This window comes from Macaca mulatta, chromosome 15, assembly GCF_049350105.2.
Source record: "Macaca mulatta isolate MMU2019108-1 chromosome 15, T2T-MMU8v2.0, whole genome shotgun sequence".
Lineage (NCBI taxonomy): Eukaryota > Metazoa > Chordata > Mammalia > Primates > Cercopithecidae > Macaca > Macaca mulatta.
The window spans coordinates 18,065,041-18,182,831 of record NC_133420.1 but is presented as its reverse complement, the minus strand read 5'-3'; the positions used below and the strand labels follow the sequence as shown (position 1 = coordinate 18,182,831).

Genomic DNA, 117,791 nt, shown 5'->3' with positions numbered 1-117,791 from the left:
CCTGGCCTTGGGTGTATCTTTGGCATAAAGAGCTGAGTGACAGCAATTGAGCAAAAGTTACAGAGTTGTGAAGAGGGTGGCCTTGTCCGCAGAGCTGTCAGCTGGGTTAAAAGAGGCTGTGGGCCGGGCGCAGTGGCTCAAGCCTGTAATCCCAGCACTTTGGGAGGCCGAGATGGGCGGATCACGAGGGCAGGAGATCGAGACCATCCTGGCTAACCCGGGGAAACCCTGTCTCTACTAAAAAATACAAAAAATTAGCCGGGCGAGGTGGCGGGCGCCTGTAGTCCCAGCTACTCAGGAGGCTGAGGCAGGAGAATGGCGTGAACCCGGGAGGCGGAGCTTGCAGTGAGCCGAGATCCGGCCACTGCACTCCAGCCCGGGCGACAGAGCGAGACTCTGTCTCAAAAAAAAAAAAAAAAGAGGCTGTGACCATCAATGACACAAAACCACCTCTGGGCACCAACGAGGAAGCTGCTCAGCCCGCAGGGAGACCCTCTTCTCCAGGGTCCTCATCCCGTGTGGCCAACGAGGTTATAGAAAAGGAGGCCTCCCAGAGGACGGCCCAAGGGCAGGAGAACAGGGGGGTCGGGAGTAATTTTCAAAGAGCACCATGGGGCCTGATTAAGGGGTTTCTTTCCCTCGGGGCAGGTGGCACTTGCCGAATCCACCCAGCAGGACTCAGAACTGATGAGGATCAACACTTGCTACTCCTCCACTCCTCTCTTTTTTTAAAATTTGTTGTTGTTTGTTTGTTTGTTTGTTTTGACACGGAGTCTCGCTCTATCGCCCAGGCTGGAGGGCAGTGGCACAATCTCGGCTCACTGCAGCCTGCGCCTCTTGGGTTCAATCGATTCTCCTGCCTCAGCCTCCTGAGTAGCTGGGATTACAGGCGCCCGCCATCACGCCCGGCTAATTTTTGTATTTTTAGTAGAGATGGGGTTTCACCATGTTAGCCAGGCTGGTCTGGAACTCCTGACCTCAGGTGATCAGCCCACCTCAGCCTCCCAAAGTGCTGGGATTACAGGCGTGAGCCACCATGCTCGGCCCTTTTTTAATTTTTAAGACAGAGTTTTGCTCTGTCGCCCAGGCTGGAATGCAGTGGTGTGAGATAGTTCATTGCAGCCTCAGCCTCCCAGCTCAAGTGATCCTCCTGCTTCAGCCTCCTGAGTAGCTGGGACTACAGGCATGCACCACTATACCTGGCTAATTTTTGTACTTTTTTTTTTTTTTTTTTTTGAGACGGAGTCTCGCTCTGTTGCCCAGACTGGAGTGCAGTGGCCAGATCTCAGCTCACTGCAAGCTCTGCCTCCCAGGTTCAAGCCATTCTCCTGCCTCAGCCTCCCGAGTAGCTGGGACTACAGGCACCCGCCACCTCACCCAGCTAGTTTTTTGTATTTTTTAGTAGAGAGGGGGTTTCACCGTGTTAGCCAGGATGGTCTCGATCTCCTGACCTCGTGATCCGCCCGTCTCGGCCTCCCAAAGTGCTGGGATTACAGGCTTGAGCCACCGCACCTGGCCCTTTTTTGTACTGTTTTGTAGAGATGGGGTCTCACTGTGTTGCCTAGGCTAGTCTTAAACTCCTGGGCTCAAGCGACCCTCCCACCTTGGCCTCCCCAAATGCTGGGATTACAGGTGTGAGTCACCACACCACCTCCATTCTTCTCTTTTATTTTCTTTCTTATTTTCTCTCTCCCTCCCTCCCTCCCTCCCTCCCTCCCTTTCTTCCTTCTTTCTTTCTTTCTTTTTTTCTCTCTCTCTTTCTTTCTTTTTTTCTTTACTCTCACTGCATCACCCAGGCTGGAGTGCAGTGGTGCAATCTTGGCTCACTGCAGCCTCCACTTCCTGGGTTCAAGCAGTTCTCATGCCTCAGCCTCCCAAGTAGCTGGGATTACAGGTGCATGCAACCATGCCTGGCTAATTTTTTTATTTTTAGTAGAAATGGGTTTCGCCATGTTGTCCAGGCTAGTCTTGAACTCCTGGCCTCAAGTGATCCGCCTGCCTCAGCCTCCTAAAGTGCTGGGATCACAGATGTGAGCCACCACACCTGGCCTTGTTCTTCTCCTTTCTAACGGACAGCATTTGTGGGTCATTCTGTTCCTATTCCACCATTGTATGCTGAGTGTGTGTATTAGTTTTCTGGGGCGACCTTAACGAGATACTGGGTGGCTTCAACAATAAAAATTTATTTCCTCACAGCTCTGGAGGCTGGAAGTCCAAGATCAAGGTGCTAGTGGGGTTGGTTTCTTCCTTCCCTCCCTGGCTCGCCTGTGTCCTCACGTGGCCTCCTCCGTGTGCACACCTGCCTGCCGTCTCAGTCTGTGAGTCCACATTTCCTTCATATATGGACACTAGACACATTGGATTAAGGCCCATCCTGACGACTTCATTTTACCTGAATTACCACTTTACAGATCTTATCTCCAGCCAGGCGCAGAGGCTCACGCCTGTAATCCCAGCACTTTGCAAGGCTGAGGAAGGCAGATCTTTTGAGGTTAGAAGTCCGAGACCAGCCTGGCCAACATGGGGAAACACCCTCTCTACTAAAAATACAAAAAAACACAGCTCACGTTAAAAAATTACAAAAAAAATTTGAGGATCATTTGAGGTCAGAAGTTCAGGCCGGGCGCGGTGGCTCAAGCCTGTAATCCCAGCACTTTGGGAGGCCGAGACGGGCGGATCATGAGGTCAGGAGATCGAGACCATCCTGGCTAACACAGTGAAACCCCGTCTCTACTAAAATACAAAAAAAAACTAGCCGGGCGAGGTGGCGGGCGCCTGTAGTCCCAGCTAGTCGGGAGGCTGAGGCAGGAGAATGGCGTGAACCCGGGAGGCGGAGCTTGCAGTGAGCTGAGATCCGGCCACTGCACTCCAGCCTGGGCGACAGAGCGAGACTCCGTCTCAAAAAAAAAAAAAAATTAAAAAAAAAAATAAAAAAAAAATAAAAAAAAATAAAAAAAAAAAAGAAGTTCAAGACCAACCTGGTCAACATAGTGAAACCAGGTCTCTACTAAAATACAAAAAAAAAAAAAAAATAGTCCAAGCTAAAAAAAATCAGCATGCATCGCAGCTACGCGGGAGGCAGAGTCACAATCGCTCGAACCTGGGAAACAGGTTGCAGCGAGCCGCCGAGGTTATACCACCGTGCTCTAGCCTGAGCGACAGAGTGAGACTGCATCTCAAAAAAAAAAAAAAAAAAAAAATCTTATCTCCAAATATGTTACTTTGTAAAGTACTGGAGGTAGGGGCTTCAACATCTGAATTTGGGTGGGGAGACAATTGAACCCATAACAGTGTGTGAGACCAGAAAATTCCTCCCGCCTCCCCATTTACAGGTCTCCTATGGGGAGACACATTGACGGGGGACACTCGCTGGGTTGCGTTTCACTGGTGGCTGGGCTGGAGGGTCCACAAAGGCTCACGTCATGTGAGTGGCACCTCAGGGCTCTTCCACAGGCCCTTCTTTCCATGCAGCTCTCTTGGGCTTCCTCACAGCATGGTGGGTTTTTTCACCGTGGCTGGCTTCCAAGAGGAAGCACTTCAAGCTGGGTGAGAGCAGATGCCTCAAATCTTTGCAGCCTCAGCCTCGGAAATCACACAGCGTCGCTTCTGCTGCATCCTGTTGATGAAAGCCAGTTCTGGAGTCAGCCCAGATCCAAGGGGAAGAGGAAAAGACTCCATATCTTGCTGGGAGGAATGACTAAGAATCTGCAACCATCTCCAATCCACCACGCCCATGCAAGAGACAGGAGTGATACTTGCAACCAAGATGGTGAACAGCAGCAGATTGGTCACTGTTTCCAGTTATTCACCATCGTCCCAGTGAAAGGATTATCCATCCTGCCCCATTGCTACATGACATGCACAGTGTCCGGTGCTGGGTACACTTCCCCTCCCCACCAAATCATGTTTGGTCACGTGACTTGCTTTAGCCAGTGAATCCAGAGCCCAAGTCCTAGCAGGCCATTCAAAGGAGAAACTTCAAGAGCCGTCACGTGGGTTGGCCAACCTGCCTGCACTTTTCCCTTTAAACAGAGCTGTGTTTTCTAGAGAGGGGCCTCAGACAAGCCTCCCTGTTCCACAGAATACAAATCCAATTGGTAAGACTTCTATCCATCTTAAGAAACCTTTATATTTTTAAATCTCTCCATTCTCAAATATTCAAAGCCCTTAAATTCATTTATTTTTCTAGAAGTAACACCTGGCAAGTTTGGTATCTCAAGGCACCACCCATTCCTTCTTAATCCACAAGAACTCCCTGAGGGTGAGGAACCTGGGAGGTCACCACAGCCTGCAAATTCGAGCCTGGATATAGTGAGTGTCTGGAGTGGATGGACTTTCTGGAGGTGTGTGCACATTGTCGGCCAAATCTCAGCCTTGAACTGAGTCCTGAGCTTAGGACTCCTCCTGGCTCTCTTCTAGGAACATTGTGGCTCAGAGAGGTTAAGTGAGTTGCCCAAGGTCACTCAGGTAGAAAGTGGCAGGGCCAAGACTAGACCCCAGGGCCATCTTGCTCCAAAGTTCTTTTTTTTGTTGTTGTTGTTTTTTTGAGACGGAGTCTCGCTCTGTCGCCCAGGCTGGAGTGCAGTGGCCCCGATCTCAGCTCACTGCAAGCTCCGCCTCCCGGGTTTATGCCATTCTCCTGCCTCAGCCTCCCGAGTAGCTGGGACTACAGGCGCCCGCCACCTCGCCCGGCTAGTTTTTTGTATTTTTTTTAGTAGAGATGGGGTTTCACCATGTTAGCCAGGATGGTCTCGATCTCCTGACCTCGTGATCCACCGGTCTCGGCCTCCCAAAGTGCTGGGATTACAGGCTTGAGCCACCGCGCCCAGCCGCTCCAAAGTTCTTAACCACTAGACTTCCTGGCTCTCACCCTGTACGTGGGTTGCAGATATTTGGTTTTGTTATCTTATTTTTATTTTATTTTATTTTATTTTGAGACAGGGTCTCTGTCTGTCATCTAGGCTGGAGTACAACAGCACAATCATGGCTCACTGCAGCCTCGACCTCCTTGGGCTCAGGTGATCCTCCCACACCTCAGCCTCCCGAGTAGCTGAGACCATAGGTGCATGCTACCACATCTGGCTAATTTTTGTATTTTTTTTTTTTTTTAGATGGAGTTTTGCTCTTGTTGCCCAGGATGGAGTGCAATGGCATGATCTCTGCTCACCGCAGCCTTCGCCTCTGGGGTTCAAGCTATTCTCCTTCAGCCTCCCTAGTAGCTGGGATTACAGGCATGCACCACCACGCCCAGCTGATTTTGTATTTTTAGTAGATACGGGGTTTCTCTATATTGGTCAGGCTGGTCTTGAACTTCTGACCTCGGATGATCCTCCCTCCTCGGCATCCCAAAATGCTGGGATTACAGGCGTGAGCCACCGTGCAGAGCCATTCTTGCAATTTTTTTGTAGTAATGAACTTTTGCCATCTTGCCTAGGCTGGTCTCAAACTGCTAGGCTTAATCGACCTGCCCACCTCGACCTCCCAAAGTGCTGGGATTACAGACGTGAGCCATGGTGCTGGCCCTAGATATTTGTTAAGTGAACGAATAAACTATCCAATGGTTCCTTTGGAAACCTGAAAGGTTTTGGATGCAGTGATAGAGGTGCTCCAATCTCAAGGATTGGCTAAAAGTCATAGGAACTTGGGGCGGGGTAGGGTACACTGAACGGGGTCCACTGTCTCCCCAACTCTACCTCCTCTGCCCTCAGAGGAGAATCTGGTGTTTGTAATGCAGAATATGGAGAATGTGTACAAATGATAGCGACACTGACATTTACTGAGAGATTGCAATGCCCAGCCCCCAGCCTCAGAGACCCCCGCTAATTTTACTCCTTTACATCTTCTCAGGGATGTGGTGAGGTTAGAGACCATCATTATTCCCATTTCACTAGTGAGAAAACTGAGGCACACAGTAGGCTGAGTCCATGCCTCCCAAACTATCTGTGATGAAGGAACTTCGAGAAAAAATGTTGCAATCTGTCAGGAATTATATTTTTATAATACACACAGTCACAATGGGATGTAGGCAGTGTCAAATTGCTATGAAAGTTGCTAAATGCTTATTCTCAGTTCTATACTTAGCATGTCGTGTCCACAAACAGTGTGTGGTCCAGCACCGGTCCTCGGACCGCGCCTTGGGTAGCGCGGGGTCAAGTCACAGCGTGTGACTGGGGGGGCCAGGATTTGGACCCAGAGTGTCTCACTCCAGAGCATGGGCTCTGAACCACTCACCAGAGGGGCATGGATCATGAGGACGAGCGGGGAAGGGTCTGCCCGCTGAGCAGATTACATAACAAATATCCGAGGGAGAAGGGGGAGAACGCAGGCTGGTGTCAGGACTGCCGGAGCCTCCGGCAGGCACAAAACAACAGCCTGTCTATGGAGAGAACCGGAGCAAGGAAACAGGCGCTGGTAAGAACTATTGCTGTGGGGTTTGAACTCGGCCCCTTTGAGGTTCTTTGGGAGTCACAAGGACATTCAGAAAGTTCGTTTAAATGACTTACAACTGCTGGATTATCAGGTCCCAGGAGGCAGAGACTGAGTTACGTGGAAGCCCAGCTTTTATTTGGGTTACACTGGCACTAGTATGGGTTTCCGCGCATCTCTCTCCACTCCCACATAAGTTATTTATGCTTATTTTATTACTTCTTTTTTTTTTTCTTGAGACGGAGTCTTGCTCTGTCACCCAGGCTGGAGTGCAGCGGTGTGATCTTGGCTCACTCCCACCTCCGCCTCCCGAGTTCAAATGATTCTCCTGCCTCAGCCTCCTGATTAACTGGGATTACAGGCATGCACCAACATGCCTGGCTAATTTTTGTATTTTTAGTAGAGACAGGGTTTCACCATATTGGCCAGGATGGTCTCGAACTCCTGACCTCATGATCGCCCGCCTTGGCCTCCCAAAGGACTGAGATTATAGGCATGAGCCACCGAGCCTGGCCTTTTTTTTTTTTTTTTTTTTTTGAGATAAGGTCTCACTCTGTCGCCCAGGCTGGAGGACAATGGCACCATCTCGGCTCACTGCAGCCTCGACTTCCCAAGCTCAGGCAATCCTCCCACCTCAGCCTCTTGAATAGCTGTGACTATAGGCACACACCACCACTCCCAGCTAATTTTTTTTTTTGTATTTTTAGTAGAGAGAAGTTCACCTTGTTGCCCAGGTTGGTCTCAAACTCCTGGGCTCAAGTGATCCACCCGCCTTAGTCTCCCAAAGTGTTGGAATTACAGATGTGAGCCAACGTGCCCAGTCCACTCCCAAAGAATTTAAAACACCACTAAATTATTACCTCCTGAGGGTTCAGTGAATACTCCTGGGGTTAGTGAAGAATGAATACACAGATAAGGGATCAGCCATAAAGTCATCCTTCCATGTCCACTGTGTGCAAGGCTCAAAGCCAATGCCAGATACAGAGGGCCAGGAAGAGACCCAACCCCTTCTACTATCAAAGAGGGTCAGCCAAAGGGGGTCATCGATGAGGGATGGGATTAAGAGTGGCTGTATTAGTCCGGATGCGGTGGCCTACGTCTGTAATCCCAGCACTTTGGGAGGCTGAGGCAGGTGGATTGCCTGAGGCCAGGAGTTCGAGACCAGCCTGGCCAACATGGCAAAACCCTGTCTCTAATACAAAAAAAAAAAAAAGAGTGAGTGGTTATATTTTCTTCATCGGATTCATCTGTATTTTCTACAATATCTACAATAGGCATGCATTACTTATGTAATAAGGATGAGATTATTTTGGCAAAAATGCCACAGTTCCCACTTTAAGCTTGCCCCTAGTTCAGCTGGAGAAAAGACAGTTGGCCCATTGAGGGTAAGGATACCACAGACGAAGGTGCTCAATACATGTCTGGGTTACATTTCAGTCACGCACCAGGAGCGGAAAAGGTCGAAGAGGCCTTTCTGAGAAGGGTTTCTTTTCTTTGTCTCTTTATCTCCTGCCGCTGCCGGTGCCGCCGCCCCTAGTGTGGAAGCTCACTGTGGACAAGGTCAGTCTGCGTGGGGCTGTTCCCTCCACTGGGGCAGGGTCTGTGACAGCCACAGTCACCCCAGCGTGGCTGGCAGGGTCGGCTCCTTCCTGGATGGCTGACGTCTCCTTCCAGCTCTCTGTTCAGTTTCCAAGGGGACCAGGGACAGAGAAAGGCAGGCAGCACAGCCCCCGGACCTGCAGAGCCACAGCAGCGAGGTGCTGCTTCACGTCCCCCTGGGTCTCTGTGGCCCTGGCCCTGCCACAGCCACGGCTGCCTCCTCCCTCCCACTTACTTCCGGTCACCTGGCAGGCGGGTCCCTGGGGGCAGAACACAGGGTCCCCAGCTTTGCTCCTTGCTCTCCTCCCAGCTCCTGCCTCTGTTTCTGGCTGTCTCAGCGGCTGCTCAAGGTCAAGGAACAAACAGATAAACCCTTTCTCTGGAACCGGCTCGGAGAGGACGCCTCCAGCTAGAATCCAATTCTGAGTCAGGGCCAGGGCTCTCTCTTTCCTGCGAATGTGAAGACAGGAAGGAAATTTTTGCAGCCATAAAATCGGTAAAAATGTTTTGTAGGCAGAGAAGAGGCCAAGCCGTTGGCTTTGGTTTAAGGCACAAACAGCAAAAGGGAACGGTCAGACCCGGGGAGGGAGGGCCTGGGGAGTAAACTCTAATATTCGGGCAGCCAGAGCAAGACTTTTGTTGCCCCAGGGCCAATCAGGTGTTGGACATGGCGTGGAGGACATGGACTTGGTCCCCGGCTCACCGGGACGGGAAGATATGGGGGTCTGACCAGGCAGTTGAAGACTCGGGACTCTTCTAGGCTGTTGGCCAAGACGGCCGGGAGCTGGAGCCAGGACCATGGATTCAGAGACGCAGTGTGGACAGCAATGAATTTGATGGCTCTCATGTCTTAGAGGGACGAACCTGGAGCCCAGAGGAGTGGACATGGGCCAGCCTGGGAAGGTTGTGGCGGGGATTTAGGACTTTATCCAGAAGGCAGCGGGAGGAATGAAAATGGAGAGAGGGGGACGTGGCCCAGCTTATGTGTTAGAAACACTCCTCTGACTGGCCGGGTGCGGTGGCTCACGCCTGTAATCCTAGCACTTGGGGAGGCCAAGGCGGGTGGATCGCCTGAGGTCAGGAGTTCGAGACCAGCCTGACCAACATGGAGAAACCCCGTCTTTACTAAAAATACAAAAATTAGCTGGGTGTGGTGGTGCATGCTTGTAATGCCAGCTACTCAGGAGGCTGAGGCAGGAGAGTCACTTGAACCCGGGAGGCGGAGGTTGCAGTGAGCCGAGATCGTGCCACTGTACTCCAGCCTGGGCAACAAGAGTGAAACTCCATCTCAAAAAAAATAAAAATAAAAAATAAAGAAAGACTCCTCTGACTGCACTGTGTGTGTGGCCTGGAGACAGGAAGGGCAGCGAGAAGGCGGCTGCCATGCCCACCCATGTTGGTGACCAGGCAGGGCGAGGATGATGGAGAGTCTAGGTGTGCTGTGGGCAGAATCGTTAGATCCTGGTGACTGGATATGGCGGGGCGTTGGGTAGAGAGGAAGGGGATAAGGCCGACACCCAGGAGCCCCAAGAGGAAGAAGAGAAGGAGGTGGTTTTGGGGGAGGTTTCATATTTTTTGTGTGTTTTTGTTTGTTGGTTTGTTTTTGTAGAGAGACAGGTTCTCACTTTGTTCCCCAGGCTGGTCTCAGACTCCTGGCCTCAAGCAATCCTCCCACCTTAGCCTCCCAAAGTGCTGAGATTACAGGCGAGAGTTACCGTGCCTGGCCACTTGCATTTTTTATCTCTTGAATATTTGGGGGGCTCTGGCCAAGTCCGTGGGGCAGGACACCAAGAAGGATAAGGCACAGCCCTGCCCAAAGAAGCTGGAATCCACACATGGCAACAAAAAGCCTGCAGGGGTGGAACTGCAGGCTTTAACTATGAGCATATGGGGAGTTTAAAAGATTGGGGAGCCTGGAGGGACGTGGGGGACAGGCCTATTTGGAAGGGCCAGTGGTAAACAGCCAGACGACAAGGACCTGGCCTTCTGTACCTTCCACGTTCCCTTCTCACCTGGCCCTGCTCCGTGCCACGCAGGTGGTCCCAGCTCCACGGCCTGGCCCTGTGACCCAGCTCCAGCCTCAGTAGCCTCTCCTGTGCTCTGGTGGGCCACCCGCTCTGAAGTGACTGCCAGAATGCGACTGGATGGTCCTGAAGAAGCCTCTTGCCTCCTGTCCTCTGTTGGGAAGACCTTCCCTTCTTCTCCAGTCCAGGAGCCTCCGACTCATTCTCCTGCCTCAGCGTAGGTTTCTTCCTCCTAAAAGCCTTTCCTAGCCCCGAAACTGGGCTGGGCGCACCTCTCCTGTGCTGAAGAAATGTTCTTCGGATGGAAGGATGAAGGGACGAAAGGATGGAAAAAGATGGAAAGATGGAGTGTGGAGGGATGGGGGGTGGAAGGATGGAGGGATGGGGGATGGAGGGATGGAGAGATGGGGGATAGAGGGATGGAGGGATGGGGGATGGAAGGATGGAGGGATGGGGATGGGAGATGGAGGGATGGGAGGATAGGGGATGGAGGGATGGAGGGATGGGGATGGGAGATGGAGGGATGGGAGAATGGGGGATGGAGGGATGGAGGATAGAGGGATAGAGGGATAGGGGATGGAGAGATGGAGAGGTGGAGGAATGGAGGAGGGGGGATGGGGGATAGAGGGATGGAGTGAAGGGATGGGGATGGAGGGATGGGAGATGAAGGGATGAAGGGATGGGGTATGGAAGGATGGGGGACGGAGGATGAGGGATGGAGGGATGGGTATGGGAGATGGAGAGATGGTGGATGGAGGGATGGGGATGGGAAGATGAAGGGATGGGGAATGGAGGGATGGGGAATGGAAGGATGGGGGATGGGAGGATGGAGGGATGGGGGATGGAAGGATGGGGATGGAGGGATGGGGGATGGATAGATGGGGATGGGAGGATAGGAGACAGAGGGATGGAAGGATCGGGGTATGAAAGGATGGGGGATGGGGATGGAGGGATGGGGGATAGGAATAGGGGGTGAGGGATGGGAGATGGAGGGATGGGGATATATGGTGAATGGATGGATGGACAGGGGGATGACTGGAGACCTAGATAGGCAGATGATGGACGGAAAGGCAGACAGGCAGTTTGGGCAGGTAGAAGGGCAGGGGAGGAGTGAACTGGACAGAGGAAAGGGCAGGTGGTGGGTGGTGGAGGTGGAGGGTGGTGGAGGCGGTGGTTGGTGGAGGTGGAGATGGTGGGTGGAGGTAGTGGGTGGCAGTGGTGGGTGGTGGAGACGGTGGGTGGTGGAGACGGTGGGTGGTGGAGGTGGAGGTGGTGGGTGGAGGTGGTGGGTGGCAGTGGTGGGTGGTGGAGACGGTGGGTGGTGGAGGTGGAGGTGGTGGGTGGAGGTGGTGGGTGGCAGGGTGGATGAATGGAAAGGAGACAAGATTGGCTCAGCAGGCTGAGGTTTGCCCTCTCTCTCCGTCCCCCCAACATGGATGGGCGGAATGAGTAGGAATCTTTCTCTCCTGACTCCTCCTCAGACCCCTCAGCTTCCTCAGAGCACACCCTACACTGGATGGGACCTGCTGGGCACTGCAGCCGGAGATGTAACTGGCACCAGGAACCTCCCTCCATCTTGTCCCTGTCCCACAGCTCTTCACCCGTGGGTGTCTTTTTGCCGACTGGTCTGATTACTGGCGAGAATCTGGTGATTGGGGATGAAAGAAGTTCGGGTCTCCTCTACACGTCTGTTTTCTTCCTGCTTCCTTTCTTGCCTTCTGCCTCCTCCTCCTCCTCCCATGTCTTTCCAGCAAAGCACAGGATACCCAGATGGCTTGGGCCAGGCTGAAGGCACAGCCGTAGCCAGCAACCAGTCACCCGAGCCCTGCTGCCTTCGGCCCCTGCCGGCCCAGCCAGTGCGGGTCCCTGCTGCCTGGTGCCCACCCCGCCCGCCCGGCAGCTCCGATTTTCAGCTTGGGTTTGATCGGCTGCCAGGATCTCCCAAATGTCAGCTGCAACGTTAGCATCTTTAAGAGAGCGCCTGAGGCGATCTTTAAGCTGGGAGGCTGGGCCCCATGCTGATGAGAGGAGTCTGCTCCGAGCTGACAGCTCTGCCTCCTGCCTCCCCGGCCTTGGTTCTGGGAGCCTGTGGCCCCCATTCTTCGGGCTGGACAGCAGCAAGACTCTTTTTTGAACCTGGGTGAAGCAGGGCTTTGCCAGCTGAGATCAGTCCCTACAGCAGCCCCCACCAGGGAGCCCCAAGAAGGAGGGGAGGGGCCTAACCCAGAGAGGGAGTGGATATATATTTGTTAACTGAATGGCTGCATGAACCTCCAAAGCTGCCTTAGAGGCGAGTGCTGACGGCGCTTTCTGCCCTGCCATCACCTTCAGGGGGAGATACTCAGGGTGGGGACATGGGCAAAGGTGCCCAACTCTGGCTAGGGGCCTGGGCCAGTGTCCCAGATCTAGCATGTGGGAGCTGTGTGACCTTGGAGAAGTTGCCAGCCCTCTCTGAGCCTCAGCTTTCCCATCAGTGAAAATGTGGGCTAGGGGATAGAATGCCAGAATGCCAGCTGCGTAGAGTTGTTGGGGAATCCAGGGAGATGAAGAGATAGGAACACCTGCTACCTTGCAGACACATAGTAGGTACTCAAGGAAGTCAGTCCTTTCCTCTTCCCCCCTCCCTTCCCTCTTCCCTCTCCTCCCCCAGGGCTTTTTTTTTTTTTTTTTTTTTTGAGACGGAGTCTCGCTCTGTCGCCCAGGCTGGAGTGCAGTGGCCGGATCTCAGCTCACTGCAAGCTCCGCCTCCTGGGTTTACGCCATTCTCCTGCCTCAGCCTCCCGAGTAGCTGGGACTACAGGCACCCGCCACCTCGCCTGGCTAGTTTTTTGTATTTTTTTTAGTAGAGACGGGGTTTCACCGTGTTAGCCAGGATGGTCTCGATCTCCTGACCTCATGATCCGCCTGTCTCGGCCTCCCAAAGTGCTGGGATTACAGGCTTGAGCCACCGCGCCCGGCCTCCCCCAGGGCTTTCTATTCCCTGTCACTGAAGGGCTGAAGGGCTGTCACTGTCTGAAGCCTCCATGTTTTCCCTTCCAACCCTCAGAAGGACAAGGGCGATGATTCTTACTCTGTGTTGTCCGGGACCACACAGCAGGTCGGAAGCAGATGTGGAGGCTGCCCAGTTCCAGACCAGCTTGTTCTGCTAGTGCCTGGTCCCAGGACTGGCTCAAGTGCCCATGGCATGCTCCCCTGTGCCCTGCTAATCGATGTCCCTTTGCAGAGTGGTGAGGCTCTGGGAGTGAGCTAGTGGCTTGTTCTTTTTCCACATTTTTGAGGCCTCTCTCGGGACTGAAATACCCAGGTGGAGAAGTGAGTGACTCGGGAAAGGAAGGAAGGCAAAGAACCCAGAGTCTAATTCTCACCCAAGTGGAGGTGAGGCGGGAAGTGGGGGCGCTTGAACCTCTTACGTGGGAGTTGCAGCCTTGGTGGGACCTGTCAGAACTGGTGTGCTAAGCCAGGGGTGGGAGTCGGTGACTTCCACAGGGACAGCATCAGCAGCCAGCTCACAGAAGCATATGTTTCAGAACCAAAAGGTGTAGGAGCAAGGCTCAGAATAAAAATAAAATGAATGGATGGTGGGCGGGTGGTAGGTGGATGGATGGAAATGTGTGGATTGAGAATGGGTGAATGGGTGATGGTTGGCTGGATGGATGGATGATGGATGTGTGAGTGAATGGAGGGTGGATGGCTATATGAGTGGGTGGTGAGTGGATGAGTGTGTGGAAGGGTGAGTGCACAAATAGGTGGATGGATGGGTGGATGGATGGATGGATGGATGGATGGATGGATGGACGAGTGGAGGGTAGATGACTATATGGGTGGGTGGTGAGTAGAAGAATGTGTGAATGGGTGGGTACATAGATGGTTGAATGGATGGATGGTGGATGAATGATGGATGGGTGGGTGGTGTGAGTGGATGCATGTCTGGATAGATGGGTGCATAGATAGGTGAATGGATGGGTGGATGTGTGGATGGATGAGTGGATGGATGGATGGATGGATGGATAGATGGGTAAGTGGAGGGTGGATGACTATATGGGTGGGTGGTGAGTGGATGAATGTGTGGATGGGTGGATATATGGATAGATGGATGTATGGATGGATGAGTAGATGGGTGGGTGGATGGATGAATGGCTGAGTGGATGGATGGGTGGATGAATGGATGAGTAGATGGATGGATGGATGGGTAGGTGGGTGGGTATATGGATGGATGGATGAGTGGAGGGTGGATGACTATGGGTGGGTGGTGAGTGGATGAATGTGTGGATGCGTGAGTATATGGATGGGTGGATGGATGGATGAGTAGATGGGTGGATGGGTGGATGGATGGATGGGTGAGTGGATGGATGGGTGTATGAATGGATGAGTAGATGGGTGGGTAGATGGATGGATAGATGGGTGGATGGATGGATAAGTGGAGGGTCAACGACTATATGGGTGGGTGGTGAGTGGATGAATGTATGGATGGGTGGAAGGACGGATGAGTAGATGGATGGATGGATGGATGGACGGATGGACAGACGAATGGATGGATGGATGGATGATGGATGAGTGGAAGGATGTGTAGCTGGGAAGATGGATTGGTGAGTGGGGTCTTGGATAGTTGGGTGGGTGAGTGGATAGGTGAATGGATGGATGGATAGAAGGGTGGGTGGGTGAATGGATCAGCAGACAGATCAGCGGATGAGTGGGTGGAGGGGCAGATACATGGATGGGAGGACTGGTGGATGAGTAAGTAGGCAGGTGGAGGTAGCACTGGCATACAGCAAAGAGCACACTGTTTGAGGCTCAAAATTCTATTCACAGCAAAATCCAACATGGAAAACGTCCACATTCCTGAATCTGGTCAAACCTGGCTGATACAAGTTGGGTTAAGAGACCATCTCTAAGGTCAAGGAAAAGTGGATTCTAATCCTAGTTCTCACACTTGGTTCTGTGGGATCTAAAGCAAGTCACCACATCTCCCTAAGTCTTATTTTTTTCTATCTGAAAACAGATATAACAGCAGCATTCACCTTCTAAGATAGCCAGGAGGCCCCATGATAAAATGCATGTGGGTCTGGCATGGTGGCTTATGCCTATAATCCCAATACTTTGGGAAGCCATAGCAGGAGGATCACTTGAACCCAGGAGTTTGAGACCAGCCTGGGCAACATAGGAAGACCCCAACTCTACAAAAAATTTAAAAAAAAAAAATCCCGGCTACTGGGGAGGCTGAGGTGGGAGGGTCGTGTAAACCTGGGAGGTTGAAGCTGCAGTGAGCCGTGATCGCACCACTGCACTCCAGCCTGGGTGACAGAGCCAGACCCTGTTTCCAAACAAAACAAAGCAAAAACCACACATGTGAGGCCCAGAGCAGGGCTTTGTGGGTGCTCAGGGAGGCAGCGTGGCTCTTGCTATCACCTCGATCCCTTGATCCAAACCACTCCTGCTTGTAAAAACGAGTGTCACTTGTCCGAAAGCCTGGGTGCACAAAGGTTTCCCACATAGGGAAGCTTCCAGAGAGTCAAGAACCCTGAGGAACAGGCAGGCTCACAGCCATGGCTGCCACCTCCAGTGCAGTCATTCCGCGGCCTGAGGGCATCATGGGCTCCTCATCCTGGATGCACCGATCACCAGCTGGGTGACCCTGGATCAGTGGCTTCACCTTTCTGAGTCTTGGTGTCCTCACCTGTGAAACACGGGCCTGAGAGTTACCGAGGAGCTATGCAGTTTGTCTCCGTATCACCATCTGGCTTGCTCCCACCCCCCACCCCTAACCCCCCACTCCCCTGACAGGGGCTGGGAGAAGTCACGGGGCCCTCCTCACAGTGGAGCCTTAAGAGATTGCCCCTATACGAATCACGAGGTCAGGAGATCGAGACCATCCTGGCTAACGTGGTGAAACTCTGTCTCTACTAAAAAAATACAAAAAAATTAGCCGGGCGAGGTGGCGGGCGCCTGTAGTCCCAGCTACTCGGGAGGCTGAGGCAGGAGAATGGCGTGAACGTGCGAGGCGGAGCTTGCAGTGAGCCGAGATCGCGCCACTGCACTCCAGCCTGGGCGACGGAGGGAGACTCCGTCTCAGAAAAAAAAAAAAAAAAAAGAGATCGCCCCTATAGCCCCTGCCCCCCGGGGACCTCCGACGCTTCGCTGATCCAAGGGGCACCGACAGAGTCCATGGGAGGTTAGGCAGCCCCAGTGAGGAGGTTGTTGGATCTGTGCCCCTCAGGCCTGAGCTCAGGAGAGTTGCCCCTGCGGAGGGGTAAGATGGAGGCGCCCCAGAGGCAGCAACAACAGAAGGTCCCAGCTCCCTCCAGCCCTGGGCTACTTCCTTTCCTTCCCCAACGGCTGCAGACTCTGGTTAAAATGGCACCTCCGCCATCTGTCGTCCCTCCCCCACCCCGTGGGCATGGCTGTGACTGGGGGCTGGCTGGCCTCGTAAACAGGCGGCTGGCGGGTCCCCAGGGCCGGCGGGTGATAGGGCTTGTGCTGGCACCGAGGCCCCGCCAAGGGCTGGAGCCGGAGGGGCCCCAGGGCGGCCGAGCTGGGGGCAGCGGCAGGGCGGGGGTGGGGGTAGGCAGACAGGATACCAGGTAGCAGGAAGGTTTCCGCGCCTAAGGGGGCCTGGGTGGTGCCCCAGCTACCTGGCCGCTCCGAGACCTGTGGACCCCTTCTCCTAACTGTGCCCACCCCATCCCCAGCATCTGCAGTCCCGGCCCTCTCGCATTCGCCCCACCGCGCTTCGAGAATCTTAAATCAACGTTGGGGTGTGAGAAGCTCCGTGGAGCCCCCACCACCACTTCCCCGCTACTGCAGCGTACACCATGCCGTGGGGATCCTTGCTTTACAACCAAGGAAACTGAGGCCAGAGATCAGGGAGGTGGGAAGGCTGGGCGTGGACCAGAACTTTCCTCCACCTGGTTGCCAGCTAGTGGCGGTTGTGGGGTGAGGGGCTGTCCCAGGGGCCAAGCTCGGGGCCCTGACACTGTAAACAAGCTTCCCAGCCTCAGTTTCCCATCTGGGGAATGGCGGAATCAAGGCTGCTGCGGAGGCAGGAGGGGCTGTCCTGTGAGCCAGAGAGCACCGGGGACCTGCCATTCTCTCACAGTCCCCTCACCTCTCCACGAGGGAGGACTCGTGGCAGCATCCCGGGAGGGGCTAGGGGTGGGCGCCAGGGAATCTGTCCAGGTCAGTTCCCTGACTACCCCTCCCCGGGGTCAGCGGCTTTTCCCTCCCCCAACCACTGTGCTGCCGGCCGCTCCCTCCTCTCTCCCGCCTTCTGACTGCCAGCTCCTCCCCGCAAAGCCCCCAGACCCCAGCTGCAGGGATTTTACAGCTTTGACCAGCAGCTCAGCCTCCCCCTGCTCCTCCTCCCTCCTCCCCCGCTTGCATCTCCCCCCTCCAGCCTCCTTCCCTCCTCCTCTCCATCTTTCCCCTCCATTCTCCTCCTCCCTCCTCCTCCCCCCTCTCTCCTCCCCTCCCTTCCTGCCTCCGCCCTCCCGCTCCCTCCCTCCCGCTCTCCGGGGGAAGAAAGGTCACCGTGCAGCTGATTACTCAGAGCTCAGTTGCTGTAGCAACCGGCGGGGGAAGTGGGACAGGCTGGCTTTGAGGACGCGCGAGGTCGGCCGCGGGCGGCTGGAGCCGGCGCGGGCCTCTGTGCGCCGCGAGAGGGAGGCCGCCTGCAGCCCGGCTGCTCGGCCGCCGCGGGCCCGGCTCCGGGGGTTCAGTTTTAATGAAGAATCCCTGCTCCCTTCTCGCGCCCCTCCCGACTTCAGCCCACCTCCCTGGGGTCTGGAAGGAGAGGGTCGCCCCTCCCCGCTTTGGCTGCTAAACTCTCTGGCTCTCCCCACCGCCGCTGCCTGGGTTCTGGTGGCTTTCTTCCTCCTTGCCTGTCGGAGCTCAAGGGACAAGCCCTTTCCCTGGCGCGTGCCCGGTGAAACCCTCGCACCCTTCCCCACCCCCACAAGCTTTTGGCATTGGCCTGGGAGACCCCAGGCATCTTCAGCCCAGCCAGGGACAAGGGTCCGCGGAGGGTCTGGAGCCCCTCGTGGGCCTGGTGCCCATGGTGTGCCCACCCCTGCCCTCTAGGAGCCCCTGGGCCCTGGGAAGGCAGCGCTCTGTTAAAGGAGGAAGCCAGACCCAGCTACAGGGAGGGGCCCCCGGCTGATGCAGAGAGGCCGGAACCCGCATCCCAGGCCCCGGCAGTCTGCTGGTTCCTTCTCCAAGGCCGGTGGAGAGAGGATCCCTGAAGCTTGGCAGTGACAGTCACAGGTTCTGGAGTGGGCTGGGCCTGGGTTCAAATCCCACACCCCAGTGCGACCCTCCTCTACCGCTGATAGGAATGAGAAGTGGTTCGACCACTTTTGGAAAACATTTGACACCTTTTTAAAAAGTTGAACATACACTTACCACAGATCTGACCATGGCACTCCTAGGCATTTATCTCCAAGAAATGAAATCTGTGCCGGTGCGGTGGCTCACGCCTGTAATCCCAGCACTGTGGGAGGCTGAGGGGGGTGGATCACGAGGTCAGGAGATTGAGACCATCCTGGCTAACACCGTGAAACCCCGTCTCTACTAAAAATACAAAAAATTAACCGGGCATGGTGGCGGGCACCTGTAGTCCCAGCTACTCGGGAGGCTGAGGCAGGAGAATGGTGTGAATCCGGGAGACGGAGCTTGCAGTGAACCGAGATAGTCCATTGCACTCCAGCCTGGGCAACAGGCTGGGCGTGGTGGCTCACAGCTGTAACCTCAGCACTTTGGGAGGCCAAGGCAGGCAAATCACCTGAGGTATGGAGTTCGAGACCGAGAGATGGTGAGACCCCATCTCTACAAAAAATACAAAAATTAGCCAGGCATGGTGGCATGTGTCTGTAATCCCAGCTACTTGGGAGGCTGAGACAGGAGAATCGCTTGAACCCAGGAGGTGGAGGTTGCAGTGAGCTGAGATCACGCCACTGCACTCCAGCCTGCACAGCAAGGGCGAAACTCCGTCTCAATTAAAAAAAAAAAAAAAAAAGGAATTAGCCAGGCATGGTGCACACCTGCAGTTCCAGCTACTCAGGAGGCCGAGGTAAGCGGATCGCTTGAGCCAGGGAGGTCGAGGCTGCAGTGAGCCATAATTGCGCCTCTGCACTCCAGCCTGGGTAACAGAGCGAGACCATGTCAAAAAAAAAAAAAAAAAGAAAGAAAGAAAAAGAAAACAATGAAACTCACGTCCACACAAAGACTTGCACATGTTCACAACAGCTTTATTTGTAAAAGGCGGAAACTGGAGACAACACAGCGTTGCTCCGTCCTGCAGGCAAAGGGAGCAACAGGTTGTGACACATCCGTCCCATGGAAGGCGACTCAGCCACAGGAACAACTGTGCACACAGCATCACAGCACCAAGACCGGGAGAGGAGCTGGCAGCCACTAGCACACACGTGGGGGATTCTGTTGGTGTGAGGTCCCAGAAGATGCATGCGACTCGGTAATGACAGAAAGCAGCTCTGTGGTAGCCTGCGGATGCTGGGGGCCAGGAAAGACTGAAAATTGTCACCAGGAAACTTTTTCTCCCTTCCTTCCTTCCTTCCTTCCTTCCTTCCTTCCTTCCTTCCTTCCTTCCTTCCTTCCTTCCTTCCTTCATTCCCTCCCTCCCTCCCTCCCTCCCTCCCTCCCTCCTTCCTTCCTTTCGAGACAGGGTCTCACTGTCACCCATGCTGGAGTGCAATGGTGCAGTCATAGCTCAGTGTGCACCCTCCATCTCTTGGCTTCAGGTCTCATCCTCCCAAGTAGCTGGGATCACAGACACATGCCAGCATGCTAATTTTTGTTTGTATGTATGTATGTATGTATGTATGTATGTATGTATGTATGTATTGTAGAGACAGGGTCTCCCTATGTTGCCCAGGCTGGTCTCAAACTCCTGGCCTCGGATGATCCTCCTGCCTTGGCCTCCCAAAGCACTGAGATGACAGGTGTGAGCCACTGTGCCCAGCCAGCATGAAGAAACTTTTGCAGGGACAGGGGGCATTGGGGTGGCGTGGGGGTGGATGTGTTCACCGTCTTGATGGTAGTGATGGTTTTAGGGGTGTGCTGCACCTATGCCAAAGCTCATCAAGCTGTGCGACTGAAATAAGTGCAGTTATCTGGTGTCCATTATGCCTCAATACATTGAAAAAGCAAATTGCTGCTCTACCACATTGATGTTCACTTCATTTCTCACTCAAGACAATGGAGGAAGGATGGTACCAGCCTCCTGGGTTGGCTCTGAGAATTCAGCTACACAGTATTGGTACATTGTTCGGCTCCACCCTGGGCAAATCATGGGTGCCTGATCCAGGGCAGAGAACAGGACTGTAGGGCTGCAAGACAAAGGCGCTTCAGCTCGGCCTCCACCACTCCTTCATGGCCTCCCATCAGAAGGGGAGCCCCTGCTCTGTGCCAGGCCTGGCCACTCCCTGGGCAAATAAGGGGGGAACAAGCCCTAGCTCCATCCTCCTGGGCTGGCTGGAGTGACAGAGACAAACAGTGACAATTACGATATAGGGAAGAGTGTTCCAGGCATGTGCAAAGGGCCTGTGGCTGGTGGGACTATGGCACATCCCCGAATCCACGGAAAGGGCCTTCATGGCTGAAGCGGGGGCAGCACACGGGGCACAGACTGGCCCTACCATGCAGCTTCTTGTGGGCCTTGCTCAGGGGTGAGCACGGAGCTTTGTGAGGGTGCCAAGCCCCTGAACGCAGCCTGGAGGAGGCCGTGGCGTTGGCTCTGTGTTAGTAGAAATTCCAGTGTCCCTCTGCACTGCCACTTACTTCCTGTAAGCCTCAGATTCCCTGTCTGGTGAATGGGGGTGAGGACTCCCGATGAGATCCGACACAGAGCTCAGTGAATGGAGGTCTGGGTTGTGTCCAACTCCCTTGTGTCGGTCATGTTGTGTTATAGTTTTCAGCCTGTGGGTGTAGCTTTCCCAACCCAACTGTGGGTTCCTGGGGGCAGTGCCTGCAGCCCCTCCTCTCTGAGCCCCTGCACTTGGCACAGAGGCACAGCCCAGAGACCCAAGAACTGTCTCAGGAGGTGAACCAAGTCCCCTGTGCAGCAGGAACGAAGCCCTTCCCTCCACAGGGTTCACTGTCTGCTTGAAAGACAAAGATATGACTTTTTCCACGGTGGGCAGGTGCGGATCCCAGGAGCTCTCCAGAAGCGTTGAGACCTTCATAACCTCCACCCTCAGCTCCTGGCTGGGGCCCCTCTCAAGTTTAGAGCCAGCATGGGCTATTTTCTTGGTTTTCTGAGCTGTAATTATGAACAGCTTTGACCAGCCAGTTTTCACCGTTTGCTCATTTGAGAATGAAGCCTCAGTCTGGCGTCGTAGCTCTCACCTGTAACCTCAGCACTTTGGGAGGCCAAGGCGGGAAGATCACCTGAGGCCAAGAGTTCAAAACCAGCCTGACCAACATAGTGAAACACTGTTTCTACTAAAAAAAAAAAAAAACATTAGCTACTTGGGAGGCTGAGGCAGGAGAATTGCTTGAACCCTAGAGGCAGAGGTTGCAGTGAGCAGAGATCATGCCACCACACTCCAGCCTAGGCAACAGAGCAAGACTCTGTCTCAAAAAAAAAAAAGAGGGAGAGAGAGAATGAAGCCTTGAAGAGGAGGGGATTTTCTGAAGCCCCAGAACCAGCTACCCTGATTGCCTTACAGACAATCCCATCCCCCACCAGAGCCAGCAAGGTGGGATGGGGTTGAACTAAGATTCCCACGGGGACCAAGCCAGGAGGGGCTTGGCCAGCTCCTACCCCATGCCGGAGAGGGGCATGACTGGGCCAGGTGACATGGCAGGACCAGCCCAGAGCCCACCTTGGGGTCACATCCCAGCGCTCATCTCACAAGGCTGGGCCAGGCTGCGGACGCTCTGAATTCCTTTCCTGCAGCTGAGGCTCACACCAGCGCCTCCCAGATTTGTGCCAGGGGAGACCTGGCAGCATTTGCCAAGAAAGAGAGCTCTGGCCTTGGAGTGGCTGGGGTCTCCACGGCCCCCTTCACCAGCAGAGTGGCCATGCACCCTCCCCTCCCGCCAAAGCCACAGCCCTGACACCACTGAGCCTCTCAGACTCTCTCCAGTGACATGGCTGAACCGGCCCACCCACATGGCCAGCCCCACGCCTGTGATTTCAGAGAGAAGCTTAACGGAGATCTCACCAAATTCCACCCCTCAGAGGCTGAGCCAAATGTCCATGCCCTGTGACCATGGCCATCTCGCTGCCCCTCTCTGAATCTCCTCTTCTGAAAACTGCCTGCCATCACACCAACCTGCCAGGCACTTTTGAGCGGCTGATTTCCCAAATCTTAATTATTATTAAGATGTCCGTTTTAGGCCGGGCGCGGTGGCTCAAGCCTGTAATCCCAGCACTTTGGGAGGCCGAGGCGGGCGGATCACAAGGTCAGGAGATCGAGACCACAGTGAAACCCTGTCTCTACTAAAAATACAAAAAATTAGCCGGGCGCGGTGGCGGGCGCCTGTAGTCCTAGCTACTCAGGAGGCTGAGGCAGGAGAATGGCGTGAACCCAGGAGGCGGAGCTTGCAGTGAGCCGAGATCGCCCCACTGCACTCCAGCCTGGGCAACAGCGTGAGACTCCGTCTCAAAAAAAAAAAAAAAAAAAAAAAAAAAAAGATGTCCGTTTTACAGAATAACAACTGAAGCCGGAGAGTCTAGGTGGTGCACCCAGAGCCAGCCAGGTGGTGACCAGTGACTTGTGCAGCCAGAGGCCTGGGCTAGTGCCTGGATTCCCATCCCAGCTGCACTGTGACGCAGCGGCCTGGGGCAAGTCACCCACCGGCACAGCCTCGGTTTTCTCCTCTGTAAAGTGGGGGTGATAAGGGCACAGAATGAGCTTGAGCAGGTGCAGCTCTCAGCACAGGGCGTGGGGTTCTGTGGGCAGTGCCCTCCAGGCGTCTCCTCCCTTGGTGGTGATGGATGGAGATCTTTCATAGAACTGTGTTGGGAACATATAGATGAGGAATTCCATTTGCTATGACAATGATAATTCAATGGCTTCCTGAGTCTGAGGAATGTAAGTCCTGCCCACGTGGGAGCTGGGTCTCCAGTGTGAGCTCCAGGGCCCCTCCATCTCTGCCCTCCACATGCAGCGGGGAGGTCTGAGCAGGGCTTGTTTTTCAGCAATCCCCCAACCCTTCCCTGGAGGCTTCTCCGATATCCACAACTCCTTGCTGAGCACCTACTGTGTGCCAGGCATGGAGAGGCACCAGAGGAGAAGACGGACCCAGTGTGGTCAGGGCTATGATGGGGGCACGAGGGTCTATGGGAGGCTGGAAGCAGCTCCTGACCTATTGTTAGGGGGAGGGAGCACAAAAGGCTTCTAGAAGAGCAGGTCTAACCTGAGACCCAAAACTTCAATAGGAGTCAGCCAGGCTGAGGGTGTGGGATGCTCTGGCAAGGGGCACACGGTGTGCACAAAAGCCTGGGGCGAGAAGAACAGGACTCATTAGAACAGGGCTTGCAGGCATGTTAGTTTCAATATCCCACGGGGTGGGAGGGGTCATGGGGAGCCATGGAAAGTTTTAGGCAGGAAGTGACATATTCAGAAGCACCTTCCAGAAAGACTGCTCTGGCTCTCCTTAGGAAGAAGGATTGCAGGGCAAAGCACAAGCAGGGAGACCACCAAGGTGGCTGCTGCAGACGTCCGGGTGATAATGGGGGTCTGGACCAGGGTGGCAAAAGGCGGGGAAAGGAAGTGGTTAAAAAGATGTAGGCCAGGAGGCCGGGCGCGGTGGCTCAAGCCTGTAATCCCAGCACTTTGGGAGGCCGAGACGGGCGGATCACGAGGTCAGGAGATCGAGACCATCCTCGCTAACCCGGTGAAACCCCGTCTCTACTAAAAAATACAAAAAACTAGCCGGGCGAGGTAGCGGCGCCTGTAGTCCCAGCTACTCGGGAGGCTGAGGCAGGAGAATGGTGTGAACCCGGGAGGCGGAGCTTGCAGTGAGCCGAGATCGCGCCACTGCAATCCAGCCTGGGCGACAGAGCGAGACTCCGTCTCAAAAAAAAAAACAAAAAACAAACAAACAAACAAACAAAAAGATGTAGGCCAGGCACGGTGGCTTACAACTGTAATCCCAGCACTTTGGGAGGCCGCGGCGAGAGGATTGCTTGAGCCCAGGAGTTCAAGACCAGCCTGGGCAACGTAGCAAAACCCCGTCTCTACAAAAAATACAAAAATTAGCCAGGTTTGGTGGGGTGGTCCGTAGTCCCAGCTACCTGGGAGGCTGAGATGGGAGCAATGCTCGAGCCCAGGGGGTTGAGGCTGTAGGGACCTATGATGGTGCCACTGCACTCACTCCAGCCTGGGTGACAGAGTGAAACCCTGTCTGGAAAAAAAAAGAAAAAAAAGAAGGTATAGAGGGTAGATCTGACAGGACAAGGGGGTGAGGGCCAAAGAGAGCGGGCCATGGGCTGGATGGTGGGGCCATCTCTGAGTCAGCCCACAGAAGAGAAGTGGGTGGGGGGATTCTCCATGGCCCTGAGTCCCTACAGCTCTCCTGGGTACCTCAGTACAGTCCTGCCCCTAGAACCGCCCTTCTCAGGCTGCACGGGGGAGCTGCGCTGGATGGAAACCCTCAGGTCTGTAGCAAGCAGAGGCCTTGTGGGTAGATAGCTGGCAGTCCTGGGGCCAAGTCCCAGGACCTGGGGTCCTGCCTGCAGCCAGCAGAGGATGGAAGCCTCGGCCTGGACTTCCCACTTCCTGGATGAGGCATCTCAAGCTCCGCAGTGGAGGAGGGCCTGGCCCCGGGCAGTGGGGGGGTGGGGGTTTCTCTCTCTGCCCCGCCTCCCCATTCTTGTTCCTTAGGTTTCCTCGTCTCTGAGACGGGCAGATGCAGATGGACAGACTCGGCCAGAGGGCCTGGCAGCTGAGCAAACACTGCATGGGGCCTTGATCAGTCACAGGAGAATGAGGGTGTCGGGGGGTGGCAGAGGTCAGAGCCCACAGGCCCCAGGGGAGTCTGTAGACCAGAAACGGAACAGCAGTCCTGGGGGCGCCCAGTCTATGGCTGGTTCCTCACCCCAACCCCCTGCCCTGCTCACCTCCCCTGCTCCTTGGTTCCAAGTGCTGAAAAGTGAAGCTCCCAAAATGTGGGGTCTGCCATGACTCCCTCCCCCCACACCCAGTCATAATCAAGTCCTGCTGCCTCTGCCACCAAATCTGTCCCCCTCTCTCCCCCCAGCCACCCTCAAGTACAGCTGGACCATCTCTCCCAGGACGCCAGCCTCCCTGGGCCTCCTGCCTCCTTCTTCCCTCCCACCTCCTCAGGGCAGCCCCAGGGAAGCCTAGGGACCCTTTAAAGATGCACCGGGCTTGCGTCAGGCACCGGCCCCACCCGACGCTTGCTTCGCCAAGGTCATCTCCCAGCACTGACCCGCTCCTCCCCATAGCCCCAGGCCTCCTTCTATTTCCACAGATCCGCCCCTTCCTCTCCTCCAGTCTTGGACTTGCCACTCCTGCCACTTGGGTGTTCCCAGCTCTTCCTAGGGCTGCCCCGACCTTCAGATTTCAACTTGGATGTCACCTCCCCCAGGGATGCCTTGGCCCAGGCCACGTGCTCTGCCTTCCCTCCTTCATTGCAGGATTCAAAACACTTCTGAAACTTGAACTACTTGGGGCTGCCCTTCAGGAAGCTCCCTGAGGGCAGGCGCTGGCCTCTCTAGCTCGACTGTGCACGATGTTGCTGGGTGCCTGAGTGAGGCAGCACATAAATTGGTGGCTGCTGCCTTAGGGATGGAGAAGGCTCTGATTTTGCAGCCAGTGGGTGGTCACAGAATGCAACACCAGTGGCACATGTGCGGGTGTGGGTGTGTGTACGTGTGAACATATGTGTGCATGTGTGTGTGCAGTGTGCACCACGTGTGCAGGCGAGGAGTGCATATGTGTGCGAGTGGGCCTGTGTGTCCCATGTAGGTGTGTGCACGGACAGTGTGCATCTGTGTGCGAGTGTGCGCAGTGTCTCTGCATGTGCACAGTGTACCTATGTGTGTGCGTGTGGACCGTGTGCACTGGCGTGACACTGTGTCGAGTGTGTGTGCACACGTGCACACATGTCTAGACTACCTGAGTGCAGCCATGCGTCCTTTCCTGTGGGTAAAGGGGAGGAACCGGGGGACAGATCCTGGCATGGAGACAGAGTCACTGGCTGGTGAGATGTGCCAAGTCCTCCAGCCTGGAGGCCAAGGTCCTAGCCCTGGCCCTTCCCTGCTGGGACCCTGGTCCTGGCCCTTTCTTCTCTGCGCCTCCACAGACCACAGGTTACATGAAACTCCCATGAGTAGTGCACCTGATGAAAACTGCAGCTTCCCAGACAGCCCAGAGGCTCATTCTGCTGATGGGGAGGGGCCCAGGAATGCCAGGCATGGGCATTTAGCAACCCCTCCCCCTTCCCCATGCGATTGTGATACGCTCCTGGGAGCTGTGACACTTGGTGACCTGGACCCTCTGAGCCTGTTTTCCCACCCCCCAAGTGGAGATAAAAACAGGACTGCCCCAGGAGGTCTCTGTGAGGGTCAGTGAGCTGGGGCTCCAGGAAGGCCTGATACACAGTAGGTGCTTCATCCCTGGGCACTGGCGTTGCTCCTGCTGTGCCCAGGGTTGGCGAGGCTGTCAAAGATGCCGGAAGGGTCTGCAACCAGAGTAGGGTGGGCGGGGCTCTGGGGCCTCTGGATGGCAGGGACTCTTTTCCAGCACAAGCTGCACCCCGGCAGGGATGCACAGCTTGGTACCCACAGGGAGGGTGTGAGGTCGCGAGACCCAGAGCCACTCTCCTCCCCCGAGAACGTGGTCTCAGCCTCGCCACAGTGTGTGTGAAGCACCCCTGCTCCTCCAGGACCTGGAGGTCCTCCCATCCCACAGCTTGCTCCTGGGTCTGGGCATCGCAAGAGAGACGTGGTGTGGTCTGGGCAGGCGCTCCTGCACAGAAGAAAAGAGACCCAGAGACGGTGCTCCCTCTGACCAAGGTCACACAGCGAGTCCAGGCTGAGGCGAGGCAGGGCGTCTGGTCTCTGCCATTCGGTGGAATCCGTGGGGAGATGTGCGGGGAAAGGGGAGCAATGGGGCTGCATGGTCTGGGGGGGGACAAGTCAGCCACGAGCACCTTGGAGAAAATGGACTTTTCATTCATTCATTCATTCATTCATTCATTCATTCATTCATTCAACAATTATTCATCGGGAGGCTGAGGCGGGAGGATCACCTGAGATCAGGAGCTTGAGACCAGCCTGGCCAACGTGGTGAAACCCCATCTCTACTAAAAATACAAAAATAAGCCGGGTGTGGTGGTGCACCTACCTGTAGTCCCAGCTGCTTGGGAGGCTGAGGCAGGAGAATCGCTCGCACCCGGGAGGCAGGGATTGCAGTGAGGTGAGATCGCGCCACTGCACTCCAGCCTGGACGACAGAGTGACACTCCATCTCAAACCAAACCAAACCAAACCAAACAAAAGCAAAAACAAAAACAATTGTTCCTAAAGGGCTTGTTGTGAGGCAGTAAAGCCCAGGGGGCCAGAAGGTAGACACTAAGGATAGGGCTAGAAATCCAGGCGGGCAGGACAAGCACTCCCCGCAGGTGGTCCCTCGGTCACGGTTTTGTATTTTGTTTTGTTTTGTTTTGTATTTTTGAGATGGGATCTCATTCTGTCTCCCAGGCGGGAGTGCAGTGACGCAATCACAGTTCATGGCAGCCTTGACCTCCCCAGGCTTAGGTGATCCTCCTACCTCAGCCTCCTTAGGAGCTGGGACTACAGGCATGTGCCACCGCGCCCAGTTAATTTTTGTATTTTTCTTAGAGATGGGATTTCGCCATGTTGCCCAGGCTGGTTTTAAACTCCTAGGCGGCCCTTGTCAGCCTCCCAAAGTGCTGGGATTACAGGTGTGAGCCACGGTGCTTGGCCTCCCTGGATCACTGGATAAGACACCTAAGTGTTTTTGTGCCTTGACTTGCTTATCTGTAAAGTGGGGGTAAGAACAGTCCCAGGTGCTGATGAGGGGTGTCACGCACACGGCGTGAGGCCTGGCATAGACAAAATGCTGGCTGGAAGAGGCTGGTATTGCTGTACTATCAACAACGAGCACACGCTGGCAGGTTTCCGCAGTATGAGTCGCAGTGTGTGTAGGAACGGGCATCAGATGCAGAGGAGGGCACTGACAGAGGAGGGATCAAGTCCTCCTAGGGAGGCTGAGGGGCACCTGAGCAGGGTGTTGAGGGCTCTATAGGAGTCCATCACACCAAGAACTGGGAGACATTCAGTCACTTGCAGTTCCCAAAAGGGTTTGAGGGAGCTGGCGCCAGCCTTGCTGAGACTCCAGGAGCCCTGGAGGGTGGATGGAGAAGCCATTCTAGAAGTCCCTACTGCTGTCCTCTGAAGGACTTCCTGTGGCAGGTGGGCCTCCTGCTGTTTTCTCTGACTGTCTTCCACCCTCTGGAGGAAAGGAGGTGAACCACCCAGCCACCCGGCTGGGACTACCGAGGTAGACCTCAGAAAGGGCAAGTCTGTTACCTTGTGTAGCCCAGCGTCCTGAGGCCTGGAGGTCCCCCCATTCAGTCACCAGGGGACAGAACAGTGTGGGGGCTGAAGCCAGGCAAACAGGGTTCAAAACCCAGCTGTGGCATCTGCAAGCTGTGGGACTCTGAGCAATCTTCATCTCTCCGTGCCTCCCTGTTCTCATCTGTGAAATGGGAAGAACGATTGCACCTGCTTCACAGGACCAAAGTGGGGATTCCATGAATTCATGCCTCACATGAAGAGCTCAGCCCAGCATCCCTAGCACATAGTAAGTGCTCAATAAATGCTAGCCCCTTCCCAGCATCGGCTGAACTCCTGTCCTGAGCTGGCTGTGGAGGTCCCATACAAGATAAAGAGAAGAGGCTTGTTGTATTTGGGGCTAAGGCTCTATTCACTTTCTGATCAACAATGTGTATTCTTTTTTTTTTTTTTTTTTTTTTTTTGAGACGGAGTCTTGCTCTGTCGCCCAGGCTGGAGCGCAGTGGCCGGATCTCGGCTCACTGCAAGCTCCGCCTCCCGGGTTCACGCCATTCTCCTACCTCAGCCCCCCGAGTAGCTGGGACTACAGGCGCCCACCAACTCGCCTGGCTAGTTTTTTTTCATTTTTTAGTAGAGACGGGGTTTCACTGTGTTAGCCAGGATGGTCTCGATCTCCTGACTTTGTGATCCGCCCGTCTCGGCCTCCCAAAGTGCTGGGATTACAGGCTTGAGCCACCGTGCCCGGCCTGTAATTCACTCTTAACGATGTGCCCGCCTGTAATTCACTCTTAACGATGTGCCCGCCAATGATGTGTATTCTTACTGTTGCATCAACAGTATTAAATAAAAAAGAAAAAAATTAAAATGACAATGTGTATTCCATCTCCCATTAAACTGGGCCCCCTACACTTCTGGCCTCACCCTGCCTCTCTGCTGGGCCCAGAACCCCTTTCCTGCATCCAGGAAGCTCACTCTAGCAGTGTCCTGGCCACACCGCATCTTCTCACAGTCTTTGAGCTTGGAAGGCATTAGGGAATGTGGGATCCAGCCCCTCCGCAAGTACCCAGTATGGAACTGGGGCTTGGGAGTAAAGACACTCGCCTGAGGCTGGGACGTGAAGTCCAGTGCCCCTGCCCAGGTCCTTAGATCGCTACTGCTGTGGGAATTTTGAGACGAGCCCCTTGGCGTGGGATAAGCTGCTGTCCCTTGGGCTGGAGCTCCATGAGGGCAGGGACCATGGCTGTCTTGCTTACTTTGTGGCCCCTGGGCCCAGCACAGAGCCTGGAACCTGTGAATGAATAAATGAATGAGCGAATGAACAAATGTGGTCAGAATCTATCTGCCTCCCAGAGCAGGATCCCAAGTGAAGCCCACTTTGGGTACAGCTCCTGTGGGGTCACCGGCCCCAGCCCAGCAGACGGGGTTGCCAATGGCTCAGAGGCTTCCAAGAGTCTTCTGACAAAAGGATCAAAGGAAGCAGATGACAGAAGGGCAGGAAATGGTTGCAGGGTGGGGTGGGGGTGCTGAGCCCCCTGCCCAAGCCAAGATGAAAGAGGTTCAGGAAAAGGACACAGATGGACCAGCCAGTGGGGGGATGGGGGTGACAGGATGCGGGCAGAGGGCTCAGCCACTTCCCTTTGCACAGAGGATAAACTGATGGCTTCCCCTCAGCCCAGGACCCTCCTTTCTGCCTCCAACACCAGCACCTAGTCCTGGGCCGGGCCCCTGGGGGGCAATGTGGATTCACTGTGTGCATGAATGAATGAATGATTCAGTGGCTCATGCTGAATCCCAGCACTTTGGGAGGATTGCCTGAGGCCAGGATTTCAAGGCCAGCCTGGGCAACATAGCAAGATCCCTGCCTCTACAAAACATTAAAAAATATATATTAGCTTGTCTGGGCACAGTGGCTCACATCTGTAATCCCAGCATTTTCAAAGGCCAAGGCACGTGGATCACCTGAGGTCAGGAGTTCGAGACCAGCCTGACCGACATGGTGAAACCCCATCTCTACTAAATACAAAAAATTAGCTGGGTGTGGTGGTGAATGCCTCTAATCCCAGCTACTCGGGAGGCTGAGGCAGGAGAATTGCTTGAACCTGAGAGGTGGAGGTTGCAATGAGCCGGATCACACCGTTGCACTGCAGCCTGGGTGACAGAGTGAAACTCCATCTCAAAAAAAAAAGAAAAAAAGGGAGGAAGGGAGGAAGGAAATAGAAATAACTTTTATCAGCCATTCCTGGTCTTTCCAATAGTCAGGCAGTGTGGGTCAGTCCAGTGGATTTTGACATGAAAGCGCGGGCCAAACTCCTATTGTTGTTTCAGGGAGAACAATAACAGTAACAATTGCCCAAATAAGACTCTTACTACAGCCAGAGACTATTGAACAACTGCTAGATGCCAGGTGCTCAAAATATCTCTGTGTCATAGCCCCAATATCTCAATGACTCCTTGCCATTCTCTATGAGGGCAGCGCTAGCCCCATTTTACAGATGAGGCAACTGAGGCTAAGAGAAGGAGGATACTGCTCTAGGTCACCCAGAAAGTAAATGACAGAGGTGGAGAGTCAAATTAATCTAGCCCTGAGTAAATGAATGAATGGCTAGCTGAACGAAGGACCCATTCCATAGCATTCACCGTGAATCCTTGCCACACCACGCCCTTCACTGGGCACGAGTTCTATGGCAACAAATGAAATAATCACAGTCCCTGCTGTCACAAGATTCCTTGCCTGGAGGGCAGCACTCCACCCAAATAATGAATTCATCATGATTTTGGAAAGTGTTGGGAAGAAGCAAGCCAGAGTGCATAGGGCATGCAGAGGACCCGCCCAGTCTTAGGGGCTCAGAAAAGGCCTAGAGTAAACTGCAGGACGGGAGGGCATTGCCTGCTGGGAGGTGTGCACAGGAGGCAGAACGTCAAGGTCTGTGGCATGGATTAGAAAAGCAAGTCACAGTCGTGATTGGAGCAGGCACCATCCTTCGAGCCATTTCTCCCCACAAGCACCGTGCATGGGTTATTTTATAAATCTTTACAATAAGATGGAGACATGGTTCCCCATATCATTCCCACTATAACTGGAGAGACGGAGACTCACACAGCTGCTAAGAGGAAGAGCCAGGGTCTAAGTCTATCTGATCTGGGGTCTCAGCTCCTGATCCTGAACCCAGTATCTACAGGGCAGAGAGATCCTTCCTCTCAGCTCCCGGGTGAGCTGGCCCTGCTGGGACACTGTGTGTGTTGGAGGTCATGCTTCCCCTTCCTGTCACCCACCAGTTCTCCTTGGGCTGGAGTTCAAGACCAGCCTGGGCAGCATAGTTGAGACGACCCTGTCTTTTTTTTCTTTTCTTTTTTTTTTTTCGAGACAAAGTTTCTCTCTTGTTGCCTAGGCTGGAGTGCAGAGGCCCGATCTCGGCTGCAACCTCCGCCTCCAGGGTTCAAGTGATTCTCCTGCCTCAGCCTCTGTAGTAGCTGAGATTACAGGGATGCGCCACCACGCCCAGCTAATTTTTGTATTTTCAGTAGAGATGGGGTTTTGCCATGTTGGCCAGGCTGGTCTTGAACTCCTGACCTCAAGTGATCCACCTGCCTCAGCCTCCCAAAGTGCTGGGATTACAGGCATGAGTCACCATGCCCCGCCAATACTCTGTCTTTACAACAAATTTTTTTCAGTTAGTCAGGTAATTTATTTATTTATTATTTATTTAATTTTTTGTTTTGGAGACAGGGTCTTGCTCTGTCCACCCAGGCTGGAGTATAGTGGGGCAGTCTTGGCCCACTGCAACCTCCGCCTCCCGAGTTCAAGCGATTCTTGTGCCTCAGCCTCTCTAGTAGCTGAGATTACAGGGATGCACCACCACGCCCAGCTAATTTTTGTATTTTCAGTAGAGATGGGGTTTTGCCATGTTGGCCAGGCTGGTCTTGAACTCCTGACCTCAAGTGATCCACCCTCCTCAGCCTCCCAAAGTGCTGGGATTACAGGTGTGAGCCACCATGCCCAACCACAGCCAGGTAATTTAAAAGCAAGGTGGCACACACCTATAGTCCCACCTACTCAGGAGGCTGAGACAGGAAGATTGCTTGAGTCCAGGATTTGAGCCTGCAGAGAGCCATGATTGTACCACTGCACTGCAGCCTGGGTAACAGAGTGAGACCCTGTTCTCAAAGAATAAAAATTAAAAATAAAGAAAAAATAATAAAACCCAAAGATAGCCATGCTGACAATGTCTTGTGGTTTACAAAATGCTAATTCATGTCCACTGTCACCTTTGATCTTAACCCCTTCCCATGAGTCAGCAGGGGAGGCCCTGTTCTCATCTCCGTTTTACAGGAGAGAAAATTGCGGGTCACACTGACTGGTGCACAGTGACCGTTCCACACATGGCGGGTCTTCTTGTTCCTTTGAATAATGCTTTCTTAGTATTATGCTACTACTAACAATTTAAAAAAAAAAAAATTGGAGGAATGAGATGTGGGAACGCTGAAGGAGAAGGTCCACATGGAGGACTCAGGACAGCAGCAGCTGCTGGACTTGGCATTGACGTCGAGGTATCTCTTCCCTTCTCCGATGCCCGTTTTCCTGGTATAGAATGAGGAAGTTGAACAAGATGGTCCTCTCTCCCCATCCACATTCTGGGCTCTTCTGCTTTGTGTCCCTGGGATTGGGAGGGGCCGGGGCCATCGGCCATCGAGGTCAGCAGCAGCTCCTAGCTGGAGGGCAGCGTGCCTCTCCTGGGCCCTCTGCCAGCATCTCCCAGCTCCCTTCCTGAGGCTGCCTCTGAGATGATACCTGGCATAAGGATGGGGACAGCGTTAAGGACCCTCAGTCTTTGCTGAGGGATGAGCTGCAGAGATAGGTGATGAGCGACCTCAGGACCTCCACAGGCTGCAGTTTCCAGAGGCACTGGGGGATGTGAGGTGGAAGCGGAGGCATGCCTTCCTGTGCCCTGGGGCTTGGCATGTCGGCCCTCTGAGCCTCAGCGTCCTCATCTCTAAAACAGGAGTGAAAGCACAAATAAGGCCGGGCGCGGTGGCTCAAGCCTGTAATCCTAGCACTTTGGGAGGCCGAGACGGGCGAATCACGAGGTCAGGAGATCGAGACCATCCTGGCTAACACGGTGAAACCCCGTCTCTACTAAAAAATACAAAAAACTAGCCGGGCGAAGTGGTGGGCGCCTGTAGTCCCAGCTACTCGGGAGGCTGAGGCAGGAGAATGGCTAAACCCGGGAGGCGGAGCTTGCAGTGAGCTGAGATCCGGCCACTGCACCCCAGCCTGGGCGACAGAGCGAGACTCCATATCAAAAAAAAAAAAAAAAAAAAAAAAAAAAAAAAAAAAAAGAAAGCACAAATAAACACCTTTCTCATCGGACTGCCATGTCCACTACACACATTTATACACATAAGCATTTAGAATACAGCCTTTCTTTCCCTTTTCCTCTCCCTGTACCTCTCCCTCTCTCTATCTTTTGTTTTCGTTTTTTGTTTGTTTGTTTGTTGTTGTTGTTGTTTTTGAGATAGGGTCTGGCTCTGTCGCACAGGCCGTAGTGCAGTGGCATGATCTCAGCTCACTGAAACCTCCGCCTCTCAGGTTCAAGCGATTCTCATGCCTCATCCTCCCAAGTAGCTGGGATTATAGACACGCGCCACCGCACTTGGCTAATTTTTATATTTTTAGGAGTGATGCGGCCGGGCGCGGTGGCTCAAGCCTGTAATCCCAGCACTTTGGGAGGCCGAGACGGGCGGATCACGAGGTCAGGAGATCGAGACCATCCTGGCTAACACGGTGAAACCCCGTCTCTACTAAAAAGACAAAAAACTAGCCGGGCGAGGTGGCGGGCGCCTGTAGTCCCAGCTACTCAGGAGGCTGAGGCAGGAGAATGGCGCAAACCCGGGAGGCGGAGCTTGCAGTGAGCTGAGATCCGGCCACTGCACTCCAGCCCGGGCTACAGAGCAAGACTCCGTCTCAAAAAAAAAAAAAAAAAAAAAAAAAAAAAGGAGTGATGGGGTTTCACCACGTTGGCCAGGCTGGTCTCAAACTCCCAACCTCAAGTGATCCACCCGTCTCGGCCTCCCAAAGTGCTGGAATGACAGGAGTGAGCTACCATGCCTGGCCTAGAATACATCCTTTCTCAGTAAGCATGCAGTTAATGCTATGGAGAGTACAGTTATTGATTGCTGGTTATTAGAAATTTTATTATTAATAACATTATGAAAGGTTACCAGACGGCCGGGCGCCGTGGCTCAAGCCTGTAATCCCAGCACTTTGGGAGGCCGAGGCGGGTGGATCACGAGGTCAGGAGATCGAGACCATCCTGGCTAACATGGTGAAACCCCGTCTCTACTAAAAATACAAAAAACTAGCCGGGCGTGGTGGCGGGCGCCTGTAGTCCCAGCTACTCGGGAGGCTGAGGCAGGAGAATGGCGTGAACCCGGGAGGCGGAGCTTGCAGTGAGCCGAGATCACGCCACTGCACTCCAGCCTGGGAGACACAGCGAGACTCCGCCTCAAAAAAAAAAAAAAAAAAAAAAAGAAAGGTTACCAGACATTTACAAATGACTGTAAAAGAAAGGAGCGTATTTGAATTTCAAGAAACAATAGTGTGCCGGGCACGGTGGCTCAGGTCTGCAATTCCAACACTTAAGGAGGCCGAGTCGGGAGGATCGCTTGTGTTCAGGAGTTCAAGACCTGCCTGGGTAACATGAGGGGTCATGAGAGTGAGGCCAGCTGTGCTGGATCATACCTGTAATCCTGGCACTTTGGGAGGTCAAGGTGGAAAGATCATTTGAGCCCAGGAGTTTGAGACCAGCCTGGGCAACATGGCAAAACCCCGTCTCCACAAAAAATATAAAAATTAGCCAGTCATGGTGGAGTGCACCCGTAGTCTCACTACAGCTACTCAGGAGGCTGAGGTGGGAGGATTGCTTGAGCCTGGGTGGTTGAGGCTGCAGTGAGCTGTGACTACACAGCTGCATTCCAGCCTGGGTGACAGAGCAAGACCCTATAGAAGGAAAGGAAAGAGAGAGAGAGGGAGGGAGTGGGGGAGGGAGGGAGAGAGGGTAGGAGGGAAGGAGAGGGAGATGAGAGAGATGAGAGAAGGAAGAAAGGAGGGAGGGAGGGAGGGAGGGAAGGAAAGAAGGGAGGGAGGGAGGGAGGGAGGGAGGGAAGGAAAGAAGGGAGGGAGGGAGGGAGAAAGAGAAGCAGCAGTTTTGTTGGAAGACCAAGGGCTACGAGCCTGCTTCAGTCTCCCTGGGGGTATGTGGTTCCCAGTCTGGCCATCATAACCTGCCCCTTCCCTTTCTTAATTTATCCCCTCCGTCCCACGTGGGCTGGTCAATAATGTTAGAAATGGAAATTCCCAGAGTTTCAAAAGACCTCAAAGTGTCTTCAGCCACTTCTTCTGAGGCATGGCTCTGTACTCCTAGACACACCACTCTCTATCCCTGCCTGTCCTTGATTACCTCCCCAGGCAGGGCACTCACTACCTACACGGCTGCCCTGACTATTGGATAGTTCATCTTGTGAGGCAAAACCGACCTCTCTTGGTAGCCTTCCGTGGTTCTGCCTTCTGGGTCCTCCCAGAAAAAGTCCACACCCTCTGCCTCAGGCAGGTCCCCCAGCCTCAGAAGCAGTGGCCACTAAATCAATTTCTCTCCACCTGAAACCTCCCCTGTGCCTTGCTCATCCTGGAGCAGGAAAGAGGCTACGTTTGCACAGAGCACTGGACCTGGGGAAGCGCCTTAACACAGCCCTACGGAGAAGCCCAGGGAGCCACACTGGCCTGCAGCACCAGCCACCAGCTGTGGAGCTTTCTTGCTGTCTAGTACAGAACTGCAGGCAGAGAAAAAGGCAAAGATTTGCCTGAAGCAAATACGTCAAATCCTTCCGCAAACACACATTCCCCCGAACACCGACTCCAAAGATACGGAGGAGAAGAGGCCTACTTGATTAGATTTCTTTGGGGCCTGTCGCCTAATTTTGTTGCGCGTCTTAGCGTGAGGTCCCTGTAGTGACTCTGTAGCGTGTTTAATTTCTCAAAGCCATTCACAGGCTGGTGTGTAAACTCTCATCTCTGGATGTTACCGAAGGACCCTTGCGAATTACAGCCCTCAAATCGGTGGCCTTGTGGGCAGTTAACGAAGGAAGGAGTTAAGGCTGAGTTCAGCTCCCATCCCAGCCTCCTCATTCCCCAGGACCATGTTCCTTCCACAAGTCACTTTGCTTCTCCAGGCCTCAGATTCCCATTTGTGAAATGGGGACAATAATTCTCCCTACTTCTCAGAGCTTTTCTGAGTATCCTACGAGGTCAGCTCTCTAAGGCCTCAGACCCAGTCATGGGCAGGCAGTAGGTCTTTGATAAATGAAGTAATTTTTGTCGTTGTTTTTGAGTCTCGCTCTGTCGCCCAGGCTGGAGTACAGTGGCACCATCTTGGTTCAGTGCAACCTCCACCTCCCGGGTTCAAGAGATTCTCATGCCTCAGCCTCCAGAGTAGCTGGGATTACAGGCGCCCGCCACCACACCCAGCTAATTTTTGTGTTTTTAGTAGAGACGGGGTTTTGCCATGTTGGCCAGGCTGGTCTTGAACTCCTGACCTCAAGTGACCCACCCACCTCAGCCTCCCAAAGTGCTGGGATTGCAGGGGAGAGCCACCATGCCCAGCCTGAGAAGTGAAATAATTTGATCTCAGCCGGAAGAGCTTGGGGAACTGGTGAAATCAGTCCCATTTAGGGGAGATACCTCCCTCTGGTGAGAGGGCCTTAGTCTAGACACAACCATTTGATCATTTCTGGCCGTAGATCCGTGGTCTCGAACTTGACTATGCTTGAAATGCACCCAAGAGAGCTTGTAAAATGCCGAGTCCCCAGCCCTGTGCAGCACAGTCTGATTCAGCAGAATCTGAGGGGGCCCGGGAATCTGCATTTTAACAACATCCTGTTCCACAAGGTTGAGAATAGATGTTACTGCTACAGTCACTGTCGGCTCTATGCCTGTACTGCGTCAAGAGCTGGGAATACTGAGCCAAATAAAACAGATCCCGCCCCGAACACCAGGGAGCCCACCATGGAACAGGGGCACGCTCCCTCCAGGTTGGCGGGGGAGCTGGAGTTTTGAAGTGAGCAGGTTACCATCGCTGGAATCAAAAGTTTAGAAGAGACCTGCTTCCTAGAGCTGTGAGTGTTGTCACAAGACAGAGACTCTGAGGCTTGAGCCTTGGGACATGGAGGCCTCAGGAGGGAGGGACACAGACTGTTCTGGAAGCAAAGGCTGTTCTGACTGACCCTGCCTGGGCTGGCACTGGTGGGGACGGGTGAGATGTGGCATGGGGCAGATGACATGGAAGGTGGCATTCGTACTGAGGCAGCTAGTTCAGGGTGCTTGCTGCCTGTGGGGTAGGACCTGGGTTTGATCCCAGCTTGTCCTTTCTACCTGTGTGACCTTGGGCCAGCCTAAGCTTTGTTTCCACCTCTGCAAAGGGATGACAGTTGTGTTGTCCATCTACAGAGGTGAGTTACCAAGAGGCTAATGAAGCTTTAGCTCCTAGGACTGTCATTTACCAAGGCCCTGGGCTTAACCGCCTATTCATAACCCTGCACTAGCCTTCTTAAAGTGGGTCCCCAAGATTGTAAAACCTTCAGGCCCCAAAAAACCTGGATCTGCCCCATTCACCAAACAGAGTGATTGCAAGTTTTGGTGAAAGAAGACAGGCACACCGACACCGCTAGGCAATCCTGGGTCGCAGATGGAAGCCGCCTTCACTTCTGAATCTTGTAAGTAGAAGGCCTTGACACCCCAGACAAGGGGGACATTTGTCCAGGGAGGGCCAGCTGAGCCCCCACCCCTGTTCTGACTGTCCTGTAGCCCCCATGGCCTCAGGGCTCCAATCTCAGCCCAGACTAGAAGCAGGTTGGAAGAAGAATGGAGATGGGGATGTGAAGGGCAGAGAATGGGGAGAGGCAGCAGAGGTGGGGAGTAAAAGGACTAGATTGAGCCCCTCTGGCTGCCATATGCACGACCTTCTGCAGGGCCAGCTGGTGAGAAGCCAGCTAGGAGTGAGCACCCTGAGCAGTGGCTTTGGGGTTGGCACTGGTTTTAATAACGACCTTCAAAAGTGTGGGTCCCGGGGAGAGGCAGATTATACGGGACCCAAAGTCGGGGCTACAAGTTGGGGAATACTGGGGAACTGGGCATGTTCCCCTCTATGTAAAGCTTCCCAAGGACAGGATTTCCCTTCAACCGCACCCTCACAACATTCTCTGCCCAAGCGCCCCATCTCCCACGTCCTGAAGACCGCTGGCAGATGAGGAAATGGAGGCTCCAAGAGCCCAAGCCGTTGCCTAAGGCCACACAGCAGGGATACAAATCCGGATTTGGACCCAGTTGTACCTCGAAATTCCTTCCTGCGCCTAACCCCTCCCTAATACCGCCCTCTGCTGTGGGCGCAGTGGCACGTAGTGGGCTTGCAGTCAGGATGGGGATGAAGGAAGGAAGGAAGGAAGGGAAGAAATGCCTAGGCCAGACTCTTCCCACGCCCCCGTCTCCGCGGCCCGCTCTTCCCAGCCCCGCTGCCCGCCCCCATCCCCCCTCCCAATCTAATTGGGAGGTCTCCGAGTCGTCTCTCCCGCTTCCTCAGGTTCCCCCGCGCTCCTCCCGGAGCCCACCCCGAGGCAGCTTTCTCACAACCGGACCCTCCCCGGTCGGCGTGGGGACGCCTCCCGACCCGACCCCGAGGCCCGGCGGGAGAGACGCCACTGCAGCCGGGTGGTCTCCGCGTCGCACCGCCCCTCCCGGCCTCCCCCGCCCCCGCCCCCGCCCCGGAGCGCTACATAATTGATTCGCCCATAAATAATTGATCGAGGTCGCGCGCGCGCCCGGTGTCCCTAGGACGGGGATCCGCGTTAGGGTTAGGGGCGCGGGGGGTCGGGCGCCGCGGGGCTGTGCGTGCCGGGGCGCACGGTTTTGCTCCGCGGGCCTCTCTCGCTCCCTCGCGCCGGCTTTTTCCCTTTTTCTCTTTCCTTTTTTTCTTTCCTGGAGCGGAGCCCGGCGCCAGGAGTCTGGAACCAGCTTGACAGGCTTTTGAGTTATGGAGGGGGGAGGGGGAGAGGCGGGCGGCGGGGAGGGGGAGGGGAGGGCGCCGCCGCGGCGTGAGGGCGGGGCTGGCTCCCCGGTTAGGAGACTCGCCCCGACTTTGGGGTCCGCCGGCGGCGATCGGGGGCGGGGAGCGGGGGACCGCAATCGTTGGGGGAGTCACCCTGCGGGACCCGGCGGGTGAAACGAGCCGAGCTTCAGAGCCGCAGTAAATGAGGCCCGGGGCGGGCAGGGGTGGACACGGCCTCGGGGCCACGGCCTCCCCCGCCGAGCGAGGCATTCCTTTCCGCTGAACTGGGCGCCCTGGCCCGCGCCGCGCCCTGCACGCCTTGCGCCCGGCGATTGGGGCCAGGGCGGGGGAGCAGGGGAGCAGGGAGGCGGCCCCCGCCGGTCGCCGGCGCCCCCAGGCGCTGCTTCCCAGCAGCTCGGCTCCCCGGGATGGAAGGGACTGACACCGAGTTAATGGGCGTGGAGCCTGAGCCCCTGAGGGTCGTCGCTGCCCGGGGTCGCTCAGCAGGGCCGGCCTCCGCTGCCTGCCCGGGGTGTCTAATCCCCTCTCCGATCCTTTGCCCGAATCTGAGACTCGTCATTCACGCCCCTCCTCCCTGGCGACTTTGGGCCTGGTGACAGCCCCCCAACCCTCGCAGAGCCAGGAGCACAGTAGGCGCCTTAGCCATTGGCAGAATTTCTCCGGCGCTCTGCCCGACGCCCCCAGCCCCGGGGCCGGGCGTGGGTGGAAGTGTCTGGAAGAGTGGGTTCACCAGGGCTGAGCATGTCAGCGGCCCCGTAGAGAGAATCCGGAGCCTGGGGTCTCTGGAGGGGGGACTCAGAGTATCCGAGGAGGAGACTCCTGGATGCTAACAGAGACCCCAGTCAGGAGCAGTCCGCGAGACGGTTAGTAACAGTGCTGGCCTTGCCCGGGCGCCGGAAGGTTCCGTGAGGCCCAGCAAGTCCTGACTTGGCACAGGGCCCAGCACATGGTAAGCGCTCGGTACTTCCTCACTGTTGTTTGATTTTATCATTTCGGAGGGGCTCACCTAGGCCTAGCAAACCCCCCCTCCCGGTGACCCAAGGGAAGTTCCAGAATGTTGAGCGGCTGAGTGGCCTGGCTCCTCCTCTCGACCCCACAGAGCCAAGTGTCGAAATCATCCCAGACGAAGCTGCTGAGCAGAAATTTCCAGTCTCCCTGGCAAAGCTGGGAAGATTTTGGGTGCGGCTCAGAGACGCAGCTGGGTCGGCTCTGTGGGGCCAGGGCCGGGGGGGGGACCCCCAGATGTTCTATGAGACCCAAGCAGCACCCCCAACTTGGGTTGGGGGCGTTGGGGGTGGAGCCTGGTCTCCTGCTGAGTTCCAGCGCTGATACAGCACAGGCTAAAGCCCATTGTCCTCGGTGGTCCACAGAGGCTCAGGGTAGGAGCGAGATCAGGGTTCAGGTGCTGGCGCCATGCCTCCTTTAGCCCCTACCCGGGATCTCAGTGAGCACCCACCCTTGGAATGCAGGATAGCAGGGTTGCTGTGAGGATGGAAGGAAGCTATGCCCATGAACACTTAACACAGCTCCCTGCCTGGGGAAAGCACCCAGGAAATGCTGTTTGTCTTAGTGATGTCCCACTTAGAGCACTTGTGGCGACTCCCTGGCCCCTGAGGAACCCACCTTGCCAGTTCTTGGCCACAGGAATATGAGCCCCTCCGCAAGGATGGTGGGTCTCACTGAGGTTTTCCCTATCCTGAGCAACCTGAAGAACTCACCGGGAACTTAGCAAACAAACAGACCCTTGCTTTGTTCTCAGGGCCGTGTGACCCTAGGTGAGCAACTCAACCTCTCTGAACCTGGTTCTCCTTCTCTGCAAAACAGAGACAATGGCCTGGAACCCTCTCCCGCTACAGGGAAGTAGCATTGAAGGGGGAAGAGACAGTGGGAGCGTCCCAGCATTGCCCCAAACTGGACAGGTGACTTTGGACAAGTCTGAATGAGACTGAGTAAGACAAAACTGAGTAACATCAGAGCTTGCTGGCTACTCTCTGCCCCGGGCTAGTGCTAGATGTTTTACATGCACCGTTACCACTGTTACTCACGAAGGGAGATTTTATTATTAACTTTCTTTTCCAGATGAGGTAACTGAGGCTCAGAGAGGTTGATTCACTTTCTCAAGGACACACAGCTAGGAAATGATAGAGTCACGATTCAACCCTCATTTGCTGGCTTAGAGTCTGAATCTCTAAAGAAAAGTAGGCAGGGTGTAGTGGCTCATGCCTGTAATCCCAGCACTTTGGTAGGCTGAGGCTGGAGGCTTACTTGAGCCCAGGAGTTTGAGATCAGCCTGGACAACGTGGCGAAACCTCATCTCTACAAAAATATGAAAATGCTCCACCAGGCCTGGTGGAGCGCACGTGTAGTCCCAGCTACTCAGGAGGCTGAGGTGGGAGGATCACCTGAGTCTAGGGTGGTCAAGGCTGCAGTGAACCATGATTGCGCCCCTGCACTCCATACAGCCTGGGCAACAGAATAAGACTCTGAAAAAAAAAAAATGAAGGAAGGAAGGAGGGAAGGAAGGGCAACTTTAATTTTTTTAAATATAACATTTTAAAGTGCCTACTATGTGCAGGGCATCAAGTTAGGTGGCAACAAAAATAAAGATGCCAGGACCCCAGCCTTTGAGATGCTCATAGCTGAGTGGGGACACAAGATTGGATGAGGCGCTCCTGAGAGTTAGATGTGAAAAGCAGCACCCTAGAGACGCCCATCAGTCCTGAGGGCACCGGAAGAGAGAGAGGTGGGTTTTGGTGTTAAGGAATGGGGAGGGGAGAGATCTGGGGGAGGAGGCACGGAGGCTGGGGGACAGCAAAGGCTGGTCTTGAGAAATCTCAGTGGAAGGCACCAGGCCATTCCCAGAGGTCTGCACAGCAAAGCCAAAGGCATGGTGGCAGGAGAGGAGGCCACGCTCTGAGGAAGGCCCCGCAGCCCAGCGTCAGGGAGGGTAATGGGGAGAGGAAGGAGAATGGTGTTGCCAAACCTGGGCCAGGCTGCGAAGTCTGGAGGAAGCTACCTTGCTTTATGAAAACGGGGAGCCATTGAAGGCCTTTGAGCAGAGGTGGATGTCATCCTATGGAAGTTTTACAAAGACAGCTCTGTAGGCAGAAAAATATCCTGGAAATGTACACGAAACCTGGAATGACAGCGTCAGGATGTATTGCATGAACTTTTACAGTGCTTCCTTTAAAAAAAAAAAAAAGGTTTCGTGTTTGTGTGTGTGTGTGTGTGTGTGTGTGTGTTTGCCATGTACAGGTATGACTATTCTAACAAAAGAAGGGAGGACATTTTCAAAAGACAGAGGGGAGCCAGGAGGCAAAGAGACACAGGCAGCAGAAGGGAGCCAGGAGCTGGCGGGCCAGGCTGCCCCTCTCACTGCGGCTCTGGCTGTTTGGGTGATGGGCCATCTGGCAGGTCTACACGGAGCCCAGCAGGCAGGGCCGTGGGGCCTCTGAGATCCCTCTCTTACCTAGAGCCTGAGCCTTGCCTGACCCATGACAGTTTCAGGCTGTTCCCCCTCCTCCCAGCAGTCTGTCCCTACCAAACTCCTCCCCATGGGTTAGACTGTGGGACACAGACTGATCCTTAAATCCCATTCTGGGCCAAATGGGGACAGTGATTCCAGAGGCCTCCCTATGTCCTTGAGGACAGATCACCCTATGAAAGAGCCCCAGCCACCGTGCTAGGTGCTGTATGGGCAGTGTCTCTTGATCTGAATATAAACCTGAAAAAAAAAAAAGTTATTTTCCCAGTTTTGCAGATCAGGAAATAGAGGCCCTCACAGTGAGGAGGGAGGGGGATTCTCACCCAGGATGGACCCACCCAGGGGTGCGGACCGGACCACTAGGCTGTACTGCCTCAGGCCCTTTAGGAGAAAATCCGTCCTCCCAGTCTCCCCAGGTCTCTTGCCTTTGGCCTGCTCTGGTTCCTGTTATAGAATGGGGGCTGCAGGTGGGCGCGCCTCTGAGCTAGTCCCCCGTCCTTGGGCCGCCTCTCCTAGGCAAACTCCTATTTAACCGGTGAAGGTAAATAAATTATTGCTTCCTCTCCCAAGTCCTCTGGCTGCACCCCTGTCCTCTTCTCTGTGTTCCTGTGGAGCTCCCAAAGGGAGGGGAGAAAAGGCTCAGGGGACATGGCTGGGACACGACTTCCAGCCCAGCCCTGTGTGGGCAGAGACGAGGGAACAGTCCGCCTATTCTCGGCTGGACGTGAGAGGGAGGATGGCCTTGGCTCAACCCAGGGCAAGGCAGGCTGACCAGCCTCTGGGGTTATTTAGATTGGCGGCCAGAGGAGGACAAGTTGCAGGAGAGAGAAGCAAAGATTCAGGCTGCCTAGTGTGGCCACCGCCCCGTCAACCCTAAGATGATCGCAGCCCCTTTCTGGCCACCGAATGTGGGCACCCCAGACCTCTGCGGCAAGGCTGGGTGAGAGCTGTCTTTTGTGCACAGGTGCCCCTAGTCCCCCACCCCTAGTGAGCATTCACACACAGAGGTGAACAGCCCCCTTGTGGGCCTGGAGGCGCCTAGGCCAGGTAGAGATGACCAGAGTGGGAAGCAGAGAATCCCCAGTGCCTAGCACAGTGACTGGCACTGAAGGATTTGTTGGATGAATGAATGAATGATTGCCTGACCTCAGGCCCAGGGAGCAAGGTGTGGTGTGCAGGGTGGCCCCTGGGAGGCTTCAGGGATGGGGAGGGGACGGAGGGGGACTGGGAAAGCCACAAGAAGGCAGCCCTATCCGATGACTCACTTGGGAGGGAAACAGAAGGTGGGCTGTTCTGGGGAAACATCCCCGCTGATGCCCGGGCACCCAGGAGCTTCCAGGTACCCCCAGATCACCCCAGTGAGGACACTCCACAATTCCCCTGGAGGCACCACAGTGGGGCTGTTAAACCCAGGGACTTAGGATTCAGACACTTCTGGGCTCCAGTTCACCCCTCATTGGCTGGACCAGTTGCCTCAGTTTCCCCATCTGCACGGGGCACGGATAGGACCACGTGCTGCACAGGTTTGCTGGGAAGGACACATAAGAGGTGCCCGCTCAGCACATCCTGTCTGCCATTGTTACAAACAACAGCACGGGAGAGCCGGGAGCAGAGCCTGCCAAACGCAGGACCCTGGTCTCCCGCTCCCCTGTGCTGCTGACCTATGGGGTGGCTTTGGACAAGGCACAGCCTCTCTCCAGGCCTTAGTTTCCCCATTTGTACAGTCAGGCCCTGCTAACTTGGACAGGCTTTGGCCCCTCTCCAAGCCCCACAGACACATCAGAGACGTGCACACACGGCCCTGGGACTGCCGACAGTCACACAGGCACGCATAGGCACGTAGGCACAGGCACACAGACGTAGGCACAGACTCACACTCGGCCCCCACCCTGCGCCCTCCCCACTCACACTCGCTCACACTCATGCTCACACACCACCCCGCTCCCCGAAATCTGCTGAGCACCAACGGTTGGTGCGAGCGGGGTTGGGAACGGGAAGAAAAAAGCCCAAGACTCAGCCCAGGAAGAGGGGTGCGGTGGGGGGAGGGCGGGCGAGGGAAATGACAGCCCGCGGTCCCCCTCGAGTCCTGGCTCATGAATATTAATGCGGCGGTAATTAAAATGCAGGCACGCAGCAGGATGGATGCGGCTGCCTCCGGAGCGCGGGGGAGCGCGGCGTCTTTGCAGGCGGGTGGAGCCGGCTCCTCGCCGGCGAAAAGCGGGGCCGGGCTCCGGGGCCTGGGTCCGGGGCGGGCGGGAGGGGGGGACATTTTTCGTGGTTCCGAGCGCCCCGTCCCGGTGTTCCCGCCCCCGCCCCGCGGCCGCCCCTCCGCGCCCTATCCCTGGCCGGGCCGCCCGCCAGGCCGCCGTTTCCCGGAGCCGGCCCCCTCCCGCCCTCGCGGCCGGCTGATGTCATCTGCACACAACTTTCCGCTTCCCGGCCCGTCTCGGGGCCCTGAGTCATCGCCGCCCCCGGCCCCGACGCTGGCCTGCGGCGTCTGTTTGTGCAGAGCGAGGCCCCGCCGGCCGGGCCTGACGTCAGGCTGGCAGGGCCTGGAACGGCCCCGCGCCGCTGCCCCCTGGGGGCAGGACAACACCGCTGGGGGCCGAGGGCAGGGCTCGCCCTCGGAATCCGGCTTCGAAGCCGGCGCCACCTTGTGCCGGCCGCCTGACCTGAGGCAACTCTGTGCTTTCAACTCTCTGAACTTCGGTTTCCTCATCTGCCAGTTGGCAGACGCTCAGCGAATCTTCCTAGACTCACGGGGCGAATTGTACAGTTGGGTAAATCGAGGCCCAGAGATGGGAAAAGGACTGTCCAAGGTCGTACAGCCACCCGGAATTACAGTTCCTTTCTGCCGGGTCACACGCTGCCTTCCACGTGTTACCTAAGAAAGCTTTCCAGCCTGTGCTGAGAAAACCGCCCCACATCATCTGTGGCAGGACTGGGGGGCTGGAGCCCTGGTCAGGCCACTCTGCTTCTGGCCACAGTTTTCTCATCTCTAAAAAGGCGCAGTAACAATATAATGACCGTGTGGAGTCCCCCAGGATACAGGGTCAAAGGAGAGCACAACCATCGCAGTTTCAAGCCCATGGGGCAGGTGAGTCACTATTGTCACTACTGGGGTCACTGTTGAAGCCACTAAGGTCACTGTTGAAGTCAGGTGAGAGGGCCCTCTTGGAGTCAGACCACCTGGGTTCAAATTCTGGCTCCTGCTTCCAGCTCCTTTCCTCTGACCCCCCGTGGGACCCGAACCCGGACCCCTTCCACGGTCACCACCGTCACGGTCCCACCCTTCAAGGTCTCAAACACCCCTCCCCTGTTTCTGGCAGGAGCTGTCCTCACTCCCTCTATGGCCTCTCCAGGCCCAGACTTCACCCTCAGGTCACCCTCACCCCTCGGTGCCCTCCAGCCAGTGGGCCTGGGAAGACGTGTTCATGCTGGAAATGCCTGCCCAGCCCTTGCCCAGTTATACAGAGCAAGTGCTCCAGAAATCTCCTGAGCCCCAGTTTACTGAGGGGAAACTAAGAACCTTCCGGCAACAGCTCTTGAGCTGAGCAGGGATCAGGCTCGGGTCTGGGATCCCAGGCCCTGCAGCCTCCCAGAGGCTTGGTTGAAAGCTCTGGCTCTCACTCCCCCACCTCCACCCAGCACCTGCCCGGTCCAGGCTCACCCCCCACCCCTCCACCTGGTCAGTGGTGGCTTGGCCTCCTCTCAGCCCCTCCATCCCTCTTGGCTGTACACACCCTCAAGCTAATGGAACTCAAACTGGTGGAGGAAGGCCTGCCCTATCCCTCCCAGGCCCTGCCTCTCGCTCCCTGTCCCCAGCCTCACTGGACCACTTTCAAGTCCTCCAGTGCTGCAGGCTCCCTCTTCATGCCTCCAGGCCTTTGCACGTGCTGGTTCCTCTCCCGTTTTCCTGGTTAACTCCTCCACCTCCATCCGAGCTAGGCTCTTCCCCTGGAGAGTGTCCCAGTTAGCACCACCCCACAACACACACACACACCAGCATACACTCTCCACATCACAGGGACCACATCCCACACAGGCACGGACACACTGCATGACACAGATCACAGGCACAAAAGTGCATGCTCTAGCGTGCATGCATGCACGCACAGACACACACTCACACTCCATATGCTGATACACTTATCCCCCCACCACAACATCACACAGACCATTCGACACACTCCTCACGTCCTCTGGCCACACAGTAAACACACGCACACCACAGAGCTCATGTCTGGGCTGGCCTGGTGCCCTCCTCTGGGCTCCTGCCCCCAGCCTTGGCATTTACCCCCCATTGAGGGCAGGGACCAATCCATCTCCATTTTCCTCCCTTTCAGCTCAGGGCCCTGCACCAAGTCTCTCCCAGTTATTGCTTGGACCCGGACCCCTCCCACAGTCACCACTGTCACAGTCCCACCTCCTTCAAGGTCTCAAACACCCCTCCCCTGTTTCTGGCAGGAGCCATCCTCACTCCCTCTATTGCCTCTCCAGGCCCAGACTTCCACCCTCAGGTCACCCTCACCTGGGCTTTAGGGTGCCACATACCCAGCCCCAGGCCCTGGCCTCTGGAATGGTTGGTAACTTGAACTGGGCCAGAGGCTTAAGCTCATGTCTGTCTGGAGCCTCAACTTTCTTCTCTGTAAAATGGGCTAACACTGAAAGCACCTTGCAGAATCTCAGCAGTGTCACAGTGGACATTGTTAGTGCGGCCAGCAGACTCCTGCTGGGCTGAGTTTGTGGGTAACCCAAGTCTGAGCAGGTACAGTTCCTCCCTCAGGTGAGTGTTCCGCCCCCAAGTGAGCATCCTGCTGCCCTTCCTGCAAATCAGGCCCCTGGGACACTTAGTGCCGAGCCTTGGGGGTGGGGTATTTGGTCCGGGTTCCTGACAAGTGGCTGGGTTGTCTGTTCCCTCTCTTCAGGGGGAGCCTCCATGGGTGGCCTGGGCTCACATCGGCTCCTCCAGTCCAGCAGAGCACCCCCCGCTGGCTGCCCAGCCTGTTAAGGGAACTTGCTGAGCAGGACATTGAGCCCCTCCTGGTGGGTGACCAGAATCAGGAGAAGACAGAGGGGAGGTGGCAGGCCCTGGGATGGAGGGAGGGCAGCTGAGCCGCCTGCCCTCATCCTCCCTGCCCTTTGGGTGTTGGAACCCTTCCCATGGCCCAGCAGGAACCCAGCGGCTCACCTGAGCCCAGACTAAAGATGAGGCACTTTACCACATATGCAGAGATGAGAAACAGAGGCCCGAGTAGGGAAGGGACTGGACACGGTGGAACAGCCACGGGCTGTGCCTGTGTTTCCATCCGCCTTCCTCCTGCCTGTGCTTGAGTCACGTGCTGGTGTGCAGGGAACAGGAAGACAGCCACTGCCCTCACAGGCTTAGGGTCTAGCAGAGTCCACAGTGACCACAGGCGAATAAACAAAGGCAGTGAAACAGAGGTGGGCAAGGAGAGGTGCTGGGATGGGGAGCAAGGGAGTACCCATGCTCATGGGTATAAACACATGGAAGCCATATGCATGTCTCAGAGTTTCTTCCAGAACTTTTTTTTTTTTTTTCCCCAAGACGGAGTCTTGTTCTATAGCCCAGGCTGGAGCGCAGTGGCACGACCTCGGCTCACGGCAACCTCCACCTCCTGGGTTCAAGTAATTCTCCTGCCTCAGTCTCCCGAGTAGCTGGGATTACAGGCACACACCACCACGCCTGGCTAATTTTTGTATTTTTAGTAGAGACGGGGTTTCACCATGTTGGCCAGGCTGGTGTCGAACTCCCGACCTCAGGTGATCCACCCGCCTCGGCCTCCCACAGTGCTGGGATTACAGGTGTGAGCCACTGAGCCTGACCCCTTCTAGAACTTCTCTGTTTACTCTCCCATCTACACTGAACACCTTTGCCCAAGGCTGGGGGCAGAGTGGTTAAGAGCCAAATCTAGACTCCTTGCTGTGTGACCTCGGCCAGGTCACTGTCCCCCCATGCCTCCCTGTCATGTCCTCTTCTAAAAAATGGACAGCCCTCAGGACTGTCGCTGAAGGGTCCGTGAGATGACTGTGAAGCTCTTGGTGTGGGGACCCAAGCTCAACCCTGCCCCAAGTACTGTCCCCCAACCCAACTGCAGTACTCGGCCTCCTCAACTTCTAGCTTCCAGTCTCTGCCTGAACCCCAGCACCTGGCAGTTTAGCTCAGTTCATTTACCTAGCCCGGCCTGGGTTCCTACGAGAAGAAGGCGGGTCACGATGACAAGACTGCTGGGGACAACTGGGTCCCTGGCCAGGTACTCAGGTCTGCAGCCTAAATCATGGCAAGCTATTTCCCAGCCACCCAACTCTTGGGCATCCCTGCAGGACCTCTACAGGGAGTCCTTGGCTCCCTGAAGGATGGATCATCAGAGGAGCTGCCAGGCTGTCAGAGCTGGAAGGGACCTCAGGGATCACCACTGTGGCCAACCCCCCACTGCACACACAGAAAAGCTGCAGCTCAGAGCCAGACACAGTGGCTCACGCCTGTAATCCCAGCACTTTGGGAGGCCAAGGCAGGCGGATCACCTGAGGTCGGGAGTTCGAGACCAGCCTGGCCAACATGGAGAAACCCCGTCTCTACTAAAAAATACAAAATTAGCCAGGTGTGGTGGCACATGCCTGTAATCCCAGCTACTCAGGAGGCTGAGGCAGGAGAATTACTTGAACCCAGGAGGCAAAGGTTGCAGTGAGCCAAGATCACGCCATTGCACTCCAGCCTGGACAAAAAGAGTGAAACTCTGTCTAAAAAAAAAAAGAAAAAAGAAAAGAAAAGCTGCAGCTCAGAGAAGTGGAGACACTGGTGTCCAGGGACCCACAGCAAGGCCTTGGCCCAGCTGGGGCTAGACGGGAAGACGTGGTTCAGCATTGGAACTCCATGGCCTGGGTTCAAATCGGGGTCTGTCACTGGGCAGCTGTGAGTCTAAGTCTCTGAACTTCTCTGTGCCTTAGTGTCCTCATTCTGTAGAGTGGAGATAGTAATCATTCCTATTTCTAAGTCTGTTGTGAGAAATAAGTGAACTAATACATATGATATGCTTAAAAGCAGAGCCCGGGACACAGTGAGCATACAATAGACATTAGCTGCCATGGTCTCTTGATTTCAAGCCCAGTGCAGGTGCATGTGACTCATGAAACTTCAGTGACATCTGTTCTGTGCCAGGCACTGAAGATGGAGCAGCGAACAGCACTGACCCAACCTGCCCTCCTGTTGCCTACAGGCCAGGTAGGAAACACACTGGAAACTGACAACTCCATGTGCTCATCACCATGTGGTTTCTGCTGGTCTGGGGAGCCAGGGACAAGAGCAGAAAACATGGTTCCAGGTAGAGGGGGTAGTACGCATGAAGACCATGAGGCAGAAATGACACAAAACTGAATTGGAGAGAAGGCCCAAATGGCTAGAGCTCAGAACCCAAGGAGAGAAGGGAAGAGAGGAGGGACATCCAGAGCCTGGAGAATGATATGTAGACAGCCCGGGAACCAGCGCTGGTTAGACAGGGAAGGAAACTCAAAGCCTGCATTTTTGCATTTTAGAAAGATCTGACTGGCTGACCTGAGGAGGGCAGATAGGAGGTTAGGGTGGCAGAGCGGGGTGGGGGGGTAGGCAGATAGTTGGGGCTAGGAGCCCAGGGAGCAGGCAGGGCGTGGAGCAGCCGGATAAGGGGGATAAGGGTGGGGGGCAGTGGGGACAGGGTAAAGGGAGCTGACTCATTGAAGTGGGAAGCTCCCCAGGGTTGGCATTTGACTGGGGCGTGGGGGATCTGACTGGGGCGGGGGTACGTGGCTGCAGGTGACGGTCAAGAGCAAGCTCAAGGAGGGAGGGAGACCCCATGTCCAGCTCTGACCACCCCAGCTGCTGCAGCACCCGGGGGCCCTCGGCCCACAGACTTGAGCCCTGTGCTTTCGAGAGCAGCACTCCTGGACCAGGGAGACATTTCCAGCTGGAGCCATGGGCCCCTTGACCATGATCTGGCATCTGGGGCCCTGGAGTTCCCTGTTCAATGACCTCAGCCTGCGTCCTGGGTGCATTCTCCTGAGGGTTGTCTGAGCCACCCGTTTGGGCACCCTTAAGCCCCAGGAGTGACCAGGAGGTGGCTGTTGGCAGGGGGTGTGGACAGAACATGTGCTTACAGCCTGGAGTGCCTACACCTGAGCATGCACAGCCCCTCAGGGAAAAGAAAAGAACCTGGGGCAAAAAGGAAAGAAGAGTGTGAAGCTGGAGAGGCCAGAGACTGAGGCTGGCTCCCCACCCCCACCCTCCCACCTGCTACAGCTCCTCCTGCAGTCTCCGGTCTCCGAGGAGCCTGATAATTCTAAACACAAACCCAGCCTTCCAGGTGTGTTTGTCCTTATGAAGGTGTATTTGTCAAGGAAGGAGGACAGAACATTTTTTTTTCGAGACGGAGTTTCGCTTTTGTTGCCCAGGCCGGAGTGAAGTGGTGCGATCTTGGCTCACTGCAACCTCCACCTCCCTGGTTCAAGCGATTCTCCTGCCTCAGCCTCCCGAGTAGCTGGGATTACAGGCATGCACCACCACACTCGGCTAATTTTGTATTTTTAGTAGAGACGGGGTTTCTCCATTTTGGTCAGGCTGGTCTCGAACTCCCGACCTCAGGTGATTTGCCCACCTCGGCCTCCCAAAGTGATGGGATTACAGGCATGAGCCGCCGTACCAGGCAACAGAACATATTTTATTTAGCAGTTTGTTAGCTTGATTTATAACTTGTAAATACCTAGACATGAGGTATGTGGGCCTCAGCTTGCACTCCTGCCCCAGGCTGACCCCTGGTGCGGCCCAGAGAGAAGCCGCCTCCCTGGGCTGACCCCTAACCAGCAGGCTGACTCTCAGGGGATCCTGCAGGCTTCTTCAGAGCTTCCTACCCCGTGCACCCTCACAGGACTCAGTCCAGCCCCCTGCCTTTGTCTGAGGGTCCTCCTGCCTCCCCGTTAGAGGGTTCAACTCCAGCCCTCCCTGCCCTCACCCTTCTTCCTGTCCCTTGTCCCTGGAGGTCCTGGGCTTTCCAGCTTGTCACTGGTTTTATTTGGCCACAGTGGCATGTGTCACCAGCTGACCAGCTGGGTATGAGTCCTGTCCCTCCTTCGAGAGATGGAGAGCTCCTAGAAGCAGTGCCTCCCAGCAGAAGCAGAATCTTGCCCTGGGGAGGAGTACAGCTCAGAACTTGAAACTCGGGATCAAATCTCAGCTCTGTGACTTTCTTGATGGGTGACCTTGGGAGGCAGCTTTGCTGCTTTGAGCCCTGTTTCCTCCTCGGAAAACCCATAACAACAACTGTACCTCTTGCAGTGAGGAGACAAGGTGGAATGGAACGCAGAGGCCACGTGTGCCTGGCACTTGGCAAGTACACCGGGAAGGATTGGGAAGGGCAGGAGTTACATCATTCACCTCTGTTTACAGCTAAGCAAACTAGCGGAGGCTCAGCGAGGTGAAGCCAGTCCCCAAGGTCACACAGCCGGCCGCAGGCCAGGGGCCCAAGACGTAGTTGTCTGACCTGTGCTCTAACCACTGTACTCTCTGGCCTCGAGACGGCTCCCACATTACCTTTCCCTGTTCTCCGTGGCCCTCCAGCGCCTGAAAGCCGCTTGGGGGCCGCGGAGGCAGGTGGCATGGCCAGGGCAGAGTCCGCAGGGCGGAAAGGGTTAAGGGGCTCCGCCGCATTGGGCCGTCCTTCAAGGGGGGAACTAGCCAATGAGAGCTCGCCGCGATGAGGTAATGCCGAGACCACGCGGAGTGGGCGGGACTGGCGGGGACCCCGCAGAGCTCCGCGCTTCTTCTCTCCCCACCTACTTCTCACCTTTGACCTTGATGTACCCCGCCCCTCCCCCAACCTTACCCCTGCAGAAACGCCCGAACTGAAAGTCTCGGCTCCAGGGCCGCGGGCATCCCTTAGTCTGGGACAGGAACCGAGAGACGTCCCGGCCTCAGTCACACCTTCTGGGCCTCAGTTTCCCTTTCTGCAAGGAGAGTGGGTGATCGCTAAAGACCCTACCAGCTGTGGACGTCCTTGGATCCCAGGACAGTTTTCAGCCCTTCCTTGCCCTTGGCCCGAACTTGAACGGTCCCAGCCCCGGCTCCCCTCAGGCAGTGCCCAGTGCCAGGGACCTAGAAGTCCCCCGGGCCACAGGGAAGGAGCCTCACCGGCCCAGCCACGCCCTCCATGTGGCCCGGACCCATCCCCTGGGTATCGCACCTGGCGCGCCCACCGATGCCACCAAGCTCTGCTAGCTGCACCAGCAGCAGGACCTGCCGGCGCGGCGGTCAGAGGTCAACATTCATCCCACCGCCAGTAAGAATCGAGGGCCTGCCGCGTGCGGCTCAGGGCTTCGTCCTGAGCCGTGTCCCGGGGCCGCCTGCTCCCGCCACCCCTCCCCGCGGGCCTGCAGAGAGCCCGTCCGCCCCGTTCGCGCGGTCCGGGCACGAAGCGGTTAACGCCTTTCCAGCCGAGCTGGCACCGCGCGGCCGGGCTTATTAGTCAGCTCGCGGGGAGGCGGCGAGGGGAGGGGAGGGGCTCGAGTGGAGAACCGCAGAAAGCTATTCTCAGGGGCTCCCGAGTGTGGGGAGGGCGGCTCAGCAGGAGCTGCTGCTTCCCAGAAAGTTGATTATTTTTAACCCAGGAAGAAGAAAGGAAGGAGGCGAGGGAGAAGGACTCAGAGAAAAGAGGAGAGGAAAAGAGAGGAGAGGAGAGGAGAGAAGTGGGGGCGGGGGAGGTCCGGGAAGGGGAATGGGGAGAGGGGAGGGAACGGGAAAGAGAGCAGGAGAGGAGGGGAGAAGGAGGGGAGCCAGCGGGGTGATGGAGGGAGAGAGAAAGGCAGAGCCCAGTTGGAGCTGGAGAAGCCAGCTGGCAGGGCTTGGGGAGGAGGAATGGATGCCGAGCGGGCACTGCCACCTTTCCCGTACCCCTGGGGCTCTGTGGGGCTCCATCCTGGCCTCCTGGTGCCCCAGCTGAGAGCAGCCCTCCAGCCTCATCAACCAGGCCCCAGGGGCACTGGGCTTGGGGGAGTGGAAGGCACAAGGCAGCTGCAGCCCTGTCCTGGGGGCTCTCCAGCCAATATGTCCTTGCCCTTGGGGTGACCACTGGGACACAGGGCTTGGGAGCCCTAGGGGAGGGGCAAGGAGGCCTCCCCTGATACCCCAGGGTCTCTTCAGGGAGGGTTTCCTGGAGGAGAGGGTGGGAGGGACTGGGGCTCCCTTTTTCCTGCCTCTGGGTGGAGCCAGGCTGAAAACCAAACCCACAGAGGGCCCCACAAGGGTGCTGGGGGCACAGTCACAAACAAGACAGCCACAGTCAGGCCCCCACAGAGCAGTCCTGCAGGAGAGATGGTAGCTGCACAAATCGTGATGAATAAGGCATTAAAGAATGACAAGGGGGTAGCGGGCAGGGAGCGCCGGTCCCCTGGGCCTGGCCTCCGCAGAGGTCGCGGAAGACCTCCTCGAAGAGGGTGCCTGAGGACCAGGGTGGCTGATGAGGGGAGGAGAGACTGGTGGAGGCGAAAGGGACAGGGGTGGTCTGGATGGGGACCCCCAGGCCACAGACCTAAGAGCTTGAGAGGGGATCAGTATGACCAGAGGCAGGGAGGGGGACATTTGGCCTGAGACCAGCCCTTGTCTTATGGTGGCCGGAAGCTTGGGAAGGGTTTTATAGAGAAAAGAGACTAGATCGCCAAAGCTTACTCAGAATAGTAGAGACAAGAGTGGACACAGAAGCCAGTTGGGAGTGTCGCACTGAGATCCAGGGGAGATGGTGGCAGCCGGCTGAGACAGTGTGGGAGGTACAGGGGACAGGGCATGGTGTGGCATGGCTAGAGGGTAAAGGAGGCCAAGGAGGGGTTGGGGAGGCTCCTTGTGCCCTGGCATGTGCAGTGGGTGGATGCTGGTGCTGTCCCCGAGGCAGAGGACAGCATGGGGGAGCAGGTTCATGGGAGACCAGGCATTTGTTTTGGGACATGGTGGGGGCAGCCAGGAACAGTGTGCCAGAGGGAGGAACAGCTTGAGCAAAGGCACAGAGAGGAGACAGGCAAAGAGAACCACATGTAGCATGGTGGGACATGCCAGAATCTTCCAGAGAGGTGGGCCTCTGATGCAAACAGATGAGTCTGCCCTGGATCTGCAGGCAGTGGTCAGCTGCGGGCGTGTGGGAGCGGGGGAGGGGAAGGGAGCTTTCAGCTCTAGACACAGTCATGGTGCCCAGCAGCCGGGGACCCAGGCTGGTGGGGGGGAGTGTCACTGGGACAGGTGGCAGGGCCCTAGCTCTGGGACAGCATGTGTGTGTGAGAGTGAGTGTAAGAGTATGAGAGTGAGTATGAGAGTGTGTGTGTATGAGTGTGTATATGAATGTGTGTGTGAGTGTATGTGTGTGAGAGTGTGTATGTGTGTGAGTGTGAATGTGTGAGTGTATATGTGAGTGTGCATGAGTGTATAAGTGACTGTGAGTGAGTGTGTGTGAGACTAAGTGTCCTTTGCACTAAGTGCCCTGCCCTCCACTTGAGGCACAACCCTAGGACACCTCCAACCTCTCCAGGATCAGGGAATGGCCCAGCCAGGCCAGACCAGGAAATGATGGATGGAGGAGGGCCTAGGCTGCTGCTCTGAAAATCCACCCTCAACCCTGGTCACTCTGGAACCCTGGAGCAGCATCTGAGCCCCTTCCCAAGGAGTCCAGTGACTGGAAGGCAGCATCCAGGGCCACCCGTGCAGCGTCCAGGACCTGTCTGTCCTCTCACAGGATGGAGCTTGGGGTTCCTGAGCTTGGAGCTGCCTATAATACCAGGATTAGTGGCTCAGCCGAGGTCAGTTTCAGACAGTGGCTAGGGTAGTGGCCTGGGCTGTGGGAGGAGGATGAAGGTCTAGACAGTCACAGAGACCCTGGGAGGCCCAGAGAAAGTGGATGCCAGAGAGGAACCCAAAGTCCCAGAAATTGCAAAAAATGCCAGGGAGAGGAGGAGAGAGAAAAAGGCCACGCAGCAGCCCTGAGCCTGAGAGCATGTGCCACAGTTTGTCTGTGGGTCTGTTGAGTTTGGCCCAATGGCTCTGAGCTGACTCTGCAGCCACAAAAACTTAGGACCTGGAAGGTCCCATCCAGCACAGGAAGGACTCTCCCTGGGATGGAAGCAAAGAGAAAAAAAGGAAGTACTGAATCCACACATAGAGGACAAGGGGCTCCGATCCTCCGTGGCTCCGAACCTACCTGCGACTCCCGGACCACACAAGACGATGGCATTCCCACCCCCAGCAGTGCAACAGAAAGTCACAGTTAAGGGACAAACCTGAATCCAAACCCGTTGCTGACTGGCAAGTGTCTTTGGCCTCTGTCTGCCTCAGTTTCTTCACCTGCAAAATGGGGATGATAATAATGGTTCCTCTGTCCTCAGGGGCAGAGAAACAATGGAAGTAAGCCCCTTAGTTAAGGAAGTAGCCTGTCCTGGGTCCCTTGGGGCCCCGAAATGTCCCCAGCAGTATAAGGGCATGAGTCCTCCAAGATGGAAGATAATTAGACTTACCACGATCTAACCGTGGGCCAGTGCTTTTATTTATTTATTTATTTGAGACAGAGTCTTGCTCCGTCACCCAGGCTGGAGTGCAATGACGCAATCTCAGCTCACTGCAACCTCCGCCTCCCAGGTTCAAGCCATTCTAATGCCTCAACCTCCCAAGTGACTGGGTTTACAGGTGCACGCCACCATGCCCAGCTAATTTTTTTTTCTTTTTTTGAGATGGAGTTTCGCTCTTGTTGCCCAGGGTAGAGTGCAATGGCGCCATCTCAACTCACCGTAACCTCTGCCTTCCAGGTTCGAGCGATTCTCCTGCCTCAGCCTCCCAAGTAGCTGGAATTACAGGCATGTGCCACCACGCCCGGCTAATTCTGTATTTTTAGTAGAGACGTGGTTTCTCCGTGTTGGTCAGGCTGGTCTCGAACTCCCGACTTCAGGTGATTTGCCTGACTCGGTCACCCAAAGTGCTGGGATTACAGGCGTGAGCCACCGTGCCCAGCCGATTTTTTGTATTTTTATTAGAGATAGGGTTTCACTGTGTTGTCCAGGCTGGTCTCAAACTCCTGACGTCAAGTGATCCACCTGTCTCAGCCTCCCAAAGTACTGGGATTACAGGCGTGAGCCACCGCGCCTGGCCCAGGCAGTGTTCTTTTTCCTGTTTTGCAGACGAGAAGACCAAGGCTCAGAGAAATCTGTAGTCGGCCCAGAGCTATATATACAGCAGGAAGGTGGGGGAATCGCAATTCAAACTCTCGGGCCTGCTGTCTCCCTGGGAATTCGGTTCTCACTGCCTCCATATAAAGAAATACACGTGCAGGAAGCAGCCCAGAGCACCCTCCTCTCCCTCCCAAAAACCCACACAGTGATCCTGGCCAAGCCCCCTGGGTCCAGGAGGAGCCATGTCCCCATTAGGCATCTCTGAGCTGTGCTTTCACATTGGGGTCCCCCCCGCAGGGCTGGTGGAACACAAAGAGGGGTGGCCAAGGCAGAGAAAGAACCCGACAGGCCAGGAGCCGGCTTTTCTCCCTGCTTTCTTCCTCCCTTGCTTCTTTGTTAAGCTCCCTTTCAGCTGAACCGGCAGAGCCTGGGTGTTCCGAGCTGACAATAATTGCTGCGTCTAGACAGTGTCTGGTATGAGGCCTCCCTCTCCGCGCCTCGCCGGCCTCCCCGAGGCTCCTATTCCCAGCCCTGCTGGCCCCTGCTCTGCGCCCTCCGTTTCCCACACCCCTGCCCCTCTCTGGCTGCCCAGGGTGCCCTGTCCTGCCTCCCTCCTGCTCTAGGCCTCCCTCGAATTTTCAATCCTTGCATCTCTTCCTCCCTCCCCAGCCGCACCCCAGGCACTGGCCCCATTCCCTCCCACAGCCTGAAATTCAGGGAACAAAGGTGGTTTTGCATCTGGCTGTGGCTGGGAGACCTTCGAAGGAGGCTGAGCCAGGCAAACCCTCCCCTCCCAGCTCTTGGCCCCGCCAGGAGCCAGAGACTCACATTGCTGGCTTCCGGCCTGATCTGGGAAGTTCTGGGATTGATAGTTGAAACAGCCTTAAGGCTCCTTCCCTCATCTTCCTATCTGACCTGGAAGGAAACCCAGAGAAATCAACGCAGAAAAGACTTAGGACAGATAGAAGGAAGCACTTCCTGGTGACACTGACCAGCAGACATGAATGGAATGGTTTTAAGAGCTTCAGGGGACAGGAATTCAGGCTTCACAAGGTCTAAGAGTTCCTCCTGCCCGGCTCAGATCTGCAGCTCTGGAAGTTTCCCCAGAAGCCAGAGCCTCTTCACTGGCATCAGATGCTCGGGGTGACCCTGATATAACAACAACCACAGCCAGCATTTGCCCGGCCCTTTCCTTGCATCAAGCGCTGTGCAAACTCTACATGCGTATCAATTGATGTCATCCTCTCCAGGACCCTGAGAGACAGAATAAGCTTATGATTAGTTCCGTTTTACAGATGAGGAAACTGAGACACAGAGGGGTTAAGTAACTTGCCCAAAGTCACCCAGCCAGGAGAGGAGAAGCCAAGATTTGAAGCCACAGAGGTTGACTCCAGAGCTCCAATAACGACTGATGATAGGAACTCGAAATACTTAAAATCATCTACCCGGGACTGGGATGAGCCCTTGGCGTCTAGTGTTTCCTTGCATCTCACAAGGCTGTTAAGATCCAGGGTTATGCCCACTAGATAGATGAAAAGAGAAGAGCCTGGGGCTGCAGGCTGTGACCAGATGGTGACCTAACTCCATGTCCGAAAGGCTGAGCAATCCAGGCTACTGGACTGGACTCACCATGGAGTGGGAGCTTAATACACGTGTGGGACCATTTCCCACTCCTTCCTTCTGGGCTTTCTTGGGCACCTCCTGCCCTGATCAAGCTGGGGGAGATAGAGGCCAATGTGGGTACGGCTCTGTCCTCAGGAGACCATGGCCTAGAGGAGACTGGCAAAGCAGCCAGCTTCAATCTGGAGGAGGAATTGTGATGATGCAAGGGATATGGGACCTCTGGGAGCCAACAGGAGGGACCCTAAATCCAAGAGGGCTTCCTAGAGGAGGTGGAATCAACATGACTTCCTGACAGATGAGTAAAAGTTAGGCGGGCCAAGAGGGGAGAGAAGTGTTCCAGGAAGAGGAAATCCACACATAAGAAGGTCTTGAAGTGAGAGAACAGGGTAATCTAGAAGAACTAGAGAAACTTAAGCAGCTGTGTCAGGTCAAACAGTGGGTGGGAATCACAGGGCTGGAGCCCAGCTGATCAGGAAGGCCGTTGAGTGCCAGGTTGAGAGCTGGGACTTATCCCCAGGCAGGGAGGCCTACTGGGAGACTGCTCTGAGAGTCCAGGCAAGTGGGGCTGTGTAGACTGTGAGGATGTGGAATGGAGTGGGGCCGGAGGACTGGAGAGGCCCTCAAGAGTTGTAAAAACAGAGTCTCCTCTGATGTGGATCTGGCCTGCAAGTGTGATGCTGTTCCAGACACAGAGAACAGCATGGACAAAGGCTTTCTTTTCTTTTTTTTTCCAGACGGAGTCTTGCTCTGTCGCCAGGCTGGAGTTCAGTGGCGTGATCTCGGCTCACTGCAACCTCCTCCTCCCAGGTTCAAGCGATTCTCCTGCCTCAGCCTCCCAAATAGCTGGGATTATAGACGTGTGTGCCACCAGGCCCTGTTAGTTTTTTTTTTTCTTTTTTTGAGACGGAGTCTTGCTCTGTCGCCCAGGCTGGAGTGCAGTGGCCTGATCTTGGCTCACTGCAAGCTCCGCCTCCCATGTTCACGCCATTCTCCTGCCTCAGCCTCCCAAGTAGCTGGAACTATAGGCGCCCGCCACCACACTCGGCTAATTTTTTGTATTTTTTTAGTAGAGACGGGGTTTCACTGTGTTAGCCAGGATGGTCTCGATCTCCTGACCTCGTGATCTGCCTGCCTCGGCCTCCCAAAGTGCTGGGATTACAGGCGTGAGCCACCACGCCTGGCCAATTTTTGTATTTTAAGTAGAGACGGAGTTTCACTATGTTGGCCAAGTTGGTGTCAAACTCCTGACCTCGGGTGATTGTCAGCCTTGGCCTCCCAAAGTGCTGGGATTACAGGCGTGAGCCACTGCACCCGGCCAGACAAAAGCTTTCAACCGGTGGGCAGCCTGGTGTGCTCCGGGAGGAGGACACCCTGGAGAGACAGTGCGGCCAGGCACTGAACTACCTTTGGAAGCAAGTAGGAGCAACATCGAAGGTTTGCTAGCTCAGGAAGGAGGATTAATTGGAACGATTAAGCTGGAAGCTCTGTAAGATGGATTAGATGGGCAAACTTGGAGGCAGGAAGGCTGGGAGGAGGCTGCTGCTCCGTAATTTTTCTACCCAGTCCCTGATTTCTGGCCACCCCACCCTTACAGTGAGTCATTTTGTTTTTGTTTTTTAGAAGCGAGGTCTCGCTGTGTTACCCGGGCTGGAGTGCAGTGGCTACTTACAGGCATGATCATAGCACACTGCAGCCTCGAACTCCTGGACTAAAGCAGTTCTCCTGCCTCAGCCTCCAGAGCAGCTGGGACTGCAGACACGCACCACAGACAGAGCCCAGCCTGAGTCATTCTGATTCTGTAACTGGCTTCCTCTCGGTGAGCTGGCTCACACCCTCCACCCCCAGCTTGAGAAGGAAAGAGGATGCTCACCGTTCTTTCCTCATGCAGGCCATCGATGGAAATGTCAGATAGTGCGAGTCCACGCCTGAACACCTCTGGGGTCCACTCTGGGACTGACACTGGCAGATTCATCGATGAGCTCCCGCCTGCCACCTCTGGGCCTGCATTGCGGTGATATGGCCAAGGGCCTGGGTCTTCAATTCTCCAGACTTGCCGAATGCACAGCGCAGGCCTCGTCGGCAACTGCAGACAAGCAGAGGCAGCACCTGGGCTCTGCCTGTGCCTGGTACAGTGAGGCGAGGGTGGGGGTAGGAATGAGGGTCCTCTCCGTGCAAGGGGGGAAGATAGAAGAACAAAATTTCACCCTAATGTAGTGTCTTTAGACCATGAAATGCTGTGCTCTTGTTAGTCTGATATCAGGTGCTTGCAGCCTGGCAAAGGAAAAGAAAAACAGGCTGAGGCACGTGATAGAAGACAGGCAGGGATGCCACAATCATAACCATGGCAAAGACTAGGATCAGACAGGCCCACCATCTCTGACCCCAAATCCCTGGGCAGATGGTTCCAGAACTCAGAATTTTCCCAGTTTTAGAAAGATGGGGCCAGGTGCAGTGGCTCACACCTGTAATCCCAGCACTTTGGGAGGACGAGGTGGGTGGATCACCTGAGGTCAGGAGTTCGAGACCAGCCTGGCCAACATGGTGAAACCCTGTTTCTACTAAAAATGCAAAAAAAGACCAAAAAAAAAAAAAAACAAAACAAAAAACAAAAAAAAAAACTTAGCCGGGTGTGGTGGTGCATGCCTGTAATCCCAGCTACTTGGGAGGCTGAGGCAGGAGAATTCCGTGAACCCGGGAGGCGGAGGTTGCAGTGAGCCAAGATCGAGCCACTGCACTCCAGTCCAGGCAACAGAGCAAGAGTCCATTCCCCCTCCCCAAAAAAAGAAAGATGATGTGATACACATCATATATTTCCTGACACCCCCAACCAAACACATTTATGCGACTGTTGCAAAGCAGACGAGGAAAGATTCTAAATAGGCTCTGCATCTCAGTTTTCTCATCCCTGCAATGGGGCAATGGTGGTATGCACCTCCCAGGGCTGTTCGGAGAATCTGATGCCTCCCATTGCACTGGTGAGCCTGGCACAGGCACAGGTCCCACCCCAGGCCCTTTGGACTGGCTGTTCCTTTGGTCTGGAACATTTGTCCCGATACCTCCTGAGAGGGCTCCGTCACCTCCTTCAGGGCACTGCCCAAATGCTACCTCCTCACAGAGGCTTTCCCTGACCACCCCGTCTCATTCCTCTTCCTGCATAGCCTCTGTCACCTGACATTTTATGGCATCAATTACTCATTTATTAATTTCCTGCTCTCCCACAGTAGCACCTGAGCTCTGTGAGGGGAAGACTTTGTTCTGTTGTGGGCTGTGCACCCAACACCTCGGACAGTGCCTGCACAGGTGGGCGTTTATGTTGGATGAAGGATTTTCTGTTAAAGGTGTCTGGTGCACACACACACACACACACACACACACACACACACACACACACAGCCCAGCAGGTACGATGGTGATTATTATTGTTATTGGTGGTGCTCTATTGTTGTTATTAGTATCTGTTGAAAAAGACCCTAAGCGATGCCAACCCTTGGTTCTCCAGCCTGTGAAATGGGCATCCTGGGCGCCGAGGCACCAGCCTTGGGAAGCTGGTAGGGGGTCCCTGCAGGAGAGACAAAGAACACTGCCCGCTCCCCGGGGGAGCCTGCGCCCCTCACAGGAGAGAGAAGCAGGGGGTGGGGAGCAGAGGGAGCTTGCAGCCCCACACGCAGGGCTGCCAGAAGGCCATACATAATTCATTGCCAAATGGGGCTGCGGGCGGCTCTCCGCGGCGTGCGCTGGGGGCTCACTCTGCGCCTGGCACTTTGCTGACTGCGCCTCGCACATCGCCTCATTGCATCTTCATGGGTTTGCAGGGTGTGACCCTTCCCCCTGTTTTACCCAAGGGGATCCTGAGGCTCAGAGGATGGGGCCACCGTGCTAGTCACACAGCCTCTCTGTGACAAAGCTGGGCCTCGGATCAGCAGGTTCGGCCCCCGGCGGCCCCCATTCACGGCCTCCCTGTTGAGGGAAGAGACGGGCCTGGGGAGTGGGTGGGAGGCACAAAGGAGACCCCACTCCGAGACAGGCTGCAGAAGAGGGAGCTGGGTCTCAGCAGGGCTGGGGAAGGCTCCAGCCCCAGCCCTCCACCCAACCCCCTGCCCTCCTCTCCCGGAGGAGATGCTCCCCAAATCAGCCATCATGATCCCTGGCTCTGGGGGGTGGAGGTGGGAGCAGTTTGCTCAGCTGTGAAATGGGAATAACAGAAGCCGTCCCTGGGACTATGAGATCAAGGTGCTCAAGAAAAGTGGTGTCTGCTGAGGGGAAGAGCCAATCCCAAAAGGTTGCATACTCTTATTCTGTTTATTTGTTTGTTTTTGTTTTTGAGACAGGGTCTCACCCTGTCACCCAGGCTGCAGTGCAGTGGTGTAATCTCGGCTCACTGCAACCTCCACCTCCTGGGCTCAAGTGATCCTCCCATCTCAGACCCCAAGAAGCTGGGGCTACAGGCATGTGCCACCATGCCCGGCTAATTTTTGTGTTTTTTGTAGAGACAGGGTTCCACCATGTTGCCCAGGCTGGTCTCAAACTCCTGAGCTCAGGTGATCCGCCTGCCTCGGCCTGCAATAAAATTGCACAGAAGTAAATACACACACATGAATATAAGGAAAACCGGAAAAACCTGAGCAAGAGCAGTCACACCCCAGCTGTGATGGCGTCCAGTAGTTCTGGGAGATGTTACCATTGGGGAAACTGAGTGAAGGCGGGTACATGGGATCTCCCTCCCTCCCTCCCTCCCTCTTTCTTTCTTTTTCTTTCTTCCTTCCTTCGTTCCTTCCTTCCTTTTTTCTTTCCTTCCTTCCTTCCTTCCTTCCTTCCTTCCTTCCTTCCTTCCTTCCTTCCTTCCTTCCTTCCTTCCTTCCTTCCTTCCTTTCTTTCCTTTCCTTTCCTTTCCTTTCTTTCCTTTCTTTCTTTTGAAGTTTCCCTCTTATTGCCCAGGCTGGAGTGCAATAGCACAATCTCAGCTTCCCTCAACCTCCATCTCCCGCATTCAAGCGATTCTCTTGCCTCAGGCATGCGCCACCATGCCTAGCTAATTTTGAATTTTTAGTAGAGACAGGGTTTCTCCATGTTGGGCAGGCTGGTCTCGAACTCCTGACCTTGGGTGATCCACCTGCCTCGGCCTCCCAAAGTGCTGGGATTACAGGCGTGAGCCACCACGCCCAGCCTCTCTGTTTTATTTCTTATAACTGTACAGGAATCTACAATGATCATAACAAAAATTTCAATTAAGGCCACTCTAGGCAAACGGCCTGTGGGGTAGCCCTGCTTCACAAGGAGCTGTCAATAAAATGTTTTTTAATTAAAATTTTTTTTTTTTTTTTTTTTTTTGTTTGAGACGAAGTCTCACTCTGTCGCCCAGGCTGGAGCGCAGTGGCCCGATCTCAGCTCACTGCAAGCTCCACCTCCCGGGTTTACGCCATTCTCCTGCCTCAGCCTCCCTAGTAGCTGGGACTACAGGCGCCTGCCACCTCGCCCGGCTAGTTTTTTTTGTATTTTTTTTTTTTAGTAGAGATGGGGTTTCACCGTGTTAGCCAGGATGGTCTTGATCTCCTGACCTCGTGATCCACCCATCTCAGCCTCCCAAAGTGCTGGGATTACAGGCTTGAGCCACCACGCCCAGCCAATTAAAATTTTTTTTCAATTAAAAAATGTTATCTTCCTCTGCCCAGAAAGGGTTAAGTGAGTCACTGCAGTTAGCTCCCCTTCCCCCACAACCACCTAGACCAGGCCAGGGACCAGCGGGCAATTGCCTGGCAGCTGGAATTTTCTCCGCTGTGGACTGTACTTCTTGCATCACTCTGAATGTCTCCAGTCTTTATTCCAGAATGTTCTGGTCCTCTCCCACTTTTCCAAGGACAGGAATTCCCTAGTGGGGCTCCAGAAGAGGGTCTGGAGGAGAATAAGGAAGGCCCTTGTCATCCATTGGCCACAGGCTGGGAAATCTCGGTTCCAGTCCCAGCCCAGCCTGAATATTAGGCTGTCGGTCTGGAGTCTGAGAGCCACGCCCCCACCCCCTTGGTCCTTCACCTCCAGGAGAGTTGGGGATACTGGAAAGAATGTTGAGTGAGGCCGGGCGCGGTGGCTCACGCCTGTAATCCCAACACTTTGGGAGGCTGAGACAGGCGGATGACGGGGTCAGGAGATCGAGACCAACCTGGCTAACTCAGTGAAACCCCCTCTCTACTAAAAATACAAAAAATTAGGCGGGCGTGGTGGCAGGCACCTGTGGTCCCAGCTACTCGGGAAGGCAGGAGAATGGCGTGAACCCGGGAGGCAGAGCTTGCAGTGAGCTGAGATTGTGCCACTGCACTCCAGCCTGGGCAACAGAGCGAGACTCTATCTCAAAAAAAAAAAAAAAAAGAATGCTGAGTGCCAGAGCCCTTCCCAGTGGCTCATGCCTGAAATCCCAGCCCTTTGGGAGACTGAGGCAAGTGAATTGCTTGAGGCCAAGAGTTCAAGACCAGCCTGGCCAATGCGGTGAAACCCCAACTCTACTAAAAATACAAAAATTAGCTGGGTGTGGTGGCACACACCTGTAGTCCCAGCTACTCGGGAGGCTGAGGCAGGAGAATTGCTTGAACCTGAGAGGTGAAGGTTTCAGTGTGCTGAGATTGCACCATTGCACTCAAAAAATAATTAATTAATTTAGTTAATTAAAAAAGAATGTTGAGTGTCCGGCAATCTGGGTAGAACCCGTTGTGTTTCTACAGGATAGAATCTGTTGTGTTCTCTAGCGGAACTTCCAGGTCACCTTCACAGTGTGACTCTAGACAATCCGTGTCCCCTCTTCAGTTCTTAGATGCCCCATTTGAAGAATGAAAGAATTGGCCTAGATGATCCTTTAGGGTCTTCCAGGATGATGACAAGGAGGACCTGGCTCCTCTGCTGCTGGCCAAAGAGGACTTTACTTCCCATTCCGTGTGGTTAAACAAGAATTGCTGGGCTCCAGTCCTGCCTTTGGCCCTTCCCTACATGTGACCTTGGGCCCTCTCTGCCTTTCAGCATCAAGACAGTGAGAGAGTTACACAAGCTCAGGTTAGTAAGTCATTCAACAAACATTTACTGAGCACTTAGCAAATACTGCATGCTGGAGTGGACACTGGAGAAAAAGGTGAGGAGAAGGCCGGGCGCAGTGGCTCATGCCTGTAATTCCAGCACTTTGAGTGGCTGAGGCGGGTGGAATACCTGTGGTCAGGAGTTCGAGACCAGCCTGGCCAACCTGGCAAAACTCCGTCTCTACTAAAAATACAAAAATTAGCCTGGCATGATGGTGCATATCTGTAGTCCCAGCTACTCAGGAGGCTGGGCAGGCGAATCACTTGAACCTGGGAGGTGGAGGCTGCAGTGGACCGAGACTGCACCTCTGCACTCAGGCCTGGGCAACAGAGTGAGACTCTGTCTCAAATAAATAAATAAATAAATAAATAAGGTGAGGAGAAAAAAATACTATCTCTGTCTTCACAGAACTTATTGTTTGGGAGGGGAGGATCCCACAAATAAATTAAAAATCTCAGCTGAGATGATGCAAAGAAGCAAAGTGCCCAGCTGGGCTGGTGGTTTCAGAGGCCATAGTGGGAGTGTCCCAGAGAAGGGATGATTGAGCTGAGTTAAGTCTAAGCAAAAGGGGTGGTCGGAGCAGCAGCTGCTCCAAAACAGGAGCTGAGGGCTTACGTGGAGAGAGAAGATATGGAGAGACCATGCCCAGAAAGAGGCGGCAGCTTCAGTGAACAGCGCAGGGGAGCAGGTCTGACGAGGTCAGCTGCCAGGGAAGGAGGCTCGTCTCCATCCTAGACAAAAAGAAAAAGGGATCTTTTGAGATGCGTGAAGCAGGGGAGTCACAGATTGAATTTGTGTTTTGAGAATCTCCTCCTGCTTACCAAGAGAAGAAGAGCATCTCATGGGCCCTTATTGTTGCCTTAAATGATTTTTATTGTGTGTTACTTAAACATGCGCAAGCATAAAATGAGTTATAAACTCCTTGTAGTTCACATACAAGCATAAAACCAAGACAAATTGACCCATCACATACAAAATCAATTCAAATCAGATTAATTTTATGTGACATGTTATTATGCCTTTTGTTTGAAACCCTGCCACCACCCACAGTGCAATTATGGCCCAACCACTGTGGTGTTCTGAATTTGTGGGACAGAGAAGATTGGCCTTTTAAACACATGCATGCATGCATTTGCGTGTGCGCGCACACACACACACATCCCAAATGATTTTTTCCCACTATATATAAAGAACTCCTACAAATCAAAAAGAAAAAGGCAGACAATTCAAGAGAAAAATGGGGGAGGGTTTGCATTGAAATACTTCATAACAAGAATACTTAGGAGGCCAACAAATACACAAAAAGCTGCTAGCTTCATGACTCATGGGGGTGTCTTGGTCAGTTCGGGATACTGTCACAAAATACCCTAGACTGGGAGATTTATAAACAGCAGAATTTATTGCTCACAGTTCTGGAGGCTGGGAAGTAAGTTCAAGATCAAGGCAGCAGTAGATCCAGTGCCTGGGCCCATTCCCTGCTTCAAACATGGCACCTTCTTGCTGTATCCTCACATGGTGGAAGGGGGAAGACAGTTCCCTGGAACCTCTTTTATGAGGGCTGTAATCCAATTCATGAGGATAGAGCCCTCATGACCTAATAACCTTTCAAAGATCCCCACCTTCTAACACCATCACGTTGGTGATTAGGTCTTTTTTTTTTGAGATGGACTCTTGCTCTGTCACCCAGGCTGGAGTGCAGTGGTGTGATCTTGGTTCACCTCTACCTCTGCCTCCTAGGTTCAAGTGATTATCCTGTCTCAGCCTCCAAAGTAGCTGGGCACCACCACACCCAGCTAATTTTCGTATTTTTAGTAGAGACAGGGTTTCACCATGTTGGTCAGGCTGGTCTCGAACTCCTGACCTCGTGATCCGCCCGCCTCGGCCTCCCAAAGTGCTGGGATTAGAGACGTGAGCCGCCGCACCCAGACAATTAGGTCTTAACATATGAACTTTGGGAGAAACTCAAATATTCGGACAGTAGCAAGGAGAATACAAAACCACAGTGAGCTACCGCTTCAGACACCAGAAAAGTTTAAGTGGAAAAGACTGACAGTAGCAAGTGTTGATGAGGATGTGGAGCAACCAGAACTCTCAGACATTGCTGATGGGAATCTAGATTAGTACAATCACTATGAAAGCATCTGTAAGATCTAATCGTATTGAACACACCCTGCCCTCTGACCCAGCATTTCCACTCCTGGGCATACAGGCAAAAGAAATGCATCCATGTGTTCATCAAAAGATGTAACCTGTGCCAAGTGAGGTGGTTCATGCCTGTGATCCCAGCACATTGGGAGCCCAAGGAGGGAGGATTGCTTGAGCCCAGAAGGTCAAGAGTAGCATAGGCAACAAGGCAAAACCCCGTCTCTATAAAAAAGTAGCCAGACATGGTGGCATATCCCTGTAGTCCCAGCTACTCAGGAGGCCAAGGCATGTGGATTGATTGAACCCGGAAGGTGGAGACTGCAGTGAACTGTGATATCACCCCTGCACTCCAGCCTGGGTGACAGAGCAAGATCCTGTCTCAATAAACAAAACAAAAAAAAGAAAGACATAACCTGGAATATTCACACCAACACTATTCATGATAGCCCTAAACTGGAAAGAATCTGAATATCCTCCAGCTTTAGAACAGATAGAGAAATTATAGACTATTCATTTGTACAGTGGATGACTGATGAGCTTTAAGAATAAACAAACCGTACACAACGATACAGATGAATCTACAACCATAATGTGCAAAATAGTTCACTTATATAAAGGGTAAAAACAGGTGAAACTACTTCATGGTGTTAGAAATAGGGGTAGAGGTTACCCTCATTGCAGCAGGAGGGTTAGTGATAGGGGATTTGGAAGAGGAGGAGCCCAATGGACTGAACACCTGAGCTGGAAACAGCAATTTGTTCCTCAAAGTTCTGAACCCAACTGTTGTCCAGCGTGGAGTCTGTCTGGAGTGGCCAGATGTCGGGCCTCTCACAGGTGAATGAGAGGTGCCCCTCAGGGTACCATGATCCCCTTTCCTTGCCCACACAACCACCAACTGGCAAGTGGTAACCCAGGACCTGTAGCCCCCACTGGGCTGACATAGAGCATAATGCAAGCTTCTCTTATTCCAGGTCCTGGACACTGCTTTGCCCCATGCATAAAGCCCCCTGACCAAAAGCCTGGTGCTCTGGCTTGACTAGAAGGAGCTAGGCTCCAGGAATAAATAAGGAGCTGGGCTTCCATGCTAGAGAACAAGAGTTTCTCCGGGAAAAGGGGCTTCCTCTGAAGCTCTGGGGCACTGGGAGATTAATGGGCAGACCTCTGGCCTCAGCTTCCAGGGAAGGGGAGGATGTGGGCCAACATGAGGTGGCCACACTGGCCACAAGCTGATGACCTCAGCCAGCCTCAGGATGTCTCAGCTCTAGGCATGGTTTTTCGTTTTATTTTGTCTTGTTTTGTTTTTGAGATGGCACCTCGCTCTGTCGCCCAGGCTGGAGTGAAGTGGTACCGTCATGGCTCCCTGCAACCTCCACCTCCTGGATTCAAGCAATTCTCCTGCCTCAGCCTCCTGAGTAGCTGAGATTACAGGTGTGTGCTACCACGCCCAGCTAATTTTTGTAGTTTTAGTAGAGACAGGGTTTCACCACGTTAGCCAGGCTGGTCTTGAACTCCTGACCTCAAGTGATCTCGCTGCCTCAGCCTCCCAAAGTGCAGGGATTACAGGCTTGAGCCACCACGCCCAGCCTAGGCATGGTTTTGACAGTCTGTCTGTTTGTGCCCTGGCTCCTTCTCCAACTCCTCTTTGGAGGACGCAAAGGAGGAGGAGTCATTTCACTGTTTCTGAAAAGCAGACATATAACCTACATGCAACTGCCAGGGGATAAGGCCCCATCTGTCTGGCATGATGTCGGTGGTCCACAAAGGCTGATTAGATGAATGCCCAGCTCTGGGCTGTACACTGTGGGTGGCTAACTGGGGCCTCCCCACAGAGCTCACAGACAGGTGTGAAGGAAAGCAGGACTCTTAGAATATGCCAGAGTTGCCGGGCGCGGTGGCTCAAGCCTGTAATCCCAGCACTTTGGGAGGCCGAGGCGGGCGGATCACAAGGTCAGGAGATCGAGACCACAGTGAAACCCCGTCTCTACTAAAAATACAAAAAATTAGCCGGGCGCGGTGGCGGGCGCCTGTAGTCCCAGCTACTCGGGAGGCTGAGGCAGGAGAATGGCGGGAACCCGGGAGGCGGAGCTTGCAGTGAGCCGAGATGGCGCCACTGCACTCCAGCCTGGGCAACAGCGGGAGACTCCGTCTCAAAAAAAAAAAAAAAAAAAAAAAAAAGAATATGCCAGAGTTTTCATTGAAGAAGCCTCCAGTGTGGGCCAGGCACTGTGCTCAGTGCTTTGATGCACAGTCTCATTTAATTCTCACCATTTACAGACAAGAATTCAGCCAAGATCCTTTTCAATCAAGTCTGGCAATATCTGCCTTTCAATGGCAGTGCCTAGTCCTTTCATATGTAATAGACTTTTCATTAGGGGTGGGTTTAAGTCTTATCCTCTTGCTATTTGTTATCTATTTGTCCCCTCTCTTTTGTTCCTCCTTTATTGCCTTCTGTTTGGTTGAGACTTTATAAAACATTTTATTCCACCTTCTCTACTTACTTTTTAGCTACGCCTCTTTATATTTTTGTTTGCTGTAGTGGGGGTTACAATGGGTATTCTTCAATATTCAGTCTACTCTCCAATAACATTATACCACTTCATGTATAATGTAAGAACTTTACAAAAATATAATGCCAGGGCTGGATGTGGTGGCTCACACCTATAACCCCAGAACTTTGGGAGGCCAAGGCTGGTGGATCACCTGAGGTTGGGAGTTTGAGACCAGCCTGACCAACATGGAGAAACCCCATCTCTACTAAAAATACAAAATTAGCTGGGCGTGGTGGCACATGCCTGTAAACCCAGCTACTCGGGAGGCTGAGGCAGGAGAGTTGCTTGAACCCGGGAGGCAGAGGTTGTGGTGAGCCGAGATCATGCCATTGCACCCCAACCTGGGCAACAAGAGTGAAACTCTGACTCAATCAATAAAATTTCATATGTATATATATGTGTGTGTGTATATATATGTGTGTGTGTGTGTGTATATATATATGGAATGCAATCACATTTTTTCCAGCCTTTTGTGTTATTGTGGTCATGTACTTTATTTTTGTATGTCTTATAGATCCCAGAATGCATTGTTACTTTTGCTTTAAATGGTGGATTAATTTTTAGAGAATTTAAGAAAGGAAAAACAGTCTTTTGGACTGCTGACCACAAATCCTCTGTTTTATTTATCCCCAAATGGTTTTATTTTTCCATTTTGAGAGATATTTTCACTGATACCATTCAAAGTTAACAGATTTATTCTTTCATCACTTTTCAGATGCTGTTCCATTGTTTGCTGACTTGCATTGTTTCTGTGAGAAGTCTGCAGTCTTTTGCAGCATTGTTTTCCTATGTATAATTGTCTCCTCCCACCCCACTCACCCCAGCTGCTTTCCACATTCTCTGTTTGATTTTCGGTAGTCTGCCCATGATGTGTCTAAATAGGACTTTCTTTGCATTCATTCTGGCTGGGACTCACTGAACTTTCTGAATCTGTAGATTAATTTTTCTCTTTTCAATCAACCTTGGAATATTTTCAGCATAATTTTTTTTCTGTTTTAGATTCTCTCTCTTTTCTCCTTGGAAATGCCAATTAAATGTATGTTAGACTGCTTTATCCTGCCCCACAGCTTACTTACTGAGGCTGCATTTTTCAATCACTTTTCTCTTTGTGCTTCTGATGGCACTGGGGGCCCATCCGGAGTGGCCACTGCCGTCACATTGGCTGCAGCGGGGAGGTGCAGCCAGGGCTGCCATTCCGTGGAGCCAGTGGGAACTGGAGACAGGTGGGAGACACACCTCTTCGGATCTGGTGGGGCAGGAGCTCCCTGGATGCAGCCACAGCCACCCAAGTTATGCCTGTGGACCGGGGCCTCCCACGGCATGATGCAAACAGAAGCCCCACCCCACTAGGCACAGCTGCCACCCAAGTTGTGGCTGCAGACCCAGGTCTCCCTGGGCTCCTGGTATGGGCAGGAGCAGGCAGAAGCCACTTCAGCCCCCTCCAGACTTTGGGCACCAACGAGCATAGGAGGGAAGCTGAAGGGGGCTGAGAGCAGCAGGGCACTGGCCTGCAGATGCCCCTCGGCACCTACAGCCTGGGTGCCATGAATGGCAGCAGGAGGCAGACAGGTTCCTGGGCAGAAGGGGGTGGGTCTCTGGTGAGGTCCGACCTTCAGGACAGGGAAGGCCTGAGGGCTGGGGGCTGGGCTGCCAGTCCTATAGGCTGAAGTGGGAAACTTGTGGTGCCTTTTTCTGGGCCTGCCCGTGGCCGCCCATGGACCAATCCGCGTGTACTTCCTACCCTCTGAGGCCCATAAAAGCCCTGGGCTCAGTCAGAGCTGAGCAGAGGTCAGGAAAGCCAGCTGCAGAGAGCAGCTACCCACTCCAGGGCCTCCTCTGAGCTATTCTGTTGGTAAAGCTGCTTTTCACCTTGCTCTCCCTCCACTTCGTTCTTCCTAGACACAGGACAAGAACTTGGGACCAGCCGAATGGGAAGGCTGAAAGATCTGTAACACAAAAAAGGCTGAAACACACCCATTGTGAGTGAAGAGAAATAGAGAAGAGCCGCAGCCCTTCAGGGAGCCCAGATCTGAGAGCTCCCCAAGCCAGGGCTGTGACCCCCTCTTTGGGGCCCTGCAGTTCCTGGAGTCTCCAAGCTTCTGGGCACTACCATGTTTCCCAGTGGCAGCCTTGAAAGATGCTTGCAGAGTGTCTGATCCAGTCACTGCCTCGCAGAGAGCCAGCACTGATGCTGGCACCTGGAGCTGCCCACCCCACGGCAGCAGCCAGCATGCCTGACTGTGTGCAGTGGCTGGACCCCATGCTTGTTTGCTCACATACCCCTGGCCACTCCACGCCTGGCTCACCCTTGGCAGACATGAGATCCAGGGTGGTAGTGTGAGCTGAGTGCAACCTGCCAGGTCAAGTGGATGGAATGAGCCTAGTGGGCCTGAGCAAATCTCAGGCAAAGGTGCCACAGTCCACAGAGGTTTCCAGCTAAAAAAGTGACACCCCAAGGATCTTGCAACACTTTCATGTAGATAATTTCTACTGACCTGTCTTTACATGTATTGGCCTTCTTAAAATTAGGTCTAATATGTTATTGTTTTTTTTAGACAAGGTCTCACTTGGTCACCCAGACTAGAGTATAGCAACATGATCACAACTCACTGCAGCCTCAAACTCCTGAGCTTAAGCGATCCTCCTGCCTCAACCTCCCAGGTAGCTGGGACTGTGGACACATGCCATCATGCCCGGCTAATGTTTGCATTTTTTGTAGAGATGCGGTGTTGCTATATTGCCCAGGCTGGTCTTGAACTCCTGGTCTCAAGTAATCCGCCTGCCTTAGCTTAGTGCTGAGATTACAGATATAAACCACTGTGCTCAGACAAGTCCAACATGCTTTAGTCTCATCGAATGACTATTCAATTTTAGACATTGTATTTTTTAGTTTAAATTTTAATCTGATTCTCTCTTTTTAAAAAATAGTTGCTATGTCTCCCCACCACACACACCTTTTTTTTTTGAGATAGAGTCTCATTCTGTTGCCCAGGGTGTGCAGTGGCATGATCCTGGCTCACTGCAACATCTGTCTCCTAGGTTCAAGCGATTCTGTTGCCTTAGCCTCCCTCCTGCAACTACAGGTGCACACCACCACTCCTGACTACTTTTTTGTATTTTTAATAGAGACAGGGCATGTTGGCCAGGCTGGTCTCGAACTCCTGGCCTCAAGTGATCCATCTGCCTCAGCTTCCCAATGTGTCGAGATTACAGGCATGAACCACCATGCTCAGCCTTGTTATGGGTTTAATTATATCCACCCCCTTCCAACGATATGTTGTATTCCTAACCCCCAATATCTCAGAATGTGACTGCATTTAGAAATGGAGTCATTGCTGATGTAATTACTTAAGATGAGGTCATAGTGGAGGAAGTTAGGCCCTTGGCCCTTAATGAAATATGACAGGTGTCTTTTTTTTGTTTTGTTTTTTTTGAGACAAGGTCTCACTGTTGCCTAGGCTGGACTTCAATGGTGCAATCTTGGCTCGCTGCAGCCTCTGCCTCCCAGGCTCAAGCAATCCTCCCACCTCAGCCTCCTGAGTAGCTGGGACTACAGGCGTGCACCACTGTACCCAGCTATTTTTTGTATTTTTAGTAGAGACAGGTTTTCGCCATGGTGCCTGGGCTGGTCTTGAACTCCTGGGCTCAAGTAATCCACCTGCCTCATCATCCCTAAGTGCTGGGATTACAGGCATGAGCCACCATGTCTGGCCGGACTGGTGTCCTTATAAGAAAAGAGAGGAGGCCAGGCACAGTGGCTCATGTCTATAATCCCAACACTTTGGAAGGCCAAGACAGACAAAGCACTTGAGGCCAGGAGTTCAAAACCAGCCTGGGCAACATGGCAAAACCCTGTCTCTACTAAAAATACAAAAATTATCTGGGTGTGGTGATGCACGCCTATAATCCCAGCTAGTCCAGCTACTCCAGAGGCTGAGGCAGGAGCACAACTTGAACCCAGGAGAGGAAGGTTGCAGTGAACTGAGATCATGCCACTGTACTACAGCCTGGGCAACAAAGTGAGACTCTGTCTCAAAAAAAAAAAAAAAAAAAAAAAAACCAGAAAGAAAAGAAGACAGAAGCTGAGAGTGGTGGCTTACCTGTAATCTTAGCACTTTGGGAGGCTGAGGCAGGTGGATCACTTGAGCCCAGGAGTTCAAGACCAGCCTTGGCAACACAGTGAAATCCTGTCTCTACCAAAATACAAAAATCAAGCCGGTCTCATAACCCAGCCTCAAAATAAATAAACAAATAAATAGATCAAAATTTTAAAAGAAATAAGAAGAGAGAGACCAGGAACAATGCCTTGTTATGAGGAAGGAAGAGATTGTAGTGATGCATCTATACACCAAGGAATGCCAACAACTGCTGGCTGTCACTAGAAGCTACAGAGAGGCATGGAACAGATTCTTCCTGAGAGCCGTCAGGAGAAATCCACCCTGCTCATACCTGAATTTCATACTTTTAGCCTCTGTAACTATGAAAGAGAAAATTTCTTTTGTTTTATGCCACTCAATTTGTGCTACTTTGTTCTAGTGGCCCTAGGAAACTAATACACTCCTGAAATTTCTCTTGTCTTTATCTACTATAATTGCCTTTGCTTTTCCTTATAGATTCATTTTACTTTGTTAATTTTTTCTTTTCTCTTCTTTCTTTCCTTCTTTCTTTCTCCTTTCCTTTCCTTTCCTTTCTTTCTTCTCTTTCTTTCTCTTTCTCTCTTGTGTGCGCTCTCTCTTTCTTTTCTTTTTTTTTTTTTTTTGAGACGGAGTGTCGCTCTGTCGCCCAGGTTGGAGTGCAGTGGCCGGATCTCACCTCACTGCAAGCTCTGCCTCCTGGGTTTACCCCATTCTCCTGCCTCAGCCTCCCAAGTAGCTGGGACTACAGGTGCCTGCCACCTCGCCCGGCTAGTTTTTTTTATTTTTTAGTAGAGACGGGGTTTCACCGTGTTAGCCAGGATGGTCTCGATCTCCTGACCTCGTGATCTGCCCGTCTCGGCCTCCCAAAGTGCTGGGATTACAGGCGTGAGCCACTGTGCCCGGCCTTCTCTTTCTTTTCTTTTCTTCATCCAGGCTGGAGCGCAGTGATGCAATTATAGCTCACTGCAGCCTCAAACTCCTGGGCTCAAGCAATCTTCCTGCCCCAGCCCCCCAAGTAGCTAGAACAACAGGCATGTGTCACCACATTCAGCTAATTTTTTAAAAATTTATTTTTATTTTTTAAAAAATTGTTGAGATGGAGTCTCACTCTGTTGCCCAGGCTGGATTGCAGTGGTGTGATCTCATCTCACTGCAACCTCTGCCTCCCAGGTTCAAGCGATTCTTCTGCCTCAGTCTCCCAAGTAGCTGGGACTACAGGCGCCCACCACCGCACCTGGCTAATTTTTGTATTTTTAGTAGAGACAGGGTTTCACCGTATTGGCCAGGCTGGGATTACAGCACTTTGGGAGCCACCACACCTGGTCTCAGCTATTTTTTAAATTTGTTTGCAGAGATCGGGTCTCACTATGTTGCCCAGGTTTGTCTTGAACTCCTGGCTTCAAGGAATCTTTCCACCTTGCCCTCCCAAAGTGTTGGGATTATAGGCATGAACCACTGTGCCCAGCCTTCTTGTAGATTATAATAAAGAAGTGTATTACAATGATTTAAAGTCTGCCTATGAATTCCAACATCTACACCTATTTCTATTTTTTTAAATCTTAATTATGTGTCCCATTTTTCTATTTCTCTACATATCTAGTAATTTTTTATTTTATGCTGGACATTGTAAATAATACAGTATAGAGATTCTGGATTGTGTTGTCTTTCTCTGAAGAATTTTGCATATTGCTCTGTTTAGTTGCTGACCATTCACCTTGATTTGGTGGAGGCTTGATTTTAAACTTTGTTGGAGTAGGTTTGTTTTAGTGCTTCTTCCTAAGTCATGATCTCCCAGGATCTCAGTGAAAAAGCCTGGTGTGTTTACCAAGTCCCACTAACTTGGTGAGATTTGAACTGGAAAATCCATCTCCCAAATATCAAACAGCTATAGGAACCTACGCTCCCCCCTTTTAGTCTTCCATCTGTGTCTTCCCCTAGGCTTCTTGGAGTCATGCCCCACGCCAGAGTCAGCCGAGGATTTAAGGGGAGTTTTCTCCTTCTGTGCCTCTCTTTTCTGGGATAATTTTTTCTCTCTCTCAATTTCCAGTTGCTCTGGAAGCCCTGAACTCCAACTATGTAGTCTTGAGCCAATAAGACTTCTGTTTTCTGCTTAATTTCTGTTTGTTTGTTTGTTTTGTTTTGTTTTGTTCTGTTTTGAGACAGAGTCTTGCTCTGTTGCCCAGGCTGGAGGGCAGTGGTGTGATCTCAGCTCACCGCAACCTCTGCCTCTTAGGTTCAAGCGATTCTCCTGCCTCAGCCTCCTGAGTAGCTGGGATTACAGGCATGCACCACCATGCCCAGCTAATTTTGTATTTTTAGTAGAGATGGGGTTTCTCCATGTTGGTCACGCTGATCTTGAACCCCCAACCTCAGGTGATCCGCCCGCCTCAGCCTCCCAAAGTGCTGGGATTACAGGCATGAGCCACCACACCCGGCTAAACAAATTATTTTATTTATTTATTTATTTATTTATTTATTTATTTATTTATTTATGTTTTTTGAGGCGGAGTCTCGCTCTGTCGCCCAGGCTGGAGTGCAGTGGCCGGATCTCAGCTCACTGCAAGCTCCGCCTCCCAGGTTCACGCCATTCTCCTGCCTCAGCCTCCCAAGTAGCTGGGACTACAGGCTCCCGCCCCCTCACCCGGCTAGTTTTTTGTATTTTTTAGTAGAGACGGGGTTTCACTGTGTTAGCCAGGATGGTCTCGATCTCCTGACCTTGTGATCCGCCCGTCTCGGCCTCCCAAAGTGCTGGGATTACAGGCTTGAGCCACCGCACCCAGCCAACAAATTATTTTATATATTTTTTCAGACTTTATAATTGTTAGCAGAAAGTTTATCTGACACAAGCTACTCCTCCACTGCTAGCAAGTCTGCTTCGTAAATCACTACACCATACTACCTAAGACTTAGAACTTAGGGCTCGTGTTCAGTCTGGTTTTAGATTTGTCATTGGAAGTGACATGACTTAGTGGAAAGTACAGGCCCTTTTGTTGGGGTCTGGAACCAGCCAATCCTGATACTGAGCCTTCACCCTGACCCTTCACTGTGTGACCTGAGCAAGCCTCTTTACCTCACTGAGCCTCGGTGGCCTCATCCATGTAATGGGAATCACCCTGTCTCGCAGGATGAGGAATGGAAGGAACCCCAGTGAAAACCCAGCACATCGTTAAGAGTGAATTACAGGCCGGGCACGGTGGCTCAAGCCTGTAATCCCAGCACTTTGGGAGGCCGAGACGGGCGGATCACGAGGTCAGGAGATCGAGACCATCCTGGCTAACACGGTGAAACCCCGTCTCTACTCAAAAATACAAAAAATTAGCCGGGCGAGGTGGCAGGCGCCTGTAGTCCCAGCAACTCGGGAGGCTGAGGCAGAAGAATGGCGTAAACCCGGGAGGTGGAGCTTGCAGTGAGCTGAGAGATCCGGCCACTGCACTCCAGCCTGGGCGACAGAGGGAGACTCCGTCTCAAAAAAAAAAAAAAAAAAAAAAAAGTGAATTACAGACCGGCCGCAGTGGCTCACGCCTGTAATTCTGGCACTTTGGGAAGCCAAGGCAGTAGATCACTTGAAGTCAGGAGTTTGAGATCATCCTGGCCAACATGGTGAAACCCCGTCTCTACTAAATATACAAAATTTAGCCAGGCATGGTGGCGGGCACCTGTAATCCCAGGTACTAGGGAGACTGAAGCAGGAGAATTGCCTGAACCCAGGAGGTGGAGGTTGCAGTGAGCCAAAATTGCACAATTACACTCCAGCCTGGACAACAAGAACGAAACACTGTCTCAAAAGAAAAAAAAAAAAAAAGTGAATGACACAGTTGTTTTTCTCAAGTAAAGATCCCCAAATGATATGACAGTAGGCTAGACCCAGTGCTGGCTTTGAGTAAGATCCCACCCTACCCTAGTGACATGCTTTGACATACAAGCTGATGTCCACAAGTCTGGTTTTAGTTTTCACTGTCATGTCAGAGGTGCACCTGCTGAGTGCAGGGACCTGCACTCCCTGGGATGGCCCAGACTGTGCCTCCTGGGCAGCAGAATGTCACCAGTTAGAGCGTTCGTGTCTGGGCGAAATCAATTCCTGATTAATCGGAAGGGGTTAGCTTGGGTGACACTCACTCAACACGCTTTCAACAACAACCCAAATAGGAAGAAATCAAAGCACCTGGTATTGATGGGGACAGTCCCTCTCTGAAGCGGCAGAGGTCACTGACGCAGCGGCCAAAACAAGCACCTTGGTAGAGGGGACTGTTGTCCTCAGGCAGAGCTGTAGGAGCCAGTGCTACGTCCTGGACTAGCTTGTGTGGCCTTGGGCAAATTCCCGCACCTCTCTGGGGCTCCTCCCATCACTTGCACAGAGATGATTTGATTTGTTTTGTTCTGTTTTGTATTTGTTTTTGTTTTTGTTTTGTTTTGAGACAGAGTCTCGTTCTGTCGCCCAGGCTGGAGTGCAATGGCACAATCTCCGATCACTGCAACTTCTGCCTCCCGGGTTCAAGCAATTCTCCTGCCTCAGCCTCCCGAGTAGCTGGGATTACATGCTCCTGCAACCATGCCCAGCTAATTTTTGTATTTTTAGTATAAACGGGGTTTCATTACGTCGGCCAGGCTGACCTCAAGTGATCTGCCCGCCTCAGCCTCCCAAAGTGCTGGGATTACAGAAGTGAGCTACTGTGCCCAGTGGAGAGATTATTTCTAAGGGCTCTCCCAGCATGGGATCAGCAATCAGGAGCCCTGACCCCTGACCATAGTCCTGCCTCCCACATGGTAAGTGGGATTGGGCACCTCAGTGAGTCTCTGCATCAGCGTCTCCATCTGTAACACAGGGGCACATGCCGTACCTCAGAAATAATACGGTGCTCTGAAACCCAGAATAACAAACACACAATGCAGCCAGCGATCCACGGCCTTGAACCTCACTGGGCAAACTCGACAGTCTTAAGGCAACTAGGGGAAATGGAGCCAGCTCCCCTTGGGGAAACAAATGAGAGCTTTCAAAGAGAGACAAATAACTTGCAATTTAAATGCGTAAGAGACCAGGCTGTGCCACCACATATGCAGATAGATGCAAATGATATGCAAATAGCTCAAGTAAGCCTGAGTTTGCCAATGTCCTTTGCCAAGCAGCCAGTTACGGGGTTCAGCCAGGTCTGCTCTGTGCCAGAAGCTCACATCTGGGGCCCAGAGGCCTTGGGTGAATGTTCAATGGCACCTTTCCCAGGGAGCCTTCCAAGACCCAGCAGTTCTCGACCCCTCTCTACTCTCCCCAGGACTTGGAGTCTGCCTCTGAATCATCTTCAGGGGTGGTTCCTCTGTGAGCTCCCAAGGGTAGGGACTCCCTCTTGTTCACCACCACACCTACAACTGGTACAAAGCCTGGCAGTGAGTAGGCACCAGGGCTGTAGGCCAAGTGGACACGGGAAGGCAGGATGAGTGGATGAGTTCATTTCTCTTTTTCTTGCTTATGGCTTCTTCTTCTTTTTTTTTTTTTTTTTGAAACAGAGTCTTACTCTGTTGCCCAGGCTGGAGTGCAGTGGTGCGATCCCGGCTCACTGCAACCTCCACCTCCCAGGTGCAAGCGATTCTCCTGCCTCAGCCTCCTGAGTAGCTGGGATTACAGGAGCGCCCCACCATGCCCGGCTAATTTTTTTATTTTTAGTAAAGATGGGGTTTCACTGTGTTGGCCAGGCTGGTCTCAAACTCCTGACCTCAAGTGATCCACCTGCCTCGGCCTCCCAAAGTGCTGGGATTACAGGCGTGAGCCACCGTACCCAGCTAGGTGGATGAATTCATCTTTAAGTCCTCCATTCAGGACAAGGCTAAGCCCTCTTCAGGGCCTTCAGCTGTCCTGTCACCCAACAATGAGTGACTTTCAGCATCAGTCCCTCGTTACCAATGAAGATGCGAGGACTGAAGTTTGCAAGTGACTTATGTAATTAATACATGAAGTAGGAAGGGCTCCCTTCGGTTGATATCATGACCTCCTTACCCTTTTCTTCATTCTCCCATCCTATCTGGGGTGGGCCAGGGCCTGATGCAGACAAGGTGTACAGTAAATATTGGTTGGCAAACGAATGAACAGATCAACCCATGAATGAATGAGCGCATGAATGAACAAATAAGCAAGATTTCTGCTAGCTTGCCAGAAATTGCTCATATCGCCAGAAACTGCCAGAATCGTCAGAAGCCACAGCCCATTCTATCTACGCCACATCCCTTAAGTTCTGCTACTGATTTTTTTTTTTTTTTTTTTTTTTTTTTTTGAGACAAAGTCTTGCTCTGTCATCCAGGCTGGAGCGCAGTGGCATGATCTCAGCTCACTGCAGCCTCTGCCTCCTGGATTCCAGCGATTCTCCTGTCTCAGCCTCCCAAATAGCTGGGATTACAGGCATGCACCACCATGCCTGGCTATTTTTTGCATTTTTAGTAGAGACAGGGTTTCACCATGTTGGCCAGGCTGGTCTCGAACTCCTGACCTCAGGTGATCCGCCCACCTTGGCCGGCTGCTACTGGTCTTTATTTGTTATAGCCATTATGAGTGCTTTTTGGTGTCTGTGAACTTCAAGACTGTGGCAGACACTGTTTGTGCCACATCACGTGCCCTCGGCTCCCTCTGATCGGGGCTGCAGCACCGGTTCCACCTCCTGCTGGCCAGGGGGCCACCTCCCACAGGTCCCTCCTGCCTTGGGGTGAAGGCTCCTGGAGCAAACTTCTGCAGTGGAGGGCAGGAACCAGCGGATAGATACCCCCACCTGGAATCTTCCAGAAGACCATTCTGGAAGGCATTCTGTTTGCTTCCAGAATTCCCAGAGGCATCCAGCCTCCTCTCTCAGACAGCAGCCATCTCAGACACACACACCTCCATCTCTCCTCCTCCCCTGCCACACTCTCCTGCCTCCTGGCGTCACCCCCAAGTCCTTAATGCAGGGCTTTCAAGGGACCCCAAATTAGGACAGAGGTACAAAGAAATGTCACATGGCTGTGCCTCTCACAAATATGGTATAAATGCAAAGGTGGAAAATAGATTGAGAATGGCTCATGTTCACAGCCAAAGTGCACCATTTCATTCGGAAGCCAGTGTTGAGTGGTGCTGAACAAGAGCTCATTCATTCATTCATTCATTCATTCATTCTTGGCCACCTGCTCCGTGCTGGGTACTGAGGACATCACACAAGGCCCTACCCTCATGGCCTTCCAGCCTGGTGGTGAAGACAGAGACTGGGCGAATCATCACTCAGGGAATCGTTTCATTACGGACGGGTGATTGGCTGAGCACCCTGCATGTCGGTTGTTTCTTTGAACCTCAGACTACTTGGCTCCTCTGGGGGCCCAACTGTGCCCATTTATGAGTGAGAAAACTGGGGCCCGGAGTGCAGGGGCCTGTTGTCGTAGGAAGGTCAGACAGGTCAAAAGTGGTGGAGCTGAGGCCTGAACCCACAGCATCTAATTCGGAGCCGGCAGAGGCCCCTTGGCCCTCGGATCTGCCGAGGAGTCACCTGACCTGAGTGCTAGACAAATGCAAGACACGTAAGCCATCTTAAATGTTCTGGTAGCTACATTAAAACCAAATAAAAAGAAACTGGGGCCGGGCGTGGTGGCTCACGCCTGTAATCCCAGCACTTTGGGAGGCTGAAGTGGGCGGATCACAAGGTCAGGAGATCGAGACCATCCTGGCTAACTCGGTGAAACCCCATCTCTACTAAAAATACAAAAAATTAGCCGGGCATGGTGGTGGGCGCCTGTAGTCCCAGCTACTCGGGAGGCTGAGGCAGGAGAATGGCGTGAACCCGGGAGGCGGAGCTTGCAGTGAGCCGAGACCGCGCCACTGCACTCCAGCCTGGGTGACAGAGCGAGACTCCGTCTCAAAAAAAAAAACAAAAAACACCAAATAAAAAGAAACTGGGGCCGGGTGTGGTGGCTCATGCTTGTAATCCCAGCACTTTGGGAGGCCAAGACGGGCAGATCACTTGAGGCCAGGAGTTCGAGACCAGCCTGGCCAACATGGAGAAACCCCGTCTCTATTAAAAAATATAAAAATTAGCCAGGCATGGTGGTGCATGCTTATAGCCCCAGTTACTTGGAAGACTGAGGCAGGAGAATCACTTGAACCCGGGAGGTGGAGGTTGCAGTGAGCAGAGGTTGCAGTGAGCCGAGATCATGCCACTTCACTCCAGCCTGAACAACAGAGTGAGACTGTCTCAAAAAAAAGAAAAGAAACTGGTAGAATTCCTTCTCATAATATTTGTATTTAACCCAAAAGATCCAAAATATTATCACTTTGACAGGTAATTCATATTTAAGATTATTAATGAGATATTTACTTTTTTTCCCCATACGAAGTCTTTGCATTTCTGTGCATGTCACATTCAAGGCGCATAGCAATTCAGGCTAGCCACATTTCGAGTGCCCTGTGTGCAGGACGGTGCAGCCCTGGCCTCCGCTGTGTCATCACCGCTTGCCTTGTGACCTTGAGCAAGTCCTTTCTCATCTCTCAGTCTCCGTGAGCAACTCCCGGTGTGTCGTGGTCAGACAGCTATCACGGAAGGAAAGTGCTTTGTAACCTCACTGTGAACCGGTCACTGTTAACCTTCCTTCCAGTCATGGGCCCTGGCCGCCAAGGGACCCACACAGACAGAGCTGCTGAACTTGCATCTCTTGCTTTTGAGGGGGCACAGGTTTGGGGAGACAGACATCTGGTTCCCATTGTGGAAACAGATCTCTCTTCCCAAGCCTGGGCTCTGGAACCCCACCCCGAAGAGGGAGAGGGGCGGGGCAGGGGAGGAGCCAGTGACCAAGTCTTTCCCTGCCCTTTTTTTTTTTAGGCTTAATTTTTTTTTTTTTAAGAGCAGTTTTAGGTTCACAGCAAAATTGAGAAGAAGGTGTTGAGGCATTCCATATGTCCCTTGCCCCCACAATGCATAGCCTCCCATTATCAATGTCCCCACCAGATGTGTTACAATTGAGAACGCACACTGACACATCATTATCACCCAACATTCTCTGCCCTTTTTTTAGTGTGTCAAAACAGGTGAGGCTCTCTCACCTCGTCAAAGGCCTGCTCCTTCTCACCCTCCCCCAGGCTGAGCTCTTACGAGGGCTAATTAGAGTCCATTTTAACCCAAATGACCTGTCACCTCCCTATTAAAATGCCAGAGGACAGTTCTGCTCCTGCAGTATCTGGGACCATCTGGGACAGGGGAGTGAGGTTAAGGCTGGGTTTAGTGAGGGCCTGAAACGGCTGCTTTAACGTTGTAAAGTGCAAAGTTGGTGCTCGGAGCTGGTGCAGTGGGAACACGGCTTGCTCGTCTGCGCATTAGAGACACATCTCTCCAGCGCCTCGGATGTTTATGCAGCTACTGTGAGGATGCTGGAGATACAGAAAGGAGAGGAGGCCGGCCTCGCCCCCAGGGAGTGCAAGTCTAGTGCAGGAGAGAAGACAGCAAGCAAACAGCCACAGTGAAGTGCCAGGGCCTGCAGGGGATGCGTGGGCGATATGTGTGGGTGGGCGTTCAGCCTGGGCCAGAGGGTGGAAGCAGGAAGTTCAAAGCAGGGTGGCATGGAGCCTCTGATCAGATGTGTGGCTGGAGGGCAACATGCCAGGGAGACTGGCCAGCCATGAGATGGGACCCGAGGCAGGTTGGGTCCAGGCCAGGGTGGGCCTTGAATACCAGGTTCAAGAGCATGAACATGGTCCTTTGTTCTCCAAGACTCCTGTTCCAAATAGCAGGACTGCTTGGCACAATTGCCAATTAGGTAGAAATGGGGCAATTCCATTCCATTTCCCCAATATTCATGGACTACTATTGATGGTCTGCTGTGGGGAATACAGAGATGCAAAAAGCATTTTTATTTTTATTTTTTATTTTTTGAGACAGTCTTGCTCTGTTGCTCAGGCTGGAGTACAGTGGTGTGATCTCAGCTCACAGCAACCACTGCCTCCCGGGTTCAAGTGATTCTCCTGCCTCGGCCTCCTGAGTAACTGGGACTACAAGCACATGCCACCACGACCGGCTAACTTTTGTAACAAAAAGCATTTTTAAGAAAACCAAAAAATAGCCAGACAAAACCCTGGACTTCCATTTCCAGCCATATTGCAGACTAGACAGCAGAAAACCCTCTTGCTACAACATACTACTTGGAAATGGTGGCCAAAATGTAACAACTATCCTTTTAAACGCATGGCTGAGCTTGCAAGAAAGGAAGAGAACTCCCTGGGGACAAAAACACAGAAGCAGCTGAAAACTAGAGCAGGAATCAGGCAGCCTGTGTTGGTGTGGTGTGGGCGGCATGGGCGAGGTGGAGGGTGTTGGTCTCTGCAGTCTGGGGACTGGAGTTTACAGCCCCTCTGGGGACAATAAATGAGGCTTTGGGCTCCACAAAATGGAGGGATTGTAAATGAGACCCACCCCCAAGCCAGACTCTCCAGAGTTACATTCTCAGTGAAAAGGTAGACAAGGGTAAAAACCAGTCTCCACTCAGGCAGATCACCTGCCACATCCGGGGCTTGGAGTGGGGAAAGCAGGCTGCTCTGGGAATTTGTAACCATAGACTTAGCCTCAGGGGGTTTGAGATTTAAATTTAGACTGCTACTTATATGCTCTGGGGACTCCCAAAGCAAAAACTTAACACAAAAATAGGTCCCTTGGCATGGGGCAGAAACAAATGCAAACATGCACTAGAGGGCTATGACCTCAACCCAGACTGCCCAGGGTTCCCACCGAAAGATGCCCCTACAGATGAATTCACAAAGGTAAATTACAAAACAAAAGTAGCCATAAGTGAGATCCAGCTGCAAAACCAACAGTACAAGTGGATACCCCAAGAATCTCAGATGATAGATCCAGGAGATAGAGACCATAAAATAGCTGTGACTAAAATTACTAATGACAGGCCAGGTGGAGTGGCTCATGCCTGTAATCCCAGTACTTCGGGAGGTTGAGGTTGGTAGATCACTCAGGCCCAGGAGTTCAAGACCAGCCTGGGAAACATGGCAAAACCCCATCTCTATGAAAAATACAAAAATTAACATGGCATGGTGATGCATGCCTGTGGTCCCAGCTACTCAGGAGGCTGAGGTTGGAGGATCACTTGAGCCTGGGAGGTCGAGGCTGCAGTGAGCCATGATCGTTCCACTGCACTCCAGCCTGGGTGACAGAGTAAGACCTTGTCTAAAAAGAAAAAGAAAAAAAGACACCTATCACTTTGGGAGGCAGAGGCGGGTGGATCACTTGAGGTCAGGAATTCGAGATCAGCCTTGCCAACATGGCAAAACCCCATCTCTACTAAAAGTACAAAAATTTGCTGGGCATAGTGGTGTGCACCTGTAGTCTCAGCTATTCGGGAGGCTGAGGCAAGAGAATCACTTGAACCTGGGATGCGGAGGTTGCAGCAAGCCGAGATGGCACCACTGCACTCCCGCCTGGGTGACAGAGCAAGACTCCATCTCAAAAAAAAAAAAGACTAAGAAGTTTTGGGAAATATCAAAATGAATTAGATACTATGAAAAAAAAAAAAAAAAAGCAGAGTTTCTAGTTAGAGACAGCAGAATAAACGCAGGTATTTATCCCTGCTACCTCCTGAAACTCCTTTAAAATGGCAGAAAAGGCATTTTCAAAATATCACAATGACAAAGAAAATGGGATGTGAGGCAACAGAAACAAAATTTTGAAATTGGAAAGCAGACGAATGAGTGAGAACCACCTCAGTGAATGAAAAAAACTGAATCCTAAACTGGCAGTGAGGAAAGCCTAGACACAAAAGAAACCCCCAAAGGCTAAGAATTGAGTACCAGGTGCTTCTGGCAGCAGAGGTAAAGAGCATATTGAACCACAGGGGATTTCCACCCCAGCAGAAGATAGACGGTTTATTCTGCAGAGTGGCTAAAGCCAAGGGTCTGTGGACTAAGGAAAAATAAGTCCAGCCAGGGACAGGGGCATCTCATTGAAAACAGAGGAATACAGTGAGGGTCTTTGTCTGAATATGAACACTCCAAGTTGGCATCAGGGCTTAGTATGAACCTGTAGGCAGGAGATTCAAAGATAATTCCCTGGGGATCTGAGAAGCCCAAGAGCAAAGACCTAAAGACACTGACATTGTGAGCTCACTGATGAAAGAACCCAGCCAGATAACCCAACAGTGAAGTTCTTGGTGGGCAGCAAACTCAGCTCTCAGCTTCCCAGCAGCCTCTATGCACAGAAGCCAATGGTCACCAAGGCACTTGGGGGAGCCTTCCAACAGAGACAAACAATAACAAATAGATCTTTTTTAAAAGAGAAAAATTTAGGGAAAGAGATAGGGAGAAGAAAATATTTTTTAAAAATTATCATTAGTAGTACCAACGATGAGCTATAGCACACATTAAACAAGAACAGGATGTTATTAAAAAGGAACATTCTGGGCCGGGCACGGTGGCTCATGCCTGTAATCCCAGCACTTTGGGAGGCCAAGGCAGGCGGATCACGAGGTCAGGAGATCGAGACCATCCTGGCTTACACGGTGAAACCCCGTCTCTACTAAAAATACAAAATATTAGCCAGCGTAGTGGTGGGCGCCTGTAGTCCCAGCTACTCGGGAGGCTGAGGCAGGAGAACGGCGTGAACCCGGGTGGTGGAGCTTGCAGTGAGCCGAGATCGTGCCAGTGCACTCCAGCCTGGGCGAGTAAGCGAGACTCTGTCTCAAAAAAAAAAAAAAAAAGGAACATTCTGGCCAGGTGTGGTGGCTCATGCCTGTAATCCCAGTGCTTTGGGAGGCCGAGGCAAGCATATCACTTGAAGTCAAGAGTTCTAAACCAGCCTGGCCAACATGGTGAAAACCCATCTCTACTTAAAAATAATAATAAAATAAAAATTAGCCAGGCATGGTGGCATACATCTGTAATCCCAGCTACTTGGGAGGCTGAAGCAGGAGAATCGCTTGAGCTTGGGAGGCAGAGGTTGCAGTGAGCAGAGATGGTGCCACTGCAGTCCAGCTTGGGTGACAAAGCAAGATCATGGCTCAAAAAAAAAACAAGAAAGAAAGAAAGACAGTAACATTCTGAGAACAAAAAATATCTCTTGGATAGCACAAATTAAAAGCTTAGTGGAAGGGTTAGAGGATAAAGATGAAGAAATAACCCAAACAGCAGAGCAAAAGGACAAAGCATTGGAGAGAAAAGACATGAAAGTTAGAGAGTCGTCCTGGGAGGATCTAACATCCAAGTATGAGGAATCTCAGAAAGAATATAGAAAATAAAAGGAGAGGGATCATCATACAAGTTACTAAATTTCTTTTTTAAAATTTATTTTATGTATTTGTTGTTATTGTTGTTGAGACAGAGTCTTACAGTGGTTGTTGTTGTTGTTGTTGTTGTTGTTGAGACAGAGTATTGCGCTGTCTCCCAGGCTGGAGTGCAATGGCACAATTTCAGCTCACGGCAACCTCCGCCTCCTAGGTTCAAGTGATTCTCCTGCCTCAGCCTCCTGAGTAGCTGGGATTACAGGCACACGCCACCACGACTGGCTAATTTTTTTACATTTTTAGTACAGATGCGGTTTTGTCATGTTGGCCAAGCTGGTCTTGAACTCCTGACCTCAAGTGATCTACTTGCCTCCACCTCCCAAAGTGCTGGAATTACAGACGTGAGCCACCATGTCTGGCCAATTTCTTTAAATTAAATGTGGGGCTGGGCCCAGTGGCTCAAGTTTATAATCCCAGCCCTCTGTGAGGCCGAGGAGGGAGGATTGCTTGAGCCCAGGAGTTGGAGACCACAATGGGTAACATAGTGAGACCCATCTCTACAAAAAAAATTTAAAAATTAGCCAGGCATGGTGGCAGGTGCCTGGGGTCCCAGCTACTTGGGAGACTGAGATGGGAAGTTCACTTGAGCCCAGGAGGTCAAGGCTACAGTGAGCCTGATCGTGCCACTGCACTCCAGCCTGGGCAACAGAGCAAGACACTGTCTCAAGAAAACAAAACAAAACAAAAAGATATGAGTTTCCAGATTGAAAATGTGTAACAAGTATCTAACAAAGTGGATGAAGATATTTGCCCACTAAAACACATTAATGTACCTTCTTTTTTTTTTTTTTTTTTTTTTGAGACAGATTCTCACTGTTGCCCAGGCTGGAGTGCAGTGGAACGACCTCGGCTCACCGTAAACTCTGCCTCCTGGGTTCAAGTGATCCTCCCACTTCAGCCTCCCAAGTAGCTGGGATTACAGGCGTGAGCCACCACACCCAGCTAATTTTTGTATTTTTAGTAGAGACAGGGTTTCACCATGTTGGCCAGGCTGGTCTTGAACTCCTGACCTCAGGTGATCCACCCAACCTTGGCCTCTCAAAGTGCTGGGATTACATGCTTGAGCCATAACACCCGGCCTAATGTACTATTTTTAGAAAATACACTAATGGAAATTTCAGATCATTGGGAACAAATGAAAAGTCATACAAGATTTCATATAGGAAAAAACAGGTTATAGATAAAGCACAAATGATCAGAATGACATCAGACTTTTCAATGGCACTCCTGAAGCTAAACCACAATGGAGCAAATGCCTTCAAAATCCCAAGGAAAAAATATTTCAAAATATAGAATTCTATATCCAACCACATTATCAATCAGTTGTGAGAATAGAATAAAGCCATTTTCAGAAATGAACACAGAAAAAGTTCAGCTCCCATGCATGCTTTCTCGAGAATTTACTAGAGGACAAGCTACACCAAAACAAGAGAATAAACCAAGAAAGAGGTGAAAGTGGGAAACAAAAGCAGAAGAGAGACAGTGAGAATTCCCAAGATGGCGGTGAAAGGAGATCTCAGCAGGCCTAGAAAGCAGCCAGAGAGATTGAAACAAACCAGAAGGATCTGCAAAAAAAAGTTTCCAAGAAGATGCAACTGAAAGATTAACTGATGTGCTTGGATGTACCAAGAAGCAGTTTGTGCTGCTGAATAAGAGTTTGGGATGAAATGAGACAGAAAACCAAGAAGTCAAATAAATAAAAATAAGACAATATTATTACAAGGAAAACAAAAGACTATGGAAGAAAAAAAAAATAACTGTAGTGTTTTACTTAGCACAGGAGATGAAGAGGATTTATAAAATCACAATGTTGTAAACTTTCAATATCGAGTTAGCCCAAATTATGATTGAAGTATGCTGGAAGAATGATGAAACAGGAAGTAGGGTGAGGGTAGAGGGAGTAGTGGTGCCGGTGAAAGTCAGACAGTTTATTTATTTATTCATTTATTTGTTTGTTTGTTTTTTGAGACGGGGTTTCACTCTTGTTGCCTAGGCTGGAGTGCAATGGCGCAATCTCGGCTCACCACAACCTCCACCTCCCAGGTTCAAGCGATTCTCCTGCCTCAGACTCCTGAGTAGCTGGGATTACAGGCATGCGCCACCATGCCTGGCCAATTTTTGTATTTTTAGTAGAGATGGGGTTTCTCCATGTTGTTCAGGCTGGTCTCGAACTCCCGACCTCAGGTGATCTGCCCGCCTCAGCCTCCAAAAGTGCTGGGATTACAGGCGTGAGCCACTGCGCCCGGCACAGTTTTTTTTTCTTTTGTGGAAAGTTGATACCCAATGCTTAAGACTAAGCACACACACGCGCGCGCACACACACACACACAGTTATTTAGTGATATAGAGGTAAATTTTTGAAGCAACAGCTAAAAGAGTTCAAAGAGTTTGCATCTAGGAGCAAAAAACTGAGGAATTCAGGGATGGGAGATAGGAGAATGTAGTTTCTCATAATAAACTTTGTGGACCTACTTGATGCTTTAAACTGCATACATGTATACAAATGAAAACTGAAAAGCAGTTGAGAAAGATTTAAATTTGGATAATAAGTTTCCCATATAATCATATGTGCCATCTTGAATTCTCTCAGCTCCATCAGTTTATAAGGGTCTTGGCTACTTGTTCTGTCCCAACCAGTTCCACATGGGCAGAGCTCCGTGCAGGCACAACCCGACAGCATTCTCACCTCCAGCCCCCACGGCTGCTCCATGCTTGCTTGTGCTCGGAATGCTATGGGATCCACTCAATGCCCATGCATGTGCCAGATGGTTCCCCAAGACCAAGAAATCAATTGTGATGAACATCAAGCAGTGGCCAGATCAATAATATACTTTCATATGGGCTCTCCCTTTTTTCAAGCTTTCTTCTAGCTTTCCTGTGGTTGCGCTCCCTACCCCATTACTAGCCCTTCACTTTTACCTCAATTCTCAAGCCCTCGACAGTAGCCCTACAAAGCAACCTTTGGTTAGAGATCAGACTTAATAGTGAAAGACTGAATGCTTTCTCCCTTAAAATGAGGAACAAGGCAAGGACGTTTTCTGTTGCTACTGCTAGTCAACACCATAAAGGAATTCCTAGCCAACGCAATAAGGCAAGGAGAAAAGACATACAACTTGTTAAGAAAGACAGAAATCTGCCTCTCTTTACACACAACAAGACTGTATACGTTGGTTGGGTGAGGTGGCTCAAGCCTGTAATCCCAACACTTTGGGAAGCTGAGGCGAGCAGATCACTTGAGCTTAGGAGTTCAAGACCAGACTGGTCAACATGGTGAAACCCTATCTCTATTAAAAATACAAAAATCAGCCAGGTGTGGTGGCACATGCCTGCAGTCCCAGTTACTTGGGAGGCTGATGCACGAGAATCACTTGAACCCGGGAGGTGGAGATTACAGTGAACTGGGAGCACGCCGCTGCACTCCAGTCTGGGTGATATAGTGAGACTCTGTCTCAAAAAAAAAAAAAGACTGTATAAGTTTAAAAATCCCATAGAACTAAAAAGTTTAGCAAAGTCACAGAATGTAAATCAATACACAAATATAAAAAATAAATACTATATTCCTATATACTCCCAACCAACGACTAGAAATGAAAACTAAGAGATAGTGCTAAAAAAATAAATACTTGAGTATAAATCTGTATTCTGAAGGCTACGGAACATTAATGAAATAAATCAAAGAATAACTAAATAAATGGAGACACATACCATGTTCATGGATTAGAAGACTCAATATTGTTAAGCTGTCAATTGTGGTCAAGTTGATCTACAGATTCAATCCAATCCCAAAGAAAATCTAAGGATAATTTTTAGTAGAAGTCAACAAGCTAATTCTAAAAGTTATACAAAAGAGAAAAGGAATTGGACAAAAAGAATTTTTAAAAAGAACAAAGTTAGGAGACCGACATCATCTGATTTCAAGACTTAGTATTAATATAAAGCCACAGTAAGCAGACAGTGTGGGAATGGTAAAGGGACAGACATACAGGTCAATGGAGCAGAGAATTCATAAATGGAACCACACAAATGTGGCCAAGTGATATTTGTTTATTTATTTATTTATTTATTTATTTATTTATTTATTTATTTTGGAGACAGAGTCTCACTCTGTCACCCAGGTAGGAGTGCAGTGGTGTGATCTCAGCTTACTGCAACCTCCCAGGCAGGAGAATCGCTTGAACCCAGGAGGCAGAGGTTGCAGTGAGCCGAGATCTTGCCACTGCACTCCAGCCTGGGTGACAGAGTGAGACTCCATCTCAAAAAAAAAAAAAAAAAGAAAGAAAGAAAAGAAAAGAAAACAGATTAATAAGAGAAGAACATAACAGAGGGCCAGGCGTGGTGGTGGCTCACACCTGTAATCCCAGCACTTTTGGAGGCTGAGGTGGGCAGATCACGAGGTCAGGGGATCGAGACCATCCTGGCCAACATGGTGAAACCCCGTCTCTACTAAAAATACAAAACTTAGCTGAGCGTGGTGGCACATGCCTGTAGACCCAGCTACTCGGGAGGCTGAGGCAGGAGAATTGCTTGAACCAGGGAGTTGGAGGTTGCAGTGAGCAGAGATCACACCACTGCACTCCAGCCTGGTGACAGAAAAAAAAAAAAAAAAAAGCGTCTCAAAAAAAAAAAAAAAAAAAGCCAGGTGCAGTGGCTCACACCTGTAATCCCAGCACTTTGGGATTACATCACGACATCTGGAGATTGAGACGAGCCTGGCCAACATGGTGAAACCCCGTCTCTACTAAAACTACAAAAAATTAGCTGGGCGTGCTGGCAGGTGCCTGTAATCACAGCTACTAGAGAGGCTGAGGCAGGAGAATCTCTCGAACCCGGTAGGTGGAGGTTGCAGTGAGCTGAGACCGTGCCACTGCACTCCAGTCTGGGCAACAGAGTGAGACTCTGCCTCAAAAAAAAAAAAAGTATAAAAATTAGCTGGGCATGGTGGTGCATGCCTGTAATCCCAGCTACCTGGGAGGCTGAGGCAGGAGAATTGCTGGAACCCAGGAGGTGGAGGCTGCAGTGAGCCAAGATTGTGCCACTTCACTCCAGCCTGGGCAACAGAGCAAGACTCCGTCTCAAAAAAAAGAACAATTGTACTTCAGAATATCACATGTACCCCATAAATATATACACCTATTATGTACCCACACAAATTAAAAATTAGGCCAGGCGCAGTGGCTCATGCCTGGAATTCCAGCACTTTGGGAGGTCAAGGTAGACGAATTGCTCAAGCCCAGGAGTTCGAGGCCAGCCTGGGCAACATAGTGAAACCCTGCCTGTACCAAAACTACAAAAAATTATCTGAGTGTGGTGGCGTACGTCTATAGTTTCAGGTACTCAAGAGGCTGAGGTGGGAGGATTGCTGGAGCCCAGGAGACGGAGATTGCAGTGAGCTGAGACTGTGCCACTGTACTCCAACCTAAGCGACCCTGTCTCAAAAAAAAAAAAAAAAAATTAAAAAATGTAAAAAGAGAATGATTGAACTATTGTTACACAGTTGCACTTCACAAACATATAACGAATAAGATAAGTCAAATACAAATGAGTATACCGAATGATTTCATTTATAAAAATTCCAAAACTTATCTATGATGATAAAAGTTGAATCAATGGTAATCTTCTGAGGAGTTAATGACTTGGAAGGGATGAGGAATGCTTCTAGGATGCTGACCATGCTCTAATCTTGATGGTAATTACATAGGTGTGTTCATTTTGTAAAAATTTATCAAACTGAACATTTAAGATTTCTGCCATTTTCTGTATATTATTATTCATTAATAAAATGTTTGCTTGGCTGGGCACAGTGGCTCACACCTATAATCCCGGCACTTTGGGAGGCTGAGGCAGGCAGATCACAAGGTCAGGAGTTTGAGACCAGCCTGACCAACATGGAGAAACCCCATCTCTATTAAAAACACAAAATTAGCCGGGCATAGTGGCGCATGCCTGTAATCCCAGCTACTCAGGAGGCTCAGGCAGGAGAATCACTTGAACCCAGGAGGCAGAGGTTGCGGTGAGCCGAGATCGTGCCATTGCACTCCAGCTTGGGCAACAAGAGCGAAACTCCGTCCTAAAAACATAAATAAATAAAAAATAAAATGTTTAAGCAAACAGCTTTGGCTTCTTTTATATAGATATCATTCAAAAATACTTGATAAATACTAAAAGGTGTAGAAGAGAATAAAAACGACCCATATTCTTCCACTCCTGTTCACACTTTCGTGGACCACCCTATTCCGTGTATATACATCCTAAAAGCCTCACTCACTGAAGACAAAATTTCACAAGCCATAGATCAAATGCTAAGGCTAGAAAGACACTGATATAAAAGCTGAAGGCACCAGGCACAATGGTTTACACATGTAATACCCAGCACTTTAGTAGACTGAGGCAGGAGGATCACTTGAGCTCAGGAGTTCAAGACCAGTCTGGGCAACATAGTGAGACATGTCTCTACAAAAAAATTAATTTTTTTTTTTAGACAGACAGTCTCACTCTATCGCCCCAGCTGAATTGCAGTGGTGCAATCGTGGCTCACTGCAACCTCTACCTCCCAGGTTCAAGCAATTCTCATGCCTCAGCCTCCTAAGTAGCTGAGATGCAAGGCATGCACCACCATGCCCAGCTAATTTTTGTATTTTTAGTAGAGAGAGGGTTTCACCATGTTGGCCAGGCTGGTCTCGAACTCCTGGCCTCAAGTGTTCTACCTGCCTCAGCCTCCCATAGTGCTGGGATTACAGGCAGCACCACCATGCCTGGCTTTTTTTTATTTTCTTTTTTTTTTTGGACAAAATTTTTTTTCAATTAACTGGGCTACTCAGGAGGCTGAGGTGAGAGGATTGCTTGATTCTAGGAGGTTGAGGGTTCAGTGAGCCATGATTGCACCACTGCACTCCAGCCTGGCAACACAACAAGACCTTGTATCAATAAATAAATAAATAAATAAATAAAAGCTCAAGAGATGGAATAAACTCTTGACTAGTCACAAAGAGAGAAGTGGATAATAGAAAGCTAACACTGAAGAATTCACATAGAAGGCAATACAGCAAAAGTGATGGAAAAATATCAAAGAGAAATTAGGAGGAAATAGAGGATAATATTAGAAGGTCAGACATCCATACGATGGGAATTTCCAAAAGTACCATATAGAGGGAATGCCAAGAGAGGCATATTGAACATAAAAGCTGAGTATTCTCAAAAAGTGAGTAAGTTCTCAGAATAAAGAGACGTGAGTTCTCAGAATAAAGAAGCCCAACGAAAGACAGGCTAAATAAGTAAAAATACACATTTCGCCTAGATATACTGCAATTCAGAATGCCAAAAATAAGGATAAAATCTTAAAAGCAACTCTGAGGGAGAAAAACAATTACCTACAAAGAAATGACAAATAAACCAATAGCAGAATTCTCCTGAGCCACAAAAGGAGCAAGAAAACAATGGAATTACACCTTTAGGGCGCTGAGGAAAATTAACTACCAACTCAGAATAACATACCTAGCTAAACTATCAGTAAAGAGTGTGAGCCGGGCACAGTGGTTCACGCCTGTAATCCCAGCACTTTGGGAGGCCGAGGCAGGCAGATCACGAGGTCAGGAGATCAAGACCATCCTGGCTAACACGGTGAAACCCCGTCTCTACTAAAAAATACAAAAAACTAGCCAGGCGAGGTGGCGGGCGCCTGTAGTCCCAGCTACTCAGGAGGCTGAGGCAGGAGAATGGCGTGAACCCGGGAGGCGGAGCTTGCAGTGAGCCGAGGTTGCGCTGCTGCACTCCAGCCTGGGCGACAGAGCGAGACTCTGCCTCAAAAAAAAAAAAAAAAGAGTGTGAGCAGGCTGGGTGCGGAGGCTCACACCTGTAATCCTAGCAGTTTGGGAGGCCAAGATGGAAGGATCGCTTGAGCCTAGGAGTTGAGACTAGCCCTGGTAACTTAGTGAGATCCTGTTTCTACAAAAAATTTAAAAATTAACTGGGTGAGGTGGCACATGCCTATAATGTCAGCTACTTGGGAGGCTGAGGTGAGACAATCACTTCAGGCAGAGAGATCAAGGCTGCAGTGATCGTGATCATGCCATTGCAGTCTAGCCCAAGTGACAGAGCAAACAAACAAACAAACAAACAAAACCAAAAAACAAAAAAGGAGTAAGAGCAAAAGGAAAGGAAAATGTTTTCTTCTCCTTCTCCTTCTTCTTCTTTTTTTTTTTTTTTTTTTTGAGACGGACTCTCGCTTTGTTGTCCAGGCTGGAGCGTAGTAGCGCCATCTCAGCTCACTGCAACCCTCTGCCTCGCAGGTTCAAATGATTCTCCTGCCTCAGCCTCCTGAGTAGCTGGGATTACAGGTACCTGCCACCACACCCGGCTCATTTTTGTATTTTTAATAGAGATGGAGTTTCACCATGTTGGTCAGGCTGGTCTCATACTCCTGACCTCATAATCCACCCACCTTGGCCTCCCAAAGTGCTGGGATTACAGGAGTGAGCCACCGCACCTGGCCCAATGTTTTCTTCTTCTTCTTTATTCTGACACTATCCACTTGGAGAGGAAAGCATTTTCAAAAATACAAATCTCGAGATTTTTCACCCCCAAACTTTTGCTGCAAAAACTCTTAAGAGAGATTCTCTGCCAAGAAGAAATATAAATTAAAAGGGAAGGAGTATCAAAGAGCGGTAGTGAACAAATAATTTAGTAAATGATATTGGTAAATCTAGTTATTATACTAGGATAGAAGTTCAGCTGCTCTGACAGAGATCCGAAATACTAGCAGCTCACAAAGATAGAATTGTATTTCTCCCTAAGTAACAGTCTGGGCATAAATAGTCACAAAGCAGCTCCGAGTTGCTGGAGACTCAGGTTCCTTATGTTTCCTTTTCTTTCTTTCTTCCTTTCCTTCCTTCCTTCCTTTTTTTTTTTTTTTTTTTTTTTGAGACGGAGTCTCACTCTGTCACCCAGGCTGGAGCACAGTGGCATGATCTTGGCTCACTGCAACCTCCGCCTCCCGGGTTCAAGTGATTCGCCTGCCTCAGCCTCCTGAGTATCTTGGATTACAGGTGCCTACCAGTACACCAGCTAATTTTTGTATTTTTAGTATAAACGGGGTTTCACCATGCTGGCCAGGCTGGTCTCGAACTCCTGACCTCGTGATCGACCTGCCTTGGCCTCCCAAAGTGCTGGGATTACAGGCATGAGCCACTGCACCCAGCCTGGGGCCTTTTTTTTTTTTTTTTTTTTTGAGGCAGATGTTAGCTCTTGTTGCCCAGGCTGGAGTGCAGTGGCACGATCTCAGTTCACTGCAACCTCCGCCGCTGGGTTCAAGTGATTCTCCTGCCTCAGCCTCTCAAGTAGCTAAGATTACAGGTGCACATCACCATCCCCGGCCAATTTTTGTGTTTTTAGTAGAGACGGGGTTTCACCATGTTGGCCGGGCTGGTCTCAAACTCCTGACCTCAAGTGATCCAATCGCCTCATCCTCCCAAAGGGCTGGAATTATAGGCATGAGCCACCGCACATGGCCCCTTATGTTTTCTTGCTTCTTGATCCCTGTAGTGTTGCTCTGAGCCCCGTTGTTCAAGATGGCTCACCACTGCACCCTCCTTCCCATCAGCAGAAACGGGGCAAGGGCAGGGCGTGCTGTTTCCTTTCAAGAGTAGGATCTGTAAGTCACACACACTGTACCACTCCTACTTACATCCCATAATCCATAGCTAGCTCCAAAGAAGGCTGGGAAATATAGTTCTTATCGGGTCTACCACATGTCCAGATAAAAAATTCTATTACCTTGCAAGACAGGAAGAGTGGATATTGGGGGACAACCAGCAACTCTGCCACAACTATTGTCTGTAAAAACTATATAATCCTAACGAAATTTTTGACATTAAATAATATAATTAAATCAAGAAGGAAATGTATCTAGGCAAGAAAGCCTGGAGTAGGGATATGTATTGAATGATCACTTGTGCAGTTTGCCAAATGACACTCATTCAGTGTCAAGTGTCTGCAAAAGAGTGAAATTTCCCTTTAAAATCAAGAAGTTCCATCTAAAATATAAGAAAAGACTAAGACTTTCACAAAGATGGAAGATCACACAAGTGACAATGTTAAGAATTAGATTGAGGGCCGGGCGTGGTGGCTCACGTCTGTAATCTCAACGCTTTGGGAGGCCGAGGCAGGTGGATCATGAGGTCAGGAGTTTGAGACCAACCTGGCTAACATAGTGAAACCCCGTCTCTACTAAAAATACAAAAAATTAGCCAGGCGTGGTGGCAGGTGCCTGTAGTTCCAGCTACTGGGGAGGCTGAGGCAGGAGAATTGCTTGAACCTGGAAGGCAGAGGCTGAGATCGCGCCATTGCACTCCAGCCTGGGCAACAAGAGCGAAACTCCGTCACAAAAAAAAAAAAAAAAAGATTTAGATTGATATACTAATATATGTCAAATCACATTCAGAAGATAGGCAGTAAATTTATACATTATCTACTTCTTAAAAACAAAAAGGTGGAATTAAAATTTCAGACAAAAGTAACAAGGGTTATTTTTCAAGATTTACGATATTTCCAGGCTTACTATAATGCTACAGTAATCAGGACAATGGGATGTTGGCCTCAGGACAAAGAAATAGATCAATGGAGCAAAGAATCTAGAAATTGATCCATACATATATTTTTTTAAAGGCAACTTAAAATAACTATATCTTCTTTTTTGGTTTTTTGAGACAGGGTCTTGCTTTGTAGCCCAGGCAGGAGTGCAGTGGCATGATCACGGCTCAGTGCAGCCTCTCAACCTCCCAGACTCAAGCAATCCTCCCACCTCAGCCTCTTGAGTAGCTGGGACTACAGGTGTGTGCCACCACACCTGGCTAATTTTTAATTTTTTTTTTTTATAGAGATGGGGTCTCGCGTTGTTTCCCAGGCTGGTCTGGAACTCCTGGGCTCAAGCAATCCTTACCTGTCAGTCTCCTAAAGTGCTGGGATCACAGGCACGCACCACCACACCCAGCCAACAACTCTGTCTTTGAAAACTAAGAAGCACACTTCTATTTCATAGGTTCAAGAGGAAATTGTTGTAGGAACGTTTATTTCCTAATCCTGACACTTCCTTCCATGTAGCGGGAGCTAAATCTGTGTGACACGCCCAGCCTCTCCCTTCTCCTTTCCACCCTCAGGCCTGGAGAAAGAGTGACTTACCTGATTGGTGAATGTGAGAACCATAAAATGGGCCCACTTGACTCACCCACTCCCTTTCTCTTCCTGGGAGTCAATGAGCTGCCCACAGGCAGTCGTCATTCTCTGCTCCTGCACCTGCCACCTCCAGCATCACAGTGACCAGCGGTTAAGGCGGCCAAATCCCCCTTTTCAGAAGCCCATTTGGCTGTTTTACCTACCCTCATCCTCCAATCTTATTTCTATCAGTTTTTTTAAAAATGATTTTTTTAAGGCCGGGTGTGATGGCTCACATCTGTAATCCCAGCACTCTGGGAGGCCAAGGCAGGAGGACCCCTTGAAGCCAGGAGTTCGAGACCAACCTGGGCAACAAAGCAAGACCCCCATCTCTACAAAAAAAAAAAAAAATGTTTTAACGCCCAACCCCCCAAAAAAACTGCCCTCCTCTGCTGACTCTTGTCCTATCTCTCAGTTAGTTCAGAATCCAGGAAGGAAAAGGGAGGTTATTCACTGAGCCCACTCAAAGACAACAGAAATCCCAGTGGGAATTATGAAATATTTGCTCAATATGAAATATTTGCTCAATACAAAACAAAATTTGCAGAATGCAACTAAAAGGACATTTATGGAGAAATATATAATCTTAAGTGCATTTACTTTAAAACAAGAATGATTGAAACCATACATGTGTAAAGCTTTCAACTAACTAAAGAAGCTTCAAAAACAAAAAAAAGGAAACAACAGTGGAAGGAAATAAACAATAAAGATAAGAGCATCAATGAAAAGGAAATCAATTACAAAATGTTCAATAAAGCCCAAAGCTGGTTCTTTGAAATGACAAATAAAATAGAAGAACATCTAGCAAGATTAATCAAGGAAGAGTAAAGACACAAATGTTAGGAATTTTAAAAAAGTATGAAACTACAGATAGAGTGGAAGTTTTAAGAATCATAAATGAAATAGAGAATTTACAGGAAAGTATAAATGATCAAAGTTTATTCAAAAACAAGAGAAACCCTAAATAAATCAATGGCCATTAAAGAAAAGAAATCGGTATTTTAAAAAATCACCCCTTGGCCAGGCGTGGTGGCTCATGCCTGTAATGCCAGCACTTTGGGAGGCCGAGGCTGGCAGATCACTCAAGGTCAGGAGTTCAAGACCAGCCTGACCAATATGGTGAAACCCCATCTCTACTAAAAATACAAAAAGTAGCCGGGCGTGGTGGCGTGTGCCTGTAGTTCCAGCTACTCGGGAGGTTGAGGCAGGAGAATCGCTTGAACCCGGGAGGCGGAGGTTGTAGTGAGCCGAGATCGTGCCACTGCACTCCAGCCTGGGTGAGAGAGCGAGACTCCATCTCAAAAAAAAAAAAAAAAAAAGGGAAAGGGAAGGACCCACACTTCAGGCGTGAGCAACCAGGTTATTGCTCGACCTTGAATTTTTCTTCTGGAAGACTCTGGCATACATGGTCCCTTGCAGTAAGCTCCCAGCATGGAAGAAAGTACCAAGACAGAGACTGGATAAGAAACGAGGGTTCATTCAAAGTCTTTAGAATTGATGCCCTTGAGCAGGTAGACTCCCCAGCAGCCCTGCAGGCATTGTCAGAGGATAACCCGATGCTCTAACCCCCTCCTGTCAGGCCACCATCATTCAAGCACAACCACACAGGTGGAGGCCCAGTCGGGAAACCAGTAGCTAGTCAAATGCGTTGCAATAAATGTATTTTCAGCCAATGATAACTATTTAATTGGGTCCTAATTAATGAATGTTCACGGAGCATTTGTGATGCTTGAGTGAACGGTCCCCTGAAAGACACAAGTGCTATGAGTCTATTAGCAGTGGCATTTTAAGGTACTCAAAGTCGTAGGTGTGCTAGATCCCAGAAGATTAAATTCGCTGGAAGTGAACATTAAAATTAGTGCCCTTGTGTGACCCCCACCTTTCTCCACTCCTTCTTTGCTCCTTCTTGCTTCCAGAAACATCACGGGTCTGACAGAGCCACGTGATGTGAATAAGGCTTTTGTAGACTGACAACATTTGACTCTCAGGCTGAGAACTAGACCTTCTCACCAGGCACTCCACGGGGACAGGTGTGGGTCTCCTTCATTCACGGCTACACCCCAGCCCCTACTGTAGGGCTGGCCTGGCACCAACAAGGGGCCTCAACTCTCAGTAGGATGAATACACAAAATGTTAGCCTCACTTTATCAGAGCGCTGGGCTCCCAGCCTGTCCATGGTGGGATCACAGACTGCTGGGCTCCCAGCACCCTAGACTGAGGGATGTGGAGCGGGGCAGCATCTCCATTCTGCAGATGCAAAACCAAGAAGCTTCAGGGCTTCCGCCTCGCACTTCTGGTTATTGGAGCAGAAGGAGAGGAATGGAGAGAAGGAAGGAAAGAGGGGTAAAGGAAAAGTCTTTTCTCCTGGTTATCGAACGACACCCCGTGAGCTGGGACAGCAACAGAAATCCCCTCTCCCGGAAGGGCCCCAGGACCCTTCCACTCTCCCTGCTCCGCCCTCACCCTCGCCTCCACAGGGCCAGGGAAGGCAAAGCAGCTCTGGGAGCTGGGAGGACGCTGAAGGAAGAGTGTAGGCTGTGACCTGCCCCCATGGGCTGCACTCTCCCTCTCCTACCCTGGCGAATTCCACCAGGGCTCAGGGAGTTCTTTCGTCGGCCCCTGGATGAAACTTGGACTATATTTCTGAGATGGAGTTTCATTTTTGTTGCCCAGGCTGGAGTGCAATGGCACAATCTCAACTCACTGCAACCTCTGGGTTCAAGCGATTCTCCTGCCTCAGCCTCCCAAGTAGCTGAGATTACAGGTGCACACCACTACGCCTGGTTAATTTTTGTGTGTGTATATTTTTAGTAGAGATGGGGCTTCAGCCGGGTGCGGTGGCTCAAGCCTGTAATCCCAGCACTTTGGGAGGCCGAGACGGGCGGATCACAAGGTCAGGAGATCGAGACCATCCTGGCTAACACAGTGAAACCCCGTCTCTACTAAAAATACAAAAAATTAGCCGGGTGTGGTGGCGGCGCCTGTAGTCCCAGCTACGCGGGAGGCTGAGGCAGGAGAATGGCGGGAACCTGGGAGGCGGAGCTTGCAGTGAGCTGAGATCCGGCCACTGCACTCCAGCCTGGGTGACAGAGCGAGACTCCGCCTCAAAAAAAAAAAAAAAAAAAAAAAGAGATGAGGCTTCATCATGTTGGCCAGGCTGGTCTTGAACTCCTTGAACTCCTAACCTCAGCTGATCCACCTGCCTTGGCCTCCCAAAGTGCTGGGTTTACAGGTGTGAGCCACCACGCCTGGCCAAAACTTGCACTCTTTTATTGAGTTGTTCTCCCCAGTCCACCTTCCATTTCCGCTCAGTGGGACTCACTAGTTAGCAGGCTATCAATCCACTGGGGAGGGTTGGGTGGCCCAAGATGATAGAGAAAGAGCTCCAATCGGTCCCAGGAGGCCTCGGCCTTTTTTGGACCACAGTTTCCCTGAGCGGAAAATTAGCTTTGATTGGAAGAGCTCTGAGCCCCCTTGCAGCTCCAATCTGCTCAGATTTTATTTTTTTTATGGACTCCATTATTGAGCAGTGCGGCCTTGGGCAAGTCACCAAAGCTAGACCCTGGTAGCTCCTCTGTATAATGGGCACATTACTGGAGGAAGCCTGGCAGCGGGAGGGGCTTCTCACCACCGCCCACTCCTTGCTGCATGTCTCTTGGGTCCACCTTGGAGGGGGTTCGCAGCTCACAGTTAAGAGCTCAGACCTGGGTGTCTGGCAAGGCTGGCTTTGAGTCCCAGCTTCACCGGTGACTGACTGCGTGTCAGCAGCTCAGGCCCTGCCTCTCAGTCTCCTCATCCCATCCGTAGAAAGGAATGTAATGAGTACCAACTCCCTAGGATTGCTGGGAGACAATACCTTTGAGCTCATGGCAGGCCCTAAGTGCCAACTCAGTGCCAATTGTCACTTTGTGATTGGCTGAGGCTTCCAGGGCTCAAGGCCTGGAGAGAGCCACTGGCTCAGAGACAGAGCCAGAACCAGATCTTGAGGTCCCAGGGAGTGACGCACATGCGGCAGTGAGCACAGGCTGTTCCTGGCTGCCCTGTCCCCTCCCTACTTGCTACAAACCTTTCTCTGAGAAGCCCAGGATCTCATGGGGGCTCTAAGATCTGCAAGGGCCTGACTCAACTCTGGAAGAGCCCCATGTGACAGTCCTCCCTCCCTCGTCTGCCCCTTCCCAGGCTCTGCAAGGCCAACTCTCCCAGGAGGCAGCAGCGTGTCCTGCCTGTTGCTTTGCTGGGCTCAGAGGAAACCCTGTCCCAGCTCGCCGGAAGGTGGTGACTTCCCGGGCTGCTGTCTCCTGAGGCAAGCGGCCAGGCTCCACCAGGACCTGTGAAAGGAGAACTGGAGCCTTGACCCTGGTTGGTCTGAGTGTGTGTGTGTCCTTGTGGAAGTCATGCTTTGGACTTCTGCCTTTGCCTCCGTGTTTGTTTCTGGAGTGCCATGATACACCCACCAGGCCCGGCCCAAATCCCCCTGCCTCCTGGACAGTTAGCTCAGGCGTCTCAGCTGAGGCTCCCTCTCTATTCATGCCCTGGGCTCCAGTTATTTGCGGGCTTCTTTTAGAGCCTTGATGCAAACTTTCCCGACTGGGGCTCACACCCATGGTTGCGTTTGAATGACGGTGGTCTGACATGAGGGGATTAGAAAACGGGTTATTCTCTGACGATGCCTGCAGGGCTGCTAGGGGGTCTGTCTGCTCAAAGGCATCGATTCTAAGGACTCCAAATGCACCCTCGGTTCTTGTCCAATCTCTGTCTTGGTGCTTCCTTCCATGCTGGAAGCTTACTGAAAGGGACTGTGTATGCCAAGAGCTACTGGTGTTATCTCCTTAAACCCTCCCAACCAAGCCCCATGATGTCATCCTGACTGCTATTCTATCCCCATTTGACAGCTGGGCAAGCTGAGGTTCCAAGTGTAACTTGCCCAAGGACACACCCAGCCAGGAAGTGGAAGGGTGGAATTTAAACCCAAAGCTACTGACTGGACTCCAGAACTCAGCTCTTACCCTCCTCCCTGGGCAGCCTCCACTCTGCCTGCCAGGGCCTGAGTTCCCAGAGGGCAGGGGCTGTTTCCGGCTCAGCCCAGGTGCCGTCCAGGGCCCTGTGCAAGGCCCAGGACCTGGTTGGTATCTAGGTGGCACCAAATGTATACAGTCTACTGACAGAAGCAATACAATGTGTGAGCGTGAGAGAGAGGCTGTCAGAGAGACACAGAGGAACAGAAGGAAAGGAGAGAGAAAAAGAGAAAGAAAGAAAAATGGGAGAAGGAGGCTCACGGGGTACGCCGGTGTCTGGTCCAGAGCCCCTCAACCTCCAGCCCAACCAGATAGGAGGACCCCCGGTGCTGGATAGTTGGACACCTAGCCTACCTGCAGTGCTGGGCCCGACTCAAGGGTGTAAACTGGAATGTAGAGGCGGCAATAGGGAGCCGCAGATGGTCCGGGAGCAGGGGAGTGACGCAGTGCGGTGCCCACACCGCCTGATTGGGTGCAAGAGACACCAGCCCAATCCCACGAGAGCTGGGCGGTCCCGGCGGACCTCTAGGGAAGGAGGGGGTGGGCGCAAGTGGCAGCCCTCCTGCCCATGTCAGAGCCAACGCGACCGCTCCAGGCGGGCTCCGTCCATACCCGGGCGTTCTCGGGGGAGAGGCAGACGGCCTGCGGGAGGCACCGGGCTCTGGGATTTGGGGAGGCTGTGGGAGAACGGTTCACTCGCCTTCCGGGGCGGACAGCGAGCTAGGCGACCCCCAAGAGAGCCCCGGCCGGCACGCGCGGATCCCAGAAGCTCGGGCGGGGGCGCCCTTCGGAGGAATGTTTCCAGGGCTCGGGCAGCGCCGCCGCCGAAGCCTTTCCACTCTCTCCCCGCCCGGCTCGCCGCCCGCTCTCGCGCCCCCTCCAGGGCTCCCCATCTTCCCCCACCCGAACCCCACATCGCTGCCCTGCGGGCCGGCTGCGCCCAGGCACTTGGTGCAGAGTAACCTCTCCACGGGCCCCGCCTCCGCCGGGAAGCCGCGCGCGGTTGCCAGGAACGCGGCAGACGCTCGAAACTGGACGGCGGCCCGGGCATCTCGGCACTGGCGGCTTCGGCCCTCCTGGGCGGCCCCGGCCCGGCCCTCTCCCCACCCGCGCCCTCCGCGGGGCCGAGCCTCCCCACCGCGCCCCTGCCCTCCGATTCCTGTCTCTTCCGCTGCGGCGGATTCTTTTCCTTCTGTGTTCCCGCTCCTCCCGGATCACCTTCTACTCGCCCCCTTTCCTTCTGCAGCAGAGAGTACAAGAAAAGGGGTTCATCCACCCCACTCTTCGCCAGCCCGCTGTGGGGTGGTTGGGCTCCCCATGTCCCCCTTGGTAACACCCACCGTCTCCCCCGGATCTCAGGAGCCTCCTTTCCCTCAGACAAACAAATCTGAAGCTGGGCTTTGTGAATGACCTCGGGTAAGGGGTGTCCCTGAAATTCTATGTCACATTTGGGGTGCATTTGCCTGGGGAGAATCCAAACCTTTCGTGGTTACTCAAACACACCAGTGGTTGAGAAAGGTTACAAAAAACAGGCCGGGCGCGGTGGCTCAAGCCTGTAATCCCAGCACTTTGGGAGGCCGAGACGGGCGGATCACGAGGTCAGGAGATCGAGACCATCCTGGCGAACACGGTGAAACCCCGTCTCTACTAAAAAATACAAAAAAAAAAAAACTAGCCGGGCGAGGCGGCGGGCGCCTGTAGTCCTAGCTACTCGGGAGGCTGAGGCAGGAGAATGGCGTAAACCCGGGGGGCGGAGCTTGCAGTGAGCTGAGATCCGGCCACTGCACTCTAGCCCGGGCGACAGAGCCAGACTCCGTCTCAAAAAAAAAAAAAAAAAAAAAAAAGAGAAAGGTTACAAAAAACAAACAAACAAAAAACAGCCCCAGGCCGGGCGCGTTGGCTCACGCCTGTAATCCCAGCACTTTGGGAGGCAAGACAAGCCTTTCCAACATGGCAAAATGCCGTCTCTACTAAAATACAAAAATTAGCTGGATGTGGTGACGCGCACCTGTAATCCCAGCTTCTCCGGGAGGCTGAGGCGTAAGAATCACTTGAGCCTGGGAGGCCGAGGTTGCAGTGAGCTGAAATCTCATCACTGCACGCCAGCCTGGGCATCAGGGGGAAACTGTGTCTAAAAAATGAAAACAGGCCAGGTGCTGTGCGTGGCTCACACCTCTAATCCCAGCACTTTGGGAGGCTGAGGCAGGCGGATCCCTTGAGGTCAGGAGTTCAAGACCAGCCTAGCCAACATGGTGAAACTCCGTCTCTACTAAAAATACAAAAATTAGTGGCACGTGGTGGTGCACACCTGCAATCCCAGCTACTTGGGAGGCTGAGGCAGGAGAATCGCTTGAGCCTGGGAGGAGGTTGCAGTGAGCTGAAATCAAGCCACTGCACTCCAGCCTGGATGACAGAGTAAGACTCTGTTTCAAACAAACAAACAAAAAACTACAGCCTCAGTGATGCCTCCCATGCACCTTACTAATCTATGCAGCACTTATTTATTGAGACCTACTATGTTCTAGGTGCATGCTAAGCCCTAGGGCTGCAGTCAGGAACGCTAGACAAGGACCTCACAGGAGATGAAGGGGTCATGACAGGGGCTCTGGGGCTGGGAAGGAACCAGGGAGAGGCATGAGAAGGAATGACAGGTGGGCTTCACCCAGGGCTGAGGTGTGGGATGTCTCTGAGGGCTTCGCAGGTGCACTGGCACCTACCTGGCCTGCCTCTAGCCTCCCCACTTCCAGAACTTACCTTAGGAGTGCAGCCCTTGTTCACTCTGTTTCCATGGCTGTGGTAAACAGGACTCAAAACATACCTGGGCTGGGGGCTTGGGAGTCCCCGAATCTACCCCACCCTGTGCTCTCAGTGAGCTGAGATCAAGTCACTGCACTCCAGCCTGGAGTAGAGCCCAGAGTGGCCCAAAGGTCTGTTATATGGAAACAGGCTCCAATTTTGAGCCACCGCGCCCGGCGGAAGTGGTTTTTAACCCGGCCAAAATGAGACAGGATTTTTTGTTGCTGCAGGACATCAACAGAAACAGCATGAGGGATTGCCTTCAGGGTCTAGCTCTGTCACCCAGGCTGGAGTGCTGTGGTACAATCATGGCTCACTGCAGCCTCGACTTCCTGGGCTCAAGCAATCCTCCCTCCTCAGCCTCCTGAGGAGATGGGACTACAGACACACAGCACCATGCCCAGCTGGTTGTATTTTTTGTAGAGTTAGGGTTTTGCCATTGCCTCAAACTTTTGCTAAAGGTTCTCTGGCAGCATGGCCCGATGTGCGTTTCCTGCTCTTCCCCAAGCACCTGACCCCTGTGTGTCTCTTAAGGACACAGCTCTTGCAGGTGCCATCTGCGCCTTTGCCCATCAGGTACAAGGAGGAGATTCTGCTCATTTGGTCCTTTCCTCGGTAGGAACTGACTCAGACCCTACTGTGCTCCCCCGCTGAGGTGCAAGAGATGGGGCCGGGGCCGGGCGCGGTGGCTCAAGCCTGTAATCCCAGCACTTTGGGAGGCCGAGACGGGCGGATCACAAGGTCAGGAGATCGAGACCATCCTCGCTAACACGGTGAAACCCCGTCTCTACTAAAAAATGCAAAAAAACTAGCTGGGCGGGTTGGCGGGCGCCTGTAGTCCCAGCTACTCGGGAGGCTGAGGTAGGAGAATGGCATAAACCTGGGAGGCGGAGCTTGCAGTGAGCTGAGATCCGGCCACTGCACCCCAGCCTGGGCGACAGAGCAAGACTCCGTCTCAAAAAAAAAAAAAAAAAAAAAAAAAAAAGAGATGGGGCCGGAAACGCTGAGCTGAGAGAATGGAGAATCTCACAGCTGGTGGTAAATTAGCAGTGAGGGCCAGGCGGATGGCTCACACCTGTAATCCCAGCACTTTGGGAGGCCGAGGCGTTTGGATCACTTGAGGCCAGGAGTTTGAGGCCAGCGTGGCCAACACAGTGAAACCCCGTTTCTACTAAAAATAGAAAAAATTAGCCGGGCATGGTGGCGCACACCTGTAATCCCAGCTACTCGGGAGGCTGAGGCAGGAGAATCGCTTGAACCTGGGAGATGGAGGTTGCAGTGAGCTGAGATCGAACCACTGCACTCCAGCCCGGGTGACACAGCAAGACCCCATCTCAAAAAAAAAAAAAAAAAAAAGAAAAGTAAAGAGAAAAGAAAAAGAGGATGGGACCGGGGTCTTCAAAGCCTGAGGGCCACTCGGGGGAGTCTGGTTGGATGGCATGGCTTCCTTTTCCGCACGCTGAGTCAGAGGGGATGCTTTTGGCCATAAGTAACAGGAAATTTGACCCCAGTTAGCTTGAGCAATAAAGATATCACATAGCACAACACAACAGGAAGCCCAGAGGCGGGCAGTCCTCTGGAGTCCCTTCTTCAATGGGAGCTTATTCCTCAGGGAGCAGCAGAGGCCACCTGCTTCCTTCCTTGAGTCCAGCAGGACGGGGAGAGAGGGCCTCCTGGGTCCAACCTAGGCCCACCTAGAGCCTCAGAAGATGCTGCTGTGTGCTGATTGGCTTAGACCAGAGCTCCTGAACCAATCAACTCTCAAGGAATTGGCCGAGCTAAAACAAGGCCGGCACCTAGAGCTGGCTCATTCCCCAATCCAGTGCCTGCTACACACTCATAAAAAAGAAGGGCAGGCCTCCCAGGTTCGTGCCTGGGAGGCTGAGGTGGGAGGATCACTTGAGCCCAGTAGTTCAAGACTATCTGGGCAACATGGCAAAACCCTATCTGTACAAAAAATACATACATTAGCCAGGTGTGGTGGCACATGCCTGTAGTCCCAGCTACTGAGGAGGCTTAGGTGAGAGAATCCCTTGAGCCTGGGAAGTCGAGGCTGCAGTGAGTTATGACTGCACCACTGCGATCCAGCCTGGGCAACAGAGCAAGACCTCATCTCAAAAAAAAAAAAAAAAAAAAAAAAAAAAGAGGGTGTTTTGTTCTTGTTTGGAAAACACCATTCACTGCAGGGACAGGGACAGGGGCTTGGAGACTGAGCCCTCCCTCAGCCGGGCTTGGAGTGTGAGGGGCTGTGTCCACCTCTTCCTGGTGTCTGCCGCATCTAGCAAGCACAGGGCCAGGCACAGCCCAGCATAGTCTGCACCTCCCAGTGCCTACAGATCTGCAGATGCCTCCACAGATTGATCATCCCATGCCAAGTTCTGTGCTGGGCACTGGGATGCAAAACCTCTGGTAGGGGCCACAGAAAAGAAATAGCACAGGGATAAGATGGCAGCAAATGGCAATAAGGGCCCCATGGTCAGAGGCATGTGAACCAGAGCGACTCCATCTTGAATGGGGCTGGGTAAAATGAGGCTGAAACCTACTGGGCCGTGTTCCCAGATGGTGAAAGCATTCTAAGTCACAGGATGAGATAGGAGGTCAGCACAAGGCACAGGTCATAAAGACCTTGCTGATAAAACAGGTTGCTATAAACAAGCTGGCTAAAACCCAAAAAACTAAGATAGCGATGAGAGTAACCTCTAGTCGTCCTCACTGCTACACTCCCACCGGCGCCATGACAGTTTACAGATGCCATGGCAACGCCAGGAAGTTGCCCTCTATGACCTATAAAAGGGGAGGCGTGAATAATCCACCCTTGTTTAGTATATCATCAAGAAACAACCATTAAAGTGGGCAGGAGAATGGCGCAAACCCGGGAGGCGGAGCTTGCAGTGAGCTGAGATCCGGCCACTGCACTCCAGCCTGGGTGACAGTGCGAGACTCCGTCTCAAAAAAAAAATAATAATAAATAAAATAAATAAATAAATAAAAATAAAGTGGGCAACAAGCAGCCCTGGGCGGCTCTATAGAGTAGCCACCCTTTTTTATTTGACAGAGTCTCGCTCTGTCACCAGGCTGGAGTGCAGTGGGGAGAATTGGCTCACTGCAACCTCTGCCTCCTGGGTTCAAGTGATTCTCCTGCCTCAGTCTCCCAAGTAGCTGGGACTACAGGCACCCACCACCACACCCAGCTAATTTTTTGTATTTTTAGTAGAGATGGGGTTTTACCAGACTGGTCTCGAACTCCTGACCCCAGGTGATCCGCTCGCCTGGGCCTTTTGCCTAAAATCCAAGAACCCTGTCTTGGGGTCTGGATCGGGATCCCTTTCCTGTAACACCATGACAACAGAACCAAAGAACAAGATCTGGGGTGAAGGGGTGGGAGATGCCGTGAGACCAGGTGGTCAGGGAGGGCATCTCTGAGAAGGTGACAATTAGGCTGAGACCTGAAAGCTGAGAAGGAGCCAGTCACTCCAAGGACAGGGGGCAGAGTGGCTCCCGGCTGAGGGAGCAGCATATGCCAGGGCCCTGTGTCAATGCCTGCTCCTGGTGGGGTATCGGGGAATAAAAAGTCACATCAGTCCCTGCTTCTCCTCAAAGACAGGTGACCCACAGCAGCTTCACCCATCACTGCCCAGGACCAGCAACAATGAGCCTGGCCATTAGCAAGGGGATGAACAGACAGGGAAATACTACCGAACAATGGCAGGGGAGGGCTATGGAGACACACGTGGACAGGGACAGGTCCCAAATAGTATGCTGGACAGAAGTCAGGCGTGGCACAGTGCGTGCTCTGATTCCAGTTGGGTGAAAAGGCAAAACTGTCGGTGGTGATGGAGGTCAGGCTGGTGGTTCCCTCTGGGGTGTGTGACTGGGAGGGGCATGAGGGAACCGTCTGGAGGGATGGGGGCCATCGGCTGTGTTGCCCACAAACATGTAAGAAATCGTGGGCTATACGCTGAAGGTCAGGGCATTTTACCAAACGTAAAATATACATCGAGAAAGTACTAAAAAGAAAAAGTACTAAAAATAAGAGAAGATACTGTGTGGCCTACAAGGAAAGAAAGAATCCCCCTCTCCACAGTCCACCCCCTTCAAACCAGGAATCTCCTTGCAAGCTTTGGTCTGAGGTCATATTCGGGGCAGAAAGCAACAGTCCCCGCCGCCTTCCAGAAAAACAACCCCAACCCCATCCCCCATCATCTACAGAGGATGAGGCTGGGGCCTTCCCCCTTCTCTTCTCCTCCCGGCTCCTTCCTCCTCCCTCCTAAAGCCCAAGGTCCAAGAGGGGGTCCCAGGGTGGGGACAGGGTGGACCGGGAGCAGGGCCGGCAGCTGAGAAAGTCCAGGCGGCCCTCGGTGTCAGGCTGGGAAGGTCCGGGCCTCGCCCACAGCTGGGCTGTAACCCGAGCCTTTGGCTAAGCGGATTTCTCCCAGGGCAGGACCCCCTCCGGTTCTGGAATGCAGCCTGGGGCGGGAGGTGGAGCTGAAGAGGGGGTAACAAAGGGTGAAACCGCTTTGAAACTCCGCTTCCTGCCCCCCACCAGCCCCCAGCCTGAACAAACACGCCCTCTCCTCGCTGAGCCTTTGTTGGGAGAGGTGGGGCTGGCCCAGGGCTGCGGTGGCAGCTTCCGCCCCTGCCAGGGCAACCCCAGCCAGGCTGGGGTCAGGGCTTCCACCCTCACCACCACCAGCCATTCTCCAGGCCCAGCAGCCCGAAGCCCACCTCCCACTCCCCTCTCCCCTCGGCTTCTTGAGGGTTCCGACTTGAGTGGGGGCACCAGTGCTAGGCCCACCCAGTTAGGATACAGATTGGCTCCCCACTGGTGACCTGGCTGTCATGGGATCGCACCACCTTCCCAAGAGACACCCTGTCCCCACACCACCACCATGGTGGTCCCGGCCTCGCCCCCTGTCCGCTGGGGCTCAGTCTAGCTTTTTCCCCGTCTCCTTCTTACCCTGCACACCCTGAAAACTCATCTCCATCCAACTCCTCCCCACTCTCCCCTCCCAACCCACCATTCCCACGTGCACCCCGGGGCCCCAGCACACAAGAGCCCCAAGCCCAGGCTGTCCCATGCAAGTGCCAGGACAAGACCACCAGTCCTGGTCCTCAGAGCTTCCCTGTCTCCGACGCCCTCTAGGACCCTCCCCTCGGCTGCTCACACACCCAGGGACTGTCCTCTGGCCATCCCGCTCCAGCCTCCACTGCAGGGACCCTCAGTCCCCTCCTCAGCCACCAGGCCACAAACCCTGCAGGACAGCCAGGTGCAGCGGATGGGATGGCCTAGCGGCCAGGCCACTGGAGGCAGTCCCAGGGAGCCCCAGCGAAAGGGAAGCAAGGATAGAAGTCATCTTGATGGTAACAGCCCTGAGAAGTATGGGGTGCCACCAAAGGTGAGCCTAGCTGGAGTGGGCTGGGAGCCTGCCAAGGACCCTGACAGCACCAAACCAGTGGGATATGGGCCAGTTGCGCGGGCCCTGCAGGGCTCCTCAGGACATCTCCCCTCCACCAGCTGTGCTGATTTTACCCACACTGCCCAGGGGTCTCCTCTGGCCTCCGTAGCACTCCTGTGCCATCCCTGCCATGCACTGACCACTTTGAGCTGTCCTTGTCTCCATTGCTCCGCTCCCCTCCCCTGCCCATCTGGACTCCAGGGCCCTGCTAATTGCCAGGCACATGGTGAGAAAAGAAGGATGGGAGGGAGGGAGGGAGGGAGGGAGGAAAGAAGGAAGGAAGGGAAGGAAGGAAGGGAGGGAGGGAGGGGAAGGGAAGGGAAGGAAGGAAGGGCTGCTCCACCAACTACTCAGGTACAGGCTGCCCTGCCCTTGCAGGTCACGCCAACCCTCTGGGGAGGAACTGGCCCCAGCCTGGTGCTGGTCATTAACTCAATGCCGGGACTCGCCTGGTTAATGAATAATTAAGCTGGACAGAGTCTGACCTCGGGATGACCTTGAGCTCTCCGCTGCAATGTCCTCCCCCAGTTGGATATGTGACCCATTGAGAGCAACCCTGCTCTTCTTCCTCCCTATTAGTAGGTTCTGTATCCTGGGGAAGGACCAGACAGGAGAAGTCCTGACCCCAACCCCCGAGGGCTCTGGCCAGCCCAAGAGGCCACCACTCCAGCACACAGGGCGTGGGGGACTCCTTTCTCTCCACACTCCTTGCATGTGGGCCTCCGGCGCTGAGCGACCCTGGGTCCAGCTCTTCCCCTACCCACAGCCCCCCCACCCCTGAGTTTCAGTTTCTCCATCAGTCACCCAAGGAGGATGGGCTCAGCATGACTGTGATTCCCTCCATGTGGCTGTGGAAATGGGTGAGCATGTGGCAGCTGGAGCCAGATGCCTTGGAGACCACTTTGTCATACATAAAACAGACCTTCAGAGCCGTAATCAGCTAGAAAGAAGCCCATAGCAAGCTGGGGGCACTGGGAGGAGGATAGGGTCTGCTGACCCACAGTCCTGGCCTCTTTCCCCTTTATGCTAACCCTCCCTGTTGGGCTTTGTCCATTATTCAATTCATTTATTCATTCATTCATTCAGCAGTTATGTTAGGCAGGCCTCCGCATGAGCGGCCAGGGTGAACCACGCAGGGTCTTGCCCTTGGGGAGGCCCAATCCAAGGGACAGAACCATCCAGAGCACTCAGCGCAGGTTTGCAGAGGACAGAGGCTCCTTCCCCTACCTGAGAGGTGAGAGGGCACCTGCAGCAGGGCCTCTCCCGTGCTGAGCCTCCAGGAAGGGAAGAGAAAAGGGAGGCGGGAACTCCTGGAGGAGCAACTGCAGGAGCAAAGGCCTTGCAGAGAGAATGTTCCATTGGGAAAACTCCTAGCAGTTGGGTTTGCTTGGCTGTGTTGAGACCCAATGAGCCACAGATAAGAATTTTTCAAAAAAGACTATGAGAAGCAAAAGGTTTGAAGCCGGCATTTGAACCTGGGGAGAGTCTTAGTCAGACCTATTAAGTAATTGCGGTTTTTGCAATTACTTTTTTTTTTTTTTTTTTTTTTGAGACGGAGTCTTGCTCTGTCGCCCGAGCTGGAGTGCAGTGGCGCGATCTCGGCTCACTGCAAGCTCCGCCTCCCGGGTTCACGCCATTCTCCTGCCTCAGCCTCCCGAGTAGCTGGGACTACAGGCGCCCGCCACCTCGCCCGGCTAGTTTTTTGTATTTTTTTAGTAGAGACGGGGTTTCACCATGTTAGCTAGGATGGTCTTGATCTTGTGACCTCGTGATCCGCCCGTCTCTGCCTCCCAAAGTGCTGGGATTACAGGCTTGAGCCACCGCGCCCGGCCTGCAATTACTTTTTTTTTGAGACAGAGTCACTTTGTCGCCTAGGCTGGAGTGTAGTGGCGCAATCTCAGCTCACTGCAACTGTCGCCTCCTGGGTTCAAGTGACTCTCCTGCCTCAGCCCTGCCGACAGGGTTTTACTACGTTGGCCAGGTGGGTCTCGAACTCCTGACCTCAAGTGATCCACCTGTCTCAGCCTCCCAAAGTGCTGGGATTACAGGCGTGAGCCACTGTGCCTGGCCTATGATTACTTTTAATTGCAAAAGCCACAATTACTTTTGCACCAACCTGATACACTCTGGAAAGACCGCTCTGGCAGCTGCTGCATGAAAAATGACTTGAATGGAAAGAAGCCGTAGCCCTGGGTAGTTATAGGGATCACCCAGGCAGAGGGAATGGGGTCTGGATCAGTGGCGGGAGGTAGAAGAAAAGCTGACATATTCCAGCATTATTGGTGATTGACTTTTTCTTTTTCTTTTTTGAGACGGAGTTTGTTGAGACTCTTGTTGCCCAGGCTGGAGTGCAATGGCACAATTTCGGCTCACTGCAACCTCAGCCTCCTAGGCTCAAGCGATTTTCCTGCCTCAGCCTCCGGAGTAGCTGGGATTACAGGCATGCACCACCACGCCCAGCTAATTTTGTATTTCTAGTAGAGATGGCATTTCTCCATGTTGGTCAGACTGGTGCTTTTTTTTTTTTTTTTTTTTTTTTTTTTTTTTGAGACAGAGTCTCGCTCTGTCACCCAGGCTGGAGTGCAGTGGCCGGATCTCAGCTCACTGCAAGCTCCGCCTTCCGGGTTTACACCATTCTCCTGCCTCAGCCTCCCGAGTAGCTGGGACTACAGGCGCCCGCCACCTCGCCCGGCTAGTTTTTTGTATTTTTAGTAGAGACGGGGTTTCACCGGGTTAGCCTGAATGGTCTCGATCTCCTGACCTCGTGATCCGCCCGTCTCGGCCTCCCAAAGTGCTGGGATTACAGGCTTGAGCCACCACGTCTGGCGGTCAGACTGGTCTTGAACTCCCTGAGAGGGAAGCATGAAGGAGGAGCAGGTGGGGAAGACTGGGGTGGAGGAAACCTGAGTGGCCGGCAGGGACACCGAGTGGAGGTGTTCAAGGTCAGCAGACGTGATGGGTCTGGCGTTGGGAAGGTGATAGGACCAGAGACAGAAGTCTAGGAAGCCGTGAGTGTGACGGACACTGCCCAGGACAGCTGAGGTCCAGAACACACCATCAGTTAGTTACTCGAGAGCTGAAGCAAGAAGTGCCACGTGGGCAGCCTCAGAAGCGACCTGCAGAGAGCCAGCAGGGAAACTGAAGGATGCGTGTCAGAGGTTGGGTTAGAGTGACAAGGCCGTTGCTTAAAGGTCAAGTCTGGTGAGGCTGGTCTGGGTTCCCCCAGCTGGGGCTGGCACCAGGGCGGAACCATCACAGGATATTGTATGGAAAGTGGTAGGCATGAGGAGTCCTGGGAGGGTTGGCATCTGTGGGGACAGAGAGTTTTGGGAGAGGAGATTGAGCTTAAAGTGCTTCTCAGGACAGTGAGGGCCAGGTGGCCAGGGGCGGTGTGGAGCTGGCCTGCAGACCTCAGAATGGGGCCGAGGAGGCAGTGATCAGGTCTGGGTGTCTGTGGTGCAGGGGGCACGGTGGAGGTCCCTGAGGATGATGGGGTGCAGGAAGGGAGAGGCCAGCGTGTTGGCCAGGGTATCTTTCTGGGTACCCAGAAGGGACGCTCTGAGTGGGGAGAGAGGACTCTGGGTGACCCAAAGTCATTAGAGGATGAGGGGTCACACCAGAAGGTGAGTAGCTGATCCCCGGTGCAGGGGTGACAGGAACACAGAGGGAGGGCTTTAGGGGTTGGGTGAAGTGTTCTGAGTTACTGAGACAGTGCCCGCGAGCTGATTTTCCGCACCCGGGACTACATCGCTGTCAGCCAGGACGCGGCTCAAGGACAGACTTGCTTGTGTGTCTGGCTTGCCTGGGCAGCTCCAGTTGCGGAAGAGGAGAGCCCTGGCCCGGCCCCAGCCTGAACTTTGAAGCCAGGGCTGTGAGATGGAGAAAAGCTCGAGAGAAGCCAGGATCCACAGCCTGGTCATTGGAGCACGGCGCTCTCAGCAGAGAGACCCAGGCGCAGCTGTGAGGGGCGCACACAGTGGACACAGGAGTGCAGCACGGCTCAGTAAGCTCAGAGGCGCTTGAGAGGCTCCCTTGGCAAGGGTCCCAGGAGATCTCAGCCTGCTCGAGGCTGCGGCAGGCTCCTGCCCCTACCAGCCCTGGAGGCCTGTGGGAAGCAGGAGGAGGTTATTTTCCTGAACCCTAGTTGGGCAGTGGGAAGGCCAGGATGAGGGGCAGCTGGGTGGCGCTGGATGGCTTCTGTCTCCCTCCTCAGCATCCCCACCAGGCAACCAGCAGCTGAGCCCCACCCCATTCTCTCTGTCCTCCGGAAAACCCGGAAAAGCATGCTCCTCCCCACGGCAGGCAGTGGACTGTGATCCCTAATGAGTGTGCCCTTGCACACACCCAGGGCACCTCTCAGAATGTGCACAGAGGCACAAGCACCCACAGAAATGTTCGTGCGCTCAGAGGAAGATCTCCACACAGACACACATGTGTGAAGGGGAATTACACACATGCATATGCAAAGAAACCACAAATGTGTGCGCAGAGATTGTGCATGGCACTCATGCGTGCAAATACACATCAAACATACAGATGTACATACAGCCATTACATATGCACCCGTGTAACTCCTGCAGCCACAAACATGCCCGTTCCACATGCTTATAAACATTCACAGAAATGTTCACCTGCTCACAAATGTGCACTGAAAACCAAGTACAAACGGATAGACATGGGCACACGTACGATGTACATACAAACATCCACAAAGATGCACAGATGCATAAATGCTCACATGCACGCGAACATATACATGGTTGTGCGTGTATGGAGCTATTTGCATTTCTACATCTGTACATGCAGAGTCAGAATTACACAGACACAGCAAAGGAGTGCAGCCCGAACTTTACCCCCAAATACGGCTCCCTGGTGTCATCAGTGTTTCGAATTAAAGACCCTTAGAGATCAATAGATGCTAGAAGAGACTTTTCCCCTCCCTGCCTAAAGACCAGACAGATCCCCCGAGGAGAACAATGGCCCCCTGCCCACCCCGCTCCTGTCTCTCAATCATCCACCTCTCCCAAAGCACGGGCTCAAGTTCCCTTATCTGCGTAGAGTCTGGACCTACCAAAGAAGAAGACAAAGACCTTTGGGCCCTTCTCTGAGTTTTCAATAACTAAGCCCACATCGCAGGAAGGAAGACAAAGTCTGTCAACGAATCTGGACAGATTTTGTCACAAAT

General features: G+C 52.6%; 3 protein-coding genes and 1 long non-coding RNA gene across 9 annotated transcripts; 2 read left to right on the top strand and 2 right to left on the bottom strand.

Annotated features, from left to right (window-relative positions):
• Positions 1-8,260: 8,260 nt before the first annotated feature.
• LOC144334778 (uncharacterized) lies at positions 8,261-11,624 on the bottom strand. Its single transcript, XM_077966408.1, has 2 exons — positions 10,038-11,624; positions 8,261-8,475 (listed from the first exon to the last, which is right to left on the bottom strand). Exons 1-2 carry the CDS (start codon positions 11,622-11,624, stop codon positions 8,377-8,379), a joined length of 1,686 nt encoding a protein of 561 aa, XP_077822534.1. The 3' UTR covers positions 8,261-8,376.
• Positions 11,625-19,421: 7,797 nt separating this feature from the next.
• On the bottom strand, positions 19,422-104,833 carry LOC114672715 (uncharacterized). Of its 3 annotated transcripts, none has more exons than XR_013405491.1 (7): positions 104,709-104,833; positions 66,648-66,763; positions 60,847-61,247; positions 58,182-58,268; positions 56,975-57,351; positions 56,472-56,535; positions 32,234-33,562 (listed from the first exon to the last, which is right to left on the bottom strand). It is a non-coding gene; the product is annotated as an uncharacterized LOC114672715 (long non-coding RNA). The 3 variants fall into 3 exon arrangements; XR_013405490.1 differs by lacking the exon at positions 32,234-33,562 and adding an exon at positions 51,860-53,162; XR_003723119.2 differs by lacking the exons at positions 32,234-33,562; positions 60,847-61,247; positions 66,648-66,763; positions 104,709-104,833 and adding an exon at positions 19,422-19,550 and having other exon boundaries at positions 58,182-58,269.
• Positions 45,293-61,203, top strand: LOC106993593 (uncharacterized). Of its 4 annotated transcripts, none has more exons than XM_077967899.1 (3): positions 45,293-46,266; positions 59,711-59,783; positions 60,597-61,203. In XM_077967899.1, exon 1 carries the CDS (start codon positions 45,308-45,310, stop codon positions 46,055-46,057), a length of 750 nt encoding a protein of 249 aa, XP_077824025.1. In that variant the 5' UTR covers positions 45,293-45,307; the 3' UTR covers positions 46,058-46,266; positions 59,711-59,783; positions 60,597-61,203. The 4 variants fall into 4 exon arrangements, with proteins under 4 accessions (XP_077824025.1, XP_077824026.1, XP_077824023.1 ...); XM_077967900.1 differs by having other exon boundaries at positions 59,711-59,852; XM_077967897.1 differs by lacking the exon at positions 59,711-59,783 and adding an exon at positions 50,295-50,412.
• LOC106993592 (uncharacterized) lies at positions 47,307-47,910 on the top strand. The gene is given in 2 exon segments (XM_077967905.1): positions 47,307-47,681; positions 47,683-47,910. Coding segments are annotated over 2 exon segments (603 nt in total).
• Positions 104,834-117,791: the final 12,958 nt, after the last annotated feature.

What these genes read in the sequence shown, in the direction of transcription:
- LOC144334778 (XM_077966408.1), bottom strand. Translation starts at nt 11,624, where the DNA reads ATGGAGGGAGGTTCCTGGTGCCAGTTACATCTCCGGCTGCAGTGCCCA. An exon ending in GTGGCACGGAGCAGGGCCAG is followed by an intron (nt 8,476 to 10,037) that starts GTGAGAAGGGAA and finishes TCACATTCGCAG; the next exon opens with GAAAGAGAGAGCCCTGGCCC.
- LOC106993593 (XM_077967898.1), top strand. Translation starts at nt 45,308, where the DNA reads ATGGATGCGGCTGCCTCCGGAGCGCGGGGGAGCGCGGCGTCTTTGCAG.